Here is a 104,159-nt window from a genome sequence, read left to right as displayed (position 1 = left end):
TGCTTTTACTTTGTATCTGAAATTGCTAGAAATCACTGGATTCTACCTTTAGAAGTAAACTCTGTTAAAGGCTCTCTTAAGTCCAACAGTCTCTGAGATTTAATTACCTTTTGGAAACCAATTATAGATCTAAAATGAAAGGTATAAAGTTAGGATAGGGCCTGTTGTTTTAACAAAATAATCCAGGAAAAGGGGAGCCTGGGTGGCTCAGTGGTTGAGCATCTGCCTTCAGCTCAGGTCATGATCCAGGGGTCCTGGGCTGGAGTTCTGCATTGGGCTCCCTGCAGGGAGTCTGCTTCTCCCTCTGCCTGTGTCTCTGCCTCTAAATAAAAATAAATAAGTAAATTAATTAATTAATTAAAATAAAATAAATCTTTAAAAAAAATCCTGGAAAAGCATCTGAAGTCCAAAAAGGAGGAAACAAAAAATTGAGTCATCTCTGAATCAAAAGTCGAAGCTTAACATACAAGGTCTTACAAACAGTTAACTGCATAAAACCAGTGGCAGTATTTCTGAGCTACTTGTCAAAAATCATCTGTGACACTTTGACATCAAGCTAATCTGTGGTACCCTTTTCCCAGGGCAGACACACTACTGCCCTGGACTCTCTTCCTCTAGCAATATTCTAGTCTTCAAAATCCCCGCAACAGAAGCTGAGGTAGGTCTGCCCAGGTTAGACATAAGGTACCATGTTTCCTGGCCAAGTTGAAGAAGACTGGTAACAGACATAGGAGTTTCCAGATGCCATCCCAGATCTAGACTTCCACAGAAGTAAAGAAACATCGGAAATGCTTAGTTCAAAGTCATAATGGAGTTGCCTCCTTTCCTGTTATCTTTGGTTTCTTCGAGTCCTGGAGAAAAGAAATAAATGAAATGATATATATTGGTTAATACAGATACCACACTACTATTCAATGTAAGAGAAATGCATTGAATTACCAGCACTTAACTATGACAAATGTGTGCATAGCAGTGCTTTGGTTCTGCCTCAAAGATTGTGTCGGAAGGTGCTCTTTCTCTCCTCTCCAGTTACCTAGGAAATAAATAAAAAGGCAGTCTTCCCGGTTTTCCTATTCACCCTATGCTACACTTTCCAGTTGTGATCAATGAAATAATTACCTCAAATGTGTCTAAAATTCAAGAATTCTATAGCTAACTATAAGTTTTTCCATTTGCCTATTAGTTTTGTCTATTCCTTCTCCAAAATACATCTATTTCTCTTGTTACCCCCTCTCCATTTTTAAAAATTCTTTTTTTTTCTAAGATTTATTTATTTATTCATAAGAGACACAGGCAGAGGGAGAAGCAGGCTCCATACAGGGAGACCGATGCAGGACTGGATCCCAGGATCCTGGGATCACGCCCTGAGGCAAAGGCAGATGCTCAACTGCTGAGCCACCCAGGTGCCCCTCCTCTCTCCATCTTTTTAAAAGATGTATTTATTTATTTGAGAGAGAGAGAGAGAGAGCATGAGCAGGGGGAGTGGCAGAAGGAGAGGGAGGAGAACCTGACTTCCCTTTGAGCGAGGAGCCCAACATGAGGCTTAATCTCACAACTCTGAGATCATGACCTGAGATGAAATCAAGAGTAGAAGCTTAATCAATTGAGCCACTCAGGCACTGCCCACTGCCCACCCCCCACGCCATTAAAAACAAAAAACAAAAAACAAGTGTCAGGTCTGGAGGCTGGAGCTGCCCTTCATTGTGGAATTTTTCTGCCATATACAATACTGCCTTTTTTATGCAAGAGTAGCCTCTTGTGGTGGAAATGACTGCCTTAAGCTGTCACACTAAAATCTCCTTATAAAAACTTTGCTTTTTCCTAAGTGCTCTTGGCCATTGCTCAAAATATAAAATCCAGGAGGTCTCTAGGTGGCTCAGCAGTTTGGCGCCTGCCTTTGGCCCAGGGTGCGATCCTGGAGTCCCGGTATAGAGTCCCACGTCAGCTCCCGGCATGGAGCCTGCTTCTCCCTCCTCCTGTGTGTGTCTTTGCCTCTCTCTCTCTATGTCTATCGTAAATAAATAAATCTTTAAAAAATATTAAAAAATATATAAAATCTATCACTTACTTTTTTAAAATTTTTTTTTAATTTTTATTTATTTATGATAGTCACAGAGAGAGAGAGGCAGAGACACAGGCAGAGGGAGAAGCAGGCTCCATGCACCGGGAGCCTGACATGGGATTCGAACCCAGGTCTCCAGGATCGCACCCTGGGCCAAAGGCAGGCGCCAAACCGCTGCGCCACCCAGGGATCCCTATCACTTACTTTTTATTAAGATTTTGGTTTGGGGACACCTGGGTGGCTCAGGGGTTGAGGGTCTCCCTTTGGCTCAGGGCGCGATCCTGGGATCCTGGGATGGAGTCCCGCATGCGGCTCCCTGTATGGCGCCTACTTATCCCCCTGCCTATGTATATTTAGGTTTGTTTTCCCAGCCCCCAATGCTAGTGTTCTGAAATGAAGCAGGTATATCAGTCTCAGGAGGAGTATGTCCAAAAATTCATATCTACACCAGCACTAAGAACTTGTAAAACATCTCGGTGATAGATAGCCTATTGATAAAGAACCCTTTTAAGTTGATATCTATCGAGGTGTTTATCTTTTTAGGGGTGCCTGGGTGGCTCAATTGGTTAAGTGCCTTTTTTTTTTTTTTTAGGTTTATTTATTTATTTGAGAGACAGTGTGAACAGGGGGAGGGGCAGAGGGAGAGGGAGAGAATCCTCAGGCCGACTTCCCAAAGAGCAGGGAGCCCAACACGGGGCTTGATCCCAAGACCCTCAGATCATGACCTGAGCTGCAATCAAGAGTTGGATGTTTGGGCCACCTGGGTGCTCAGGGCTTGAGCCTGTGCCTTTGCCTCAGGGTGTGACCCCTGTTCCAGGATGGAGTCCCACATGGGGCTCCCTGCATGGAGACTGCTTCTCCCTCTGCCTTTCTGTGTGTCTCTCATGAATGATAAATCACAATGTGGAAAAAAAAAAAAGAGCTGGATATTTAACCAACTGAGCCACCCAGGTGCCCTGTGTCCGACTGTTGATTTTGGTTCAGGTCATGATCTCAGGGTTGTGATATTGAGCCCCACAGTCCTCTGTGTTAGGTGTAGAGACTGCTTAGGATTCTCTCCCTCTCCCTCTGCCCCTCTGCGTCTCCACTCTAATTTTTTTTTAAGATTTTATTTTATTCATTTATTCATGAGAGACACAGAGAGAGGCAGGGACACAGGCAGAGGGAGAAGCAGGCTCCATGCAGGGAGCCCGACGTGGGACTCGATCCCAGGACTCCAGGATCACACCCTGGGCTGAAGGCGGCGCTAACCCGCTGAGCCACCAGGGCTGCCCAACATATATGTATTTTTATATATATATATTTTTTTCATATGTGTATCTTTTTCATCAAAGTGAGATCACATTGAATTGGTTTATTTTTTTAAGATTTTATTTATTTATTCATGATAGACACGGAAAGAGAGGCAGAGACAGGCAGAGGGGGAGAAGAAGGCTCCATGCAAGGAGCTTGATATGATCCCAGGAATCCGAATCAGGCCCTGAGCCAAAGGTAGATGCTCAACTGCTGAGCCACCCAGGCGTCCCTGTGCATATTGTTTATAATGCATTTTTCCAGTTACTAATCTTTACCTTCCAAGATGATATATTTTCATCTCATCTAATACTCAGTCTGGATTCAAATCTTCCCAGTTACCTCAAAAAGGTGTTTTGCAGCTTCCCTGTCTAAACAAGGGTCTAGGACATCTGGGTGGCTAAGTAGTTGAGCATCTACCTTTGGCTCAGGGCATGATCCCGGGGTCCTGGGATTGAGTCCTGCATCGAGCTCCCTGTATGGAGCCTGCTTATCCCTCTGCCTGTGTCTCTGTCTCTCTCTGTGTCTCTCATAAATAAGTAAAATATTTTTTAAAAAGTAAGAATTTTACATTTTCCATTGAAACTCATACCTTATCCCAAAAATATAATTGGGAAACACTAACCTAAGGACTATTTGGTAGAGTGACCAAGCATCCTTTTTGCTCAGGACTAAGGAAACTCCAGGATGCATTACTTTCAGTTACACAACCAGGAAAGTAATAGGCAAACCAGGGTGAATTGCTACCCTACTGTCTGGTCACAGTTGGAGGGCACTTGAGGAAATATATATAAATGATTAGTTAAAATCATAACACAGTTCAGACCATTTTAATTATACAAAATAATTATTTAGATACTTAAATACTTTTAAAACTAAATGGTGTGGAACTGTATATCATTAATGCATCTAGATGGAGGATATATGCTTAGGAAAATATCATAACTAAAATTCTGTGTTGTGGTGTGCCTGGCTGGTTCATTTGGTAGAACATGTGACTTGGGTGATGAGTTCAAGCTCCATGCAGAACTTACTAAAAAAAAAAGTTCCATGTCCTACTTCTCTAACTTAAAAAAAAAATAATAATAAGCAACATCTTCTATCAGCCTTCTATCCTTCAATGTTACATCATTGTTAAAATCATACCGTAAGCTGACAGCCATTGCAGTGTACTGCTCCCAAGAGACAGGACCAGGGCAAGTCAGAGCCAGATGGGCACTGCGTGATTCTGTATTACACTGAAAAAAAAATAACCATACATAGACAGAGAAGATCCTAAGAGACCAAGAAGCAAAATGTCATCATAGTGCAAACTTGCCAAGAGGAGCACGAGAAGCAACCAGATACTTGTGACCTTCTCAGAGTTTTACAAAAAGTGCCCAGAGAGGTAGAAGGACATGTCTGCTGAAGAGAAAGGTAACTTTGAAGACATGGCAAATGCAGACAAGGCAGTTGCAAAAGAAATGGAAAACTGCATTCTTCCTAAAGGAGAAACAAAAACAAAGGTCAAGGATCCAGATGCACCGAAGAGGCTACCTTGAGTCTTGTTGAGTAATGCCCCCGATCCAAGGAGAACATCCTGCCTATGCACTGGTCATGCTGCAAAGGAACAGGGAGAGATGTGGAATAACATTGCTGCAGATGACAAGCAGCCTTAGGACAACATGGCTGCTGAGGAGAAATAGATAAAGCAGATAAATTGCTGAAATATGAAATATAAAATATGAAAATAAGTTTATGTGACAAAAAAAAAAAGAGTCCTCAAAGCTGAAAACCAGAAAAAGGATTAGAAGATGGAGAGGATGAGGAGGAAGAGGAAGATGATGATGATGATGATAAATAAGTGGGTTCTACTTTCTTTCTCATCTCTAAAGTACTTAACCTCCCTGTATACAACTTACTCCTTTTGAAGAAAAAAGTGAAATGTAAAACTGTGGGAAACTTGTTTTTAAACTGTACAGTGTCATTTTCTATATAGTTAACACCCTATCAAATGTGTCTTTAGCTAGCCCTGTCCTAGTGGCATTTTCAGCAGCCACTACCCTTGCCTGGCACAGTAGGGGAATGTCAAGCAGCAAAGAAATCTAAAGTAGGTTTTTGCTGGTACATGGACTTTTCATCTTCAGTTGTTTCTAACGTGTTTTTTATTTTTAAAGATTTACGAGGGGCAACTGGGTGGCTCAGTGGTTGAGCATCTACCTTTGGCTCAGGGTCTGATTCCAGAGTCCCAGGACCAAGTCCCACATCAGGATTCTTGTATGGAGGCTGTTTCTCCCTCTGCCTGTGTCTCTGCCTCTCACTCTCTCTCTGTCATGAATAAATAAATAAAATCTTAAAAAAAAATTGTTCGTATCTTAAAAAACAAAAAAAGATTTACGAGAGAGAGAGAGAAAGAGATTGCAAGAGACTCAAGCGAGTGGCAGGGAGAAGGACTCCTTGCTGAGTAGGAACCCTGATGTGAGGCTCAATCCCAGGACCCCAGGACCCCAGGATCATGACCTGAGCCAAAGGCAGACACTTAACCAAGCCACCCAGGCACCCCCAATGTGTCTTATACAAATTAATTGCTGTTCTCTTAATTGGATACCAGTTTACGATCACAAGAAACTTAACATTTGTCTCATTAATATTCTAAATACTTCTGGATAAAATCAATTTTTTATTGGAAAATAAAAATCATACCCTAAAGCTATATTTTACCTTAGAAAATGCTATCCTATGCACAAAACACATACTTTAAAACTTATATTTTTAAAAACAATTTATTTTGCATGTAGTTACTTAAACTGTTAGGAAGGTTTGTTTGTTTTAATGTAGAAGCATGTATTTTACAATAAGATAGTGATTTGTCCTTTGAGGAACTTTAAGGTTCTTCTGCAGCTGGATTGTGACAAAGCTTTGGTTTGTTGGGATTATTTTTCAGTAGCCAATCAGCTAGCCAAATCTATGGAAAAAAGAAAAAAACTTAATAAACATTTCAATATATATACTATATAAATAATAAATATATACTATGAATGATATAAATTTATACTATATATACAAACTTACACTATAAGTAGTATAAATATATATCAATTTAAAACTTCGTTTTCAAAATCACTGAGAATGAGAAAATGACCATTAAAAAACTGAAACACTAAGTTTTGCATTATGCAAGATTGTGAAGTATAGATCCAAATTGGAAAAGAAGTAAACTATCTCCTTTTAACAGATGGCATGATCCTACATATAGAATCCCAAAGAATCCACAAGAAAGTTACTACAACTAATAAATGAACTCAGCAAAGTTGTAGATGAAAAGATCAACACAAAAATAATTTGTGTTGGGCAGCCTGGGTGGCTCAGTGGTTTAGCGCCGCCTTCAGCCCAGGGCATGATCCTGGAGACCTGGGATCGAGTCCCGCGTGGGGCTCCCTACATGGAGCCTGCTTCTCCCTCTGCCTGTGTCTCTGCCTCTCTCTTTCTTTGTGTCTCTCATGAATAAATAAAATCTTTAAAAAAAATCATTTGTGTTTCTACATATCAGCAATAACTCAAAAAGGAAAATAAGTAATGACTTTCAATTCAGTAGCATTAAAAAAAAATCTGGGAGTACATTTAACTAACTTGTATACTGAAAACTTTAAAATGTTACTGAAAGACATTTAAAGACCTGAGTAAATGTAAAGATAACCTGTGTTCATGGATAGAAAGACTTAATACTATTTTTTTCTTTTTTTTTTAAATGTTATTTTTTAATGTAATCTCTATACCCAATGTGGGACTTGAACCCATAATCCTGAGATCAAACATCCCATGCCCCACCAACCAAGCCAACCAGGTGCCCCAAATGACTTAATACTGGTAAGACGTCATTATTATGCAAAGTGAGCTACAGATTCAATCCAATCCTTATGAAATTCCTAACAAATGGTTTTGCAGAAATGTTAAAGTCAATCCTCAAATTCATATGGAATTTCAAGAGGCTCTGAATATACAAAACAATCATGAAAACAAAAAACAAACTTGGAGAATTTTCTGATTTCATTTTTTAAAAAAGTTTTTCATTTATTTACATAGTCTCTACACCCATGGTGGGGGTTACACTCATGATCCTGAGATCAAGAGCTGCATGCTTTTCTGACTGAGCCAGTCAGACACTACATTTTTTTAATTTTATTTTTATTTTTATTTTTTTTAATTTTTATTTATTTATAATAGTCACAGAGAGAGAGAGGCAGAGACACAGGCAGAGGGAGAAGCAGGCTCCATGCACCGGGAGCCCGATGTGGGATTCGATCCCGGGTCTCCAGGATCGTGCCCCAGGCCAAAGGCAGGCGCCAAACCGCTGTGCCACCCAGGGATCCCAACTACATTTTTTTAAAAAAGTAAACTCTACACCCAATGTGGAGCTTTAAGTCATGACCCCAAACTCAAGAGTCATATGTTCCAATAACTGAGCCACCCAGGAGCCTCCTGTCATCCACTTTTTTTTTTTTTTTTTTTTTTAAGATTTTATTTATTTATTCGAGGCAGAGGGAGAAGCAGGTTCCATGCAGGGAGCCTGATATGGGACTCTATCCCTGGATCACGCCCTAAACTGAAGGCAGATGCTCAACCACTGAGCCACCCAGGTGTCTCTCATCCACTTTTAACCAGAGTATAGGATGGTATAATCACTACAAAATTTGGCAATACTCATCCAAGTTAAAATTGTACATATCAAACACATCAAACAACATTATTTTAAAAATAGCATTATTTTTTTTACTATTTCCATTTGTAGGAATTTATCCTATAGACATAGGGTACACAGACATATGAATGAAAATATTCACTGTTGGCAGTTTATAATAACAAAAGAGTAGAAACGACCTAAACTATTATCTATATGTGACCAATTAATAAACTGCAAAACATCAATTCAAGAAAATGCCATGAGCTCTTCTTTTAAAACAGGGCAATTTTGTTTGTGGTGTTATTTAATAACTTATAATAAATATTGAGTATACAAGGTAAAAAGTATCAAATGGTGTGTTTAGTAGCTAGCATTTGTAAATGTTAATGTTAGGTAAAAATAAATATTGGGATCCCACATCAGGCTCCCTGCAGGGAGCCTGCTTCTCCCTCTGCCTCTCTTTCTGAGTCATGAATAAATAAATAAAATCCTTTTTTAAAAATTGCAGTTAATGTTTGAGCATGTATGCACCAGACATTCTAAGAATTTTAAATGCATTCATACTTTTTTCTTTTTTAAAGATTTTATTTATTTATTCATGAGAGAGAGAGAGAGAGAGAGAGGCAGAGTCACAGGCAGAGTGAGAAGCAGATTCCATGCAGGGAGCCCGACGTAGGACTCGATTCAGGGTCTCCAGGATCATGCCCTGGGCTGAAGGCAGCGCGCTAAACCGCTGGGCCACCAGGGCTGCCCCTTTTTTTCTTTTAAGTAGGTTCCACACCCAGTATGGAGCCCAATGTGGCACTTGAACTCATGTTCCTGAGATGAAGACCTGAACTGATACCAAGAGTCAGATGCTGAGCACCTGGGTGGTTTAGTTGATTCAGCATCTGACTTCAGCTCAGGTCATAATCCCAGGGTCTTGGGATCGAGTCTTGCATTGAGCTACCTGCTCCAAATGGAGCCTGCTTCTCCCTTCTCCCTCTGCCCTCCATTTCGCCTGCTTGTTCTCTCTCTTTTACTGTCAAATAAAATCTTCAAAAAAAAAAAAAAAAGAGTTAAGTGCCTAACTGACTGAACCACCCAGGCACCCCCTGTACATTTATACATTTAACCTCAACAATATCCCTTTTATGTAGGCAGGTATTAATCTATTTGCATTGTACTGATGAGAAGAGAAACACTCAGAGGTTAGATATCTGGAATCAGAGGTGAATCCAGGCAAAATGACTTCAAAGACAGGCTTAAGGAAATGGAGCCAGGGGTATCTTTTTCTTTTCTTTACATTTTTCAGTAGTATCAGTTTTCTTACTAAATAAACATATGTTTTCTCACAATGAAAAGGTCTATTTAAAAAAAAAAAAAAGGTCTATTAAAGAAATAACCTATCTAGCGGCACCTGGCTGGCTCAGTCAGTAGGGTGTGTGTGACTCTTGATCTCGGGGGATTATGAGTTCGACCTCTACATTGGGTATATTTAAGAAAAATACATAAAAGGAAAAAGAAAGAGAAAAACCTGCCTATCTTTTATTTTTGGTAAAAGTGACAAAGTTAGTAGGAGAGATTAAATCTTTTGTCTTCCAAAGGGGATTCCTTTTTAGAATGGTAACAGAGGCTAGAGATATTTTGTCATGGTTGGTAATTATAATAACCTTTACTGAGGTGACTGGCTGGCTCAGTGGGAAGAACATGCCATTCTTGATTTTGAAGTTGTGAGTTCCAAGCCCCATGTTGGGTATAAAGCTTACTTAAAAATAAATAAGTGAGGGATCCCTGGGTGGCGCAGCGGTTTGGCGCCTGCCTTTGGCCCAGGGCGCGATCCTGGAGACCCGGGATCGAATCCCACGTCGGGCTCCCGGTGCATGGAGCCTGCTTCTCCCTCTGCCTGTGTCTCTGCCTCTCTCTCTATCTCTCTGTGACTATCATAAATAAATAAAAATTAAAAAAAATAAATAAATAAATAAATAAGTGAAATAACCTTCCTTGATTATTTCTCAGTCTTCAAATGAGTGTGAGGACCTGCAAGGAAGGAGCAGAGAAGACATATGGCCCTGGACAACCTACTAGTTCCTCTTACCCAACTATTCTTCCACCTGACTGAACAATGCTGAGGTATCTAGGGACATGAATAAATATATTTTCAATGGAAAAATTTAGATATCATTAAAAATTAAAATGTTGAACAAAATTCAAATATATATCTAATTTTATCATTTGATTATATAAATTATACCCCAAAACAATGCTCTGCATTTGAAGGCCATAGTAAATGAAAATGTATTTAGGAACAATGTTGTTGATGGGACACCTGGGTGGCTCAGTGGTTTGGTGCCTGCCTTTGGCCCAGGGTGTGATCCTGGAGTCCCAGGATTGATTCCCACATTGAGCTCCCTGCATGGAGCCTGCTTCTCCCTCTGCCTGTGTCTCTGCCTCTGTCTCTCATGAATAAATAAGTAAAATCTTTAAAAAAAGAAAAAATAGAAACAATGTTGTTTTTTGCATTATAGGAACAATGTTCTTGAGTTAAAATGCAACAAAAGAATAAGTAATCAAAAGTATATAAGTATCTAAAATGTATATGATATATAAGTATCTAAAATGTATATGAAATGGTTTTTAAAATGCTCTTAATACTTCCACTGTTTCAAAAAAATACAATATTCTAAATATGAAAACTATAGACAACTTCTTTAGTGTGAATAAAAAGAGTTCTTACAAAAGGATCTGCTGGTTTCTCCTTACAAAGTGTTGTGAGTCCTTGAAGCAGAGTTGGTGTTACATATAAATTTAAATAGTCCTTAGCAGCTTGTCCAACTGGAATGGGCTCAATAATCACTGCAAATACAAATGTATTCCCCTTAAAACACAAATGATGAAATTTTACATAATCATTACAAAGAAATAAATTTTAGTAGATGATACTTATAGTTTTTTTTTTCATAAAAAGAAAACAGAACTAGACACATAGCATACATAGTTTGTTCAAAAACACACAAGCACTGGGACACCTGGGTGGCTCAGTGGTTGAGCATCTGCCTTTGGCTTAGGGTGTTTCCTCGCGTCCTGGGATGGAGTCCCATTTTGGGCTCCCTGCAAGGAGCCTGCCTCTCCCTCTGCCTATGTCTCTGCCTCTCTCCCTCATGAATAAATAAATAAATCTTTTTTTTTTCAATATTTTATTTATTCATGAGAGACACAAAGAGAGAGAGAGAGAGAGGCAGAGACACGGCAGAGGGAGAAGTAGGCTCCGTGCAGGGAGCCCGACGCAGGACTTGATCCCGGGTCTCCAGGATCGCGCCCTGGGCCAAAGGCAGGCGCTAAACCGCTGCACCACCCAGGGATCCCCCAGGGATCCCTTCTCAATATTTTTTTTTTTAGGATTTATTTATTTATTCATGAGAGACATAGAGGGAGAGAGGCAGAGACACAGGCAGAGGGAGAAGCAGGCTCCCTTGTAGGGAGCCTGATGCGGGACTCATCCCTGGCGGGATCACGCCCTGAGCTGAAGGCAGATGCTCAACCTCTGAGCCACCCGGGCGTCCCCTCAATATTTTTAATGATGGCTTTTGAAACATTAAAAGGGACATATTCTTTTTTTTTTTTTTTTTAACATTTTATTTGTTTATTCATAGAGACACACACAGAGAGAGAGAGAGAGGCAGAGACACAGGCAGAGGGAGAAGGCTCCATGTAGGGAGCCTGATGTGGGACTCGATCCCGGGTCTCCGGTATCACGCCCTGGGCTGGAGGCGGCACTAAACCCGCCGATCCACCAGGGCTGCCCAAAAGGGACATATTCTTATTCATCTTCATATTTCTTTTAATTTTGAGGTAGCCTAATTTATCAGTATTTTTTTGTATCATGTTTTTGATGTCATATTTTAAAAAATCCCTTTGTCCAACCCAAGATCATGAAGATTTTCCATGTTTTCTTCTAGATATTTTTAGCTCTTGTGTTTAGGTCTATGATCCATCGTTAAGTTTTGTATTAGGTGCAAAATAAGGATCTGAATTCTTTCTCTCTCTTTTTTTTTTTTTGCATGTGGATATTCAGTTGTCCTAGCATCATTTGCAGAAAAGATCATCCTTTCCCCATCAGACTGTCCAGGTGCTTTTGTTGAAAATCAACTGACCATAAATGTAAGGATTTATTCCTAGATTCTCACTTCTGTTTCATAATCTAAATATCTAGTAAAATACTGTCTTTTTTTTTTCTTTTAATTTTTATTTATTTATGATAGTCACAGAGAAAGAGAGGCAGAGACACAGGCAGAGGGAGAAGCGGGCTCCATGCACCGGAAGCCGACATGGGATTCGATCCCGGGTCTCCAGGATCGCGCCCTGGGCCAAAGGCAGGCGCCAAACCGCTGCGCCACCCAGGGATCCCGTAAAATACTGTCTTAATTATCTCTTAATTATTGTGGTCTCATAGTAAGATTTGAAATAAGGTTAGTGGAAGCTCTCCAACTTATTTCTTCTGTTTAAAAATTGTTTTACCTTGCCTAAATCTTTTGCAATTCCATATAAATTTTAGAATCAGCTTGCCAACTTCTACATAAAAGAATGTATGGATTTTGATAGGAAGTGCATTAAATTAATTGGTTTGGAAAGAACTGCCATCCGAACAATACTGACTCTTCTAATCCATCAATATGGGATGTCTCTTTATTTTAGATAGTCTTTCACTTCTTTCAGTAATTTTTTTAAAAGATTTTATTTTTAAAAAAAATAAAGATTTTATTTGTTTATTCATGAGAGACACAGAGAGAGAGAGAGGCAGAGACACAGGCAGAGGGAGAAGCAGGCTTCATGCAGGGAGCCCGATGTGGGACTTGATCCCAGAACCCCAGGATCATGCCCTGAGCCAAAGGCAGATGCTTAACTGCTGAGCCACCCGGTGTCCCTCTTTCATTAGTGTTTTATGCCTTTCAGTGTATATGAATTGCATTTCTTTTGTTAAATTTATTCCTAAGTATTATTTATTTATGTAATTTCAGTATAAGTGACACACAGTGTGTTATACTAGTTTCAGGTATACAACATAATGATTCAACAATTCTATATATTGCTCAGTGTTCAAGTGTACTCTTAATCTCCCCCCCCCCCCCCCCTTGGGATGCTTGGGTGGCTCAGTGGTTGAGCATCTGCCTTCAGCTCAGGTCATAATCCCAGGGTCCTAGGATCGAGTCCCACATCAGGACCTCTGCATGGAGCCTGCTTCTCCCTCTGCCTGTGTCTCTGCCTCTCTCTCTCTCTCTCATGAATAAATAAATAAATCTTAAAAAAAAAAATCCCCCCTTCACCTATTTCATCATCCCCCACCCAGCTATTCTTTGGTAACCAACAGTTTGTTTTCTTCTTTCTTTTCTTTCTTTCTTTCTTTCTTTCTTTCTTTCTTTCTTTCTTTCTTTCTTTCTTTCTTTCTTTTTCTTTCTTTCTTTTTCTTTCTTTCTTTCTTTCTTTCTTTCTTTCTTTCTTTCTTTCTTTCAACAGTTTGTTTCTAAGACTGTATTTTGGTCTCTTTTTTTCTTTGTTTATTTTGTTTTGTAAATCCCACCTATGAGTGAAATAGTATTTATTATTTTGATGCTATTGTGAATGACATTATTTCTTTCATTTTTAGATTGTTCCTACATTTTTTTAAGATTATTTGAAATAGAGTGCACATGAGCAAGGAGGGGTGGGTCAGAGAAAGACAAAGAGAAAGAGAGAATCCTGAAGCCGACTCCCTGCTGAAAGCCTAAACCCCACAACCCTGAGATCATGATCTGAGCTGAAATCAAGAGTCATTAGCTTAAATGACTGAGCCACCAGGTGCCTATCTACCTCTGTATATTTTTGCTGGTTATTTATTATTTGTCTAGCAACTAGGTTAGGGTAAATTAATGTGAAAATAAAGAATCTTTTCATGTCTCTTACACAGATGAACCTTCATGGCAGTTTTTGAAGATTTCTAATGACATTTGTAGTTTATATATTGTATTATTTTTATAGATTTTTAAAATATGATCATCTTGAGAGCAGGGACATATTCTTATTCATCTTCATATTTCTGGCACATAGTAGGTAATTCAATAAATTTGTTAAGGAATGGAATATAGCAAAGCCATGAATTAGCCATCTCTATTGAAAGGGAGAGGTAAGGGCACTACTTTTTTTTTCAAAGGTTAGGAACATGTCTGAGTATCTTTATGGCTTGCTTGAGGACTCATCATACAAGATTTTGCACATGATTCTTGACTGACTGCTAAGCAAGAGGGAGCTCATACCCCAAACCCTGAGAATTTACTCCAAAGAACTTCACAATCTCACAGAAAAGATCTGCAGCATGGCAGGTAATCATTTATATTTATCTTACAACTGCTGCTTCTCAAATGTCAAACTATGTCTCTTAAACTCATGTTAAGAGGACAAATTAATGGGTAAAATCAAAAGCAATCTAAAATACCAGTTTAGGGATATAATCCTATGAGTAAGAAGTGCTTCCCCCCAAAAAGGACTAGAAAAAACAAAACAATCATAGCAGTTAATAGTTGAGCACATATGCACCAAACACTCTAAGAATTTTACATGCATTTATACGTTCAACTCTAACAATATCCCTAGTAGGTAGGAAGGTACTAATAATATTTGCATTTTACTGATGAGAAGATAAAAACTCAGAGGTTAGATGCCTGGAGTCAGAGGAAAGATGTAATTCACTAGTAGGACTAAATCTAAAGTACTATCCCATTAAAAAGACATTTCATGTTTGAGATGTACTTTATTTTGGGGGGGGGGAGAAAATCACTTTATTCTAATTAATTCATAAATGATAACGTCACAAGTCCTTAAATCAGTATGATTTAAGGAGGCACACAAACATCTGTCCAGCCCCCAACTCAAACCATCTCAATAAACTTCTATACTAAAAATACCCTCTTTCATTAACAATTCTGAAGAAAGCTGTATTTAATGATGAAGGAGAGGTTTAACTGGTGGTTTTACACTTTATATCTTCTCTATTAATTATATTTTTATGCTAAATTAACTTGGTCAAGAGAGATGATTTTCCATATCTTCCAATTTGAACTTCTTGATTAGGCTAATCCATTTGCAAATCTGCACTGTTTCAGCACCTCGCTGAAACCTTCACAAAGCTTTAGGTCACCCTGGTTCTGGGCACACTCCAGGAACTGTTTCATCTCGTAGTGGTATGGGCCAAACTGCTGCTGGTATGCTGGCTGGGTTCCTTGAGGCTCCTGGTAAGTGATGTCGGGCCTTGAAGGCTCAGTGTTACTTCCTCCACCAAAGCCCCCAGTAATGGCATGCCCAATCGTGTGCCCTACAGCAGAGCCTACAGCCACGCCAGCTGCAGTGGTTGCCATCTGGGCCATGAGACCTGGCTGCCCGGGTGCAGCAGGTGAGCCAACAGCAGATGGCGGAGCTGCTACTGGCGGCTGAGCGGCTGGCCCTGGTCTAGGCGCAGCTCTCATCTGAGGTGCCCGGCTGGCCGGAGGAGCCATGTGGGAGGCGTGGCTCCGGCTTCCACGCGGCATGTCTACTGGGACAGGAGCACGGCGCCCAGAAGATGAGATGTACTTTAAAATAATATGGAAGCATGAGAAGTTGAAGCAGAGATTATAGATGAAATAAGACTGATCATAATTATCTAAGTTGGGTGATAGGTTCATTAGAAATTTATTATTTTGTCTACTTTTGATGTTTGAAATTTTCCACAATAAATAATTCCAAAGAAAAAGATACCCTAATGGAAGAGACATATGATAAAAATTAGATCAATAACAATAAAATATGTAAGTAGGCAAATCCTTTCATGTACAGATACCTATAAAACAGTTTTTGTGAGGCATCCAGCAGGCTCAGTGGGTGGAGCATGAGGCTCTTTATCTCAAGGTCATGAATTCAAGCCCTACATTCACTGTAGAGATTACTTAAAAATTAAAAAATGAAAGTAAAAATAAATAAAAATCAGTAACTAAAAAACCAAAACAAAACCCATCAGCTTTTGTTTGTCTAAGAATCAGGACCTATAGTGCTGCATGGGTGGCTCAGTTGGTTAAACATCTACCTTGGGCTCAGGTCATGATCCCAGAGTTCTGGGATGAGCCCCATCTGGGTGACTGGTAGGCTCCCTGCTCAGGGGGAGTCTGCTTCTCTCTCTCCACCACCCCACCCCACACTCATGCTCTCTCTTAAATAAATAAAAATCTTTTTAAAAAGGAAAAAAAAAGATTCAGGACTTTTATTTTAAAAATATTTTATTTATGTATTCATGAGAGACATAGAGAGAGACAGAGAAAGACAGAGAGAGAGGCAGAGACAGAAGCAGGCTCCGTGCAGGGAGCCTGATGTGGGACTCAATCCCACGTCTCCAGGATCAGGCCCTGGGTGGCAGGCGGTGCCAAACCACTGAGCAACCCGGGCTGCCCACCAATTCAGGACTTTTAAATCTCCAAGACTGATTTGTTTTCTTTGAATAAATCATCAGTAGAAAATACTAAGGTATAGGCCTAAATGACTTAAGAGAAAAATAATAGGCCAAAAAAATATTTGAAGCTTCCCAAGGCTTTACATCTTTTTCTTTGTAACAGAAATCACCAAGTTTTCTTCTGGATCTAAAAATATTATTACTTTTATTTATTTTTTTTTAATTTTATTTATTCATGAGAGACACAGAGAGAGAGAGAGAGAGGCAGAGACACAGGCAGAGGGAGAAGCAGGCTCCATGCAGGGAGCCTGACGTGGGACTCGATCTGGGGACTCCATGATCATGGCCTGGGCCGAAGGCAGGTGCTCAACTGCTGAGCCACCCAGGCGTCCCTATTATTACTTTTAAATTTTATTTATTTATTCATGAGAGACACAGAGAGAGAGAATGAGAGAGGCAGAGGGAGAAGCAGGCTCCATGCAGGGAGCCCAACGTGGGACTCGATCCTGGGTCTCCAGGATCACACCCTGGGCTGAAGGCGGTGCTAAACCACTGAGCCACCTGGGCTGCCCTAAACATATTACTGAAAACAAACTAAAAACCTCAATGCTGTTCCTTACTATGCCCACATCTAGAAGATTTACAACTTCCATAATAGGAAGGGAACAAAAAAGGGCCTGAGACCTACTAATTTCACAATAAACTATGAGAGAAAGTGAGAAATCTATCATAATTTCCAAGGGAGACTGCTTTTGTCATATGTAACAAACTTTACTGATGCATTAGGGAGAACTTCAGGAATTGCAACAAAGGAGAAGAGAAACCCTAAACATGGCTAATAAAAAAGTAAACATCAAAAAAGATTCCCCACAGGACACAATTTAGTTCTGAGGGAAATACTGAGTTTTACATTCTTGGTCTCAAGACTGTAAGTAACTATAACTTGAAAATATGACAAAATATACGGAGAAAAACTCTGTTCTTTCCTAGCTACATCACCCAAATGAAAGAAAAAGCAAGCAACAGGGAAATGTACTTGACTAAATTACTCATCAGTAACTCACCATCAGGAAACATGAATTGAATTTCTCTTTCTGCTGCAGCAAAATCATTGCTCCCGTGAAGTGCATTCCTTAAGTCATCTGTGCCATAAATTGCCCTTAGACTAAAAGTACGTTAGAAAAATAAATAAATAAATAAATAAATAAATAAATAAATAAATAAATAAATAAATAAACAAATAAATAAATAAAAGTATGTTAGAGATGATGAACATCCAATGTGATAGCCTTTCCTTACTCTTTACATATGCATTCTACTTAGGAATTTTACAGAAGCATTGCCACTTCTCACATATGGAAGTTTTAATCTATTTTGAATTTAAGCTTAAATCTATCTAGATGAGTGTCAGCTATATTTAAATCTGCAGGAGGGATACATTGGGAAAATAGGAATTTGTTGGGTGAAGAGGTGTTGCTTTGTGAGAAGTGAAAAGGCAACGTATATTCAAAAATGTTATGAATTCAATGTCCTCCCTAGTTTCCAAACTTTGATGATAATGCTGAAAATCTGGTTTTCTGGCCTTCTACTACCAAAATTATTTTAAAAAGCCATGCCAATTTTCCTATGGAAAAATCTTACATCAGTGGCAGTTTAATTCAAGGATAAGAGAATTAGTCTAATCAGACATTCCTGAGGACTTTAGGGGTACTTGGTATTAAGATAAACATTTATATACCTAAAATGTAAAACTGACTCCACCCTCATCCCAAATAAAAAACCAAAAAGTTGGCTTAGGAAAACTTTCAAATGAAAATAAACTGCTATTACAATCAATTTTGGGGGTGTTTTTTGTTGTTTTTTTCATTTTTATAGTTGGATTCCATTTTTCCCCGTTGGAAAGTTACCTGTCTGGGTGTGTCTCCTTAGCTACTAAGGTATTAGTTGGTCCCAAAAGTTCTTTCCAGTAAGAGATGGCTTTATGTCTAGCTAATATCATGGCAACAAGTGGTCCAGAACTCATGTAAGCTGTTAAATTGGGGAAAAACATTTTCCCATACTGTTCCACATAAAAGTTACTACAGTGCTCAGGGCTGAGATGCAGTTTTCTTCTCTATAAGAGAAACAAAGTCAACAAAAGTATTTAAAATGACAGTTCAATAATAATTAAGTCATTAATAACTTGAAATTAATACTAATCTGATTATAAATTTGAGATTTTTGTATTACAAAGAAAGGGAGAGGTAAGAAAGCTAAATGTAGGGCAGCCTGGGTGGCTCAGGGGTTTGGCTCCACCTTCAAGCCCAGGGCCTGATCCTGGAGACCGGGGATTGAGTCCCATGTCGGCTTCCTGCATGGAGCCCGCTTGCTTCTCCCTCTGCCTGTCTCTGCCTCTCTGTCTCTCATGAATAAACAAAATCTTAAAAAAAAAAAACAACAAATTGATAATGAGGGGCACCTAGGTGAGTCACTTGGTTAAGTGTCTGACTTCAGCTCCGATATCTCAGGGCTCTGATGTTGAGCCTTCAGCTGGGGGGTAGGGAGGGTTCAGCTCAGCAGTGGGTCTGCTTCACCCTTGCTCTTGCTCTCTGCTCCTCTCCCTGCCTCATGCTCACTCTCTCAAAAATAAAAAATGGATAATGAATTAGTAATTTTGGAGTGTCTAGGTGGCTCAGTTGGTTAATGTCTGCCTTGGGCTCAGGTCTTAGGGTCTTAGGATGAAGCCTCCCATGGGGCTCCCTGCTCAGCAGGGTGTCTGCTTCTCCCTCTGCCCACAGCCCATCCACCGCCCCCACCACGCTGTCTCTCAAATAAAGAAATACTAAAAAAAAAAAAAAAAATCAGGTTAGGAAGCCTGGCTGGTTCAGCCAGTGGAGCATGTGGCATGTGACTCTTGGTCTTGGGGTTTTGAATTTGAGCCCCACCCTGGGTATGAAGACTGATTAAAAATAAAATCTTCAGGAGTGCCTGGATGGTTCAGTCAGTTAAGCTTCTGCCTTGGGCCCACGTCATGATCCCAGGGTCCTGGGACCCAGCCCTGCATTAGAGCCCCACATCAGGTTCCCTGCTCAGTGGGGAGTTTGCTCTCTCCTGTTCCCCCTGCCTGTGCTCCCTGTCAAATAAAGAAATTTAAATCTTTAACAAAATAGGACCAGGTAAAATATTTTGGAATTTGGGTGAATATTTTCACAAAAAGAAGCAGTATTAAATAGTATCAGGAAAGGAAACTTTATTTTGCTTTTTGTTTTTTGGTTTTTTTTGGAAACTTTATTTTGTAACAAAGCATAGACCGCCACCTACTGAAAGAATGCATCATTTTTCAGAGTCTCCCTAGGTGCAACAAGAAAGGTTTAAGTTCAATGGACTTCCAACTACAAGAAAGTCTTCTTTTTTTTTAAGATTCTATTTATTTAGCGACGCCTGGGTGGCTCAGCGGTTGAGCATCTGGCTTCGGCTCAGGGAATGATCCCAGGAATCTGGGATTGAGTCCTGCATGGAGCCTGCCTCTGCCTCTCCCTCTGCCTTTGTCTCTGCCTCTCTTTCTCTGTCTCTCATGAATTAAAAAGAAAAAAGAAAAAATATTTTATTTATTCATGAGAGATGGAGAGAGAAAGAGGCAGAAGCAGGCTTCCCTCAGAGCCGGGAGCCCGATGTGGGACTTGATCCCGGGACACCTGGGATCATGACCCAAGTAGAAGGCAGATGCTTAATGGACTGAGCCACCCCAATTGCCCCTAAAGCTTATTTTAAAAGCATACAGTACAAAGAATAAATATTGTACAATTCCACTTACATGAGATATCTCAAATAGTCAAAGCAGAGAGACAAAAAAAAAAGCAGAATAGTGCCTACCAGAGTCTGGGAAGAGGGGTAAACAAAGTGAGTGAGTAATGAGCACAGTTTCAGTTTCAGATGAAGAAAAAGTATAAGAGATGGATGGTTATGGCTGAACAATAAAGGGAATGTACTTGATATCACTAAACTGTACACCTATAAATGATAAATTTATGTTGTGTATATTTTAACACAATTAAAACAAAAATGAAGCATACACTATACCAAAGCTTTCTTGGGTATGAAATTTACTGCTGAAAAGAAAAAAAAAAGAAATTTACTGATGATAGGAAAAGTGTTAAATATTAGTATTTATGCTAATTAACATTCTCACCAGTCAAGGACCAGCTACTGCAAAGTAGGTTCTCATATTGAAATTCATATAGTCAAGAAAAAGAAATCTGAGAAGTTACAAAACCACCTGATTTAGTATAATCCTTGATTCTATTATTTAAAATTATGATGTGAGGTGCCTGGGTGCCTCAGTCAGTTAAGTGTCTGCCTTTGGCTCAGGTCATGATCCTGGGGTCCTGGGATCAAGTCCCAAGTGGGCTCCCTGCTCATCAAGGGGCCTACTTCTCCCTCTCTCTGTCTCCTCCCTCTCTTCATGCTCTCAAATAAATAAAATCTTTAAAAAAATAAAGATGTGTATTTGTGATTCATAGGCATATTTAACATGAGCTACTTAAGTTTTTCACTATTTCTAAAATATGGACTTCTAAAAAAAACTTAAATATGTTATCTTTATCTTATTTGTAGACTTCATTTAATAGTTTTTTTCCCCAAAACTTAATGGGTAATAAACTTACAGGGATAGGGCAACCCGGGGGGCTCAGAGGTTTGGCGCTGCCTTCAGCCCAGGGCCGGATCCTGGAGACCCGGGATCGAGTCCCACATCAGGATCCCTGTATGGAGCCTGCTTCTCCCTCTGCCTGTGTCTCTGCCTCTCTCTCTCTCTCATGAATAAATAAATAAAATCTTTAAAAAAATAATAAAAAGAAAAAACTTAGAGGGATATGAAATTCAAAACACTATAAAAAGGCATATTGAAAAATCAGATTTCTATTCCTGTCTTAATTCACCCTGTTCTTCCTTGCCCTCAAATAGGCAACCATGTTTTTTTTTTTTAGGCAACCATTTTTAATCTCCTAGTGCTTCATTTTGTAAACACTGGCAAACATGAATATGTATTTTTCTATCACAAAAGATTGCTATATACAGCTGTCATCTTCCTTTCTGTCTGTAACAGAATGTGGAGAAGTTCCTCTTTTTTCATTTTCAATTAGTTGCATAGTAATCAATTTGGTGGTTTCATCAGGGTTTTTTTTTTTTTTTTTATTCATGAGAGAGACAAGCAGGAGAAGCAGGCTCCTCACCTGGAGCCCAATCCTGGAGCCCAGGATTCTGGGATCACGACCTTAGCCAAAGGTAGACGCTCAACCACTGAGCTACTGTATTGCCCCTGTCAGAGTTCACTTAACCAATACCCTCCCCCCCTTTTTTTTTTAAGATTTTATTTATTTATTCATTAGACAAAGAGACAGAGAGACAGAGGCAGAGACACAGGCAGAGGGAGAAGCAGACTCCATGCAGAGAGTCCGACGTGGGGCTCGATCCTGGGTCTCCAGGATCAGGCCCTGGGCGGAAGGCGGTGCTAAACCACTGAGCCACCCAGGCCGCCCTCCCCTTTTTTTTTTTTTAGATTTTTTTTTTAAATTTTTATTTATTTATGATAGTCACACAGAGAGAGAGAGAGAGAGAGGCAGAGACACAGGAGGGAGAAGCAGGCTCCATGCCGGGAACCTGAGGTGGGACTCAATCCTGGGACTCCAGGATCGCGCCCTGGGCCAAAGGCAGGCACCAAACTGCTGAGCCACCCAGGGATCCCCTTTTTTTAGATTTTTAAAAAAGTAATCTCTACACCCAACATGGGGCTTGAATTTACAACCCCAAGTCAAGAGTCACATCTCTACCAACTGAGCCACCCAGGAGCCTCTATTCAACCAATCTAAGGCTGGGTTGTTTTCAATCTTTTCCTCAAAAATAAACAAAGCTGCAAAAAATAACCTGTATATGTGTCATTTCATATTAATACATGGGTCACAGCAGAGATTCCCACGTTAGAACTGCTGAACCAAAGGACAGATATAATATTGTTAGGTAACTGCAAGATTCCCTTCCATACTTGTACCATTCACTTTGATATTTTTGCTAGATGGTATTTCAGTGGTGGGTTTTTAAAAAGATTTTGTTTTTGGGCAGCCCCGATGGCTCAGCTGTTTAGCGCCGCCTTCAGCCCAGGGCATGATCCTGGAGATCTGGGATCGAGTCCCACGTCGGGTTCCCTGCATGGAGCCTGCTTCTCCCTCTGCCTGTGTCTCTGCCTCTCTCTCTCTCTGTGTGACTATCATAAATAAATAAAAATTTAAAAAAATTAATTCTCGTTTTATATCCTTTTGAAAAATGAAAGAATTTATTTAATTTTTTAAAGATTTTATTTATTTGATAGAGAGTACAAACAGGGGGAGTGGCAGAGGGAGAGGGAGAAACAGGCTCCCCACTGAAGTGGGGAGTCCTATGCAGATCCTGGGACCCTAGGATCAAGACCTGGGCAGAAGGTAGATGCTTAACCAACTGAGCCATCCAGGTACCCCCTGAAAAAAACTTTAAAACTAACACATATAACTTTTATACTGAAAAATTAAAATAAATCTAAGTTTAGTACTAAGCACTAAAGCACTGAATAGGTTAACATATTTAAACTTTTTTTTTTTTTTAAAGAGCAAAGAGAGAAAAAAACCGTCATCATCATGCCCAGAATTTACCTGAACAATGGTGAATCCAGATCTGAGAATAATATCCTGTATCTCCTCCTCTTTGTCAGCAATATCTGGTTTGATAATAGCCAAAGTTTTTTCTACATATATCTGAGGTGGGGGCATTGATAGCTCCATTCTGCCTTTCCAGGGTACAATTTAGATTCTCCACAGGTATCAACTGCAATGACATGCATCACCCCCACCCCAAATTTAATGCAATTGTGATTATAAACAGCATTATTAGGCGCTTGATTTTATTAGCTTATAAAGTTAGAAACTGCCGAATCTTTTTCGATAAGCAGTCTCAATAATACAATGGGGGGGGGGGGGCGCCTCGATGGCCCAGTCCAGGAGCAGGTGCCTCCATCTCTGGATTTTGTGGGTTTGAGCCCCAGGATGGGTGTAGAGATTACATAAATAAATAAACAAAAAGTACAATTTCTACTGTATGTCTAATTCATGCCCTTGGTTTTCCTAAACACTTTCGTTGAGGTACAGAGGCCGGGGGCAACCCGAAGGCCTGCGCGCGGCGCAGACTCTCGGGACTGCTGGTGAACTGTCTACCCTGCCCCCGCGCCCCCCCCCCAGCCCCTCCCCCGTCCCTCCCAGAAGGTCTTGCACTGGATCTGGCCTGACTGGAAAGCAGCATTCCCAGGTCCTAGTGCCAATTTGAAGTGCACTCGCAGACCCCACAGGAGCAGCCCTTCGGTGCGCACTCACCCTGCCGCCCACTCCTGCTGGGCCACCGCAGCCTGTTGCTAAGAGACCCAAAGCAAAGTTTAGGGACGGTGGCTCCAGAGGGCCAATCCCAGCACAGCGCGTCACAGACTTTGGGTTCCTTTTAATGAAGAGAAGGGGCCACTACAAGTCTCTTTATTCCCCCCTTGCCAATTTTAGAGTACTAGACGTTTTCCAACATTGTCCTCATCTTATTTATTTTTTATTTTTTTTAATTTATGATAGTCACAGAGAGAGAGAGAGAGAGAGAGGCAGAGACACAGGCAGAGGGAGAAGCAGGCTCCACGCACCAGGAGCCCGACGTGGGATTCGATCCCGGGTCTCCAGGATCGCGCCCTGGGCCAAAGGCAGGCGCTAAACCGCTGGGCCACCCAGGGATCCCTGTCCTCATCTTATTTAACCCTCATAGCCATTTCAAGGACACCTTAATTACATCAACCTTATAAATAATGAGACAAATTAGAAGCACTCTCCCCTCATCCCACACCATCCCGTTCCAGACATTTTATGTAAGAACCCATGTCAAATACCTTACAGTCATTCTACCAGATGCTGTCCCATTTATTCCCAGATTCTGTAATCATTAAAAAAGCAATCTTCAACTTGTGAAATAACATTTATTTATAGAACAGTTATAAGAGTTGTTTAATTACATCTAAATCAAGCCTATGAAACAAAAACAGTGAGCAACATTTACTGCATCACCCCAAATCTCAGCTTTCTCCATTTTTTAAATTGTCTACAGGCACCTTTGACTCCTTGGTTGTGACTTTAATGCATTTTTCTTACTAGAAAAGACAACAAAAAACTGGTAAACAAGTATTGGGATCTTCTCTGAGTCTCATATAAGAGGTCTCAAATCCAGAAAAGGTCAGGATAGCAGCTCTTGGTTAAGAGGTTTTCCATCATCTACAGGGTTGGCTGGTTCTCATTCGAAGCTATTTAAGTCTCTTCTTTTGTCTAACCAAATACTCAGCACCTACAGAGTCAAGGCAGATAGCAAGCTATGAATCTATGGAAAACTATAGAGATTAGAATGCAGTTTTCTTTTTTTTTTTTTTTTTGCAGCAAGGTTTGACTATGCTTTTTTTCTTTCAAAGTATGATCCTGCCCAGAAAAGAAACCCCCGAAGGTCATCTTCTGGCTACAATGTCTTATTATTGTAGACGGGACAGTATGAATCTATATCAACAGGTGTAGCAACCAAAAAATGGATAGTGATTCCAGCCTCTGGTTCGCATGTTTAGCTCTCTGACTTGAGGCTCCGGAACAGGAGCTCCTATTACTTAGCTATCCCCAGCTCCCTTGAGACTTCTTTACAGCTGCCTGTCTTCCTATATTACTTTACTTCATTATCTATGAAAGCTAGTCCTACAGAGGCTTAGGGTTTTCCAAAGCAGTAGGTACAATGTCATTATCTATGGGCCCTTAACCATGTCTAAACATAAACTCTGAGAACATAATATCACTTTAACACTACTCTTATTCTCATAGACTTTCTAAAATCAGATTCCAGAGACTGTACTCCTTTTTCTTACAGCTCTCTACATACAGTACCTGAATCTGCTCCAAGACTTCTCGCTGCATCTCCACAGCCATATGGTACACATGGTGATCAGAGTCATTGTACATCACAGCATTTTGGAACATCAGCATCAGGTCTCGCTGGAACTGAGCCATGGTACGAATCCGTCCCTTAGACAGATTCCTTTTCAGGCTAGTTAAGTCCATGGGTCTGCAGATGGCCAAGAGAAACCACAGGAAATCAAACCTTTATGTGGGACCCAACATTATCTCTTGGAGAACCAGCTCTTAATGAAAACAACAGTAAAGATAACAATTCCCATCAGATAATAAAATAGCAACAGCCGCTAACATTTGATTTTTTATAATAGGCTAAGTGCTTACCATGCCGAGTATGAAGTACTTTCTGTATTAATTCATTTGGTCCTCTCAGTAAACCTATAAAGCTAGGTACCTTACTATCACCAACTGGCAGGGAAGAAACAGAACTAAAGAGGTTAAGTACTTGCTCGAAGTCACACAGCTTGGATTCCAATTTAGAAGCAGCCTGACTCCCACAAACTTAGCCACTATACTCTACCACTGTAGGAGAGATGTTGGTCCCTTGTACCAAAGTTGTAAAGAGCTCCAATGATTAGTATGTCACATGGGAGTTATTAACTGTTCACAATATGTAGTCATATACTAATTGTTTAATCTGCTTCTCTTACTACACAATCAAAAGCTAAGAATTTTTTTCTCCTTTTGTGGAGATGAAAAGATTATGAATCAAGTGGATGTTTAAATAACTATTTAATGAGACACAGAGAGTGTGTATTATAAAGGAAAACATAGCAGTGTAGAAAGAGGACTAAACTGGGAATCTGGGGTTTAGTTCTGGTTCTGCTATTCACTGTTGATCACCCCAGTCATGAGTACCTCTGAGCCTTACCTTCCTCATCTATAAAATGAAGGAATCTGTCTCTAAACATCCTTTTCTGATCTTTTACATTCTATTAATACAATGGTTTATGACTGCATTTTAGATGAACTATGCTATAAAAATCCAAAATAGTGCCAACAACCAATGCTTATAAGCATTTGGATTACCATCTTTGCCTTAGCATATTTATAATGGCTAGTTGAATATAGTATTCTTTTAAAAATTTTGCTCCAGAAGCTATCAAAAACTATCAAAGGCTAATATAAGATTATAACGAATGGATATTACTTAAAAATGAATACTGGAAAAAAAAAAAGCCTATCATTATCCTTTTGTTCCCTGCATTCCTTCTCAAATGAAGACCAAGCTTACCATAACTTTACAAACTTGTTCAGATGTAAAATCTATCTTGAGTTTGTAAGTAATGTAAATGAAATAAAGAAAAGATCAGGGCACCTGGCTGGCTCAGTTGGTAGAAGCATGTGACTCTTGATCTCAGGGTTCTGACTTTGAGCCCCACATCAGGCATAGCAATTACCTAAAAATAAAATTGAAAGAAAGAAAAGAAAAGAGAAGAAAAGAAAAGGAAAGAAAGAGAGGAAGGGAGGGAAGGAGGGAAGGACTGATCTAATGGATTGGAAAAAAAGTATGAAAAGACAGATATAAAAGCAACCAGCCTTTCACTGACCTTTTCACCACATCCTTGTATCCTGGGGCCTGCCTTTCTGACACAGGCTTCAGAAAAGGACTGCTGAACCTGTTAAGGGACAAACTCTGAGAGGATGAGGAAACTCTAGAAAGTCACTGTAAATGAGAAGAGTGGGCTGTGAAGACCAATGTAGGCTTGGAGACCTACCTGTGACTGGCAATCATCTTCCAGACTGGCAGGAGAGTCTTCTTAAATAGCAAGTGATCCTGAACAGGGTCATTCTGGCCTAGATCAGACCTATGGGATAAAACAGGACACAAAGGAAAGAGTAACTTCACAAATGGTATTCTGTCTCTCCCAGGTAGGTAAAGAGATTTTCTCAATATATAATGCTCTTAGTTAATATGGGAAAGAAGTAACACCATAGAAATTAAAACATATTTAATGCTTCCATAAGAGACCCCAAACCCTACAAATATTCTCTTACTGGTCACTATTATCTAATGGAGTAGTTGCTTTCTACTACCGAACTACAATTGCCTCTGTCTTTTGAACTCATGCTGATTTGCTCTTCAGCACTTATGACTCTAAAAACATTGGTGTATGAAAGTAGTCTTTGTTCACTGATGCTTTCCAAGTGCCTGACATATAGTAAGAGCTCAAATATTTCATAGTATTAAGTATTTTATTTTTTTTTAAGATTTTATTTATTCATGAAAGACACACAGAAAGAGAGAGGCAGAGACCTAGGCAGAGGGAGAAACAGACTCCATGCAGGAAGCCTGATGTGTGGGACTCAATCCTGGGACTCTAGGATCACGCCCTGAGCCAAAGGCAGACACTCAACAGCTGAGCCACGCAGGCATCCGTATTAAGTATTTTATTTTATTTTTTTTTCGTATTAAGTATTTTATAAATGAATCTATGATCCTATGTTTATGCCGAAATATGCCACATTAATAAGTATTTTTCCTACATTTCCTGAGAAGGAAATACTTGGTGTCACATCTCATGGAATTCTCTTATGTTTCATCTGATTGTGGCACAATTTACATATTTCTCCTTTTCACTAAGAAAATACCTAAGAAAAATTCATTTTTCGTCATGGCCCTTTCTTCTCTGGGCTAAATTGTCTAGTTTATTTTTTCTTCCAGGTGCTACTGTCCAATGTTTTATTTGATCTTATGATTTTCCCAGTTGACAAATTTTCTCTTTACTCCAAAGTTTAACACTTTTAAACTTCCCACTCTTTATATACTGCATTAATCTCTCAAAATGGGTTCTTCTCACACCTCATGTTTCACATCGTCTATGCTTTATGTACCATACTGTGTGTGTCCATTTGAGCACATCTCATTTTATCTTTCTCCAAGTTGAACAATTCTAAACAACTATCTATTTTCAGGATATAGTATCTTACCTGCATCTGAAATATATACACAAAAATCAACTTGTCCTTAAACCAGAACCCTATCAGAATAAGGCATTTAAAAACCCAAACCCCCTTCCTTTGTTTCTGATCAGTTAGCCAAAGTGAATAATAGTTCCCTGGTCCTAGGGCAATTTTGTTCATACATCCACATAACAGGTATTAAGTTTCCATTATATGAAAGATATTGAGTTAGGTTTTGTAACCTCATAATTGACCACCTTCGCAGTATTTTAAGAAATAATCCCTTGCTTACCTTTATTTCCACTTATTTGGAAATGCATGTCAAGCAACTACAATTAAAAATGTAGAATGGTACTCCAGAGGCCTTCTTTCTATGTATTCCTGAGAGTTAGTACCAACTAAGGGACAGCCAAGAAAAAGAAGAGCCTGGAGTATGTTTATATTCCAAGTGGTCTTTTTTTTTTTTTTTTTTAAAGATTTTATTTATTTATTCATGAGAGATACACAGAGAGAGGGGCAGAGACAGAAGCAGAGGGAGAAGCAGGCTCCATGCAAGGAGCCTGACGTGGGACTCGATCCCCGGTCTCTAGGATCACGCCCTGGGCCAAAGGCAGGAGCTAAACCGCTGAGCCACCCAGGGATCACCCCCCCAAGCTTATGGTCTTAAGCTTATATGATTATAATACAAAAACTCAGCTTCTTAGCTTCCCTTAAGCCATCTGGTCAGGCAGACTCAATTACTGTTATCTATTGCTTTCCAATAATTACTTTATGTTTATCCTAAATCCTAAAATAAGACTATGGATTTTGCCATTTAAGATGCTAAAATGTCATGAGATAAAATGTCCCAGATTAGATTTTCTGTTTTATGAATAGTCATCATATGCCCTCTGTTCATACTTACAGAGAGTTATAGAAAAGCAAAGAAAGCAATTCTTCAACAACATAGGTATTAAGCTGTGTTCTACTTGTGTAACAAAACTTTGAAATCCGCTACCTAAAAAACAACCTTTCATGCTATCTTCTTTTAGTAGATAGATACAAGACTAGGCTCAGAAAAGGAATTATTTATTACTATAAGAAAAACAGTTTTTCTGATTTAAAAAGAAATTCCCTTTACTAAAAAAAAAAAAAAAAAAGATTCCCTTTAGTCTCATAATTATTTATAAAAAGACAAGACAGGGATCCCTGGGTGGCGCAGCGGTTTGGCGCCTGCCTTTGGCCCAGGGCACGATCCTGGAGACCCGGGATCGAATCCCACATCAGGCTCCCGGTGCATGGAGCCTGCTTCTCCCTCCGCCTGTGTCTCTGCCTCTCTCTCTCTCTCTCTGTGACTATCATAAATAAATAAAAAATTTAAAAAAAAAAAAAAATTTAAAAAAAAAAAAAAGACAAGACAATTATATAAACAATTTCCCAAGATCTGTGGGAAAAAACAAAGGAGATCATAAATTCAAAATAATTTTTAATCTCAAGTTGCAAGGAGCTTTTAGTATTTTTGAAAAAAGTATAGTTTCAGTATTAGACTTTAGGGACAATCTGAGCAATATTTTCTGAATAAATATAGTAATTAAAGAGAAAGGTTACTGGGGCACCTGGGTGGCACAGTGGGTTAAGCATCCAACACTTGGTTTTGGCTCTGGTTGTCATCTCAGGGTTGTGAGACCCAGCCCCATGTTAGGCTTTGTGCTGAGCACACTCTGCTAAGGTTTCTCTCTCTCCCTTTGCCCCTCCTGGCCTGGCATGCAAACACTCTCAAATAAATAAATAAATCTTTAAAAAAAGGGAGGGGTGCCTGAGTGACTCAGTTAAGTGTTTGCCTTCGGTTCAGGTCAAGATCTCAGGGTCCTGAGATGGAGCCGCATGTCGAGCTCCCTGCTCAGAGGAGTGCCTGCTTCTTCCTCTACTTGTTGCTCCTGCCCTCTTCCAGCTGCTCCCCGTTTGTGCATGCACAGTGTGCACTCACGCTCTCTCTCAAATAAATTAAAATCTAAAATAATAAATAAATAAGTAAAAATAAAGAGAAAGTTTATTTATAAAAGAGATTTTCAATGTGGACGAAACAGACTTTTTTTTAAAAGATTTTATTTATTTATTCATTAGAGAGAGGGAGAGAGAGAGAGAGAGAGAGAGAGAGAGAGGCAGAGACACAGGCAGAGGGAGGAGCAGGCTCCATGCAGGGAGCCCGACCCAGGACTCCATCCCGGGGATCCCGCCCTAGGCCAAAGGCAGGCGCCAAACCACTGAGCCACCCAGGGATCCCGAAACAGACTTTTTTTTAAAAAGTAGGCTCTAGGGATGCCTGAGTGGCTCAGAGGTTAGGCGTCTGCCTTCAGCTTGGGGCGTGATCCCGGAGTCCTGGGATCGAGACCCACATGGGGATCCCTGTATGGAGCCTGATTCTTCCTCTGCCTGTGTCTCTCATGAATAAATAAATAAAATATTTCAAAAAATATATAAATAAAGTAGGCTCTATGCTTAACATGGAACTTGAACTTATAACCCCAAGATCAAGATTCACATACTACTGACTGAGCCAGTCAGGAACCTGAGGCAGATTTCTTTTATAAGAGGAAAACAGAGACTTCTATTTATACAATAAAATTACATTTAATTATATTTCTAGTGTTTTCAAATTTTAATTTCCTTTTTTTAACTTACAAATTAACCCATGTTCATGGTAATGAATTCAAATAGGCATAAACAGAAGTAAAAATTTGAATCTTAACAACCCTGGATAGAAATCCATACTTACAACGTTGAAGAGGTAGCACGGCTGAAAAGGATATCCACCAGAGGAGTCTCCTGAATGCTGAAGCCATCATCACACTCTGTTGAAGAGGGCTGGTCTTCCATTTCTGACACATATCCTTCACCCTGGTCTTCCTCTTTGGATTCTTGCTGAACCTCCCCCTTGGAATGCCAAGTAACAAAGAAAAGTTTAGAAAGAGATTTACTATCTGCAAGGTAATTTTACATGGGGTAAATGAAGGCTGACCTTAACGTGGAGTCAATTATATAAAGCTATAAAAGAGATTAGAGAAAGGTGACTTAACTACACCGTAGTCAATGAATTCTTGGTAACAATTTGGCTAGAGAACTGAGATTCTGTATCTCAAGAAAAAAAAAAGAGTAATATACTCATTTCTTTTTTTTTTCCTTCTCTCTTTTTTAATAATATACTAATTTCTAGATGGATGCTGTATTCTTTTAAAACTGTCAGTATGACCTGTGGCCCTGGAATTACAGATAATATTCATCATAATGGCATTCTAAATTTTATTGATTGCTCACTGTGAGCCAGGCAGTAAGCAAAATGCTTTCTTTTCTTTTCTTTTTTTTTTTTTTTTTAAGATTTTGTTTATTTATTCATGATAGACACAGAGAGAGGCAGAGACAGAAGCAGGCTCCATGCAGGGAGCCCGATGTGGGACTCGATCCCGGGACTCCAGGATCATGCCTGGACCGAAGGCAGGCGCCAAACTGCTGAGCCACCCAGGGATTCCCGCAAAATGCTTTCTTTACATGAAATGTCTCACTTCAACTTCATAGCAAACCTAAGGTAGAGAGAGCACCACTATTCCATTTATAGCAGAAAAAAAACGAGGTTCTAAGATGTTTACTGACATACTTAAGGTCACACAGTTAAGCAGTAAAACCCAGATTTGGACCCAGGCAGCTAAACTCTCTGGAGTTACCTTATGTGCCCTAACTACTATGTTCTGCCTCCCTGGGCAGAGGACCAATCAGCCAGCTAGTTTAAGTTACTCACTTACCTCTTCACTCTCTGTGGATAGTCGCTGAATTACACAAACATCTGAGGGAGCTGGAGCCACCTCTGGCCTTCCATTTTTTCCCAATGGCTTCTCAGCTACCATGGGGTCTAGCCTAGCTGAAAGCTGTTCAGGCTCTCTGCATGGCTCTTCTCCTTCAGTAGCTTCCATTTCTCTTTCCTCTTGTTGCCTGGTACCAGATGAAAGGCAGCGACCTTCATTTGATTCTTTGCTGCTAATGCACAATGGCTCCATTAAATAAGCTACCTGCAATCATAGTATGCATACGAACACTAGTGGAAACCATTATCTACATATCAATAATGTTACATGATTACAGTGACCCAGTTTGAGATGCAAACAGATTACTCATTCATTCTACCATTTAAAATGTATAAAGTAACTCAGATACCCAGACACTGAACCACTTATTAGGAACCTAATGGTAATAGATATGGTTCTTGCCTCTTCAGAGAGCTTGAGTTCTAATTTTTCATGTCACACGTCAACTTTGATCAATTGGGAGTGGGTATATAGAAAACTGAAAATTTTGTCTGTCACAGGCAATGCAGAAAGAAATAACAACATGTTAAAATGGATTCTTGCTGATCTTGACCTAGGTTCTCCTGATGTGTGAAGTTGCCACATAAATATAAACTCTGTCCAACTCGGTTTATTTCTGGCCCTCAACCCTAAAACCAGTGTAATAAGGACACTGTAAAATAATGTCTTGAAGTCATAAGTGTTAAAACCTTCAGAGTGTGGGTGTCACCTCCCAGGACTCCAAAAAATGAATTGCAACAGATATTCATAAGGCAAAACAAAAACAAAAAGATATTCATAAGGCAGTCCTGCATATGGAAACTCTACTTCCTACAACCCTGGGCTCTTAATTTATTTATTTATTTTTATTTATTTATTTTTTTGGGGGGGCTCTTAATTTAGACTGAGATCTTAGAACACTTGGTCAAAAAGTACATATTCAGCACATATTCTGTATTATTAGCACCAAGTGCTACAGACATAGCAATTAGTTTCTGCCACTGTGGAGCTTGCATTTTAGTAAACAGTATTAAGAGTAGTAGAAATATGTATGGGCAAGTACTCTCTTAGAAAGTTGAGACTCTTTTTTTTTTTTTTTTTAAGATTTTATTTATTTATTCATGAGAGACAGAGAGAGAGGCAGAGACACAGGCAGAGGGAGCCCGATGCAGGACTTGATCCTGGGACTCCAGGACCATGCCCTGGACCAAAGGCTAAACCGCTGAGCCACCCAGGGATCCCTGAGACTCAACTTTGGAAATAATGACTTCCCATTACCTCAGAGAGAAAATGGAGGAGATTCTGGCGGCTGACTTGCTCTGCCTCTTCCTGAGATTCCTCACTGCCTCCGTCCCCCACAAGCAGCTCACTAGGTTCTCTCCCTGGGCTGCTTTCCTCTAGTTCCTCAGCCCCTGGCTCCTCAGTTTCTCTCCAGCTGCCCACATCAAGATCCAGACTGGAATCCCATGAACTGAAGAGGGACCTGCAGTCGTTGCTCAGCTCAGAGTCATTGGGATAATCTGGCTCCGAATCGAACCAAACCCACTCATGCCCCATCTGTAAATACACAGAAAAATGCATTAAGTTCACTCATATTACAATTTCTTAGGCACTTTCATGTCTAAAGTTCAGTAGAAAGATAAGAGATCAGAAACTTCTTTCTACTCATCATCACACATAATAAAAGCTAGCTGAAGGGAGACATCAGGGGATGAAATCTTTGTCATTGGGAATAAAATGAAAAAGCCCCAAGTCAAACAGTTGTTTTTGTTTTTAGATTTTATTTATTTATTCAGGGGAGGCACAGAGAGAGAGAGAGAGAGAGGCAGAGACACAGGCAGAGGGAGAAGCAGGCTCCATGCAGGGAGCCTGACGTGGGACTCAATCCCAGGACCCTGGGATCAGGCCCTGAGCTGAAGGCAGGCACTTAAACTGCTGAGCCACCCAGGCATCCAAGTCAAACAGTTTAAAAGAGGTATTACCCGGTAATTTTTTCTTGGGTTTCCTCACACTCCAAAAGAAAAGAACAGGAGCATAGCTAGCTCCTCTAGCATAGTAGTTCCTCTATCACAAATCACCCTTAAACTCAACTGGAAGACAATACATTTGAGGAACAAGAGCTATTTTGCTCAGTGTGTAGACATCTATCAACCACTAAGCCCTCAAAATATACTTTAAAATTATCTGTGGCATCCTTCTGGTCATATCCAACTCACTTTGCAGAATGAGAACAGTATCAAATTTTAAAAGTATCTTCCTTTCCTCTCATTACACTACACGATCCTGTTTTTTTTTTTTTACCCCTTTCTCCTATTTTTAAAGTAGGCTCAACACCTAGCATGGAGCCCAATTCATGTCCCTGGGATTAAGACCTGGGCTGAAATCAAGAGTTGGATGCTTAACTCTCTCAGCTTCTGAGAGGACTGCTCTTTTTCCTTTTACAAGTTGCAGTGTTCTTGCTTGTCCTCTGCTTCCTCATTAATACTTACTTAAAATAAGGTCTACGTTTTGAGTTTTCAACTTTGATCTCTACTGGAATAGTTCTCAGATCTCCACCTTTACTTCTTATGTGCATTCTGGTCTCATTTTTCCATGCACCCAAAGGACTATTCCCTTTAGGTGCCCTACCATCTGCTTCAACTCAACATTTCCAACTAAAATCACTTGTTTCTATCTTAAAAAGCATTCACTTTCTCAAATTCCCTTATCCCCCTTATCAACACTATTTTCCCAATTCTCTTTACTTCTCTTATATTCAGGAAGTAACCCCACTTCCCAATGTTCATTCACAATAATTTTTCTCAAAACCCATCCTCTGTTCTTGAATAAAATGTCATAGCCCCCTGGTTTCTAGATTTTTAATCCAATCTACCGTTAAGCATACCTGTCATGTTCTGTCAACCCAAACTCTATCTGCATCCTTTAATGGATCTCCTCTACAATCTTCTCCCATTTTTAGGGCTTCACTGCTTGTATCACATGCAAGTTTGTAGACTGCTTTGGGAATATATTGTACTTCCTTAAAGTAGTCTCCACTCCCAGAGTGGCACTCATCGAGGGGCTTGAACCTGAGATCAAGGCCTGAGCTGAGATCGAGTCAGATGCTTAACCGACTGAGCTACCTAGGTGCTCCTATACTATAATTATTAATCTTTAACTCCTGGATTGACTGAATTCCTATCACCCCGTAAGACTATCTGCTACTGCCTTAGCATCCTTTTTTTTTTTTTTTAAATATATTTTTTTAAGTTTATTTATGATAGTCACACACACAGAGAGAGAGAGAGAGAGAGAGGCAGAGACACAGGCAGAGGGAGAAGCAGGCTCCATGCACATGGAGCCCGACGTGGGATTCGATCCTGGGTCTCCAGGATCGTGCCCTGGGCCAAAGGCAGGCGCCAAACCGCTGCGCCACCCAGGGATCCCCTGCCTTAGCATCCTAACAAGCTTCAGAGTTTAAGCCAGAAAGAGCTGTCACTTATCTTTCATAAACATATCTTTTTCAAGAAGGCTCAACATATGAGACAATACCCTATTAATGTCCATTTCTTTATAATAAAAGGCTCATGACTAGCTCATTTCACACAATTTTTATTTAGTAACAAAAACTGAAACTCAAGTAATAAATTTGCTAACTCTGAAACTGATTTTAGCTTTCAAGTAGCAATGAATTCTAAAATACACAAGAAACCTACATAAAGGATGAGGAAGGAAATAGTGCTATACTGTCCTAGATATACCATCTGCAAAGATAGGACACTAAGTAGGACAAATGTCTGAGATAAAGGTCAGTGCTACCTATGTCCACGTTCTAATCTTCATTAAAAGCAATGCCATGAACAGAACTCTGAAAACATTGAAGTTTTCCCAAACATTCCAGAAAAACATATCATCCTCGTTGCACAATGCAGCACTTTAGAACATTAATTATAATTTCAATATTGATTACTTACCTTCTCCAAGCTGAACAGTTCATATTATAATACCACTTCCCCCCCAATCATCTATTTCCACAGACAAAACAATTATCATGCAGAAAAAAACCACAAGTTTCTCACACACACATATAAACACACAACACACCAAAGGCTAAAGTTTTCTTTTCTCAGTTTATTGTGTATACATATACACTTCACAGGTGTTTTGTTTTTGTTTTAAAAAGTCTGTACACTTCACAAGACAGTACAAACTAGCTACAATCTGCTAGCTACGCATTAGGACATTAACACAGCCCATGATTTTTGCCCTAAAACAGGCAATTGTGCTACTTCAACTCTCTGAGAGAGTTTCCCCAGCTCATGTCACATGGCCCAGATGCCTCCTCTTCTGTATTTTCCACTTCTGGAACTGGGCCGACAAGCCCAAGCTCTTTCTTGTTTACTTCTACTTCAGGTTCAGCTCAATGAGGATACTCTGAAGCTTCACTTTTTCATCTTCATATCTGCTTCAATGGCACAGCGGCGCCCCCTGGTGCCCCCATCCTAGATGATAGGCAGACAAAGAAATTGAGCATGAGTGAGTTGATTAGAACCTAAGAGAGAAGTTTCAACAATGCTGGGGGATTTGGTTTCTTGGGGGAAGGAAGAGAATCAGCAGAAAAATCCAGGAAATAAGAGGTACAGATCTGTCTTCCCACAGAGTGGGCTAAAAATTCCTGGCAGTAGTTTGTGAGAGGAAATGTAGGACAGAGTATTTTGCTCCTGCCCACCACAGAGGTCACTGGGGTTTCACCTGGGGTCCCAAAGAATGACTATTAGTCATCCCACCCAGGCCCTAAACTGTGTTCAAAGAAACAGAAAGAGTAAAAGAAAGGTGGGAGGGTGAGAAAGGGCAGTGGATAGTGATATTCTTGGCTAACATACCTGTCCAGCTTGTTGGTCCCTATAAGAAAGGCCTTTCCTGCAGACTGACCCTGGCACTAGTTCCCTAGCACCTCCTGACAGTTGTTTTCCATGAGATCAGGACAATCAGAAGGCTTCTTTCCATCTGCTGCTCTCTCCCTGCAGCCCAGCTCCTTCCTCTTGTGCAATACTTTGCTGTCTTCAATAGATATAAGATCCTATTAACCAGCTTTGCAACAGCCAGCCAACTGCTTGGGGATCCAGAGTCACTGTTGCAGGCCAGTAAGAAAGAAGGGAGATTACAGTGTTCCGTCCGTGGTACAGGCTGATGCCTGTAGGCAAGATGAATTGGTGAACACTTTTGCTGGGCTAGGCCATTTTTACATTTCTAACATGCAAGGACTCTAAAGTTTACAGAGCTCATGAACACAAGCTGCCTTTGAGGCAACATTAAAAATAAAAATAACACCTTGCATTTGTTTAACACTTTAATTTTTTTCAAGCCAATTCCATAGCTTGATCTTATTTTATCCTCACAACATCCCTGTGAGGTAGGCTGGACAGGTACCTGGTTATATTAGGTCCATCACACAGATAAGGAAAATAAGGTTCCAAAAGATAATCCAGTGAGTTTAAGATCATGTGATTTTCTAGCCTGATGTCTTCCATTACATCATGTCTCAGTGCCCCGGAGTGTCATTCAATTCACAGAGGAAAACAGTAAGTGTTTAGGGCTAGCTTTATTAAGTTTATCTCTAATTCTACCAGCCACTACTGTATGTGGTACTCATTGTTAGTAAGATCCTTATCTTAAATTTTACTGAATATTTGTGTTATCAGGCATCAGTCTTGTAACTTACTATTAGGGAAAAGGAGAAAAATGATGTGCTGGGTATCTGTTGGTATGAGGAACACTTAAAAAAGGCAGCTAGCCACTACTGCTCTAAGCAATCTTTTATTTGTAAGAAAAGAATTGGCAAAAGGTGGAATCAAGAAATGAGGAGCAGGTGCATCCTAGATCCTTACCAAGAATACCTCATTTCAGCATAGTGAACTTATAAATAGTCCCTACCCAGCCCACACACGCACACATGCAGAAAGACAGGAATGCAGAAGAAGAGAAAGATTCTTATTCAATGATCTGAATAAAGATAAGTTCAAGACATTGCCACGGTCTGCATGTTGGACTTCCCTCTGCCACCCACCCCCAGCAGGAGCTGAGAATCTTTGTGGCAACACCACCCCTTGCAACCATTCAATACTTACAAAGAGAGAGAGAAGGAAGGCAGGAGAGCCCATGGGGACACTGTCCTGTTAGAGGACAAACAAACACTGATCAGGTTCCACAGAAACTCTCAGCCGCAAGCACCCCAAACCTCAGGACAGAGACACAAGCACCACACACACAAAGACAAAATTTAAAAACTCAAGAACAAGAGGAAAGAGATCCAAAAGCAGTCTGGCCATAACGCTTTCTGGAACAGGAACTGACGGTCCCCAACTGCTGCAAAAATCATTTCCCCTACTTTGAAGGCACTCACTCAGAGAAAGTAATAATCCACTCATTCAGCTCACAATTTCTCATGTTACTGGGTATTTCAGGCACAGCGAGTGTGTTTCAATGTTTGGATGAGTACATCCAAAGATTTACGTATGTTTGAACACCACTGGAATATAAAAGCCCAGCAGTTACCAAGTAGTAAGTAGTAACATAAGGTTCCTTGGATGCTTCAGACTTCTAGCTCTGGAACACTGGCATACTGGCTCTTTCTTGGTCTCCTCACCTTCTCTGAAGAATCCTGTTTGCGGGTAGAATCTCTCCCACGAAGACTTTTAGCACTGATCCCAGATTCAGATGTCTGCATAATCAACTGTGTGGCAAGGAATTGCTATAGTGAAAAGAAAGACAGTTGGCCCTTGAGACCTGATCCAGTAGGGAAAAATTAAGACTCTTTTGGCTTTGTAAATAGGACTTCATGTCATATCCTTCTGCAAACAGCATTCTAATACTTCTCAACTGAATCCATGTTTAGCGTATTAGGTTGTTTTTTTTTTTTTTTTTTTTTTAAGATTTTATTTATTTATTCATGAGAGGCACAGAGACAGAGAGAGGTAGAGACACAGGTAGAGGGAGAAGCAGGCTCCCTGCAGGGAGCCCAATGTGGGACTCGATCCCAGGACTCCGGGACCATACCCGGGGCCGAAGGCAGACGCTCAACTGCTGAGCGACCCAGGCGTCCCTAGTGTATTAGGTTTTAATTCTAGTTGTACATGCTAAAGGATGTAAAAATGCCAAATATCTGTGAATTTTTGGCTATAATCCAGAATCAGTATCTCTTAAGAATGGGAAAGAGAAAAAACCTAGATGAACCAAAGGCCATTAGGCAATTTAATTTAGCAGACTATGCAGATATAGACAACTTCCCTTGAAATTCAGTATCTCAAAGGGTGCCTGATAATGCAAACTATAGAAATAGATTATCTGCGATGAACAGAAATCATTTGTTGACAGTCAACTATATACATAATGTAATTTAAAAATACAAATTCACCATTTTATAAAAAATTATTTATCCCCCAAATATTAAAAAACTTCAGGAAACTGAAGTATTTGCCCAAGAAAGGCAGAATATTCTCATAATTCTTTTACCAAACCAACACGAATCCATCAAGAATAAAATTTAATGTTCCTGTGTCTCTGATTACTATTCTAAGTAAAAGCCAAGCACCCTTTCCTGACATCAATATAAATCCTTCCCTTGAGTATTTTCCTTTCATCGTTACTAAAACACTGAAGATCCTCAAAGTACCTGGATTTGCTCTAAGACATCTCGCTGCATTTCTACTGCCATATGATAGACATCATGGTCCGAGCTATTATACATTACAGCATTCTGGAACATCAGCATAATATCCCGCTGAAATTCAGCTGTGCTGCGGATCAGTCCATTTTCAATGTTTTTCTTAATAGTTGACAAATCCATAGGCCTAAAAACAAAACAAAAACAGGTAAATGGAGGTAAATGACTGGATCCAAATATATTATTATCATACATGTCTTCTTAAACATGCCCTTAGTCTTAGCTGCCAGGATTAAGTACCAACCCCTCACCTCACGACATGCACTTAATTAAAAACAAGGCATCTTTTATGGTAGGTATTGGCTAAGAATGGTAACAGAAGTCTATCTTTTGTGATCTAGTCACTGAAATGATCAATTTACCACTTTTACTCAGATCAAAAACATTTGCTTTAAACATTCTGTGTAAAGCAAAAATCCACTAAGACTGAACAACTTACAATTCAGGCAAGTCAGCATGCTGAATGGATCATGGCTTACCTCTGTACAATGCTATGGTAGCCAGGTGCTATATCATCTGTAACAGGCTGTAGGAAGACATTGGCATATCTGTCCAAAAAAGAGTAAGGTGCAATTACTGACTTACCCTTCAGAAGCACAGGTAAGGGAACTTGATTTAAGTAGCTGAAGGCTGTAAAAGTCAAAGCCACCGATCTCATATAAACCCAGCCAGACTTTTTCTCCTAACATTGAGGAGAAGCATGAGAAACATACTGACTGGTAAAGCTCACTCACCTATGATTAGCTGCAGCTCTCCATACAAGCATGATAGCTTTCTTCCAGATTTTCTGTGCCTGAATGGCTTCCTGATCTTCACTACAGACAGAGCTGAAATAAAAGAAGGGAGTCCCACTAAGCGTAAGTCCAAAAAAAATCCTTATCATTTCTTGTGAACTACTAGTTCCAGGCCAAGAAAGGGAAGACGAAAAAAAATAAGACTGAAGAAAAAGATCCTCTCCTACTTCTCACCTTCACGGTCTTGAACTCAAAGAAGAATCTCAGATACTCACAACTGTGAAGAAGCAGGGCTGCTGGGGATGGAGTCTGCCAGTGTATGGGACTGCAGTGTAGCATTGTGAATGCTAAAGCCATCATCGCTCTCGCTCACAGGTGGCTCATTATCCATTTCTGACAGATAGCCTTCTCCTTGATCTTCTTCCTTAGCCTCTTCTAGGCTGGCAGCTTCGCTGACTCCATCTTCCTCCTCATCCTCACCTGGGGCATCCTTAGACACAGTGTACTCCAGTCAACAAATGCAAGCAAAGCTATCCAGCAAAGCGTCATTAAACATGGTCTTTTGGATTAGATCAGTTCTAGAAAATGACCTCACACTGCTTCCTGACTGAGCCCTCTATCACTTACACTACCACGTACACTCACTGATCAAGTAATACAGAACCTGGACAAAGAATAAGACCAGGATCTTTTTCTTGAAAGGAAGAAAAAAAAAGCTACTTACTTAAGACTAAGCTAAGAGGCGTTCCTTCTTTCCCCTTGCTCTTGAGAGGAACTCTGACCCTGGGTACAAAGTTATCAAAAATAGTTTTTATTTTGTGTCTCCTCTGATGGAGCAAGCTCATATCACAATACTTTAAATCTGTTTGTTACCACTACTTTAGTAATTCTAAAAAGAATATTCCAGGGAATTTTCTTTGGATAGTGTAATTAATAATCTGATTTCTTCTATGTTCTCCCTGACTCTGGAATCCCTATTTACTCTAAATCACTCTGGAGGTATCAAAGCTTTGTTGTGCATTATGTGCGAAAGAAAGCTCTGTGTGATGTTCACAAATTCTTTCAGATGGGAAGCACATGGCCATAGTACTGCCAGTATGCCTAACTGTCCACTGCCAACTTTTTTCCATGCAACTCCTTAACCAGTCTCATCTCAGAGAATCAGATGCACGTTTACTATAATTCTTTAAAAAGGTAGTGCTATTGGGAGATCTAGTCACACAGCAAGAGGAATAAAGAAAAGTCTGAAATACCTTTATCTGGCTTCCAAAAATAGTCCCTGATTCTTCTTTCAATGAGTCTGCAGAGGAGAGAAAGACTACCTGAAGATTTTTCCACCTCAGCCTTCCCCTTCCTATGGACAATCATCCCCTGCAGCTCTCCTTTCCATGCTGACCTATACTACCTCCTCTACTTTCCCACAGCCCACAATCCCTCAGAAGCCAAAGCAAAGGATGTCAAGTTAGTTACAGAGAACAGATTTCCTGGCCATATCATTTACCTGACATTTCAAACTTGTGCTGAGTCTCTGCCTCTAAAGGATCTTCGATGGGATTGGAGCCATGTGATGGAGACAACATGCTTTCAGGGGATGCCTGAAGACCAAAAAGAATAATTACCCTAAGTACAGATACATCACTTCAGCTTACACAGTGACGAGACTACAAAAGAAATTCTAAGTTTTCCAATGAAAAGACTACAAAAGAAATTCTAAGTCCTAACAGGACTAACAGGAATCTAATGGTCACCGTAAAAGGAACAGGATAAGCACATGTAGCAATCATCTTATCTGTGGCTTTGGGCATATCAACCATGTGAGAATTCAGGAATGAGAACAGGAATGCAAGAAAACCAAAGGCCTTAAAAGTCAGCTCTTACCTAAGGTATAACCCTTCATCCTCCCAGCCCCTGATTTTAAATACCTCTGTCTTCACAGTTGTAAGTGGAGTCTCATCGCCTTTCCCACTGGAAACATCTGCTTCAGCAATCTCTCCAGTGGCAATACTTCTGGGTTCCTCATCTAACTCTTGACTCCTGAGTTCTGGTGGCTCCATACTTGGGGCTGGAACAACTCCAGCTACTATTTCAGGACCTGAGATGCCTTGTTCTGGTTCCGCAGGTTCCATTTTAATCTCAACACTAGGCTCCCTGATGTCTACCAGTTCATGGATTCCTTTGTTTTCTGTTTCCTCAAAGTCCAGCCTTTCTTGCTTGACTGTCATCTCTGGTGCAGGAAGAGATACTGGCTTATCCCGCTCCTGCTGGATCGGGTGCTCCCAGGGGCCAGGCAGGGACTGGGGATCATCATTCTCTTCACAGAATGACAGTGCCGCTTCTACTGCTGCCACATCCAGCACTTCAGGATGATCATCTACCTGTACCATAATATATACTGTTGAAGTCCCCCCAAAAAGCAGCCCAAATCCCTCAATTCTATAAGCACCAAATGAGATAGCCTCAATCTGCATCTTCCCTCTACATGTAGTAAAAGCAACCAAAGGACAGGTACCTATCCTGTGCAAACCGAAACACAGGGATGGCTGGGGAGATGACCAATGTGAGCAACAAAGGGCTTTGGGATTAAGGAGATGGAAATGGGCAGAAGCAGAACCGTCTGTTTATGTAATTCTTACTACAAGAAGCAAGAAGAAGCTGAGAAGAGAAGCCTATGCAGAACTCACGAGAAATTCTTTTGGGCTTTGCTGAATAGTTACCTTGTCCTCAATGATGGCAATGATGTCTCCAACAGTCTCAAAGTCAAGCTCTTCACCTGTGTAAGACACAGCAATATCCATCTTCTCAGCCAGATCTAAATCTTCCTTCCCATCTATGCTGGGAGCCTTTGACCCCCCAGGGGCCTCTGCTACCCCTGATCGGAAACACTCTTCTTTGATAGAATTGATGATCATGGAGATTTCGCTGCTATCCATGGAAACAGTCACAGTATGTGGATCCCCCACAGCCTCCATGGGGACACAAGTGTCAGGCTGACTCACTGAGTAACAGGAAGAGAAAAGCATTTCATTTGATACCAAGTGACAACCTGGAGATCAACCAAAGCTATAGACAGGTATCAAGTACCCACACACTTAAGCTCAGAAAAAGTTATCTTAGATCTACATCTTCATATGTTCTCTTGTCCCCGGTTTTATCTAGAAAGTAGGGTGAGAACACTTTCTCAAGCCCATTCATATGTACACTTAGTCCTTTCCCCTCAACATGTAAATGCCCACCCACATCTTCTCATTCTTGTTTTTCTAAGGATAAAGATGGTACATGTCCATGGAGAACAGAAGCATCTGAATTGGAATCGATCCTCTTGGGTCAGCTTTCTCTAACTGAAGCTCAAGATGAAATTTTGGACCTAGTGGCTGCTCAGGGCGTGGGTCAGGGACGCACCTGGAGCTACACTCTCAGGAGTGGAGACAGCCGGAGCAGAGGATGGTGTTGGCAGCGCAGGCATCATGACAATGGTAGCCTGGGACACAGACTCTACAGGGGGTGGCACAAGTTTAACTGGAGGTTCACTGGCAACAGTAGTGAAGGAAGCAAGAGGAGTGGTGAACTGTGTAGGACCAGCTTCTAAAAGCCGGGAAAGAGTGGGAGCACCTAACAAAGAGGTACACAAAATGAGGTAAGAGGAAAGCACGTGAACAAGAAGCAATCGCCACTTTAAGACTCAACCAAGAAAATTTTCAGTCTCAAAGAATGAAAGGAACTCCTCTGTTGAATTAAGCTCATTATCTATATCCTTTCTTTTTCCAATCTTGCTAATAAAGATCTTCTTCCAAGTTAGGAATGACCCAAAAGCACCAGACACACAATGCATGTGAAAAACGGGTGGTAATTTTTCCCCAGAAGAAAATTAATTAGTACCAACAAAGCCATGAAAAACCAGTATGAACAAATCTGTTGCTTCTGCAGTTAAGCATGCTATAAACCACCCAAATTCAACACCATTCAAATATCCATATATAAAGTTTGATATTTTATAAAACTTTTTTTTTTTTTTTTTTGGCTTTACTTTTCCTATCTTAATCATCATGACATCCTTGTGAGGTACACATACTGCAATTAATCAAAGAGCACATTGATGTTCAGGAGTTAAATCACCTATCCAAGGCCACAGAATCAGTATGTGGCAGGCCTGACATTCCAAATCTCAATTCTCCTGTACTATAACCTCAGGTATTCTTTAGCACCTTTCCATAATATTGCAAGCCCCAGAAAAGCAGCTTCACTACTAACTTCACAATTTTTCTCATCGATATCTATGCTGTGGTCATTCTGGGGTATCAGTATTTTGAAGACAGAATAGATTTACAATCTGAGGCACTATGTGGTTTAACAGGTAAAGTAGCTCCAAAAAAAGTTAGGCTTCACATCTACAATTGACAGTTGCTTACTTCGAAGGCTAGAAACCAAAGACAGTCAATACTAAGATCAACATCTGTGAAGTAAAGTAAGTAATGGAGAAATGCTGACTTACCTGAGGCAGCAGGGGAGGCCGCAACAGTGTTGGGTGTCTGCTGCATTTCCCCACCATGTATCATGGGAAGAACCCCGCCTACCTCCAGGAGGACACCTGTACTGTTCAAGTGGCCCGAAGCCACAGCCATTTCACTCTCATTGACCTACCAGGGAAGAACAGAGATGAAGGCTACACTCAAGCTTTCCTTTACTACTACTTCCCAAAAAAGTTCCAGCAGATGACCAAACTTCATGAAGTTAATAACCAAAGAGAGTAATTTCAGACCCAAGGGAAGCTCTAATTTTTAACACTTATTTGACAAGAGTTCTCTGGAGAAGAGAACCAAAGTAATTGTGGTTTCAGATAACTCAGGACCCAAGGATACTATCAACTTACTGGTTTTTTGTCTCTGGTTTTGTTTTTTTAATTAACATTTAATTAGGAGATCTCTTTCTCTTTTGAACTTTTTTTTTTTCCATGTCATATTTTAGGTCCCAGGCACTCCCTTCCAAAGTACTAAATCACCACAGCTCTCAAACACCCACAGAAGTCTCCATACCAGTCTGGGGCTAGTAGGCAGGAGGCTGCCCTTCTTCAAGAGCTCTGACAGCAGAGGGGAGGGGGGTGGAGTTGCTTTCTGTCCAAGCATCTTTTTCTGGGGTGAATCATCTGTTACTGGGGTCATGGGGGCTTCTAAGGGTGCAGAGCCTGGAGGAAGGGTGTCAGGAATCCCAGGAAACGAGGTGACTGGGGTACTCGGCAAAGTCCCAGGGGTTACCTAAGAGACAACAGAGAACCTTTATCTGACTTCTCAAACTATGGAAGGTTCCCTACTAATCTGGATGGGTTAGTGTGTCTAACTATTACTTTATTAGTCCTGAGTGAAATTGCCCAGAAACCCTCTATACCTCCTGCTCTCAGCCATTCCTTTCTTCCTGTTTTATCTCTTCCACCCACTCAAACCCACACTGACCCAAAAATTCCACCCAACCTGCCTTTCACAAACTGCTTAACCACTGCCAATATTCTATTTACAAGGAAACTATCCCTTATTTCTACAGGAATTTTATGAAGGCTAGTTTACTCACAAACAATTCCTTAATATTTTACCTATCTCCCAAAAGGTCAAAAGGCTCAATGTTTTTAGGTCCATTCTTATCTTAGAGCACAGAACATGGTAAGTTAAAGTCTTTAGCATTCAGACCAAGAGAGGAAATTGCCTCTCGGCCAAAAGTGGGTTCCTCATCACTCAGCTCTCTGCTGGCTTATTGCCCCTTTGCTGATCAATTCCTACAGATGAAAATATACTCACTCCAGAGGTGGCCTCTTCCATAGTGGTTGCAGTCAAGTCTCCGAGTGGATAATCACCTCCTGGGGAGGCAGAATCTATAGGAGAGCGGACCATCACAGTGGGTAATCTCCGAGGGGGTGTTTTTACTGCTTGACGAGCTAGAATGTAAGAGACAACAATTACTAAATCTTTAAGATTAAATACATGAAATGACTCTACTCTCTTATTATATAATAAAGGGCATATGGAGATGTTGCATAAAGCAGTAATAGGAGTTAGGATTAGAAATCTTTAATACTTCTGGAAGACCAGAAAACAGTTTAGACTTGTTTTTCCTACACAGAATTCTCACACTAAGCAAACTCACTGAACTGTCTCAAAGGTCCTTGGAGTAGGAAAGTGATTTAAACATTCCTCAATATCTTCTTCAACTAATAATTAATATTCTGCTTTTAACACGAGGGAACGACTTCACTGGCTCAAAGGATGTATTCCTAAACTTACAAATGTTTAAGTTCTTATCTAATAAATGGACTATTTTCTTAATCTTCTTACAGGGCTTTGAATTCTAAAAACTTAATTATATCTAACATCTATATTATAAAGCCTTTGCGTCCTAAAAGGACAAAAAGTGAGAACTTAGCAGAACTCCTATTCCAAGAGTTTCTTCCTGGATATAAAGGGATGTTTTTATTCTGGTAAGAGAAGAGGACATAGAAAAGTGCACAAGTAAATCAGCATCGGTAGATTCTATGTTACAATACAGTCTCTGTTATTAGCATGCAGTACCATATAGTTAATTGTTAAACAGAGTCACAAGGTTCAGGTTACCCTGATATGCAGCATCCGTAGCCTTCCTCTTTACTTCAGCCTCCTCTTCCTCCAACTTCTTTTTCCTAAAGAGGTAAGTAAGAGTAAGATCCTAGCCAGTTCTAGCTCTTTCATAGGTCACAGTGCCCTCATAAGGAAGTTTTTTTGTCAGGCTAGCACTTTCTGGAGGAAAGGCGTAAAAAAGAATCCTTGCCAGCAAAACAGGAAATGTTTTTAAAAATTTTTTTAAAGATTTTACACTATTGGGTCACCTGGGTGGCTCAGTAGTTGAGTGTCTGCCTTTCACTCAGGTCATGGTCCCAGGGTCCTGGGATCAAGTCCCAGATCCGGAAGCCTGCTACTCCCTCTGCCCCTCTGTGTCTCTCATGAATAAATAAATAAAATCTTAAAAGAAAAGAAAAGGTTTTACACTTTTAAGTAATCTCTACACACAATGTGGGGCTCAAACCCACAACCCCGAGATCAAGTCACATGCTCTTCTAACTGAGCCAGACAGGTACCTCCAAAACAGGAAATTTTTAGTGTACTGCCTAACTACCAGTTTTGTTTTTTTTTTAAGATTTTATTTATTTATTCATGAGTCACACACACACACACACACACACACACACACACACACACACGGGGGGGGGGGGGAGAGAGAGGTAGAGACACAGGCAGAGGGAGAAACATGCTCCACGCAGGGAGCCCCATGTCGGACTCAATCCCGGGACTCCAGGATCACGCCCTGGGCCAAAGGCAGGCGCTCAACCACTGAACCACCCAGGCGTCCCACTACCAGTTCTTCATTTAGGCAAACTAAACTTTAAGTTATGTCCTCACACTGAAATAATCCATCACATTACCTTCTACAACTCACTCCTCCCTCCCAGCTACTAGGCCAATATGCAGCTCTTCCCATCTAGAATCACTCAAGTCTAAAGGGATAGCAGATGGAAGAGATAAACCAGATTGAGGGTGAAAAAGCAGTAAAAAGAGAGGTGTACGAAAGGAAGAACAATATAACCCACATCACAATGTCATTGCAAAGCTCATCCAGTCTGCTGTCCATGTGCCCAGCTTGAATTAGTTCTGCATCTCTTTTCAGCCGCCTAGAAAGAGAAATAAGTAATCTAGATTTTTTCATTTAAATCTACTATTTAAAAAATTCTGACCAGTATCAGAAGTCAGCCCCTTTGGTCTCTCTCAACCATTTGGTATTCTCTCTGACAAGTACCTATATTTTTCTTGGGTTTCCTTTATCACTTTCTTTAGTTCCTCAACTCTTTCAGCAGTCAATTTCCGAACAATGACATCTTCAACAGTTTCGACCACTTCTCCCTTTTCGCCCCGTTTCCTTCTGTAGAAAATTTAAAAACAAACAAACATACTTTTGAATAAGAGAACATCTGTTCCCAATCCCAACTGCTTTCTTTGAGCCTCTCCACCATTTAACCATAGATAATGTCTCTATTTCAAATCACCTAGTAATTAATAGATGTAAACCAGACTTCCTCAGTCAACACTCTCCACTAAAGAGATGTGCCTTGAATACCTGTCTTTGTACTCACTTTGGGGTCTCAGTGGTCTCTAGAAGCTCTGAGTACTGGGAAGCACAATGCTATGGAAAAAAAGTAAAAATATGATGAACAAGCCTGCAAATGAACGACCTTTCAAAGTTTTACCATATCAGACTAAGGCTTATAGAGGAGAATATATGTAAGATACGAGTGGTTTCTAGGAGGGGAAATTACTCTGCAGTCAAGTCAGTTAAAAATACTCAACACGAGTACACAGAAAAGGAGTCCTCTGACCTAGAATTTGTATATTTTGGGGAAACAACCCAATAGCCAATATTTATAGTTAATATCTACTGAGTAATTAACATATGTGAGGCACTGGGCTAAAGGTTTTACAGGTATTACTTCAACTAAAGCTTTACAACAATCCCGAAGCAACTTTATAAATGAGAAAACCGAGAATCACAGTCCCAAGATTCTAGGTTAAGTCATATTAAACCCAGATCTTCAGGGATGCCTGGGGGGCTCAGCAGTCCAGCATCTGCTCCAGCTCAGGGCATGATCCCGGGTCTAGGGATCAAGTTCCGCATCAGGCTCCCTCTGCCTATGTCTCTGCCTCTCTGTCTCTCATGAATAAATGAAATCTTTAAAACAAAACAAAACAAAAACAACCCAAACCAGATCTTCTAACTCCCAAGCTGGACTCTTACATGTTATGTTACAAAGACAAGAAAAGTTTATAATACGAACATACAGGATGAATTGGCAAAGAGTGGGGAAAAAGGAAAAGGTATTCTCAACTATTCCACCTCTTTGAGGTATAAAAGCTTTTTGATTAAAGGGCAAGGCCTGGAAGGAAACCCACTTCACATCTCTAAGATGTTCTAAAAGAGTTGCTTGTGAACTTACTTTTTGAGAGAACCAGTCTGGAGGACGGCCAGGTTCTGCAAAGGGCTTGATTGCTCTGCTAACTGATACCCTACACAAAATGAGAAAAGCATATTACAAACTAAACAGGAAGAAAAAAGAGAGTGGGGAGGGGGAGGTATGCTAAGAGTTCAAGATCTGGAGTACAAAATTTAGAATGAAAAACTGCCACCAGGAAGTATTTTCAAATATGTGACTATGGAAAACGATACAACCCACCTTAAATTCATCTAGATGGAAACAATCATTGTGAAACAGTTTAACTACGTGATATATTTCCTGGGTGAAGTGAGGTATTAAAACAAGTACATTATCATTTCTATTCATTTGGTAAAGTATTTTTATGTTGTTTTGGTTTTTTTTAGAAGAGATGTATCTTTTGAAAAGCAATTTGTAAGACGTTCCGGACTAAAAAATTATCTTTTGATCCACTAATATAACTCCTAGGAATCTATTACTAAAAATAATCTAATCTTTTAAAAAAAATAAAAAGGGACGCCTGGGTGGCTCAGCAGTCAAGCATCTGTCTTTGGCTCAGGTCATGATCCTAGGGTTCAGGATCAAGTCCCATATTGGGCTCCTGCAGAGAACCTGCTTCTTCCTCTGCCTATGTCTCTGCCTCTCCCAATCTCTCATGAATAAATAAAATCTTAAAAAAAATCTAACAAAGTGGTAAGTACCAAGAAGAAAGCATGTAGACTTGATCAGACTGACAGGTTTCTCCTAAATAACTGCAAGAGATGTTTAACTTATGGCATTTCACCTCTATAAAATATTAAACAGATCATAAAAATAATTAGAAAATGTGGTGAAATGGAACATATATACCACATAATATTAACTGGAAAAAAAAAGACACAACTTTCTGTTATGATGCAATCGTATCACCTTCTAAAAAGTTGTAAAGACAGGCAAAAAATAAAAATAGGACTAGAATGGGATCAAGGAAGAGCATTTGGCTTTAATTGTGTCTATGTTTATTTCTTTAAAAAGATCCAAAGAGGGACATCTGAGTGGCTCAATCAGTTGGGTATCCAACTCTTGACTTCAGTTCAGGTCATGGTCTCAGTGATCTGAGATTTGAGCAGTAAGCTTGGAGTCTGCTTGAGATTCTCTATCCTTCCCCTCTGCTCCTCTCTCTGCTCATATGTGCTTGCTCTAATAAATAAATAAAATTTTAAAATCTTGAAAAAGATCCAAAGGAAACATGATGAAATATTAAGATTTGTTAAATCCAAACTGGATTTAACATGGATACTCTTTTTCAGATTTTATTTATTCATTCATGAGAGAGACAGACAGAGACAGAGAGAGAGGCAGACACAGGCAGAGGGAGAAGTAGGCTCCACACAGGGAGCCTGATGTGGGACTCGATCCCGGGACTCCAGGATCACACCCCAGGCCAAAGCAGGCACTAAACTGCTGAGCCACCCAGGGATCCCTAACATGGATACTCTATATTATTCTCCACACTTCTCTATGTGAAACTTCTCTTAGTTGAAAAACTAAGTAACTTTAAAAAGAAAAGAGTTTTTATATTTGTGTTGAGATAATGGTATCACACAGCTCTTTTATAAAGTTCAATAGTTATATAGATAGCTATCAGTAAAAAATAAAGTCTGATCTACAATTTACACTTTAGACAAAGAAAAGCCCCAAATGAAGCAAAGATTTAAATATTAAACAACAACAACAAAAAATTAACCATCAAAGTACTACAAGAAATCACAGAATTATTTTATAATCTCAGACTAAGGAAGACTTTTCTAAATAGGTCACGAAATCCAGGAACTTTTGAAAAAAATTAACAAACAACATTTTAAAAGTCTTAAAGTTGGGACACCTGGGTGGCTCAGTGGTTGAGCATTTTATTTTTATTAAAAAATAAAAAAAATAGGGGATCCCTGGGTGGCTGAGCAGTTTGGCGCCTGCCTTTGGCCCAGGGCGCCATCCTGGAGTCCCGGGATCGAGTCCCGCATCGGGCTCCCGGCATGGAGCCTGCTTCTCCCTCTGCCTGTGTCTCTCTCTATGTCTATCAAAAATGAATAAATAGGGATCTCTGGGTGGCGCAGCGGTTTGGCACCTGCCTTTGGCCCTGGGCGCGATCCTGGAGACCCAGGATCGAATCCCAAGTCGGGCTCCCAGTGCATGGAGCCTGCTTCTCCCTCTGCCTATGTCTCTGCCTCTCTCTCTCTGTGTGTGTGTGACTATTGTAAATAAATAAAAATTAAAAAAAATAAAAATAAAAAATCTTAAAAAAAATAAAGTAAAATAAAAAAATAAGTCTTTTTTTTTTTTTTAAGATTTTATTTATTTATTCATGAGAGACACAAAGAGAGAGAGGCAGAGACACAGACAGAGGAGAAGCAGGCTGCATGCAGGAAGCCCGATGTGGGACTTGATCCCAGGACTCCAGGATCACACCCTGGGCCGAAGGCAGGCGCCAAACCACTGAGCCACCCAGGGATCCCCCAAAAATAAAAATCTTAAAGTAAAAATGTTACCATAAGCAAAGCCAAATGGCACACTGGCTTTTTTTTTTTAAAAAAGCAATTCCTGGGTAGCTCAGCAGTTTGGTGCTTGCCTTCGGCTCGGCGTGATCCTGGAGTCCTGGGATCAAGTCCCACATCAGGCTCCCTGCATCGAGCCTGCTTCTCCCTCTGCCTATGTCTCTGCCTCTGTGTGTGTGTGTCTCTCATGAATAAATAAATAAAATATTTTTTATTTAGGTTTAATTTTTTAAAAGGCTTTATTTATTTATTCATGAGAGACACACACAGAGAATGAGGCAGAGACACAGGCAGAGGAAGAAGCAGGCCCCATGCAAGGAGCCCAACATGGGACTCGATCCCAGGACTCCAGGATCACACTCCAGGCAAAAGGCAGGCACCAAACCTCCGAGCCACCCAGGGATCCCCAAATAAATAAAATCTTAAAAACAAACAAACAAACAAAAAAAACTCATAGCTCAAATGGCTCATCTCCCTAATGTATAAGGAGCTCTCTCCCAATTGAAGAACTAAAAAAAAAAAAAAAGGAAAAAGGTAGCTTACAAAAAAGGAAATAAGTGGCCCTTTAACACATGAAGATATTCAACCTTACTCATCATAAGATAAATATAAATGAAAAACATGTGAACTATTTCTCACCTTTTTAACACTGTCAAAGATCAAAAATATCTAACAACCACGACACAGAAAAAGAGGCATTCTGATACATTACCAATAGGATTGTAATTTTATTTATTTATTTATTTATTATTTATTTATTTATGATAGTCACACAGAGAGAGAGAGAGAGGCAGAGACACAGGCAGAGGGAGAAGCAGGCTCCATGCACCGGGAGCCTGATGTGGGATTCGATCCCGGGTCTCCAGGATCGCGCCCTGGGCCAAAGGCAGGCGCCAAACTGCTGCGCCACCCAGGGATCCCCTACCAATGGGATTGTAAACTGAAACCATTTATGAGTAGGACATTATGAAGTACTTATCAAACTCTATGAACACATACATTCTTTGACCTAATAATTCCACCTTCAGTTTGTATTTAATTATGCAAGGCTGTATCTGTACTAGCAAATGTCCATCAGAGTACCAGTTAAATAAATTATGGTAGGGATCCCTGGGTGGCGCAGCGGTTCGGCGCATGCCTTTGGCCCAGGGCGCGATCCTGGAGACCCGGGATCGAATCCCACATCGGGCTCCCGGTGCATGGAGCCTGCTTCTCCCTCTGCCTGTGTCTCTGCCTCTCTCTCTCTCTCTCTGTGTGACTACCATAAATTAAAAAAAAAAAAATTTTTTTTAAATAAATAAATAAATAAATAAATTATGGTATATCTGTATCATAATACCATGCAGCTGCTTAAAACAAGAGCCTCATGTATACTAAAGTAAAAAAGAGAAGCAGTGGTAAGACAAAGAACAGTACATATAGTATAAAACCATTTGTGTTTAAAAAGTAGGGGGAGAAAAAACATGTATTTACTCATGTATTTAAAATTAATGCTAGAGAAACACAAGTAATGAAACTCTAAGAAAATGCTAACACTGGTAGAGTGTTAGAATATGTTCAGTGTGGAGTTGGCATGTCCCTCTACCTCTTCCTCTCTCCCCCTCTACTCTCTCCCTAAATAAAACTTTTTTTTTTAAGATTTTGTTTATTAGGGGCAGCCCCAGTGGCACAGCGGTTTAGCACTGCCTGCATCCCAGGGCGTGATCCTGGAGGCCTGGGATCGAGTCCCACGTCGGGCTCCCTGCATGGAGTCTGCTTCTCCCTCTGCCTGTGTCTCTGCTTCTCTCTCTCTCTGTGTCTCTCTTGAATAAATAAATAAAATCTTTTTTTTTTTTAAGATTTTATTTATTCATAGAAACACAGAGAGAGAATGAGAGGCAGAGACACAGGCAGAGGGAGAAGCAGGCTCCATGCAGAGAGCCCGACGTGGGACTTGATCCAGGATCTCCAGGATCATGCCAAGGGCTGCAGGCGGTGCTAAACCGCTACGCCACCGGGGCCGCCCTAAATAAATAAAATCTTAAAAAAAAAAGTTATTTGAAAAATATATAAAGCTGCAGAAATGCTAAGTGTAACCAGTAATGGTGCCTCAATAAACTCATTTGAACAATTAGAGACATGCCACATAAACATTTGTATATTAAGTAATTTTAAGGCTTAAGACAATTAAAAGATGTCCTTAGGGGTTCCCGGCTGGCTTAATCTATAGAGCATGCAACTCTTGATATTGGAGTTGTGAGTTCAATCCCCACCCTGGGTGTAGATACTACCTAAAATTTACAAAAAACAAAAAAACAAAAAAACCCCAAAAGTGTCCTTAGATCCTGAGGAAAAATAGACAAATGTTAAATATAAAAAAGGAAGGGCACTTGGGTGGCACAGTCAGCTAAGTATCTGACTCTTGGTTTCCACTCAGGTTGTAAGCTCAGCCTGGAGAGACAGAGCTCCCCCATCCCCCTGCAGGGCTGCACTCAGCACACAGTAGTCTGCTTAGGGCCCTTTCTGCCCCTCCCCACTCCTCCCCTTCCCAGCAGGCACTTACACACTTGTTTGCTTTTCTCTCTCAAATAAATAAATCTTTATTAATAAATAAATAAATATGCACTAGAAAAAAAAAGGGCTGGAAACCACAGTTCTACTTTATGGTCCTTAAAAAGAAATACTGAATGCCAAGACAATTTCAATAGGAAAAGAACAGTCTTTTTAACAAATAATGGATACTGGGGCATATCAACGTGCAAAACAGACCCTTGTCTTACGGCATACACAAAACTTAATTCAAAATGGAGTGCATAGACCTAAAGGTATAGAGCTAAAACTATAAAGCTTTGAAAAGAAAACACAGAAGTAAAGAGTTTCTTAGCTATGACACCAAAAGCATAAGCAACACAAGAAAAAAATAAACTGGACATATCAAATTAAAAACTTTTGTGCTGGGACACCTGGGTGGCTCAGTGGTTTGGTGCCTGCCTTTTGCCCAGGGCATGATCCTGGAGACCCAGGAACCAGTCCCATATTGGGCTCCCTGTGTGGAGCCTGCTTCTCCCTCTGCCTATGTCTCTGCCTCTCTCTGTGTGTCTCTCATGAATAAATAAAATCTTTAAAAAATAAAAATAGAAACTTTTGTGTTGTAAATGATATCAATCAAGAGAGTGAAAAGACAATACACAAAATAGAGAAATATTTGCAAATTATCTGACAAGTAATTCATGTCAGAAAATACAAAGAACGCTTAAAACTCAGTAATAACATAAATAATCCAAAGGATCTAAGCAGACGTTTTTTCTAAAGAGATACAAATGACCAATAAGCATATGAAAAGACGCTCAACATTAGACATCAGGGATATGTAAATCAAAACCAGAATGAGGGACGGCCTGGGTGGCTCAGTGGTTGTGCGTCTGCTTTCGCTCAGGCTCAGGGCGTGATCCGCGGAATGGAGTCCCACATCAGGTTCCCAGCATGGAGCCTGCTTCTCCCTCTGCGGGTCTCTGCCCCCCACCCCCACCCGGCTCTCATAAATAAATAAATAAATAAATAAAACCTTAAAAAAAAACCCACAGGAATCCACCAGTTAAAAAAAAAAATCCAATAGTTTCTAAGATTCAAAAAAGCAGCTATCTTAGATACTTTACCAATTTTGATCTCCACTCCTCATGACCGAAGAGGCTAAACAGAGCTTCTCTCGGATGGACCATGGCTCTGTAGGGCCAGTACTCAACAGCTTGTGTTCTAAAAGGAGAAAAATCTTAGAGAACAACCACTGAAGCACTAGTTCTAAGGCCCAAAGGGAGTACGAAAAGCCTAATGCAAAACATTCCACCTTCTAGGAACAAAGTGAGTTACTATCACGGAATCCTGATTTTCATCTCTACTAAAATATTACCACTAGGCAGGTACCTATTCATTCCACGCATATTGCACCGCGTGGCAAAACATTTCACTTCTTCAAATGACGTGGCTACTTTGTTTTATTTTTTAAAGGGAAGGCAAAACATCAGAGTAAGATAAGGCCGTTCTCCCGACAGGCCCAGTTTTAAGAATACTTTATACCCATCTGAACGCCAGGGCTTCTTTCCCAGGATTCCGAGCGGCCGCTGCCTTCCTCTCCCCTCCCCTCCCCCACCCCGCGCCTACAGCCCAGCCTCCCTAGCATAAACTTGTTTACTTCTCGCAGTACTTTCACCCCCATGGTGCCGTCGGACCTCAAACGCCTTTTCAACGTATGAAACAGGAAAATGTGCATCTTAATGCACAAAACTCAATTTCCCTTGCGGCCGAAAAAGCTAAGAGTTAAAGTACCCTATTTCTCCGGGAGATCGACTACGGGCCTCAGGAACGCTGGCCAGAAAAAGAACGGCTATTGAGAGCAAGTTACTCCATATGGCTCACAGCATCTTTGTCCTCACACCCAAGTGTCCACAGCCCTTTGATCTCGCACCCCGCAGAGCTCGCAAACACACAGGCATTCGCTGAACGGCTTCTCTCAAATCTCCGCAGCTTTCCTGAGACACAAAACCCTAGACTTGTGGGCCTCTGATCGACAGTCTTCACGATACGGTCGAGCGCAGGTCTCTCAAGACCCTAGGCCCTTGGGCAATCATTGCCCCTACTCCCCAGGCGCGTGGCAGAAGTCTAGTACCTAGCTTCTGGTCTAAAAGGCCTTCCACGCAAAAACAGCCGACATACTTACTACCCGTTCCTGTCGCCATCTTGGCCCTGGAGTCGTCTGCCCGCCCCCCGCCCCAGCGAAGACAGTCTGGTACCGCCGAAGCCCAGGATTCTGGGAAATAGAGTCCGGGCGTTTGCTCGCGATGTCTCCTGGGAAATGTAGTCAGCCCCCAGGACGAGGAAGCCCTATGTCAGGCTTCTTGAGGGCTCCCGGGAAGAATCATGCTAAAGAGGATGGCGCTGAGGCCCCAGAATTTCCTTCAGGTTTCTTAGTAAAGAAGTGCCTTAAGGTCCAAGGAACGGTGTTAAGCGCCAAGAACTGCAGGCGCCCCAACTCCTAACTCCGACAGTTGGTAACCCGGAGCCACCTGGGAGGGGAGCGGTCGAGCGAGAGCAAACCGCCTGCTAGGCTCCTCCGCCCCCTTTCCTTGCGCTGATTGGCAGCTGCAGGTTTCGCTGTCTGATTGGCCGAACGAACACAGCGCGTAATTTAAAACATTGTATCAGTAACAAAGGTGAGCCTCATGGGTGGAGCTGAGCTCTGCGACGGCGAAAGTCCAGGTTCGGCGGCTGGACGTGTGAGTCGGTACCCGAGGAGGAGCGAGTGTCGTGTGTTCGGTGAGTTTGCGGCGGTCCCAGCCCTTGCCCTCGCGGGGTAGGCTTTTAGAAAGCGATGCGGCCTCCATCCCTTTTTTTCCTTAATACCTCTGTCCTCCCTTTGGGCCTGGAGTGAGGCTGGAGAAGGAGGCCGGTGGGCGAGGCACGCTAGTCAGAGAGTGGGCTTCTGCTTTTGGAGCGAGGTATCTATTCATTCCTGTTGGCGGTCGGAAATGCCTAAGACTGGATTATAACCTGATTAACTGCTTCTCTCGCGCCCACCCCTCTCCTGGCATTTGAAGGGCCAACGGAGGAGGAATTCAAGGAGCGAGAGGAAGGTGTCCTGGGGCGAGGAAATTGTTTCCTACCTAGAATTTGCGGCCCCACCTGTCCCTTAAGGTTCCCCTCCCTACCCATTTTTGTCTCTTTGTAGACCTAAGCCGCCCCTGCTGCCATGTCGCAAGGGATCCTTTCTCCGCCAGCCGGCTTGCTGTCAGATGAGGACGTTGTAGTCTCCCCCATGTTTGAGTCCACGGCTGCAGATTTAGGGTCTGTGGTACGGAAGGACCTGGTATCAGACTGCTCTGTCATCTCCACCTCCCTGGAGGATAAGCAGCAGCAGGTAAAGGGGTTGGACAGTGGTTTGGCAGCAGAGCGATAGCCTCAGCCTCCCAGTTGTCCGCATTCCTATTAGGTCAAAGACTAGCAATCCCAAGGGTCTGAAAGATTGATCTGAAATTAAGAGCAGGGCAAGAAAAAAATGTAAATTTGTGTGTCCGTAGGAAGAACTATTATTTGCATTCCATTAAAAACACTCTCAAGTGCCATGCACTCAGCCCTGTGAGGGAAGGCTAACAGTTCTCTCTTCACCATGAGGCCTAGATATGTTAAATAACTTGCACAAGACCATACAGCCATTTAATATCAAACATAGCTTCCATTTATGGAGGCTTTATGCTAAGCTGGGGTATCTCAGCTGCAGCATTATTGACATTAGGGCCCAGCTAATTCTTTGTTATAGTGGTCTGTCTTGTACCTTGTTAAGATGTTTAGTAGCATACCTGTCCTCTACCCACTAGATGTCACTAGCTCCTTCCCACTGTGACAACCAAGAACCTTCCCCTGACATAGCTAAATGTTCCTTGGCGTGGGGAATGGCACTGGTTGAACACAACTCTACTAGGAAGTCTCTTCTTTCATAGAGAAAGTTTCATGAGAGCTAGACCTTGATAATGTTTCTGTGGACCACCAAAGCCTCTTAGAGTTCCCAGGCCATTGTAGGCAAATCTCTAAACATCTGTTGAATGAATGAAGTGGGTTCTATTGTTAACACAATTCTACAGATACATAAACAGAGGCAGACAATCTAAAGAACTTGTTCAAGATCACATAGTTCTAAATGATGGAATTGGAACTCAAATTTAGGTTTGTCTGCCTCCAAGGTGCTTAACTACCGAGTTTTGCTGTAATATCATATGGTGATTTTCTTACCAATTAACCAGTTCTAATTCAGAAAGTCAGTGTGGCAGGCTGTGTTGCCAGGATACTGAAGACAGTGAAGGGTGATAAAACAGTGAAAAAACCCATGTGGGTTGGAATGATTATGGAACTGTAGAGTAGTGTACAGACATTTGGGTTGAAATGGTATAGTGTCAGCATGATTCTCTGGAAATATGCTATGCTTGCCCATCTGCTTGGAAGTAACTGCTGATTCTGGCCTGGAATTCTGCCACAGGTTCCATCTGAGGATAGTACAGAGAAGGTGAAAGTATACCTGAGGGTCAGGCCCTTGTTACCCTCAGAATTGGAAAGACAGGAAGATCAGGTGAGTGTCTGAGAAGGGAAGATTCAAGATGGAATGATGCAATACAGGAAAGGTTCCCAAGATTATTTCTTTCTGTGATTTCTTTACTGCTTCTCAGGATTGTGTCCGTATCGAGAATATGGAGACCCTTGTTCTACAGGCACCAAAGGACTCCTTTGCCCAGAAGAGCAGTGAGCGGGGAATTGGACAAGCTGCCCATAGATTCACCTTTTCCCAGGTATGGAGGTATTTATTGATTTATGAATAAGGAACCAATATATTAGGGGCAACTTTATTCTCTCTTTAGCGGGGAAGGTTTTTACTTCACTGTGAGTTCCTTGAATATGCAGGTCTATAATTTTGAGGACTCATGTTATGTGCTAGTTAGTGCATCAAGTACTTTTTGTGCATTAATTCCCAACATCTCCATTATTATTATCATTCTTGTCCCTATTTTCCTGATAAGGATATTATGACCCAGTGAAAGTTATGTTCCTGAAGCCATGTAGCTGGTCAGTGGTAGAGTTAGGCCTTGCATCTATAACCATCCATCTCCAAAGCCCACACTTGTGATTACTATGTTGCCCCATTGTGTGTATAGCATCAGACGTAGTGGTTAGCATTTTTTTGATTGATTTTGACGAAAGATGGACTGGCAGAGAGTGGTTAGTCTTCAGTGTTTAGAGAGCAGCTAATGGCACTGCAGGAAGAAGTTACTTGACTATAGTCTCCAGAGCCAATCACCCAGGAAGGGATGCATCTGCTGGCTCTGCATAAGAGCAAGTGAGAGATGAGGGATGGACCTCTGAGAAATTGGGTCTGTCTCTAGATCTTTGGGCCAGAAGTGGGACAGGCATCTTTCTTCAACCTGACCGTGAAGGAGATGGTAAAGGATGTACTCAAAGGGCAGAACTGGCTCATCTATACATATGGAGTCACCAACTCAGGGAAAACCCACACAATTCAAGGTGAGTGAGTAGTAGGCCTCACAGAATTGCTGATTGGCCTATAATGGTATTTTCTTTGCCTTTTGTTGCTTTGAATTGGGGAAGAGCTCTCAGCTGTCCATCTTTGACATACTTCCAGGTACCATCAAGGATGGAGGGATCCTACCCCGGTCGCTTGCTCTGATCTTCAATAGCCTCCAAAGCCAACTTCATCCAACACCTGATCTGAAGCCCATACTCTTCAATGAGGTGATCTGGCTAGACAGCAAGCAGATGCGACAGGAGGAAATGAAGAAACTGTCTCTGCTAAATGGAGGCCTCCAAGAGGTGTAGTGTTGGAGTTCACAGAGGTGGGGATAAGAGGACAAATCTGTGGAAAGTTTTGTGCTTATCTTCTCCCTGGGCCCCTCCAGGAGGAGCTGTCCACCTCCTTGAAGAGGAGTGTCTACATTGAAGGTCGGATGGGTACCAGCAGCAGCTTTGATAGTGGTGTTGCTGGACTCTCCTCCAGTCACATGACCACCAGTAGCCAGCTGGATGGTATGTACCACAACTGAACTGTGTGTCAAGTAACAGTAGAAACCTACTCCCTTGCTCCCAATAGCTGCCAGGAGTATAAACCAGAGGTTTCAACCTAAGCTGCTCCTTCTAAGGCCCCTGCAGACCAAAGAGGAGATGGACTACTCTAGAGTTGATGCATTGTACATGGGTTCTTCCCCAGAAACGAGTCCCCGATGGGCACAGCCAGACACCAGCCCTGTGAGTGTCCCTGCAGACATCCGCTTCTCCGTCTGGATCTCCTTCTTTGAGATCTACAATGAACTCCTTTACGACCTGTTGGAACCACCTAGCCAGCAGCGCAAGAGGCAGACTCTGCGGTTGTGTGAGGATCAGAATGGCAACCCCTATGTGAAAGGTATTAGAAGGTGGGAGGCTGTCAACAACCCAGAAATGGGACTTGGGAGAAACCCAGAAAAGTTAGGTGTTCCCATCTTATGTATGCCTTTCTCTTCTTTGCCTCAGATCTCAATTGGATTCATATTCAGGATGCTGAAGAGGCCTGGAAACTGCTCAAAGTGGGTCGTAAAAACCAGAGCTTTGCCAGCACCCATCTGAACCAGAACTCTAGCCGCAGGTGAGTGGGCTGTGGGAGTCAGCTTTTCACTGTGTTCTAGGAAACTGTAGTCATCTATCTGGTCATGGAGGATACACAGTGACTTTTTTTTCTTGATTTACAGTCACAGCATCTTCTCAATACGTATCCTGCACCTTCAGGGAGAAGGGGATATCATCCCGAAGATCAGCGAGTAAGTTTTTCCATTCAGAAATCTGGGCTTCTTGGTTATAAATGGTGTTGGAGGTAGGGGGTAAGGGAGGTCCTCAGAGGAATTACTTCTATTGGAGTCTGGCTCCACTTCCTTGAGTACAGAGATTCTTGGTGGGTCCTCCCCTTCCCAGAAGTATATGAAGGGCTGGAAAGCTCATAACATGTGGGGTCCTTATGTCAGATATTGTCCACCATTCAAGGTTGTCATTCTGTGATCTGGCTGGCTCAGAGCGCTGCAAAGATCAGAAAAGTGGTGATCGGCTAAAGGAAGCAGGAAACATTAATACTTCTCTGCACACCCTGGGCCGTTGTATTGCTGCCCTGCGCCAAAACCAGCAGAATCGGTGAGCTTCTGACTATAAGCCCTGGTTTGGGATGGTCTGGAATGCACTGCGTTTTGCTAAGAGACTTCCTGGTCATCACTAGGTGTGATGCTAGGATACTCCAAGGGCTGGAATTCTGCTCACAGCTCTGTTCTCTGATCCCCTACTAGGTCAAAGCAGAACCTGGTTCCCTTCCGTGACAGCAAGTTGACTCGGGTATTCCAAGGCTTCTTCACAGGTCGAGGCCGCTCCTGCATGATTGTCAATGTGAATCCATGTGCATCTACCTATGATGAGACCCTTCACGTGGCCAAGTTCTCAGCCATTGCCAGCCAAGTAAGAAACTATAGGTGTGATGATTGTGTTCACTTAGGGCTGGTACCTTTACTTAAGGAAACTATTAGATTATGAATTTAATTGCTTTCCCACCCCCTCCCCACCTAGCTTGTGCATGCTCCACCTGTGCAACTGGGATTCCCATTGCTACATTCCTTCATCAAGGAACACAGTCTACGAGCATCTCCCAACTTAGAGATGGTAGCTAAGACAGATCCAGGCCTTGATGACATTGAAAATGAAGTTGACATCTCCATTTATGGCAAGGAGGTAAGAGTACAAGAAACCTCTGGTGTAGCTGCTTGATGGCTACGTATTTTCCATGCTGCCTTCCAGGCGGACCTTTACATTTGTGGGGCATGGACATCCAATCACTTCTGACCTGTGTGTCCCTCCAGGAGCTCCTGCAGGTGGTGGAAGCCATGAAAGCATTGCTTTGTAAAGAAAGGCAGGAAAAGTTGCAGCTGGAGATGCAGCTCCGTGATGAAATTTGCAATGAGATGGTGGAACAGATGCAACAACGGGAACAGTGGTGCAGGTATCAGCTGAGTAATAGCTCTTGGTCTGTCAACTGGTCCAGAGAGAGGGTGAGGAATTGGGACTAGGATAAAGTTGTGCCTCAAGATCTGTCCTCCAGGGCAGCCCTGGGGGGGCTCAGCGGTTTAGCGCCGCCTTTGGCCCAGGACGTGATCCTGGAGACCCGAGATCAAGTCCCACATTGGGCTCCCTGCACAGAGCCTGCTTCTCTCTCTGCCTGTGTCTCTGCAACACCCCTCCTGTGTCTCTCATAAATAAATAAAAATCTTTAAAAAAAATCTGTCCTCCAAATTTACTCCTCAAAATCTTCACTCCCTTTTCTTCTTCTTCTATTCTTTTTTATTTAATTTATTATTGGGGCTCCTGGGTGACTTAGTCAGTTAAGCCTTCTAACACTTGATTTTGGCTTAGGTCATTATGTCAGGGTTGTGAGATCAAGCCCCGCATTGGGCTCTGCACTGGACATGGAGCCTGCTTTAGATTCTCTCTTTCTCTCTTGCACTGCCCCGATTCACTCTTCTTCTCTCTTTTTTAAGATTTTATTCATGAGAGAGACAGCAACAGAGACAGGTCTCTGTCCCTCTCTCTATGTCTCATGAATAAATAAATGAAATCTTTAGGGGAAAAAAGTATAATTGACACACAATATTAGTTTCACGTGTACAACCTAGAGATTTGACAATTCTATACATTATTCAGTGTTCACCATAGTAAGTGTAGTCAGCACCTGTCAACCATGCATTATTACAATGTTACTGACCATATTCCTATGCTGTACTTTTCTGTGACTTACTTATTTTATAATTGGAAGTTTGTACCTTTTAATTCCTTTTATCTATTTCATCAATTCTTCACACCTCCCTGTCCTCTGGCAACCACCAGTTTGTTCCCTGTATTTATTTATTTATTTATTTATTTATTTATTTATTTATTTATTTATTTATTTATTTATTTATTTATTTTTGTTCCCTGTATTTAAATACATTAAGTCTGTTGGGTTTTTTTTGTTTGTTTGTTTTGGTTTGGTTTGTTTTTTTTTTTTTTTTCGGGGGTGGGGAGGGTTGTTTGTTTTTAAGATTTTATTTATTTATTCATGAAAGACATAGAGAGAGAGAGAGGCAGAGACACAGGCAGAGGGAGAAGCAGGCTCCATGAAGGGAGCTCCCGGTCTCCAGGATCCCGGGTCTCCAAGATCACGCCCTGGGCCAAAGGCAGGCGCTAAAGCACTGAGCCACCCAGGGATCCCCAAGTCTGTTTTGTTTTAAGTGGCTTTTTTGTTCATTTGTTTTTTAGATTCCACATAAAAATGAAATTATATGGTATTTTGTTTTTCTCTGATTTCACTTAACGTAATATTTTCTCAGTCCGTCCATGTCATTGCAAAGGGCAAGATTTCATTCTCTATAGCTGAGTAACATTCCACTGTGCGTGCATGTGTGTGTACATACCCCATCCTCTTTATCCATTTTTATCCTCTGACAGTGAACATTTGGACACCCAAAAGGAACTATTAGAGGAAATGTATGAAGAGAAACTAAAGATCCTCAAGGAGTCACTTACAAGCTTTTACCAAGAAGAGCTTCAGGTGAGTTGCCCTGAACCAGCCCCAACTAGCCACTGATTCCCACCTTTAGCTTGTCTGATGTAAACATATTTTATAAACTCTGGTAGGGCAGGAATATGTAACTCAGTTTTTTCTAGTCTCCTTAGTACTGTATGTGTGTCAATCTATGAATTCTTTTTTTTAAGACTTTATTTATTTAGGGATCCCTGGGTGGCTCAGTGGTTTGGCGGCTGCCTTTGGCCCAGGGCATGATCCTGGAGTCCCGGGATCGAGTCCCGCGTCGGGCTCCCGGCATGGAGCCTGCTTCTCCCCCTGCCTGTGTCTAAGACTTTATTTACTCGTGAGAGACAGAGAGAGAGAAAGAGACAGAGACACAGGCAGAGGGAGAAGCAGGCTCCCTGCCAGGAGCCCGATGTGGGACTCAATCCAGGGACTCCAGGATCACTCCCTAAGCCAAAGGCAGACGCTCAACCACTGAGCCACCACCCAGGTGTTGTCCCAGTTTATGAACTGATTAAGGGTCTGGTTGGCCTGGAAATGGTTTACGTGCTAACAGACTTTTTTTGTTGTTTAAGATTTTATTTATTTGTGTAAGAGAGAGGGCTGGCGCATGAGCTGAGGGAAGGGGCAGAAGGAGAGAGAGAAGCAGACTCTCCAATGAGTGCAAAGCTTGATTTGGAATTCAATCCCAGGACTGAGATTATGGCCTGAGTCAAAGTCAGATGCTTAACCAACTGAGCCAGCCACCCAGGCACCCTGTTAACAGGCCTTTGGGGCATAACTGTCAGGGAAGGTTTTGTTCACCATTAAGTCATTTGCCCTGCAGGATTTGTCTGACTCTGGATGGACTGTGCTCTCTGCTTCCCTCTTAGGAACGGGATGAGAAAATTGAAGAGCTAGAAGCTCTTTTGCAGGAAGCCAGACAGCAGCCATTAGTCCATCAACAGTCAGGGTCTGAATTGTCCCTTCGGCGGTCACAAAGGTTGGCAGCTTCTGCCTCCAATCAGCAGCTCCAGGAGCTTACGGCTAAACTGGAACAGTGCAGAGCAGAGCTAAACTCCACCACTGAAGGTAAAGGAGAGAGGGCACAAAGCATAAAGTGGTTCAGAGAAGAATTGTTCTTTAAACTTGGGCCTTCTGACTCCCAACTCCAAGATAATTTCCTCAACTCTGAGGTATATCCCCCTGACCTTTCCACTCTAGGATGCATATGGCCTCATTTTTTATGTATTTGCTGCAAGCTACTATTAATTCAGTTAAGAGGTAAGTCCAAGGCTAGAAAGCCTACATGTTGAAGTTTCTTGTTTCCTTCCCTCAGAACTACAGAAGTATCAGAAAATGTTAGAACCACCCCCCTCAGCCAAGCCCTTTACCATTGATGTGGACAAGAAATTAGAGGAGGGCCAAAAGGTAATTTACACCTTTCTCTGTTACCAAGGCTCATATACCTAAAGGCAACTTCCAACCCTGTGTCTGTGGCTTATGTGAAGAGCAGGGGGCCTTTGTGCACAGTCCTGCAGAGTGGCCGCTTCATAGAGCTGACCAGCCTTTCTAAGTTTATTTCTATTTCTCTTCAAATGGCTGTCCAACTCCTACAGATCATTATTCTGGTCGATCATAGCCACAATGTGGTTCCTACTCTTATTCTTTTCAGAATATCAGGCTGCTGAGGACAGAGCTTCAGAAACTTGGTGAGTCTCTCCAGTCAGCAGAAAGAGCCTGCTGCCACAGCACTGGGGCAGGAAAACTTCGCCAAGCTTTGACCACTTGTGATGACATCTTAATCAAACAGGTTAGGACACCCTGTATCTCTTCTCTCCCATCAGCTTACTCCAGAGTATATGTGAGTATTTACTAAGTACAAGGCACTATAAATAATTTATAGGCATTTTCTGTTATAACAACCCTATGGAAGTGAGCTACCAGCAGCTGGGCCGCAAGGCGGAGGGTCCATCGGCCAGAGGGCGGGGCAGGGGGTGGTCCGTGCACAGCTTCCCCGCTCAACTGTCTGGGGAAGGACCAGTACCCACGATCCCCTTAGCCATGGTTTCTTCCACCCCCACCCTAGGATGGGGTTCCATCTGCCCTCTGCACTTCTCATTCAGTACGCTCATCATGACTGATTCTATCTGGTGTCATTAACATCCATCCATTCCTTGTCCCATAAACAAAAATTAATTCGAAATGGGTCATAGATGTAAATGGAAAACAAAACTATAAAACTTCCTAGACAGAAAAAAAAAACCTTATGGAAGTAGATATTATCATATTTCATCTAAAATATGTAGATTTTAAGGGGCACCTGGCTGGCTCAGTCAATAAAGCATGTGACTTTTTTTTTTTTTTTTAAAGCATGTGACTCTTGATCTCGGGGTTATGAGTTCAGGCCCCACATTTAATATGGAGCCTACTTAAAAAAGTAAAACTCTACATTTAAAAAGACAAAAGAAAAAGCCAAATGCATAATTTTTAAGAAAATGTTATTTTTGGGCAGCCTGGGTGGCTCAGCGGTTTAGCACCGCATTCAGTCCAGGGCCTGATCCTGGAGACCTGGGATCGAGTCCCACGTCAGGCTCCCTGCATGGAGCCTGCTTCTCCCACTGCCTGTGTCTCTGCCTCTCTCTCTCTCTCTCTCTCTGTCTCATGGATAAACAAATATAATCTTTAAAAAAAAAACCTGTTATTTTATATTCCAATAGGACAAAACACTAACCATTAAGCTATGACGGTTGTTATAAGTGCACCCTGATTCTAGAGTGAAGAAAAAAAAAAAAAAACCTCTTAGATTTAAAAAAGCTGTGTGTGTGTTTTTTTAAGTTTATTTATTTACAAAAAAAAAAAAGTTTATTTATTTATTTTAAGATTTTATTTATCCATGAAAGACACAGGGAGAGAGAGAGAGAGAGAGAGAGAGAGAGAGGCAGAGACACAGGCAGAGGGAGAAGCAGGCTCCATGCAGAGAGCCTGACATGGGACTCGATCCCGGGTCTCCAGGATCAGGCCCGGGGCTGAAGGCGGTGCTAAACCACTGAGCCACCTGGGCTGCCCTATTTATTTTTGGTAATTGCTGCACCCATCAGTTAAGTGTCTGCCTTCGGCTCAGGGCATGATCCTGGAGTCCCCAGATCGAGTCCTGCATTGGGCTCCCCCCATGGAGCCTGCTTCTCCCTCTGCCTGTGTCTCTGCCTCTCTCTTTGTCTCTCTCATAAAATCTTTAAAAATCTTTAACTTAAAATAACTGGGTAGTGGATAGCATGTATTAACTTGCCCTTTAGTTTCTCTAATACACTAGACTAAAGGGTTTTCTTTAACTTTATTCATGTTCCTTAGGATCAGACCCTGGCTGAGCTACAGAATAACATGATGCTAGTAAAACTAGACCTTCGGAAGAAGGCAGCATGCATCGCAGAACAGTATCATACTGTACTAAAACTCCAAGGCCAAGCTTCTACCAAAAAGCGCTTTGGCACCAACCAGGAAAACCAGCAACCAAACCAACAGCCCCCAGGGAAGAAACCATTTCTTCGAAATTTACTTCCCAGAACACCCACCTGCCAAAGCTCCACAGACTGCAGCCCTTATGCCCGGATCCTGCGCTCACGACGCTCCCCTTTACTCAAATCTGGGCCTTTTGGCAAAAAATACTAAGGCTGTGGGAAAGGAGAGAGTCATTGCCCTGAGGCAGGTCAGCTGCTTGAGAAATAGGTCTCTTTTAAGCTTTACCAATACCTGGAACTGTATCCAGAATGCAATATACAGATACTAGTTATTTTCCTCCCTTTTGTATTATAATCCCCTGTGTAATCTCATACTTTTTTACTTATATGCATATGCTTTCTCTGCACACACAGAGTTATATTAAATAAACATTATTCACATTTTTTGTGTTTTCACATTTTTTGTTTGAATTCCAAATTTAACAAATTCATTAAGACAGAACTTACAAAATAGGAAAAACAACTGAAAATTAAACATCATTCAGGCCCCTTGGAACCTTGCACAGGAATGGCAGTGGAGCTGTGTAACTAGTGTACAGCTAAGAAAAGCTTTGTAAGAAATGAATTCAAGGGACATTAGATACTGTAAAACTTCCTTAATATAAAATAAAGCGTCATGCCTTAGGAGGTGAGTGGGTAACAAATTTGTTCTGGAAACGATAAAGGAAGGCTAGGCCCTGAGCTCAGAATAATCCATGGCATCTACAGTTCAAATTTAGTACAGTGGACATCATAGTCATAGCATATTAGCTCCTACTGAATACACATACCCAGGCCTGAAACCTTCCAAGAACACAGCAAGAATGATTCCCTTTACCTTGTCTAAATAGCTGAAGGCTGAAAAGAACCATTTTGTTGAAGATAAACAGGGAGGAGAAAAATAACTACATCAAAAATACTTATTACAACAGACTAGCTTGAAGTGAGTTTATTCTTGTCTATATAGTCACAAAACATAACACGCCTAAATGTTCATGAAATTATCTGTTAATCCTGCCTCCTTACTTTGCTTTAGGAAAAAAAAAAAGCTAACGCTATAGGCTTTTTTGCCATCAATGGGGTTCCACACAAAGTAAGACCCTTTTTGTCCCTTTCATTCAACTAGTAAGTTCCTTCCTATCAAAAGTTTCTAGGAAGAGTCCTTAAAATGTTTTGGAAGAATGTCCCCACAGAGCAAGAACGAATTACAACTTCATTCTGTTCAAATCTTGCCTCTTCTAGCATAGTCATGTTCAGTAAGTCCAAGAATGATGAGGTCATATCTATCCAGTGCCCCGACCTTCCTGGGGTATCCAGTGCCTCTACTGCCTGCAGGGTAGAATGGCACACTTTTCTCCCTTCCATGCCTCTCTAAAGAAATCTCACTCCCAGCAGCATTAAAACTTTGTAAGCCTTGCCTGTGCTAAAGTGCTGTCAAAGGGATGTCTTTTAGAGGGGGAAAAAGGTCTGGGAAGAAGGCCAAGATCCGTAGCCAGGCTCTGAACAGAAGGGAAACAGAAGTGCTTCTAACTGGCAAAAGACAATGTCTGTTGCTGCCAGGATTCTTCCATCAGTCTACACCAAAGGTGATTCTATAAACTGTCCCCAAGGAGCTGTATCCATCTGTACAAACAAAAAACCAAGGTTCTTGGAAGAGCAGACATGGCCGTTCCTTACACAGAGGTAAGGCTTAACATGGGGTCTAGTAATGTGCTGGCTTGAAAGTAGCCAACTATGGTGTGACTGAAGATAGGTTGAGTGGAGAAACTCTGCGTGTGGGAGTATTGTTCGCAGATAAGGAAGCAGGGAGGAAAAAGGGAGCAGGCATCTCAGTAGACGGAGTCTCGCCTTGGTTCCGAAGTTGTAGGATTTGCCGGAGCAAGGCCTTCCCTTCTTCCCGGGTCTGAAATAGTCAGGCGAATGTTTCAAAATATATCCAAGGCTATTTTCAAAAACAAGTTCTAAAATGCTGATACGAAAGTTTCATAGGTCCAGGTACCCTTTCCACTTGGCTTTTCACCCTCAGATCACAGTAAAGATTATATGGTTGAGCTTAAAATCCAAACCCTTTAGTAAAGAACTGCTACTCACGTCATTGAATGCACAACATTTCTGGGCACAAGTTGAAGCTTCATCCCACAGCTTGCACTTAAAATAGTACTGGGCCAAATAGCGGAAAGCAGTGCTCTCCTCCAGGTGCTCCACTATCTCCTAGACAGAGAAAGCAGGAGTGACTGAGGTGGTCAGAATGAGATAAACTACCCAATTCTCATGCTCATGACACATACCCCACAGGAATAGATATCTTGGATATATTTGATGTAACACTGGGCAGCTTGTTCTGACTCAGTCAACTGTTCATGAAGCCTACAAAATAAATTGGTCTGTAAGTACAAACTGGATCTCAAAGTGTGCTAGTGATAAAGTTAAAGCACATGATGCACCATACCAGAGAAGCCAACAGAAATAACAGCATTTCACTCACTTTGCCAGTTTCACCAGAGCCATTTTCTCCACATCTCCCACAGCGTAAGCTCTCCAATAACACTGTCAAAACAATAAACTGGTCACTTTGATGGTTGTCCCATGTGCCATGACCTACCACATAAAGGGTCAAGTCCTCCAAGCCGTGCCTGAAATGTGGATTTGCAGAATGCAAAGCATTTTGCCTAGACTGATATTCCCACTGATGATGTCAACACTGCTTTGCTTTTTTAGCCTATCCGCCTATAAATACTTAAGACTTTTGCCTGTAGACAGATCAAAATGAAGGACGATTAGAGCACAGAGGGCCCAACCCTTCATCCAAACTGCTGATTTCCACTCAAATTTTCCAGGACCCAACTGCAGGTACCTTTTTGGCTTCCACTAGTTGATTGAGTTTCTCATAACATTCTCCTAAAGCAACCAGCATACGAGAATCATTGGGCCTAAAAAAAGAGAGGAACAGTCTAAGCAAAGACTTTAAAAAAAAGTCCTCCCCACTATTTCAAATCTATACAGTAATTATCTTTAATCTCATATTTCACATAATTATATATTTTGTGTTCATAACTATACTATTTTTTTAAAGATTTTATTTATTTATTCATGAAAGACAGAGACACAGGCAGAGGGATAATAGCAATCAAAAGGTAAAGTATCAGCTCTTCTCATAACAAACGCATCATTAACTGGTCAGACTTACCGAAGCTGATGCGCCCGTCTATAATAATAAAGGCAATAAAATGGCATCTTAAGGATTTCATAGGTCTGTCCAAGCCCATACCAGGCTCTGTAGTCTCGTTTATTGACCTCAATGGCGTGTCTAAGAAATGGAAGAGAAACTGTTAAGAGGGCAGAGTCAAGGTTAGCAACTTGTAGGTTCAAGAGAGGTTCTGAACATCACAATAATCCCCTCCACCTCACCCCTCAAGTAGAAACTCACCGATAAGCCTGAATAGCAGCAGATGTGTTCTTCATTTCCATGTATTCATGTCCCATCAGTGTCCAGGCCCCAAGATACCGAGGATTCAATTTCAGGGCTCTCTGGAAATATAAGGCTGCTTTCTCATGTTGAGAACGCAAACTATAATAATTCCCTGATAGAAAAATTAAAAGAAAACAAACATATGAATAACTAGACAGATAAAAATAAAAGTCCACTAAAATAGCATTCCACAGCGCAGGCATGAAACTCTAACCCATTCCCCCAAAGCATTTGCTGAAAAGCCAATTTGTACATAAAGGGAACATCATCATTCCAACATCATCTACGAAAGGGAAATATAGTGCATCTATCACACATTCTGGCTTAAAAAGAAAAAAAGGTTTCCCTAACACTTCAAAGTTTTTCTTCATTTCATCTGGATATTGCATTTATCCACATTTTCTTAACGAAGGATAGGAAATTTCTACAGTATGCTTTAGATTGGTAGTTTTCAAGCTATATTCCTAGGTTTCTAAAGAAGTACCTCAAGGGATAAAAAGGCAGAGCCCTGAGCTCCTCTTTCCCACAAGAATCAAAGGTCTATTAGCAGTGGTCTTGAAAAGAATAAGTGAAAGCTTCTAGGTTGTGTAAAAGATTTTATTTGCAGGAAGAGTATAGAAACCATCTGTCTATGTCAACTGGTAAATGGATAAATAAAATGTATACATCCAAACAAAGTAATACTAGTCAACATTAAAAAAGGAAAGAACTAGGGGATCCCTGGGTGGCTTAGCAGTTTAGCGCCTGCCTTTGGCCCAGGGCGCGATCCTGGAGTCCCAGGATTGAGTCCCGCGTCAGGCTCCCGGCATGGAGCCTGCTTCTCCCTCTGACTGTGTCTCTGCCTCTCTCTCTCTCTATGTCTATCATGAATAAATAAATAAATAAATAAATAAATAATATTTAAAAAAATTAAAAAATTTTTAAAAAAAGGAAAGAACTACTGATACATGCCACAACACAGGTAACCTCAAAAACAGCTAAGTGAAAGAAGCCAGACAATAAGATTAAATATTGCACAATTCCATTTATGTGAAATTTTCTAGAAAAGGCAAAACACAGTTAGTTAGAAGGCAAATCTGTGCGTGCTGGAGGATGCAAGGGGGGCCGACAATAAACACACTCAAGGGAACTTCCAAGGGTACCAGAATATTATAAACTGGTTTTATGACTATGGTTATACAAAAAATCATTGAACTGTAAACTTAAAGTTGGTAAATTTTATGGTATATAAATTATACCTCAATAAAGCTGTTTTTTTCAATAACGCTATTTTTAGAAAAAGAATAAATTACTTTTTAAAAAAAGAATGACTGGATAGATAAAATGGACAAATTTCTGGTTATAAAATAAATAAGTCACAGAATGCAAAGTACAGCATAGGGAATATAGTTAATAATTCTGTAAAAACTTTGTATGGTGACTACACTTATCATGGTGTCCAGTATTACACAGAATTGTCAAATCACTATGCTGTACACCTGAAACTAATATAACATTATGCTTCAATAATTATTTAAAAACCGCATAAATCCTGTTTCAAATATAGCTATGAAGCAGAACGTTTCTAATACTAAGAAGGAGAAAATAAACTAAATGGTCATTAGCTGGGAGTAGGGAAAGGGAAGGAGTGAAAGCTATATATCTATCAACATGGTACATTTCTAGGCCAAAATACTAGGCCCCACCCAGAAAAAAGGATATAGCCCGATATAAGCCCTAGCAGCTAAAGGAGTGAGGACAATGGAGAAATTAAAGAAGTCAGAACAGGCCAGGTTTAGAACAAAGATCAATAGATAAGATTTTTGGGGGATCCCTGGGTGGCACAGCAGTTTGGCGCCTGCCTTTGGCCCAGGGCGCGATCCTGGAGACCTGGGATCGAATCCCACATTGGGCTCCCGGTGCATGGAGCCTGCTTCTCCCTCTGCCTGTGTCTCTGCCTCTCTCTCTCTCTCTCTCTGTGACTATCATGAAAGAAAAGAAGAAAAGAAAAGAAAGAAAAGAAAAGAAAAGAAAAGAAAAGAAAAGAAAAGAAAAAAGAAAGAATGAAAGAAAGAAAGAAAAAGATTTTTTGTTTTTAATCTCATTTGGGAGAGCTAAAATACAACGAATGGTTACAACATGCTGGGCAACCTACTCTGTTATAAGTGCTTTCTAGGCATTAATTTATCTAATCCTTGTGACAATTATCTGAGAGAAGGATCTACTGTTAACCCTTTACCAATGAGAAAACTATAGCATAGACAGGTTAGGTCCAAAGTTAACTAACTACTAGTTAGTAGTAGAACCAAGATTTATTTTTTTATTTTTTATTTTTTAAAGATTTATTTATTTATTCATGAGAGGCACAGAAAGAGAGGCAGAGACACAGGCAGAGGGAGAAGCAGGTTCCATGCAGGGAGCCTGATATGGGACTCAATCCCAGGACCCCAGGATCAGACCCTGAGCCGAAGATGCTCAACCACTGAGCCATCCAGGCATCCCAGTATATGCTCTCTTATATATACATAAAGTGCTGCCTATCAGGGATTGGGACTCCAGAAAAGACACAGAAGGAAACAATCAATTCACATCATAAGAGCAGAAGCAAGGATTAAACAGGAGAATCCTGGCACCACTCTATTCATAAGAGGGTTCATTCTCTCTCAAGTCCTCAGTTTTTCTTTCCATCTTTCTTTCTCCTTTTAATTCCTCTAAATTTTTAGGCTACAACGTATAAACTGAAGTATATTTTTTGTCATAAACTAATATTCTTTATTTTGTACTTTTAAGGTAGGTGGGTTGAATTCAACAGTTACTGATCATATGTCAGGCACTGTGCTAGGCATTTATAGATAATGGTGAGAAAAGAAAAAACAGTTCATTAAGGAGTTCACCTCAAGAGGCACCTGGATGACTCACTTGATTAAGCGTGTGCCTTTAGCTCAGGTCATGATCTCAGGATCCTGGGAATCAAGCCTCACACATCAGGCTCCCTGCTCAGCAGGGAGTCTGCTTCTCCTTCTCCCCCTTGCTCATGCTCTCTTGCTATCTCTCTCTCTCAAATAAATAGATAAAAAAAAAAGTTCACATCAAATGATTAAAAAATAGTAAACTTCTGAATCATTACTCCTCAAGCATATGTCTCCTTTGATTTTAATTGGCTTTAAGAGGTGAAAAAAAAAAGATCATTCTTCATGTCCCCGATCTGTTTCCTTTCTTCGTGCGCAGGGCACTGTTACTCATCGGTTACCCAGTTGGCATTTCCTATTTGTTTTATTTCCTAAATATCTTCTTAAAGATTTTATTTATTTATTAGACACACAGAGAGAGAGAGAGAGAGAGAGAGAGAGAGAGGCAGAGACACAGGCAGAGGGAGAAGCAGGCTCCATGCAGGAAGCCTGACGTGGGACTTGATCCAGGAGCCTCCAGGATCACGCCCTGGGCTGAAGGCAGCACTAAACCGCTAAGCCACGGGGGGGCCGGGGGGGGCCTATTTCCTAAATACCTTTTAAGTCCAACAGCCTCTCTCCATCCCTCCTGCCAATACTTTAGTGTAGGCTCTCATCATCCCTAGACTGGATAATTGCAAAAGTCTCCTAGCTGGTCTTCCTGCTTCTAGTCTTTGTCTTTTTCTAACCCTCCCAGCACATTGTCTCCAGTCATCATCTGAAAATGAAAACCAAACTTTCTGGTTTATTAATTAATTAATTTATTTATGATAGTCACAGAGAGAGAGAGAGAGAGAGAGAGAGAGAGGCAGAGACACAGGCAGAGGGAGAACCAGGTTCCATGCACTGGGTGCCCGATGTGGGATTCGATCCCGGGTCTCCAGGATCGCGCCCTGGGCCAAAGGCAGGCGCTAAACCGCTGCGCCATCCAGGGATCCCCAACTTTCTGGTTTAAAATCCTTCAGAAGACTCCTATTTCCTTCAAAATAATAATGTTCAGCAAGGCATAAAACACTCTTCAAGAGGGGCACCTGGGTGGCTCAGTGGTTGAGCCTGCCTTCAGCTCAGGTTGTGATCCTGGGGTCCTGGGATCAAGTCCCACATCAGGCTCCCTGCAGGGAGTCTGCTTCTCCCTCTATGTCTCTGTCTCTCTCTGTGTGTCTCTCATGAATAAATAAAATCTTAAACTTTAAAAAGAAAGAAAAGAAAAAAAAACTTCAAGATTTGGCCCCCTTTTGAACATTCCTACCTCCCAGACCATGCTTCCAGATGTGCAGCTACTTTAGGCACAATGCCTGTTTCACACTTCAGGGCTTCTGCAATGCAATGCCTTTCCCAAGTCAATCCTTTACCTCCCCTACTGAACTCTTTCACTTCTGCCCAGCCTTCAAGCACTACCTCCTCAAGATTTCCCTAATCATAGGCTAGATTAGATATCTTTCCTATGTACTCTCTTAGTATCTTTGGTTTACATCAATTCTAACACTCAACCCATTGCATTATAGTTATTAGTTTATTAGTCTTGTCCTCAGCAGGCAATTAGCATAGGTACTACAATATACGGCACAGTGTCTGGCACTCAAGCTCAAAAGATGTTTTCTGAATAAAAGAGAGCTCTGCCTTCATCTTAATGGACTTTACTGAAAATATCATTTATTCTTACCCTCACCTATGCTCCAATAGGCCCTATTTTTTTTTTAATGCTTATTTCCCATACTGAACTACAACTTCCTCAAGAGCTAGAAATATTGAATTGGTGGACTGAAATTCTACCAGTTTATTAAGAACTTCCTAAAAAAAAAAAAAAAAAAAAAGAACTTCCTGACCTAAAGAGATATGAATGTATGATCTCAATGTGGTGTCATCAAACACCAAGCAACAGACATCTCTCTTTCACTTCCAGGGAACCTAGGCTTTCAATCACAAACAACCAAGCTTACTTTTATCCAAAAGTGGCCACTGATGTGTTTATGTCAAGTGATCAGGTCACAACTAGTGTGAAAGAGCACATAGGATCATGGATGATTCATCAACCACTAGATGATTCTAACCCCAAGAGTTGGCAATATTTGCATACGTTTTTGGTTGCCACAACTAGTGGAAGGGGGTTGCTGACATCTAGTGGGTAGAGGAGAGGCATACTGCTAACACCCTACAATGGACAGGACAGCTCCCCACGAAAAATTATCAGCCCAAAAATGTCAATAGTACAAAGACTGAAATAAATACCCTTACACAGAGAAACAGGGACTCTCATCTCCTTTCAGAGGTATGGAAATTCTAAAAAACTTTTTAGTAATAATAAGGTATAAAATATACCTTACACAGAGAAACAGGGACTCTCATCTCCTTTCAGAGGTCTGGAAATTCTAAAAAACTTTTTAGTAATAATAAGGTATAAAATAATAAAATATACACTCTTTTGAACCACCCTTCACTGTTAAGAATATATTGCAAAGAAATAGTTGCATAAATATGCAAAAACAAATGTACACATACAAAGATGGTTCTTGAAACTATTTTTACATATTAACAAACAGTGGCTACAACTTAATAGACATATGATTACATGAAAATGATGGCACATTGGACGCCTAGGTGGCTCAGTGGTAGAGTGTCTGCCTTTGCCTCAAGTCATGATCACAGGGTCCTGGGATCGAGTTTCATCTCAGGCTCCCTGCAGGGAACCTGCTTCTCCCTCTGCCTATGTCTCTGCCCCTCTCTCTGTGTCTCTCATTAACAAATAAATAAAATCTTTAAAAAAAATGATGGCAGATCAATGTAATTAAATGCTAAATAGGCATCAAAAATAATATAAATCTGGATATACTAAATAAAAAGATGAAAAAGATATACTGTTAAGTTTTAAAAAAAAAGAGGAAGTTATAAACCAGTGTGTATAATGGCACACTTTTTGCAAGCAAATTATACACACACATGCACCCACACACACATTTTTAGTATTCACACAGAAAAATATCCTGGAGGGATGCCTGGGTGGCTCAGCAGTTAACCATCTGCCTTTGGCTCAAGTCATGATCCTGGAGTTCCAGGATCAAGTTCCACATCAGGCTCCCTGCATGGAGCCTGCTTCTCCCTCTGCCTGTGTCTCTGCCTCTCTCTTTGTCTCTCATGAATAAACAAATAAAAAAAAAAAAAAAAAAAAAGCAAGAAAAATATCCTAGAGTCATGCTCACCAATCTCAGGTAGGATTATACCCAGATTTTTACATTCTATAGTATATAATTTTGTTATCCTTGATGCTTTTATACTGCCGTTATTTTTGCACTTGCATTACTTGCAATAAAAATAAATCTTTTTTTCCTTTTCTTTTTTTTTTGTGAGCAGCAAAGCAAAGTTTATTGATAGTACAAAGGTCCTGAAGAGGGAGGGGACCCAATAAAAATAAATCTTTAAAGAAAAAAGTAGTGACTCTTACCAATTACACAGCATGTCTCTACACGATACTTATCTATCTCACAGAGGTTGTGAGCCAGGTAACTCAACTCAGATTTCATGCTCTGAAAGAAAAGAGAAAGACAATCTAAGCATGAGTGAGGAACCCCCTAAATAATTTTTCTCATAGCTAATGCAACTCAGTGACAATCCAACCCAGGAGATTAAAGCACAAAAGAGCTTGGTCAAGTGCAAGCAAAGGAAGCAGCTCACCCTGACATAAAGAAGGTTGGAGAATGTGTCCATATTTTCAATCCTGTAAGGATCTTGTTTCCTCAGCTCATTAAAAATAGAAAGGGCTTTGTCAATATCTGTAGAAAGAAGATAAGAAAGGTTAGAAAACAACATAGTGCTACCTTTAGGATTTGATGGTATTTCATTGTCCTTATTCACTCACCTCTGATATTGTGATAGGCAACTGCAATTTGGGAAACAATATATGAGCTCTTAGAGAAGCCCACATCAATGAGATTCTGATACTTTTGCAGAGCCTCCTCTATCAACTGCAACTCTGTGTATATATGAGCCAGAAAAAACTCTTTCATCCAGGTGTCTGGCAAAGACAGGAACTTCAGCTGGCAGCAGGAGAGAGAGGGACACACTTAATATACTTTGACCTCTCTCCCAAATGAACATCAAGGAACTATCTTTAATGTCAAAAGAAACTTATCACCAAAACATTATGAGATCATCTAAAAATGAACACAGGGTAATTTAATTAAGTGAATAGGACTCACAAGCACAACTGGGAGGAATGATCTAGTTGAGGAAGACTTCAAAGAAAAGCTAGGATTTCAAGTGAGTCTTAGAGGATGAATAGAACTTGAAAAGGAGAGGATAAGAAGAAAAGACAACATTCTAGGCAGGGCAACAACATAAAGAGAGGCAAAACAATACTGATGAGTGTGTATGAATAGGGTGAAGAAACTAGCTTAGTTTGAAGGGGAGGCTATGTGCTCAAAAGTAGTGCAAAAATAAGAGTAAACTGGTAGGGCAGGTCCTATGGTGCAACAGGAAGTGGGATGTGATAGGAAGCCACTACAATATTTAGCAAGAGAATGACACGATGACATGGGTGTTTTAAGGGTAAGTTTGAAAACAGTATACATGAAGGCTTGGGAATGAGAATGTACAAATGGAAAAGCTAGATAGAAAAGTAGCTATTAATTACAAGTAATCCAAATCCAAGATGAAAACCAAGATGGCAAAGAAAACCAAGAGAAAGAGATGCGTACAAGAAGAAAACCATGGCGAGGTCTGGCAACTGATAATAAAAGGAGATTAAGAGACAGAGAACAAATATGACTATGAGGTATCCTGGTGTCTTGAGAAACAGTGATGCTATCAAGAGCGCCTCTTAAGCTGGGAGGAAGAAAGAATTCAGCAGGCAAGATCAGAAACTTGGTTTTGCATATTTAGAGTTCAGAGATAAAAACAAACTTTCAATGAAAGTTTAGTAGGCATTTAGAGATAACAAATAGGAGTAAACTAAGATAAGATTTCAGACACAGATTTAGCAGCATATAAATCATTACTGGGGGAAATCAACCAGCTTTTGGCTATTTAAAACCAACAATGAAGCTTTATTATCAATTCCATTAACTACTGAAGTATGGCAAAAAAAACTCAATAGAATGTCCTCTAACAATGACTAATAAAATGACTAAATTTTATAAAGCTATTTCATATATATTATTGCATTAATTAACAAATCTATAAATCTCCACAGAGTCCTAGGACAGCACAGAAGAGACCTTAAAAATGTTAACACAATCCGTGGTATCAGAGAAACCTTTCCTATGGCATCTTTGGAATGAGGAAACAAAATATACTAACATATAGCCTATACAACAAGTTACAGTAAAACTTGAATGCGAAACATTAAATAAAGAGAAGATACTCTAATATAACTACACACTAATCCAACAGCAACTTCCAGACAAGAGCCAGACATGGGTCTTTCAAATGAAGACTGAAATTCCCACAGTGGAAGACATTAGAGAAGGAGTAAAGACCTAGCTACAAGCAAAGGTTTAGCAAACCTCTCTCCTCCCATCCCATTACAGAATTACATAAGACTTGGAGCAGAGGATCTTTCACATAAATTTCTCAATTTACCATCTCTTTGTCTGTAATCAAGTTACAGAGTTCTAGCCAGGCTCCCCAGTGCAAAGGCAAAACATGAGTAGCCTCCACAAACACATCAATGGCCTCTTTTACCAGGTCCAGTTTTCGAAGCACCACACCATATCTAAGAAGGAAAGAAACAATCACAGGAGAAGTTAATGTTTCTTAACACCTCCCCTTCTATTTAGATGAAAATGTTATAGAAAAATCCAAATTACTCTAATGCTTACAGATAAAGGCCAAATCCATCAAGTTCCCGAGCCTGGTGTTTTTTGCTGAGCTCCACTCTCAGTTCTCTAAGTGCCTCATTTTTTACTTGTCCTTTCTCCAAGGGACCTGGGAAACAAAATCTCAGATCTAAGGAAAGACTAACAACGTTCATTTCATAGGCCTAGACATTCCCTTTGGCATCAACCAAAGTTACACCTGGAACCTCCAGCAAATACTCAGAAGTGGCCAATAACATCTTAACACAATCCATTTACTTTGTCCCAGAAATTACACCCGATAACTGGTCTGCAGTCATATTTTGTTAGTCCCACAGAGGGTTTTCGTTTTTTGTTTTTTTTTTTTAAGATTTATTTATTTATTTTAGACTGAGAGAGAGAAAAAGAGTGCAAGCAGGGGAGGAAGGAAGAGGGGAAAGAGAGAGAATCTCAAGCAGACTCTTAGCTGAGCGTACAGCTTATAGTAGGGCTCAACTTCATGACCCTGAGATCATGACCCAAGCCAAAATCAAGAGTCAGATGCCCAACCGACTGAGCAACCTAGATACCCCAGGCCCACAGAGGTTTTTAAAAACTTGAAATACTTATCAATGTTTAAAAATTAAAGCTTCAACTAAAAACCTGAATTTCCAGCTTCAGGTTCCAAAGAATGGGGTAGAGCTGAGGGAAGAAAGCCTTGACAACACTAGGCCTGCATTTCCTTAAGGCAGTCCTCAGCTGGAAGTATGTAACAAGCAGGAAGTTGTGCTCCCCAATCTGCAACAGTCCTCCTAGGTCCACTTCACAAGTTTCTATTACCTGTCTGGCTCAGATAGGCATTTAAGTGTGCAACCCCTACTTTAATCCAAGAGGTAAGGGAAAGAAATTCATACCTAGGCTATCAACTGTTTCATCATCCTTCTTCTTTTCTCCAGACTGAGAAATATAAAAGAGAAAAAAAGAAAATCAACATAAAGGTCTTTTCTGTTTATTTTGAAACTCATTCTAAAACTAGCAACCTGATTCCAGCTAACAGGCCTAAGTCCAACCAAAATGGCAATTACTACTAATCACTACTCTTGTTTTTTTATTTTTTTAAAGATTTACTTATTTTAGAGAGAGAGGGAGAGAAAGTCAGAGAAAGAGTAGGGGGAGAGAAAAAAAAAAAAACATATTGTCAAGGCACTTGGGTGGTTCAGTCAGTTAAGCATTTGCCTTTGGCTCAGATCATGATCCCAAAGTCCCGATATTGAGCCCGACATCTGGCTCCCTGCTCAGTAGGGAGTCGACTCCTCTCTCTGACCCTCCACTACTGCTCTCTTTCTCTTTCAAATAAATAAAATATTTTTAAAAAGGAAAGAAACATTTTGTTTAAAAAGAAAAACTATGAAAAAAAAAAAAAAAGAAAAACTATGTAGTGTCAATTTTGTTTAAAGATTTTATTTTTTTAAGTAATCACGATACCCAAAGCGGGGCTCAAACTCATGACCCCGACATCAAGTCACATGTTCCACTGACTGAACCAGCCAGGCACCCCTAGTAATATTTTTAATATTTTCTTTTATATTGTCACTTTTTAACTTTATGATACCTTCTTTATTACTGTTAAGTATTTATAAAGTACATTTAACAAGTAGACTACTTGTTAAATGTATTCCTCTTGGTATTAAATATGGATGCTTCAATAAAAGCAGAATGACATCTTAAAATCGCCCTCACCAGATATCTGGAATACATGTATAGGAAATAGGCTTTCTTGCTATTGCAGCCATGCAGGAAATGTGCTGCTCGATCATATTCTTTAACATCAAAGTAGGCTTTGGCCAGGGTGTAAGCATCCATATCCTGGGCATCCTCCTAGAAGAGACACAAGTTTATGTAAGTGTTACAGAATAAGACAACAAAAAATCATTTTCAAGAAGCATATTCATTAATTTCAAGATGTAAGCAATAGTATTTTCTCCCTCCCAAAAACCTAGCATATATATGTGTACACATATATAGATTTACATAGACAAAAAAAAAAGATTTACATATACATATATATGTAAGTTACTTTTGTATATTATTTTATTACAAACTAAGGTCATGGAACTTTTTTTCAAAATAAAAAGTTGGGGAAAAAAATAAACTTTAAAAAACTAAACCAAGATGGGATGCCTGGGTGGCTCAGTGGTTGAGCATCTGCCTTTGGCTCAGGTCATGTGATCTGGGGATCCTGGGATGGAGTCTCGCATTAGGCTCCTCGCAGGGAGCCTGCTTCTTCCTCTGCCTATGTCTCTGCCTCTCTCTGTGTCCCTTATGAATATATAAATTAAATCTTAAAATAAATAAATAAATAAACAAACAAACAAACCAGGACACTAAGAAACGTGTATTATTTCTTTAAATGCAGTGGGAAGTTGCATAGGCTTTAGTGTTAGGAACCTGAATTCAAATTCCATTTCCTTGATTTCCTAGTTTCATGACATTAGCAGGTAAGTTACTTAGTTTCTCTGAGAATTCATTTCTTCATCAGTAAAATGGAGCAAGTAGTAGAAATTTGATGAGGAAAAAGTAGAAAAATCATGGAGAATGTCTAGCATTAATATCAGACATTTGCTTCCTCTTCTAGGTTTTCAAAATGTACAAAAAATGCAATAAACTGTCCAATTACTTTTATTTTTTATACTTCAAAAGGTTGTGACATGTTAGTATTGCAAAAAGCATAAGACACAGACATACTTCTTTATGTAAATAAATGATGCACATTTAAGTTTAAAAACCATACAATCCCCCCAAATTCTAGGGGTAAGTTGATTAAAACTTTAATAACTTCATTCTCCTCTTCCTTCTTGCCCCAATTATTACCAGAACAAAACTAGAGCCAAAACGTATTCAGTGTTTTCTTCATTGGAGTAACAAGTCTTAAATGTGCCCTTTCAGCCTAGGAGTCTAGTGGCCTTTTTCACATTCACTCATCATTTTCTTATACCACTCCCCACCCCACCCCCGCCCACATGTGCATTATACCTTTTGGGGTAGTAAATATTCAGTCTTTAAGTGTATGCGTTTGGGGGGGGGGGTGTCAAGAAATGGCATCTTCAGGAAAAACAATGGATTACGATGAAAATCATTCAGACTACACAGACTATATAAAAATGCCTGCTCTATAGATCACACATAAAATATATTCATATCTCATTTGCTTTTCTCAATATCCCCTTAAAGTACATACTATTATTATCTGCATTTCACAGATGAAAAAACTGTGGCTGAAGATATTATGTAAGTTGCCAAAAGTCACTAGTGTAGCTGAGATTTGAACCCAGAGCTACGTGAATCAAAGCCAGTTTCGCACTGCTGTTGAAACCTCTGATTCTTCTCCTCGTTGAGAACATTGTCGGGGCTGGGCTACGAAACCTCAAAAGGCTGAAATCTTAAGCAAGGGTTATTTACTAATTCTCTCCAGCTTAAGTAAAGCACCACCAAATCTTTACAAAGATCAACAAAACCACACAAAATCGCTTAGAACACTCAGCTCCTTGAATACTTGAATTCCCTCCACAAACATTCCTGCCAAGCAGGATGCTCTCCCATCCAGCGACGGGACACTCGGTAACCCTTCGGGGTTGCGGAGGAGCGCTCGCAGTGACGGGAGTCCTCACCTCTGTAATAGGCGGCGGTGGCTGCAGCTCCGCCAGAGGCAAGGCGGGGAGGGAAAAGGCCAACTCCGCGGACCTGGAACACCCAAACTGTATTAGCTCCAGAGCCCCAAAGGCCAAGGATCCAAGCCCAGCCCCTTCCGACCCCGACAGCTCACCATTTGCTACTATGCAGTAGGCCCCGCTCCCGCGTAAGGCCTGCGATGAGTAGCAGCTGCTTCTTAATTTCTCGCAAATTTGAGAAATCGCTGCTCGATGACAAGACCGGCACCACCGCAGCAGTCACAGCCACCGGGACTACAGACGGACTCGCAGCCATTTTCCCGTCTCGCCACTCCAGCCAATCAGCAGCGATATTACTAGCGGTCCGTCGGCACCAAAAAAGTCTGCCGGTTATTGGTAGGCTTCTGCTCTAGGATACCCAATAAGATGTATTATTCCTCGTAACGTCACCAAGAGGTGGGGAAAGATAAGACAATTCCATCCCTGATTGGTCAAGAGCTACCGGGGCGGGAAAGTTAGAACTAGAAAGGATGGAGGGAGAAGAAAAAAAAAAAAAGTCTACGTCTCTGGGCGGGGCAAAGAGGGAAGAGTGACTGGGAATAGGGACAGAAAGGGTGCAAGGGAGAGTGGCCCTGCATCTTAGTGGTGATGTGGTTGGTCTGTGGCGGATTCTGTGCTCCTGGACGACGAAATGATGTGCGTCTAGCAAGGTTGCCCTTTATCCTCTGGATTTTTCTTTGAGTAAGAGGATGTATGGCCATAGGTGGAGAATCATTCCTCTTCATCCGCCCCAGAGGCGTAAGGATTGTTAACATTTTTTGAGGCTTTACCCTGTAACAGGTTCTGTACTTTTACAAGTATAGTCTAGTTTAACCTTTAAAGTAGCTCTGTGGGGGATCCCTGGGTGGCTCAGCGGTTGGGCGCCTGCCTTCGGCCCAGGAGTCCCGCATCGGGCTCCCTGCATGGAGCCTGCTTCTCCCTCTGCCTGTGTCTCTGCCTCTCTCTCTCTCTCTCTCTCTCTCTCTTTCTCTGTCTCTCATGAATAAATAAATAAAATCTTTTTTAAATCACATTATATCATACCTATGTATATATATACTGAATATGTAGGATGAAATGTAATTGTTTATGGCTTTATAGGTAGTCAAATAATGCTTTCATGACTTGTTTAGAATTCTTGCCTTTTTCCCTTTAAAATACCACATTTTTTACAATAGTGTATGGTTTTATAATTTATTATAACTTTTTAAATAATAAGAAAATAGAGAAGATTTCAAAATGCTTTTGGCAAGTTCTTACCTACAAACAACACATTTTGAGTGGAACCAGTCTTTTTGTCCCACTAAATGAAAAGCTAAACTGTGATACATTTTTTAAACTATTTAAAGCCACAGTTGTTCTAGAAGTATTGTTTTGTATTATGGTTTGTTTGTTTGTTTGTTTGTTTTTAAGATTTTACTTACTTATTAGAGAGAGAGAGAGCCCAAGCAGGAGGAGCAGGAGATGCAGGACTTGACCCCAGGACCCTGGGATCATGATCTGAGCTGAAGGAAGATCCTTAACTGACTGAGCCACCCAGGCGCCCCTGTAGCTTTCTATTTTATAATGCATTTTTTTCTGTTACAAAAATAATGTATGGTCAATGTGGAAAACTTGAATAAAGTAACTATAAAGAGGGATCCCTGGGTGGCGCAGCGGTTTGGCGCCTGCCTTTGGCCCAGGGCGCGATCCTGGAGACCCGGGATCGAATCCCACATCGGGCTCCCGGTGCATGGAGCCTGCTTCTCCCTCTGCCTATGTCTCTGCCCCTCTCTCTCTCTCTGTGACTATCGTAAAATAAAAAAATAAAATAAAATAAAATAAAAAAAAAAAAGAGAAAAAAGTAACTATAAAGAATAATACACCACTACACACCTATACCAGAATGGCCAAAATCCAGAACACTGACAACACTAAAGGACGTAGAGCAATAAAATTCTCATTCATTGCTGCTGGAATGCAAAATATAAAACCACTTTGGAAGATAGTTGGGCAGTTCCTTACAAAATGTACTGTACACTTACTACACAATCCAGCAGTCGTGCAACCAAGAGATTGGAAAACTTATATCCACAACACAGAAACTTGTTTATAGCAGCTTTATTCATAATTACCAAAACTTGAAAACAATCCAGATGTGCTTTGGTAGGTGAATGAATGGATAAACTGATACATCCAGATGATGGCATATTATTCAGCACTAAAAGGAAACGAGCTATATGGCATGAAAAGACACAAAGGAAACTTGAAAGCGTTTTACTAAGTGGAAGGGAGTCATCTGAAAAAGCTACATTTGCATGATTCCAACTATATAACATTCTGAAAAAGGCAAAACAATGGAGATAGGGAAAAGATTAATGGTTTCTAATTTAAAAAAAATTTTTTTATTTATTTATGATAGTCACACACAGAGAGAGTAGAGAGAGAGAGAGAGAGAGGCAGAGACATAGGCAGAGGGAGAAGCAGGCTCCATGCACCGGGAGCCCGACGTGGGATTTGATCCCGGATCTCCAGGATCATGCCCTGGGCCAAAGGCAGGCGCTAAACCGCTGCGCCACCCAGGATCCCAGATTAATGGTTTCTAAGGGGTGGGGGGGAGAGAGGGATGAATAGGCATAATACAGAGGATTTTTAGGACAGTAAAACACCCTGTATGATACTGTAATGCTGAATACCTGTCATTGTATGCTTGTCTGAACCCATGGACAACACCAAGAGTAAGTCCTAAAGTAAACCATATGCTTCAGGTGACAATGATGTGTCACTGTAGGTTCACTAGTTGTGCACCACTCTGGTGGGGAATATTGATAATAGGGAAACTGTGCATGTGAGGTAGGGAGTATATAGGAAATCTCTGTAACTTCCACTCAATTTTGCTGTAAAGCTAAGCCACACTCAAAACATGAAGTCTATTAAATAAATAAATGAATAAATAGAATATTATCATATTAACTCCTACATAAAAGAAATCATTGGATTCTATATTTTGTCATCCATCTGTGTACATAGCTTCATAATATCTTGCCCACATTTGTCACCTAATTCACTATTAGCATTTTCTCCACATTTATAAATATTCTTCCCAGGGCACCTGGCTGGCTTAGCCAGTAGATCATGCAACTCTTGATCTCAGAGTTGTAATATCGAGCCCCACGTTGGGTATAGAGATTATTGAAAAATAGAGCAAATAGAACCTTTGGTGTGTCTGGGTGGCTCAGTCAGTGGGGTGTTTGCCTTCAGCTGGGGTCATGGTCTGGAGGTCCTGGGATTGAGCCTCACATGGAGCTCCTTGCTCAAGGCTACTTCTCCCTCTCTGTTTTCCCCTCTACCCCCTCCTGTGCACTCTTTCTCTCTCTCAAATAAATCAATACAATCTTCAAAACAAAATTTTTAAAAATTAAAAAATAAGAATAAATTAAAATAAAACCTTTAAAAAATTTCTTCTCCATCATATCCTTAAAAGTTGCATGGTAATCCACTATGTATATTTATCATAACCATACATAACCAGTCACTGTGTTGGACTTTTATCTTATAATCATAATTTTATAGCCATAATTTTATTTTTAAATTTTGTTCTAAACATTTTATTTATTTATTCATGAGACACAGAGAGAGAGGCAGAGACACAGGCAGAGGGAGGGGAAGCAGGCTCCATGCAGGGAGCCCGATGTGGGACTAGATTGATCCTGGTAATCCAGGATCAGGCCCTGAACCAAAGGCAAACACTCAACTGCTGAGCCACCCAGGCTTATTACTGATTTCTTATTACTGATTTCTTATTGTTTTAAACCATGATACATTGAGCATCATCGTGCACAAAGAGTTTCTTTCTTTAATATTTAGGGTTATTTCCACAGGATAGATTCCTTGAAATAACAGTGGGGTTTTTTTTGTTTGTTTGTTTTTGTTTTTAAGTGCAATGATTTAGGGAAAGTTACTTTCATATGAAGATAATCATATTTTTTTAAGATTTCATTTATTTATTCATGAGAGACACAGAGAGAGAGAGAGAGAGGCAGAGACACAGGCAGAGGGAGAAGCAGGCTCCATGCCGGGAGCCCAGTATGGGACTTGATCCTAGGACTCCAGGATCACACCCTGGGCTGAAGGCGGTGCTAAACCCGATAATCATATATTCTTGATTAGAATGCAAAATTCAAATGACTTTTAAAAATAACAGCTTTATTGAGATAAAATCCATATGCCACATGGTTTACCCATTTAATGTGTACAGTTTAGGGGTTTTTTTGTTTTGTTTTGTTTTTAATTTATTTATTCATGAGAGACACAGAGAGAGAGGCAGAGACACAGGCAGAGAGAGAAGCAGGTTGCCTGCAAGGAGCCCAATGCAAGACTTGCTCCCAGACCCCAAGATCATAACCTGAGCCGAAGGCAAACACTCAGCCAGACGTCCCAGTTCAGTGGTTTTAAATCTATTTACATAGTTGTGCAACCATCACTACTCTCTAATTCCAGAACATTTTCATCACCCCAACAGGAAACCCCATATCTGTTAGCAACCACTTCCCATTATCCCTACCTCCCAGACCCTCACTGTATTGTCTCTTTGTAATGTTGCTTTCTGAAAACCCAGAAATTGCTTGATGTGCTAGATAAGATTTTTTATTAGATGAATGCAATTCACAGCAATGTTGAAGAGTACCTTAAGGGCACATTTGCAGAGCTATCATGTGTAAGCTCATTAACTAGTATTTCAACATCAAGGTGGCTTATGCTTTAACTATTATCCATTGTGGGTACGTTTTTAATGTATATATGACTCAGAATAAAACACTACAATAGTCAAAAGCACCTCAGAGCTTCCAGTGCTCAACTGAGTAAGAAACTGTTTCATGTTCATCTGACCACCAGGAGCCAGCTCACATTCCTTTCTTTTAGTCAAGACTCAAAACTGTTCCTTTTTTCTTTTAAAGATTTTATTTAGTTACTTGGAGTGAGAGAGCAAGAGAGAGAGAGAGGAGTGTAAGCAGAGGGAGGGGCCAAGGGAGAGGGACAAGCCAGCTCCATGCTGAGCACAGAGCCGGCCTTCGGCCTTCGGGTTGATCCCACAGACTCTGAGGTCATGACCTGAACACAAACCAAGACTTGGATGCTCAACCAAATAAGCCAACCAGGCACCCTTACACTTTTTTTTTTTTAAAGGATTTTATTTATTTATTTAAAACAGATTGGAGAGAAAAGCAGAAGGGGAGAGAATATGAAGCTGACTCCATGCTGAGAGCCCAACATGGAGCTCCATCTCAATATGCTAAAAACATGACCTGGGCAGAAACCAAGAGTCAGATGCTTAACACACTGAGTCACCCAGGAGCCCCAAAACTGTTCCTTTTTTCAAAAGGAAAATACTTAAATAACTGTCTTATTTGTGAAATGATTAAAAAGTGAAAGCCATCATCATTATTTTTAAGATGTGGACCCTAGAACACCGTTGTGACCCCCTGAACTCCACTTCCTTGCCCCTCCAACACCACCAATCTCGGCCTAATTCAAAGGTATTTCATTTACAAATTGACATTAGACATGCTTTTACCTTCCTTCTCTCCTCCCCAGAGTTGGAATGGTGGCAGTAAAACACTTCTTTATTGGGAATATCATTTACTATTATATCATTTAGTCATTTAGTCATGTCCTTTAGCTTGGTCATTGATAAAATGAGGAACATAATAATTTCTGCTATTCAGTTGGAGTGAGAAACCATAATCCATGTAATATACTTTGAATTTTTGGGGTGCCTGAGTGGCTCAGCCAGTTAAACATCTGCTTCCTGCTCAGCGAGGAGCCTGCTTCTCCCTCTTCCTTTCCCCCCTCTCCCTGCTTGTGCTCTTTCTCTCTCTGTGTCAAATAAATAAATAAATAAAATCGTTTAAAAAATTATATATATATACGTGGGTATATATATATACATACTTAGAATTTTTAACATACATGTTTTGCATAAATGTAAGCTATTCTTTTTTTATTTTTATTTTTTAATTTTATGTTTTTAGGTAATCTCTACAACCAATGGGGGGCTTGAACTCACAACCCTTAGATCGAGTTGCACACTCCCCTGACTGAGCCAGCCAAGCACCCCAAATGTAAGCTATTCTTGAACAGTTACTCTTTGCTGGGATCTTTACGTATCTGATCACCAATCTTTGTGACAACCCTGCAAAACAGGTATCATTTACCCTATTTTACAGAGTAGAGATACAGACTCAGCATCATACGAAGCAACAAGTTCTGTCTAATTAAAACCCATATTCTTGGGCAGCCCGGGTGGCTCAGTGGTTTGGCGCCGCCTTCAGCCCAGGGCCTGATTGAGTCCCATGTCAGGCTCCCTGCATGGAGCCTGCTTCTTCCTCTGCCTGTGTCTCTGTCTCTGTCTCTCTCTGTCTCTCTGTCTCTCTCTCTCTCTGTGTCTCTCATGAATAAATAAATAAAATCTTTAAAAAAATCATATTCTTTTTTTTAAATCATATTCTTTAACTACATTTTCATAATGATAAAAAATTACTTCATTTTGTTTTTCAAGAAGTACAAAGGTAGAGAAGGAGGGAGGTGTTGAAGCAGAAGGAAAGGGAGACAGAATCTTAAGCAAGATCCATGCCCAGTATGGAGCTCGATGTGAGGCTCCACTCACGACCCTCAGATCACAACCTGAGCTGAAATCAAGAGTCAGATGCTTAACTGACTGAGCACCCAGGCGCCCTCAAAATAAATTCATCTTATTTGCATGGTTTACCATTTACAAATCATTTTCAAAAGTTATTTTATCAAATCCTGTGAAGTAGACCTCTTTTTTATTTTTTTAAAATATTTTATTTATTTATTTATTCATGAGAGACACACAGAGAGAGGCAGAGATACAGGCAGAGGGAGAATCAGGCTCCCTGTGGAGAGCCCGATGCAGGACTTGATCCCAAGACCCCAGGATCACTACCTGAGCCGAAGGGAGACACACAACCACTGAGCCACCCAGGTGCCCCCATGGGTGTTTCTTTTAATATTATTCTTTAAACTGTACTTATATACTGTATGCCGTGTACAAGCACACTTATGTACTATATGTGATATCAACATATGTTTCACAATTAAGAATTCGAAGAAGGAAACCTGAGTGGTTCAGCAGTTGAGTTTCTGCCTTTCGCTTAGGGCATGGTCCCGGAGTCCCAGGATCCAGTCCCACATTGGGCTCCCTGCATAAAGTCTGCTTCTCCCTCTGCCTATGTTTCTGCCTCTCTCTGTGTGTCTCTCACGAATAAATAAATAAGATCTTTAAAAAAAAAAAAAGAAAGAATTCCAAGAAGAATAAGAAGTTGCTAAACACATTGAAACCCTAAATACAATAATCCCACGCTTGTTACCTAAGACAGCTTCAGTAACATCTTCATCTACTCACATGCTGTCCCCCTTACAGCTCTCCTCCTGCTTTGGAGTGTGTGCCCTGGTGAAGGATGACACACCTGAGGCCTCGCCTGGAAAAATCTAGTGCCTGCCCTGCTGTGATGTGGGCTCTGGCCAACAGATGGGGCCATTTCTCCCTACACTCTCTTCAAACTGCTCATGCAGAAAAGCTGTTGTTCAAAGTTGCGTGGTCCAGGGATAGGAGGACTGTGGCCATCGCCAGACACCAGAGGCTAGAGCAGGGCCAGGGAATGACTACTGCCAAGAATTGATTACATCTAAACCTGGTGAGGATTGGAGATGCCTGGGTAGCTCAGCGGCTTAGCGCCACCTTCAGTCCAGGGTGTGATCCCAGAGACCCGGGTCCGCATTGGGCTCCCTGCATGGATCCTGCTTCTCCCTCTGCCTCTCTCTCTCTGTATCTCTCATGAATAAATAAATAAAATCTTTAATAATAATAATAATAATAATAATAAACTGGGTGAGGACTGAAAGAACAGTCAATTCCAGCCCAGTTTGGCCCTATCAACATTATGGGCCAGATAACTCTTTGTTGGAGCTGGGGGAGGGCTGTCTTGTGCACTGTGAGATATTTAGTGTCTATGGCTTTCACCCACCAGATGCTAGTAGCACGCCCCTACCTCCAGCTGTGACAATCCAAACTGTCACAAACATTGCCAAATGACCTGGGCACGCAGGGGCCCAAATCATTCCTAGTTGAGAACCACTGGTTCACATCCAGTAGTGGTGTTTGGACAGTGGTTCATATAGAATGGACTCCTGGTAATCTTTGGGGAATGTACTATGCCCTGAAAACCCAGTTTCCAATGCTTTCGAGGTGTGGGAAGGCCCTTAAAATAAGGGGACTAGCAGTCCTCACTTTATGAGTAAAAAGAGCTAAGAGGGTCTCAGAGAAAAGGAGGTGGGGAGAATGAATGTGGAGTTGACTGTGACATGGGATTTTTTTTCTTATCCCTACTTTAAAGATTTAAAAAAACAAACACCTGAGGCTCAGAGAGATTAAGCAACTTGCATAAGGTCAAACACGTAGGAAGTGGGCACCTGGGTGGCTCAGCAGTTGAGTGTCTGCCTTTGACTCAGGTCGTGATCCCGGGGTCTCAGGATCAAGTCCAGGGCCTCCCCTGCAGGTTCCCTGCTATGCTATGTCTCTGCCTCTCTCTCTCTCTCTCTCTCTCTCTCTCTCTCTCTCTGTCTCTCATGAATATATAAATAAAATCTTAAAAAAAAAAAAAAAGCCAACACCTAGGAAGTGATAGAATTGAGATCTAAACCTAGGATTTATGGTACAGCTTTGGAACTCCAAGAATCTTATCTTTCATTTGTTCATTTTTTCATTCGTTCATCCATCCACGTGTTCGTTTACAACAATTCGTTAGCTTTCTTTTTTTTTTTTTAATTTTTTATTTATTTATGATAGTCACAGAGAGAGAGAGGCAGAGACACAGGCGGAGGGAGAAGCAGGCTCCATGCACCAGGAGCCTGATGTGGGATTCGATCCCGAGTCTCCAGGATCGCGCCCTGGGCCAAAGGCAGGCGCCAAACCGCTGCGCCACCCAGGGATCCCCAATTCGTTAGCTTTCACTGTGCGCCAAGCTCTGGGAATAGACTGATGAATGAGACAGTCAATCCCCACATACATGGATGTTGTCTAGTGGGGGATAAAAACGATAAACAAGGGGATCCCTGGGTGGCGCAGCGGTTTGGCGCCTGCCTTTGGCCCAGGGCGCAATCCTGGAGACCCGGGATCGAATCCCACATGGGGCTCCCGGTGCATGGAGCCTGCTTCTCCCTCTGCCTGTGTCTCTGCCTCTCTATCTCTCTCTCTCTGTGACTATCATAAATAAATAAAAAATTAAAAAAAATATTTAAAAAAAAAAACGATAAACAAGCATAGAAGGAATTATATAATAATAGTTTGGGAACTTTGTGTAGTGGCAGTATCGTAGCCAATGAGGTTTATCCAAGGCGCGATTATTGCTGATTGATAACAGTTTTGGTAAGAGTGGTGAAAGTAAAGCTCACAGAGCTGTCCATGTTGGCTTCGCTGGGTGTGTGCCCTTTTGCAATATGATTTTGCATCAAGAGGCCACACTATCTCCCTGCCCTTAAATTTGTGCTGGTCTTATGAGTTTCTTTAACCAACAGAATGCAGTGGAAGTGACTCTGTTAGGTGACCTCTGAGTCTTTGTCTCCAGGAGCCTTGTAGCTTCTACTGCCATGGTCTTATTGCCTGAAGACCCAGGGGAAACCCCAGGGTAGCCTCCTAGCCATCCCAGACCCTCCAGCTGTTCCAACTGTTCCCGTCATTCTGGCTGAGACTCCTGACATATGAGTGAGGCATCCAGTCAGCCCAACAACTAACTGATAAGCAGCTCATCCCCAGCAAGACTGAGCCCAGTCAGAATCACAGAAGCACAAAGCACATATATATGGCTGAGGGTGGTTTGTTACCCAGACAGAGAAAATCAGTTGAAAGCCCTATCCTGGTCTGGGGGTGGGGAGTGGGTTGGGGGTGGCTTCCTCAGATTCAAGCTGAGACCTGGAAAATAAGTGGGTGTCAGTCTGTGAGAAAGCGGGAGAAGAGCATCCAGGTAGCAAAGATACCAGTTTGAAGGCCTGGAGCTAAAAATAAACCGTGTATGTAAGAGGATCTAAGCAAGGAAAGGGCAATGTAAGAGGGTGTGAAGACAGAGGTAAGCCCACATGGTAAGCAGTGACAGTGAGGGGTGCTTTACTGACTATACACTGCCCATCTCCAACCCCAGGTCTAGGTTTTTAAAGATTTTTAAATTTTTATTTATTTATTTCAGAGAGGGAGTGCACGCGCACCAGAAAGCATGAGCAGGGGAAGGGGAAGAGGGAGAAGCAGACCCCCTACTGGGCAGGAAGCCTGATGTGGAGCTCCTTCCCAGGCTGCTGGGATCGTGACCTGAGCTGAAGGCAGACGCCTGACCACAGAGCCACCCAGGCGCCCCCCCACATCGATCTACTTTTTATAACATTCTGGATACATCTACAGGCCATTTCAAACATGTAAATTTCATATATCATGTACATTAAAGTATTAAAAAGTTGAAAATATAGATGGAGATTAACCTGGCTCCCAGAAGCTTAGGAAAGGTTGAGTCACAGTCTCCTGGAGATGAACAATATGAAGATGACAAGGCAGCCTGGGTACAGGGGAAAAAATGTGTTTTTAATAGCTGTGATGGCCATCTAAGCTATTATGGCCGCACCTTCACTGATCTAAGCTAATACTTAAATGGAAATTTACTCGAAAAGCCCTTTCTTTGCATAATGGAAAGGCAGGCTAGTCTAACTCCATTTCCCCAAGGGATAGCCCCAGGGCGTAATGGGCTGCCTCCCTACCAGCTCTGCTCACCAGGACCTCCTGGGCAGCCCCCTTCTCTGTGTCCTTCATCCCTGACTCCAGCAGGTCCCCCCAAGGATGCCTCACCTCAAGGTCACTGCTGAGAACTGTAGGGAAGACTGGGAATTGATGGGACCGACATCACCGTGTGGTTCATTTTCCTGGGGAAGATGACCCTGCAGGAGCTCCCTCAGCAGGGGCACCAGGCTGAGCCCCAGTAGGCAGGCTTTCTGAAGGACAACAACCAGACCCCACATCTAGGCACCCCCCATGGGATCCAGCTGCCTGTGAGAGGAGGGCCGCTGGCTGTGGCTCCATCCTTATCCAACCTGGCAACTCCTGCCTTTTATCCCTGTTGGGAAGAGAGTCCCACTGCTACACCCTACCAAGGAGGGTGGGGTTTACATTTTTTAAACTGTAAAAGTGAATAACTCAGAATCACTCAGAATTACTCAGAATAACACAAGAAGTCATGAAAAAATTATACATTTAAGAAAACTGACAAATCCCCAAAGCATGACAAAATTCAGGGATGAACCATATGCGTTTATTTATTTATTTGTTTGTTTGTTTGTTTATTTCTAAATATTTTATTTATTTATTCATGAGACAGACAGAGACACAGGCAGAGGGAGAAGCAGGCTCCCGTGGGGAGCCCGATGTGAGACTCCATCCCAGGACCCCAGGATCACGACCTGAGTGGAAGGCAGATGCTCTGCCACTGAGCCACCCAGGCGTCCCCCGTATACGTTTATTAATTAACTGCCTGACATATCTCCATAATACATTTTCCCTACATTTTAGGCTGGAAAGGTTTTGTTGTTGTTGTTGTTTTTAAAGATTTATTTATTCATGAGAGACAAAGAGGCAGAGATAGGCAGAGGGAGAACCAGGCTCCCTGCCGGGAGCCCGATGTGAGACCCCATCTGGGACTCCAGAATTACCCCCACCCTGAGCCAAAGGCAGACACTCAACCAATGAGCACCACCAACAACAACCCCACTCCCCACCCCCCACTCCCCACCCCCGCCCGGCGCGCCTGAGCCATTTTTAAAATACAAACAGAGCAGCATTTTGAGGAACAGTCTCACATGTCATGTTTTCTAAAATTTTTTTTTTTAAGATTTTATTTATTCATGAGAGAGAGGCAGACATACAGGCAGAGGGAGAAGCAGGCTCCATGCAGGGAGCCTGACGTGGGACTCTATCCCAGGACTCCAGGATCACGCCCTGGACCTAAGGCAGGCACTAAACCTCTGAGCCACCCAGGGATCCCCTGTTTTCTAAATCTTTGAGCTGGACCAAATCGCCAACGTTCCCAGAAGTCAGCAAGAACGAGAAAATCTTGTTCGAGAAGACTGATAGAAGTGGACTTTTGCGCAATGACTACTTTATCTGACCAGTGGAGCACAAGCCTAGTCCCCCAGTGCTTTGCCTTTTGAACTGGTTTCTTGATTTGAGGTTGACAATCCAATTCAATGATTTTTTTTTACATATGTACACATTCATACAACCAGCACTCAGATTAAGATATAGAACATTTCTGAAAGGTGGCTCCTCTTAACCCAATTTTATTACTAATAATACCATTTTCCAACACTGACTGAGGTCTAGGTGTTAGGCTAAGTGCTTATGTGCATGATATCATTTAATCCTCACAAGAAAGTGCTATTATCCTCTACATTTTACAGATGATGAAACTGAGGCTTTGATAATTTAAATATCTTGCCTAAGGTCACCCACAGAAACAGATGCCAGTGTGGCAACTGAACCCAGGTCTGGCAGACTCCAAGGCCTACGTGCCCAACCACTGTCATAATAGGACACATTTCCTGGTACCATTTCGAAGTAACCTTTGCCTCCCTCATCTTTGTTTTATTTGCTTATGTTCTCCCAGAACTTTTGGGTTCCCTTTAAAACTTGGTTGCAACAATCTCCACTCTCAGCATCCCTTCTCCTGCAAGCTCAGGGCCTAATTTCTGTCTCCTGAGGTAGACATCAGGGGACTCCCTACCCCCATTGTTTCTGAAGGCCACGGGGCCACTCTGGTGGGCTTTTAGCCCTCCCCTGAGGAAACAACATGGCCCTCACACTTCCCCAGGGTCCATCAGGGTAGAAGATGCAGCTCAGAACCAGGAATGCTCTTTATCTGGAGTTGGAGCGGAAGTGTCACAGGCTTTGGAGTCATGTGGTCTTTGGACAAGTCCTGCTGCCACCACTTCCTAGCCAGGTGACCATGGGCAATTTGTCTTATCTCTTAGAATGAGAGCTTCCTCATCTTAAATAGGAGGACTTTAAGAGAAGCTTGCTTGTAGAGTTGTTTTGAGAATGAGATGAGATCATGTCAGGCATATAGGAGGTACAGAAAGACCATTGCAATTCCAACAGGCTCAGGGTCTGGTGTCCTTTCACACATGCCAAATGTGGCCCACATTAGCGAGTGGGCCCCAGACGGGAAATAATCAACCACAATAAATTCAGAAGTGGTGGCAAATAAAAACAAGAGGTAAAGGAGAAACAGGGGATCCAGGAAGCCTAAAGACTTAGGAAGAGAGAATGAAGTACAAGCTGGGAGTCCTGAGTTGCTACCCTAGGCTCCAGACTGAGCCTTTGCTGGAACAGCTTGGCTCTGAGCATTTAGGCTTTGCTGTCTATGGATGGCCTTGCAGATAACTCACAGCTTATATCTGCCTCCTCCCAAACCCACCTGATTGGTGAAGGCTAATCCCTCCTTCTCCCTTTCTCCTTGCTCTGCCCCTGGAGCTGAGGCTGGTCCCAAGCCCACCCAAGCCCACCCAAGTTCAGTAGTTCATCTCCAAGTTCATCTCCACACAGGTGACCTCACGTTGAGGTGGCATCCAGTTCAGTCAGGGCTTTGGCCAGGGCACACATAGAGACATTCACAAGGGGCCTTAGCAAGAGAAGTGCAACTTCTCTCCTGTCTCTCCAATTTGGGAAGGCAGCTGAGAAGGCCACTCTCCACACTACCCTAAGAAGAAGAAAAATCATGAGGCCTACTGACTGAACAGCACTGGCAGCAGGGTGGGGAGGGCCACGTGTACAGGCCCACTTGTCAAAATCAAAGCTCACTGTTACGCCGGGTTTTCCCTAACCCTCACAACTTTGGGAGGGAAGTGGTTACTTCCTTCTTTCAATCTAAGAGGAAATTGGGGCTCTAAGAAGCTAACGAGCAATGGGACTGACCAGGCCAATGGGTGACCAAGCCAGGACCCAAATCCAGACTTATCACTGAAATCTGTTCCTTAACTAGTACATTCCCATTACTTTAACCTTTGTAGTAAATGCTAGTGTTTCAAGTTGAGAGTTGTAAACTCAGAGAAGTTTAGCGACTTGCCTGCAGCCTCATTACATTGCTTTGCCTCATTACTCCAGTTACTGATCTCCCACCTCTCTGTCCACTATTCCCAAGGAGCCTATCATCTGTTGCCCTGGATTGGAGCTAGCTGGATAAATGTCCAGTCTCTGATTTGCTACCCTGTGGTGCCTCCTGGGTGCCTGGTTGTGGCTGCCATGCTTGGTCATGCTAATTGAAACTAATCCCAAATGGCTGGGGGAGCTTCTCCTTCACTCCTGCCTCTGCAGATCCCTTGGGCCCAGATAAGTGTGATGACCTCAGATTGGGCCAAAGGCAATAACCAGGAGCTTCCGGCATCCAGCCTGAGGTGGCAGCCAGAAGGTCCCAGAGCAAGTCTGATTTAATCCCATAATGGAATGTGACTCAGATAAGGCTTTTATCAATCATTCCTGAACTGTAGGGGGAAAAGGACCATCCAAGAGTCATGAAGACCTGCTATCTACTCTCCTGGGGCTGTGCAAGGGTATCCAAAGGCCTGGCTCCACTGGCAGGCCCAGGGGAAAGTAGGGGTGTCAAGGAGACGCTTGGAAATACTTGGCTCATAGTTTCAGGACTGAGGGAACAGGATTTATATATTACATCCCTATATTTAGCCCAAGAGGACATCAAATCCTAACACTTAATAATAATAATGGCAATTATTTCTTAGGCGTCGTACTAGGCATTTCCGTGCCTGTGCAGTAGATACCATTTCATCCTTATTACAGAAGAAGAAATCAGACTCCAGAGGTCAATGATCTGCCCAAAGTCACACAGCTGCTGAAATGGAAGAGCTGGGATTTACACCTAAACCTGCTGATCCCTGCACTCCTGCCTCACCAGGGCACTGACTGCTGGCGCATAGTCACTCCAGTTCACACGCACCTCAGCCCCCAGAATTTGCTAGCACCTCATGAGCTTGTCCTCTTCCTGGAAGAATTCCAGGAAGCTTTATGTAACCACAAGCCGCAGCCTCCCCATCACCCCAAAAGGGAGGAAGGAGAGGGTAAACTGACCAACCAATGAGGAGCAGAGGGCTGCACACGCCCCACCTCCCAAGCCCCAGGGGCAGCCTCAGTGGAGGCAAAGTGGAGTCTGGCCTTCTGCCAACTGCTCTCTGTGTCCAGCTCTCCCTTCCTCACCTCCCCACCCTCTCCCCTCATTTTCTCCTAGATCAACTTTACTTTCCAGGTCCCTATCCCACTGGCCTTGTTCGGGAACACGCCTAAATATGCACTATCAGCAATATACTAGGTTTCAACCTCCTTGCTAGACACGTACAATGCAATATTAATAGTGATCATAGCTGACATTTACTGAGCACTTATTACGTGCCACTCACTTTACTTTCACTCTGAGCTGGAAGCAGACGGAATGAGCAGTAGCTTTTAAATCAATCTCAAGACTGAGACAAGGGGAGAGAACTAATACTCCACAAGCTCTTGCCGTGTGCTAGGCTGAGAGACAGAGCAGCATGGTATTAACTGGGACTTGGGGCTCAGGCCACCTTGGGTCCCAGGTCAGTTCCATTACTGACTAGCTGTGTGTTTATAGATAAGCCAATTTGCTGAGTCTGTTTTTCCACCTGTAACCTGGAAATCATAATAGCTCTTAACTCCTAAGGTTGTTGAGAGGATTAAAGAAATGAAATTCTAAAGTGGTTAGCAAATTCCCCAACCCAGAACTCAATGAGTGTAAAGCAATTATCATTACTTATTCAAATAACAGTAGGGTAAAATACCTAAATAATTTTAATATTTTTCTAAGACTTATTTATTTTATTATTTTTTAAAAAGATTTTATTTATTTATTCATGAGAGACGCAGAGACATGGGCAGAGGGAGAAGCAGGCTCCCTATGGGGAGCCTGATGTGGGACTTGATCCCAGGACCCCAGGATTGTGCCCTGAGCCAAAGGCAGACGCTCAACCGCTGAGCCACTCAGGTGTCCCTATTTATTTATTCTTTTTTTTTTTTTTTTTAATTTATGATAGTCACACAGAGAGAAAGAGAGAGGCAGAGACACAGGCAGAGGGAGAAGCAGGCTCCATGCACTGGGAGCCCGATGTGGGATTCGATCCCGGATCTCCAGGATTGCGCCCTGGGCCAAAGGCAGGCGCCAAACCGCTGCGCCACCCAGGGATCCCCCCTATTTATTTATTCTAAAGAGAAGGAGCACAGAGGGTGGAGGGAGGAAGAGAGGGAGAGGGAGAGACTCCCTCCCAAGCAGACTCCCTGCCGAACAAGCCTGACAGGAGCTGTTAAAACAGAAAGGGTGTGAGGCGAGCCCACATAGACCTAGACACCTGGGCTTGGGGGTGGGTTACCGCTGGAGACATGGAAGACAAAAGGCAAGCACTTTTGGATCTGCGCGCTCTATCAGTTTGCTAGGGTTGCAGTTACAAAGTACCACAAACAGGGTTTCTTATTAAATAATAGAAATGTATTGTTCTCACAGTCCTGAGGCTAGAAACCCAAAATTAAGCTTTCACTGGAGGCTGGGAGGGAGAATCTGTTCCAGGCTTCTCCCGGGCTGCTGGTTTGCTGGCCATCCGGGGTACTCCTTGGGTGGTAGAAGCACCACCCTTCATCTCTGGATCTCTGCCTTCATTTCACATGATGTCCTCCCTCTGTGCTTGTGTAATTGTCCCCTTTTCATAAGGTACTGTATTAGAAGCCCACGCTACTCCAGCAGCACCTCATCTTAACTAACCACATCTGCGATGGCCCCAGCTCCTTTTTTTTTTTTTTTTTTTTTTAAATAAATAAACTTTCTCAGGACACCTGGGTGTCTCAATGGTTGAGTGTCTGCACCTAGGCTCAGGGGTGGGATCTCAGTGTCCTGGGATAGAGTCTGTATTGGGCTCCCTGCCGGGAGCCTTCTTCTCCCTCTGCCTGTGTCTCTGCCTCTCTGTGTCTCTCATGAATAAATAAATAAAATCTTAAATAAATAAACTTTCTCTCTCTCTCTTTTTTAAAGATTTATTTATTTGAAAGAGAGAGAGAAAGCAGGGGCTAGGGAGAGAGAGAATCTCAAGTAGACTCCCTACTGAGTGTGGAGCCCAGTTCAGAGCTCAATCCCAGGAACCTAAAATCATGTCTTGAGCCAAAATCAAGAGTCAGAGGCTTAACAGACTGAGCCACTCGGGTGCCCCTGCAGTGGCCCTATCCCCTAATGAGGTGCTTCTGAGGTACTGAGGGTTAGGGTTTCAACATAGGAATTTTGAAGATATGCAATTCAACCCATAACATGCTAGGAGTTTTCAACTAAGTCCATGACCCCAAACTTTGAAAATTTCAGACTTTGCTGGTGTTGCTTCTTGTGGCCGTTTTGAAGCTGTAAGTCCGTGGACAGCTTCTCTCCACCCTTCTCATCTATCTACTTTTCAATACTTCGACCCTAAAATTAGAATCCACTTAAAAATCATTATTTTAGGGCAGCCTGGGTGGCTCAGCGGTTTAGCGCCGCCTTCAGCCCAGGGACTGATCCTGGAGACCTGGGATTGAGTCCTGCATCAGGCTCCCTGCATGGGGCCTGCTTCTCCCTCTGCCTGTGTCTCTGCCTCTCTTTCTCCCTGTGTCGCTCATGAATGAATAAGTAAAATCGTTTTTGTTTTTTTTTTAAAGAAAGAAAAAAATAATTATTTTACTTTCTGAAGCTTTCAAACTCCTTTTCAGTCCTGAGATGACCATACTGAAGTCTCAATGTTTATTTGAAAAATGATTTCTTGAACAGGCACTAAGCTCTGAGAAAACATAGCAGCCAAGATTCAATCCCTACCTTCACAAAATTACTGAGTGGACCAGAGCAATTACTTTTTTTTTTTAAGATTTTATTTATTTATTCATGAGAGACACAGAGAGAGAGAGGCACAGACAGAGGGAGAAACAGGCTCCATGCAGGGAGCCCAACATGACACGGGATTGGATCCTGGGTCTCTAGGATCCCAGGCTCCATGCCCTGGGCTGAAGACAGCACTAAACGGCTAAACTGCTGAGCCACCCGGGCTGCCCAACTTTTTTTTTTTTTTTTTTTTTTTGAGATTTTATTTACTTGAGAGAGAGTGAAAGCATGAGCAGGAGGTAGGGCAGAGACAGAAGGAGAAACAGGATCCCTGCTGGGACCATAACCTGAGCCCAAGGAAGACCCTTAATCAACTGAGCCACCCAGGTGCCCTCATTTTATTTATTTTTTAAAATTGCATGTATTTTAAGTAATCTCTACACCCAACATGGGGCTCAAATTCACGACCCAAAGATCAAGAGTCATGCACTCTTCCGACTGAGCCAGCCAGGCATCCAGAGAGCATTTACTTTAATTCTAATTTTAGAGCTTGTGAGTCCTTGAACCCCACCCATGCTTGGGTCCTCAACACCCTTCTAGAAACTACAAGATCATGTAATATAATTCTTTGGGAACTTCCAGGCACTGTTGCAAAGCAAACAATTTGGGACCCAATACAATGACAAAATGGGAAAACGTGTTTGTCAACCAGTTTCTTGTTGGCACTCTGGTTCATCATAACTGGTCTGACCAATTTGTGCTTACTACTTTCTGATGTAAGGGTGTATTTTATATAAGCTCATTCCTAAGAAGACCACCTGAGTTTTGTAAAGAAGCATTTTTACTTCATTAAGGGACAGCATTGTTCTCATCCTAGTGTGGTCTCTGTGGTTGAAAGGAAGAGAGATGCACTCCTGCTAGCTCAGGAGAAGGTGGGCACTGGTGCTGGGTAGAGACTGCATAGACTCCAAAGAGAGGATATTAGCAAAGGTAAACCTCATGACACTAAAAACTCACCAGGACCAGGGCCGTTTCTCTTTTTCACACGGACTAAAGCTAAATGGTCTCTTTCTGTGTATTTCTCGTCACACATCTCCTTATGTGTTTCCTCAGCTTATCTGTCAACTGTACATACTTCAAAGTGGTGTTGGTGCTCATTCTGGACTCTTCATGGCTTCTCACAATTGACTTTTTCAGCTCTCAGGAGAGGGATCTGATTTGTCCAACAAGATTAAGTATTTGCCCTTGGTCCAATCAACAGTGGCCAAGGGGATAGGATACAAACGTGGCTGCCCAGGTCTAGCTTTTTCTTCCCTTTAAGTAAATTCTGCTCCCAACGTGGCACTCAAATGCATGACTCTGAGATAAAGGCACCCCTCAGGTTTAGCTTTTTGGCAGGGACTATGAGTGGGAACAACTCCTGAAGTGGACCAAGGGATGACAAACCAAAGCATTTGATTTGTAGAGAGTTCTGAAGACTGTAGTGACCTAGTTGACCAGACTACCTATTTTATTCCAGAATACTAGCTGGTGGATAAATTTGTGAACAGCTTAAGCGTAGCTACCAATTCTTAAGCTCTCACTCTAGCATCTAATTTAATCTTCACAACAACCCACCCAGGTAGGTATTATCATTTGTGTTTTAACAGATGAGGAAAGAAGTGCTTAGAAAGGTTAAGTAAGAAGTAGTCAAGTTACAACAAACCAGGATTGGAATCTGGGTTTATTTGACTCCAAATCCTCTGCTCTTTACTTCTAGGGGTACAGGCTTATGCTAATGTGGTAAAAAGCATTTTTTTCTCAAGAGAGTGGGGGTGAAATGGGAAGGGAGAGATAGAGCCCCAAACAGGCTCCATACCCAGCACAGAACCTGGTGCAAGGCTTGATCTCATGACCCTGAGATCATGGCATGAGTCGAAATCAAGGTTCGGTCGCTTAGCTGATTCCATCACTTAGCTGACTGAGCCACTCAGGTGCCCCATAAAAAGCAATTTTCAGCTGCTGAATAGCTTAAAACCATCACATCAAATACACCTTACAAAGGTCTACAAACTTCCTCAAATTGCATTTACATCAGTGACTCCAAATAAGCACCCGGCACTTCTGAATAGTCAGGGCAGGCTCAAATGAAGTTCCTTGTCCAAGGGTACAGGTGCGACTCCACAGCCCCAGGCTCCAGGCTGTGCTTGCTGAGGACCAGACCTGCCCGCTGCAGTTGTTCTGTCATCAAGGGCAGTTTCTAGTTTCCTGGTTCCCCCACATCATTGGGATTGTGTAGGTTAAGAAGCCCCTCTCCCCAGCTACCAACCCATCCCTAAATACCCTTCCCTGGCAAACTGCAGGTAATAGGAGATCCCCCCCCCACCCCCACCAAGTTCAGAAAGAGAAGCACAACAAGGATTTCTGGTTGAGGACAAAAACTATCTCCTTTCCACTTGGCTTCTTTTCCATTAAGATTGAAAGTTGCAAATCAATCAGGAGAAAATTGCCCTCGGGACCGTTGAGCAGACATCTTCGCTCAAATCAGATCCTGGATGTGTGTGTCAAAAGCACCTCACACTCTCATTCATTGCCAACCAACTCTCTGGGGCAGTCCAATTGATTTAGGAGCATTCACTCAGAACTAACGATCATTGCGTGTGCAATGATGATCTTCTGCTGC

The 104,159-nt window shown here is 41.6% G+C and overlaps 5 protein-coding genes and 2 pseudogenes across 19 annotated transcripts; 2 read left to right on the top strand and 5 right to left on the bottom strand.

The window, feature by feature from the left end:
• Positions 1 to 6,001: 6,001 nt before the first annotated feature.
• Positions 6,002 to 23,885, bottom strand: NME5 (NME/NM23 family member 5). Of its 2 annotated transcripts, XM_026001329.2 has the most exons (6): positions 23,820 to 23,885; positions 23,106 to 23,277; positions 18,354 to 18,559; positions 17,511 to 17,611; positions 10,732 to 10,850; positions 6,002 to 6,299 (listed from the first exon to the last, which is right to left on the bottom strand). In XM_026001329.2, exons 2-6 carry the CDS (start codon positions 23,232 to 23,234, stop codon positions 6,219 to 6,221), a joined length of 636 nt encoding a protein of 211 aa, XP_025857114.1. In that variant the 5' UTR covers positions 23,235 to 23,277; positions 23,820 to 23,885; the 3' UTR covers positions 6,002 to 6,218. The 2 variants fall into 2 exon arrangements, with proteins under 2 accessions (XP_025857114.1, XP_072584594.1); XM_072728493.1 differs by lacking the exon at positions 23,820 to 23,885 and having other exon boundaries at positions 23,106 to 23,801.
• Positions 14,949 to 15,606, bottom strand: LOC112921954 (coiled-coil-helix-coiled-coil-helix domain-containing protein 2 pseudogene; annotated as a pseudogene).
• A 549-nt stretch (positions 23,886 to 24,434) lies between the features above and the next one.
• LOC112921960 (bromodomain-containing protein 8-like) lies at positions 24,435 to 33,818 on the bottom strand. The gene is made up of 7 exons (XM_026001336.2): positions 33,419 to 33,818; positions 32,102 to 32,365; positions 31,081 to 31,238; positions 27,140 to 27,229; positions 26,972 to 27,040; positions 25,395 to 25,572; positions 24,435 to 24,816 (listed from the first exon to the last, which is right to left on the bottom strand). The coding sequence occupies exons 1-7, from the start codon at positions 33,719 to 33,721 to the stop codon at positions 24,766 to 24,768; spliced, it is 1,113 nt and encodes a 370-aa protein (XP_025857121.2). The 5' UTR covers positions 33,722 to 33,818; the 3' UTR covers positions 24,435 to 24,765.
• Positions 33,819 to 36,230: 2,412 nt separating this feature from the next.
• Positions 36,231 to 57,190, bottom strand: BRD8 (bromodomain containing 8). Of its 13 annotated transcripts, none has more exons than XM_072728480.1 (22): positions 56,799 to 57,190; positions 55,741 to 55,837; positions 49,578 to 49,647; positions 48,720 to 48,769; positions 48,386 to 48,508; positions 48,180 to 48,260; positions 47,170 to 47,234; positions 46,360 to 46,496; positions 45,607 to 45,825; positions 45,066 to 45,210; positions 43,976 to 44,185; positions 43,291 to 43,571; positions 42,499 to 42,951; positions 42,078 to 42,171; positions 41,830 to 41,876; positions 40,852 to 41,066; positions 40,577 to 40,669; positions 40,322 to 40,390; positions 39,792 to 39,969; positions 38,766 to 38,870; positions 38,248 to 38,292; positions 36,231 to 36,621 (listed from the first exon to the last, which is right to left on the bottom strand). In XM_072728480.1, exons 1-22 carry the CDS (start codon positions 56,815 to 56,817, stop codon positions 36,562 to 36,564), a joined length of 2,856 nt encoding a protein of 951 aa, XP_072584581.1. In that variant the 5' UTR covers positions 56,818 to 57,190; the 3' UTR covers positions 36,231 to 36,561. The 13 variants fall into 13 exon arrangements, with proteins under 13 accessions (XP_072584581.1, XP_072584592.1, XP_072584583.1 ...); XM_072728491.1 differs by having other exon boundaries at positions 47,421 to 48,260; positions 56,799 to 57,142; XM_072728482.1 differs by having other exon boundaries at positions 56,408 to 56,840.
• Positions 56,929 to 68,092, top strand: KIF20A (kinesin family member 20A). Its single transcript, XM_026001338.2, has 19 exons — positions 56,929 to 57,394; positions 57,807 to 57,995; positions 59,109 to 59,198; positions 59,296 to 59,415; positions 60,007 to 60,145; positions 60,264 to 60,451; positions 60,538 to 60,664; positions 60,846 to 61,040; positions 61,148 to 61,259; positions 61,363 to 61,431; positions 61,652 to 61,795; positions 61,945 to 62,110; positions 62,219 to 62,380; positions 62,509 to 62,648; positions 64,130 to 64,232; positions 65,084 to 65,282; positions 65,530 to 65,621; positions 65,866 to 66,003; positions 67,542 to 68,092. The coding sequence occupies exons 2-19, from the start codon at positions 57,828 to 57,830 to the stop codon at positions 67,857 to 67,859; spliced, it is 2,670 nt and encodes an 889-aa protein (XP_025857123.2). The 5' UTR covers positions 56,929 to 57,394; positions 57,807 to 57,827; the 3' UTR covers positions 67,860 to 68,092.
• Positions 68,093 to 68,621: 529 nt separating this feature from the next.
• CDC23 (cell division cycle 23) lies at positions 68,622 to 83,879 on the bottom strand. Of its 2 annotated transcripts, XM_026001334.2 has the most exons (16): positions 83,675 to 83,879; positions 83,520 to 83,592; positions 81,592 to 81,729; positions 80,766 to 80,808; positions 79,897 to 80,002; positions 79,658 to 79,790; positions 77,937 to 78,114; positions 77,753 to 77,850; positions 77,523 to 77,604; positions 71,115 to 71,268; positions 70,875 to 70,994; positions 70,542 to 70,617; positions 70,173 to 70,234; positions 69,976 to 70,054; positions 69,779 to 69,898; positions 68,622 to 69,590 (listed from the first exon to the last, which is right to left on the bottom strand). In XM_026001334.2, the coding sequence occupies exons 1-16, from the start codon at positions 83,833 to 83,835 to the stop codon at positions 69,420 to 69,422; spliced, it is 1,794 nt and encodes a 597-aa protein (XP_025857119.1). In that variant the 5' UTR covers positions 83,836 to 83,879; the 3' UTR covers positions 68,622 to 69,419. The 2 variants fall into 2 exon arrangements, with proteins under 2 accessions (XP_025857119.1, XP_025857120.1); XM_026001335.2 differs by lacking the exon at positions 83,520 to 83,592 and having other exon boundaries at positions 83,675 to 83,862.
• A 9,030-nt stretch (positions 83,880 to 92,909) lies between these two features.
• Positions 92,910 to 92,984, top strand: LOC112922033 (U4 spliceosomal RNA; annotated as a pseudogene).
• Positions 92,985 to 104,159: the final 11,175 nt, after the last annotated feature.

This window comes from Vulpes vulpes, chromosome 12, assembly GCF_048418805.1.
Source record: "Vulpes vulpes isolate BD-2025 chromosome 12, VulVul3, whole genome shotgun sequence".
NCBI lineage: Eukaryota > Metazoa > Chordata > Mammalia > Carnivora > Canidae > Vulpes > Vulpes vulpes.
Note: the sequence above shows the minus strand (reverse complement) of the source record. Positions and strands in the feature narration are given on the sequence as shown.

Bases quoted from the DNA above. Each gene is read 5' to 3' on its own strand.
- LOC112921960 (XM_026001336.2), bottom strand. From the start codon at position 33,721: ATGCATTTTTCTGTGTATTTACAGATGGGGCATGAGTGGGTTTGGTTC. The intron at 27,230-31,080 runs GTAAGTATGGAT...TTTATCCCATAG, and splicing joins CGTGCTACCTCTTCAACGTT to GTCTGATCTAGGCCAGAATG. The intron at 27,041-27,139 runs GTAGGTCTCCAA...GTCCCTTAACAG, and splicing joins AAGATGATTGCCAGTCACAG to GTTCAGCAGTCCTTTTCTGA.
- KIF20A (XM_026001338.2), top strand. From the start codon at position 57,828: ATGTCGCAAGGGATCCTTTCTCCGCCAGCCGGCTTGCTGTCAGATGAG. The intron at 62,111-62,218 runs GTAAGAAACTAT...CTCCCCACCTAG, and splicing joins TCTCAGCCATTGCCAGCCAA to CTTGTGCATGCTCCACCTGT. The intron at 66,004-67,541 runs GTTAGGACACCC...CATGTTCCTTAG, and splicing joins ATGACATCTTAATCAAACAG to GATCAGACCCTGGCTGAGCT.
- BRD8 (XM_072728480.1), bottom strand. The intron at 49,648-55,740 runs GTAAAGTATCTA...CATTTTGTGTAG, and splicing joins AGGAGTGGAGATCAAAATTG to GGTATCAGTTAGCAGAGCAA. The intron at 40,670-40,851 runs GTGAGTATCTGA...CTTTTATTTCAG, and splicing joins AGCCCTGCTTCTTCACAGTT to CTCTGTCTGTAGTGAAGATC.
- NME5 (XM_026001329.2), bottom strand. From the start codon at position 23,234: ATGGAGCTATCAATGCCCCCACCTCAGATATATGTAGAAAAAACTTTG. The intron at 10,851-17,510 runs GTGAGTTACTGA...TTGTATTTGCAG, and splicing joins TCAATTCATGTTTCCTGATG to TGATTATTGAGCCCATTCCA. The intron at 6,300-10,731 runs GTAAGAACTCTT...TTTTTTCCATAG, and splicing joins AGAAACCAGCAGATCCTTTT to ATTTGGCTAGCTGATTGGCT.
- CDC23 (XM_026001334.2), bottom strand. From the start codon at position 83,835: ATGGCTGCGAGTCCGTCTGTAGTCCCGGTGGCTGTGACTGCTGCGGTG. The intron at 80,003-80,765 runs GTATGAATTTCT...TTTGTTTCCCAG, and splicing joins TGAAACAGTTGATAGCCTAG to GTCCCTTGGAGAAAGGACAA. The intron at 69,899-69,975 runs GTATGTGTCATG...TTCTCTGTCTAG, and splicing joins AAGATATCTATTCCTGTGGG to GAGATAGTGGAGCACCTGGA.